This window comes from Lissotriton vulgaris, chromosome 10, assembly GCF_964263255.1.
Source record: "Lissotriton vulgaris chromosome 10, aLisVul1.2, whole genome shotgun sequence".
NCBI lineage: Eukaryota > Metazoa > Chordata > Amphibia > Caudata > Salamandridae > Lissotriton > Lissotriton vulgaris.
In genome coordinates, this window is record NC_141698.1 from 292708170 (window position 1) to 292852348 (window position 144179).

The following is a 144179-nucleotide window of genomic DNA, read 5'->3' on the forward strand; positions in this document are numbered from 1 at the left end:
AAACACTTTCTCTAATAATTATTGTATTGGTGATAAACTGGTCATTATTGTAATGTGGTTAGAATATGAGAAATGACATCGAAACCTGGGTTCTATACTTTTGTTTGTGGAGCCTGTTTTGGACAATTGTGTTGGCGGCTTCTCTTTAAAAGAATTGTCCCATCAATTTTCCCCTATTTTAATGTCTTCTACCACACTTCCCTCTGGGGTCTGTGCTACACGATCACCAAAGTTCTTCTCACCTCAGAATTTAACCACCAAAATGTCTTACCTTCTTTCCAAAGAATAAGTAAGTGAATGACGTTAGCATCCATATTTTAAAAGAAAGAAATGGCAATAGAATGCCAATATGAATCCTTCTTCTATATAAATAAAAAAACATGTTTGTTTAAACCATTAGCATACGATGCATGAAGAAAAAGTTGTGCGATCAGTGGTAAATGTAGGAGCCAAGGACCACAGAAATATATTGTCAAAAATTATGGCAAAAATATCATAATCCTATGCCTATCAAGTTAAAGACAAAAATATTCTTTAAAAATTATCGTTTACATGAATATCAACCAAAAATAGACACAAATATCGTTTTTTATCAATGAATATCATATGATTGTGTATTTTAAACATTTTACTCTTAAATGTAATATAATTCTTTCTAATTCATAAGCATAGTTTAAAAAATGTTTTTATATATATATACATATATATATGTATATACATTTACATATATATGTGTGTATGTGTATGAATTTCAAATACATCAATACACATGTTTTTAAATTCAATTTTTCAGAATCAAAATTAAGATTGAAAGTTACCAAACATATACATAAACCAACAAAATTACTTAATTTAAAATAATTACATTTAACATATTTACATAGAAAGTTTGTTACGTATAGTGTACACCAAATTTAAAAACAAAAACAATTTATTACACATATATCAATAATACCTTAACAAGTTTACATTTTTTAAATATAAGTAAAACAAATTAAAATATTTATTACATTAAAAATTTAGTAAACAATTTAAAAAAGTACAATAATGACAAGAAAAAATACTTTAATAAATATTAAAATCTAATTAAATCAACAGGAGTCATAGTGACTGTTCTCAGTCATGTCTAAACACTAGGGAAAATGCTGGATTTCGGACTGTTTAGATTTACTCTTCCCACTCCAGTCTCAGTACCAGTAGTAAAAGTGTTGAACTTTGGAAGGGTTATATTTAGTAATACCACTTGAGTCTGATCAACAGTAGGGAAAGGGCTGGACGTTGGAGCGGTTAGATTTACTATTCCCACTCCGGTCTAAGCAACAGTAAGGAAAGCGTTGGACTTCGAAAGGGTTTGATTTACTGTTCCCACTACAGTGTAAGCAGCAATAGGGAAAGCATTAGGCTTTGGAAGGCTTAGATTTACTATTCCTACTCAAGTCTAAGCAACAGCAGGGAATACATTGAGCTATGGAGGGTTAGATTTACAATTCTACTGGATTCAAATCAACAGTAGGGAAGGTGATGGACTTCAGACGGTTATACTTACTATTTGCACTTCAGTCTCAACAACAGTAGTGCAAGCGCCAGACCTTGGCGGTGGCAGATTCGTTAATCCCACTCCAGTCTAGGCCACAGTAGGGAAAGTACTGTACTTTGTAAGGGTTAGATTTGCAATTCCCACTCTACCCTAGGCAAGAGTAGGGAAAATATTGGACTCCAGAGCACTTAGATTTACTGTTCCCATTCCAGTCTAAGCAACAGTAAGGAAGGTGTTGGACCCCGGAGGGTTTCTATTTACTTCTCCGACTTCACTCTAAGTAGCAGAAGGGAAAGCATTGGACTTTGGAGAGGTTAGATTTTCTATTACCACTTCAATCTAAGCATTAGTAGTGAAGGTGTTGGACTTGTGACAGGTTATATTTACTATTTACACTCCAGCCTAAGCAACAGTAGGGCAAGGACTTCTGTGGGGTTACATTTATTATTCGTTCTCCAGTCTAGGCAATGGCAGGAAAAGTGTTCGACTTTGGAATGGTTAGGTTTATGATTCCCACTCAAAGTCTAGGCAACAGCAGGGAAAGTGTTGGACTTCAGAGTACTTAGATTGACTATTCCCACTCCATTGTAAGCAACAGTAGGCTATTTGTTGGACTTCAGAGGTGTTAGATTTGCTATTTCCACAGCAGTCTAAAGAACAGTAGGGAAAGTGTTGGACTTTGGAGGGTTTAGATTTATGATTCCCACTCCAGTCAAAGCAACTGTAGGCAAATTGTTGGACCTCAGCGTGGCTTTATTTACTATTTTAACTCCAGTCTAAGCAACACTAGGGAAAGCGTTGGACTTTGGAGGGGTTAGATTTACTATTCTCACTCCAGTCTAAGCAACAGCAGGGAAAACATTGGACTTTGAAGGGGTTAGAATTACCATTCCCAGTTGCCCAGCAACTGAACAGCTCAATAGTAAAGGCCATGAGAATGATTTTCAGCCTGCCTAACTACACCTCACAGGCACAAATAAGGCTGGAATTTGGCCTGAGAAACCAAACGTTGGTGCGAATGGGTGCCTACGCAAAAAGATGGCATAAGATTCAGGGAGGAGAAGCCACAAGCCTAAATCACCATCTATGGAATGAGATGGAAAGCAAGAGCAATAGTGTAGCCGCAAAATACCTCAACCACTCAATAAACTCCTTGTGCCTACAAGAAGCCTGGAAGCTCAGTGGATCTCACAACACCTTTAAACAGTTAGTCAATAAATCAGTCAGATCTATGTCGCTAATCGAGGATAAGGCAAGTCTAGCAACCTGGGCCCATGGCTGGACAGTTATCCAAAGCTACGCAAGCAGTCTCAGCCAAAGCTATTTAGGAGTCGGGTTTACTAGGCGCACAAAGGAGAAGTTCCTACGCTTACGGCTGGGCCAACTTCCAGAACAAAATCATCTCCCCCCATGGAAAAGTCTCAAAGAAACAATCAATTGCCAAGTATGTGGGAACACAAAAGAAGAAATCCTGCACCTAATATGCACCTGTAAAGGTCTGGTTACTCACTTTCTTTTTTAGTTCTACGTTCAGCCCGTAAGAAGTATACATTTTTTGTATTAATTACTATTTTATATATGAAGTCATTCTCATTTTATATCTTTTTATAACAATTGTATTTAACTAATGTTTTTATATGCTAATATTTGCAATGGTTTTAATTAACAGTGCAATAAAGATTTACTTACTTACCATTCCCTCTCCAGTTTAGACAACAGTAGGGAAAGTTTTGGAGTGCATATTGGTTAGATTCACTATTCCCACTCCCTTCTAAGCAACAGTAGGAAAAGCCTTAAAAATAATAATTACATTTAAAAATAAATAATTAAAACACTTAAAATTACAAACTATAGATACATAACAATCATTCTAACAGTATTACCAACTAGAACTGGTATATTAAATAAAACACATTAAATAATAGAGAAACAATATTTTTATAACCATATTAATGAAAACAATATTGAAAACAACATGTTTTAATACAATATTTCTAACCAATAAAATCTATATTCTTGACAATGGTATTCTGTATTATGACATTTCTGTAGCAACAACATTGTTTGGACGATATTCCTGCATGACAATATTTTAAACTCAATATTTTGTCCAAACATCGGGAACAACTGCAGCATTTTTTGTTCTGACTTATCCGGACATTCATAGATGATGGCAACTTTTGGGGAAAAAAGTTTTTGCAGAACATTTACCTTTGGCTATTAGTAAAACTAAGGAAAGAAGCTAAGAGCTGATGTGTACTGTGAAATTAAATTGCTTTCCGCTTTCAGCCCTGCACAGTGACTATTGAAATTCCCAAGAAAGCAAACAGGTTCTTTTCCTGCAAGATGAACAACTTATTATTTCTTCTGTAGAACATGGACACTCCATCACCATCTGTACTTTATGGAATTAACTGTGGGTATAGGCTCTAAAAACCTTAACTGCAGACTGGTAGATTAATTACTAGATATTGGTAAATGCTTAACCTCCCTACTGGTGCTCAATCTTCTAAGCACTAGATTGTGCAGTGTACATATTGCTTTGTGTGAGCACATAGCACACTTTGTTCACTTGTTTGTCATTATCTCTAGAGCTTGGAGAACTCAATGATTCTCTGAAAAAGTCTGTTTGTGACATGTTCTACATAACACAGTGTTACACCACCCACATTTCACATGGAGTTCTCTTGTATGCCATGGCAAAGCCTCCAAGATAAATAATTTGTCGGAGTAGAGATACGATTTGCATAGTACGGTAAATGTTTGGTTTTCTAATTTAGTTTGGAGAGGTGGTTAAAACCGCATCAAAATGGTGGTGTCAATAAACGATTGAGAGTTTCCAAACTGCTGATATATATCATGAGCCAGATATTCACTGGAAGGATGATAGAACTTGCACAATATGAGAACAATGCCAGGAAACGGACATGGCTATCTGTCAAAATTGCTGCCATGCCATTTCACAGATAGATGCCATTTGACAGATAGTACGGGTTCCTCATGGACTTGCGTTCTCACCATAGACCCAAAGAAGCAAATAAATGATAAAAAATGTCGTCTACTTGCAAGGTGTCTTTGAACCTGGGGACACAGGCTCAAACCCAGACCTCAGCACTTAATTCAGCATTTGTTTTTCTTTTAGTCCTCATCATCTAGGACCAACTTGCCCATCCAAGAATGCCCATGTGAACTACATTTGGGGGAGCAAGCCAACTACACTCACTTTTCTTTGTCCAAATGTCCAAAACAGTCCCTTATCCTGGACAGTTTGGAATTCGCCTCTAGGGTTCATACCCTGATCCCTTGATGGTGTAATTACCTGACTCTCAACCTAGACTGCTCTTTTATCCCTCATTATCTATCCCTTTGTATCTTACATTGGCGACCAGAACCATGTTCTACTTTCCTTAAAACATACTCTATTAAACTTACTAAGTTTTCCTATGTTATATGTATTTTTAAAGCGCTCTATCACCTGAAAGGTTATCCTGGCACTATCTATCTATCTATCTATCTATCTATCTATCTATCTATCTATCTATCTATCTATCTATCTATCTATCTATCTATCTATCTATCTATCTATCTATCTATCTATCTATCTATCTATCTATCTATCTATCTATCTATCTATCTATCTATCTATCTATCTATCCCAGCCATTCATTGACATTCAATAGTGTGTGTTATATCCATTTTCTACATAATGGGCATTGAGGAAACAACATAAGACAGAAAATTAACTTTTTTGCCAGCACCAAACAGAATTACAATAAGGCTTAACTTAAATTTGGCCCTTATAGTTACCTCCATGATTTTACCTACAACCTTCCACAAGATTTTCAAGGTCGGAAAGGATGCGAACAATGTATATTGTCTGCACTTCTTGCATCAGTTTTCCTTAACTTGGTCCATCTTGTCATTTTCTGGGAGTCCAGTAAGTACTATGCAAAGAAAAAAAGTGGTTTATATTTAGGGTAGAACGACTGACACCAGTTTATAAAACATGCAAAGGTTACTCACCATAATTTTTCCAATTCTTCCTCCAGGAACCATTGGGTCCACTTCTGATGGGTTAGGACTTTCCCCTTATCCTTGACCATACATAGCAGTAGGTACCATTGTGAAACTTGTTTTTTTGCACTACATCCTCTGGGAGAAAGTATGCATGGCTATCTCTGGCTCAGTAATAAAGACTATCATCCACGCAGAGCAATATCTTTTTCCTATAGCCAGAACACTGGCATGGACTTACTCTTTCCTCCTCTATGTCGAGGGCTCAATGAAGATATTAAAAAGAATAGGTGAGAGGGGCAACCCTGTCTTGTACTGCTCCCAATCCCACCCTTTAGGTGAGTATATTGTTGACCAGTATTCTAGGTGAGGGATTTTTATACAAGACATTAACTACCTCAATAAACTTTAAAGGTACCCCATAATTGTTTTTAACAAGTCCATAAAAACTCCCAATTCATCTGATTGAAAGACTTAGATGCTTTCCAGGGTATCAGCGACAGTGGGGCTTCCTTAGTACTAGTAAATCAATCACTCAGATTTTCTGTTGTACCAGCTTATTCATTTGTCTACCCAGGATAAACCTCTCCTGGTCATCTCTCACCAATTTCCCCCTTACACTAGCAAGACGATAGGCCAGAATTGCAGCAAAGATTTTTATAATCGGACTTAAATATGAAATTGGCTGATAAGACTGGTGTCAGGTGATTTGTTTGGTTCAGGATAATGACTATTGTGGCTTATTCCCAAGAGTGTGGCGGGTCTATGCCCTTACATTAGAAACCAATGAGCAGTTCAGGCCACAAGGGTGTTATTTCCCTCAGTTAGATTTTTATGCAACTGGCACAATAACCCATCAGGGCCCTTGGCTTTACCTCTCTTTAAATTGTTTATAGTGACCCTGATCGCCTCTTCTGAAATCTCTTTTGTAATGTCTTCCTGCTCATGGGGCCAACTTGCTTGTTGTAGTGGGCCCGATTCACAGAACTAACTTAAGACAAAATCCTAAACTTACTACTTTTGATACTCACAGAAGTTAGGATTTTGTCTTAAGTTTGTCTTAAGTTTGTCTTAAGACAAACTTAAGACAGAATCCTAACTTAAGTCTGTCTTAAGACAAAATCCTAACTTCTGTGAATACCAAAAGTAGTAAGTTTAGGATTTTGTCTTAAGTTAATTCTGTGAATCCGGCCCATAGTTCATGATAAAAGTCTTGAAAGGCTCTACCGATCTCTATATTGTCCAAGATTACCTCTCTAGATGAATCCCGAATAGGATGGATATTTCCTACACTTATTGCTGTATTCAAAATTCTGTAAATCACAGGCCTCCCATTTCTCTTGCAACTTACGCTCCGCCTGCATCCTGCACTCTAATTTGCACGTGTCTAAATCTCCTCACAGTCTACACAGTTCTGCAGCGTCTAGAGTCTGTTAGGTGTATCTCCAGCCTCCCCATTTTGTCTACCAATTCCCGCTTTTCTGCTCATGCCGACCTAAATATCTCTTAATCCAGTCAATGATAACTCCACGAAAATATGCCTTATAGGCATCCCATACAATATTATAGGTGCACTGCCCAAGTTTATTTCAACATAGAATCTAGAATTAGATTTTAACTCCAAAATTAGTGCAGGCTTTGTAAGGAGTCTCCTTTCCACTGTCCATTTACAGGTTTTCTTTACCAAACTAAGAAAAGCATGATTGAAAAGAAATAATGTAATATATTTAACTGCTTTTACCAGATTTACAAAATTACGGTCGACCAGCCATTGATCAATCTGAGAATGATGGCCTATTTCTTACAGTAGAAATAAAATATCTTTTCACTCGCTGCTTTCTCTCTCTAAATAGCCCCAAGAACCAAATCCTCCATAATTCTCCTAACACATGCTGCCAGTCTAAGCGTATTACAGTGGTTGACTGATCAAGATTCTTATCCATAATCGTGGTGAAGTCTCCCCCCTCTCAGAAAATTGGGGCATAATTTTCTAATAATCTTTCAAACAGCTGTTATAAAGAAGCTATATCATCCGTGTTTGGTCCATAATATTCTACGCAGGTTACTTGTCTTTATTTCCTGACCTGCAATAACCCTATTACCCACTTCCTGCCTTAATCCACCTCTGTAGTGAGAATGTGGATATTTGTGTTTTCCCTAATTAAGATTGTGACCTCCTTGTTGTGTGCTACTTGTGGTGTATATACCACTTGCTGGACCCACCCCTGAAGCTTAAATATCTTTTTACATCCTATTTCTGATTAATGAGCTTTCAGTAGAATAATGACCTGGGCAGCACTCCTCCTTAGATATTTTGATATAGTTCTCATTCTTTTCCTCACTCTCAGCCCATTCAAATTCCAGGTGACTAATCTAAAAATGTTATCTTTCATCTCGTTTAACTGCCTTCCTCCTAAAACGACAGAACCTTACTCTGCAACCTCAAAGAGAAAAGTAAAGAAGGCAAAAGAACAGTTGAGTTGAAAAGTGATCAGGACTACTATTTTCTTTTTTACTCCTATGCGCCCCACTCATGTAACTCCCACCATTTGGGACCCCCCCATTAACTACTTGGCCAAACTCAGCCAACTGAGCAGCTCTCCACCACCAAAAGGGCCATGTAAAACAGAAAACCTACTGACTTACCCTCTTGCCTGAATGATTTCCCTTTCTGTGGTTCAAAACACCCTCTGTATTAGAAAAGTAAGGAACAGGAGAGAACCAACAAAAGATTTCCGTACTTCTTATTACTCTCAGCCTTTTTAATTTCTTGAATCAATCTGTCTGCTTTTTGATTATATGCATTTTGCTCCCCATGACCTTTAATAACGCAGGACATTTGAGTTGCACCTTTGCCCCCTTGTCTGCAGCTCATTCATTTTCTTGCCTAATTGCCACTGTATTTCTTCTGTCACACAACCAAGATCAGACCTAACCTCACAAGTGAAATCTTTATATGTGAGAGATGTATTCTTCAAGGCTGCATCTTTTACTAAAAAAGTGTGAAATTATACTAGGATCTTCCTAGGCCGGCTTCCTTTAGTGTTGAGTCTGAAAGGGGATCTATGGACTCTCTGAATTTCCTGTGCCAGATCTTCTTGCAAGGGACCAACCTTCTCATTGAACACACCATCTTGGATAAAGCTAATCACAAAACCCCTATTCCCCCCCCCCCACACACCTTCTGGAAAATTTGTGATCGTTCTAATATTCCTTCTTACTTGTTTTTCTATTTTTTCAAAGACTCGTGGTATAGCTTTATCTTTTTCATTCAGGGTAGCCAAGCTTCTGGTATTTTATTCCACATCTCTGCTAGTGTTCGCTACTTGTTCTTCCAAGACAGAGGTTCCTTCAGAAAATTCGCCCAGTTTATTGCTCAAAGCCTGGCATGTTTCCTGGATATCCTTCTGGTTTGACTCAAAAATGGCAAATCCATTTTTAATCTCCTCCAAATTACTCCATAGAACATCCTCAATCCCTTTGTCATCCTTATCCTTGTTCGGCCCATTTACAGGTTCTTGCTGCATCCCAAGATGGTTGAAGTTAATTTCCCCTATTATATTTGATGGCCCTAAATCTATGTGAGGCGTACCTCCCTCCATGTTAAGCACCTGCGATAAAACTGCAAACCTGTAAAGCGCAGAAGCGGGCATCCAGTTTCTCTGACTCTCATCTTTCCCAATACTTGACTTTCTCCAGCGCTTTCGCTGACCAGTCCTGAACCACCCTCAATCTCATCTCTCTCTGGCTCCACCAGAGGTGACCCAACGTTCTCCTTCCCCTTCATTGCACCCTCCTAGCCTGCTATCCAAGGCCCCTCTTCATCTTTTACGGCTTGTGTTCTATCTGCCATAATCCCAGTATTGTGGGTAGATGGACCTATGAGCTTAAAAAAGGTTTTCATGGATGGTGTTTTCTTAGAGATACAGTGGCCCACTGTTGTCCCAGTGGACCTTCTTGGTACAGGGGTCTTGGGATTTATTTGAATGCTTCAAACCCCCTTTACCTGATGGAACCTTAGATTGCCTACGCAGTCGATTACACATGTGCAGACGCTCAGCTTTATTTATCATGTCAAAAGCCTCCTTTGCTAACACATTGGACCTCAGCTGATAACTGCTGATTCTCTTTTGGGACGCCTTAGGTGTTACCCCTACTTTTCCTCCATGCCCTTTGTCAGACACCCTGCTACTGAGCCCAGATTCATGGGACAATTGGACCAAGGATGGTTTCCGCTATACTTATCGGACTCTGGACACACTGTGGTTTTTATAAAGTATAGGGTAGAGCAATTCACTTACATTTTTGGGCTTAGACTTAGCCGTCCTTGACAGACGTCAATGCTGCTTTGGCTGTACGCAAACTCATTGGTTGTGCCTTGCTTGGAGAGCTCTGTTCGTGCAGCCCGAGTTCTGCCTGCTCCTCTGCAGCTAGTAAAAACCGCCTTGACACCTCTGGCTCTCCTCAAAGCAACGCGCTCACTTGCCAGTGCCTCTGCTGTGCCTGTGCAACTTCCCGAGCCCTCGGGGCAGGGAACTGGCAAAGCCTCCCCAAAGGCCGAGGCCCAGGTCCTGCACTCCAGGAGCCCCTTTGGACCTCCAAAGCCTAAACAAAGCAATCTGCCAAGGGTAATTTCCTTGCTCTACAGACCTCCTAGTGGAACTTCTTGGTAACCTATTTTAGGAAAACAGTTTACTGTCAAACAGTTTCTATCACTCTGATGTATGGTTTAGAGCGCCCGCAGCAACTCTAATTCACTCATCTGCCCCCATGCTCCCCTCGCTTGACTAACATTATGTGGTTCTGCCAAATCACTTAATCTCCCTGTACTTTAAAAAATGTGAAATGTAATGTGTGTGAAATGTATTGGTGTAATCTCCACTTGATGTACATGATCTTGTATATTGTGCCTCACTCCCCACCCCCTTTCATTGTACAGCGCTCCTTGGCGTAACAGCTCACTTTGCGCTATGTAGACACCAAAACATACATAAATAAGTTCAAGTGCAACTTACACATACTTTTACTATCGTGAGACACTTGTATAAAAGAAGTATGTAGAGGCTATCGGCCACATGCATCAATGTTCCCGTTTGCGAATTCTTATTGCGAAAATTAAGGAATCGCAATTAAGAATTCGCAAATGGCTATGCATTAAGAAATCGCAATTTTTTTGCGATTTCTTAAAAGCAATCTCAATTTAAGAAATCGCAAATAAATTGCGATTTCTTAAATTGCAAAAAAAGCAAAAAAGTGTGGGGGGGCTTGGGGGTAGTTGAAGGGGCGGGATACAGTTGGGGTGGGGTGGGAGGGAGGGCCTGTTGGGGAGTTGGTGGAAAAGAGTTCGGATGGCCGCAGGGGGGCTTGCCCCTCCGCCAAGCTAGCATACCTGGGCGCCCGGACTTGCCTCACCTCATGGACACTCAGAGGGGTGCGCTGCTGGGTCGGGGACGGGCGCCATGACATCGCTTTTTGTTTCTTCATATATTGTATGTATAACATTGCTTTGTGGAACTCAATAAAAATATCTTTGATCAAAAAAAAAAAAAAAAAAAGCAAAAAAGCTTAATGCATCCCAAATCAATGAATTGCATTCGCAAACGGTCGAATTTTGCGATTCGCACCGTTTGCGAATGCAATTCAGTTTGATGCATGTGGGCATATGTTTCCTAAATTCTATTTGCAATGTTAGCTAGGATTAATTAGTATGAGTAGCAGAAAAGGCAGAGTAGACAATTTTGCAGAATTTCCATGATTTCTTTTCTGCCAAAAAAGCCCAAATAAATACGTTTAGACTTTTCTTGAACAAGCTGAGGTCTCATGCAAGAAGGAGCAACATAAATAAAGATTTGTGTCTAAAGAGTGCTATAACATTTACTGCAATTTCAAAGAATCCAACAAAAGTATAAATGGCTAAATTCTTCCTGGAAGTCCAAGTTAGAGATTAGATGTAACACCCATACTGGCAAGAACATAGGGCCTAATTAAGATGTTGAGCGGAATTACTTCTGCCTGACATAGTCTCATTCCTGGGACCCTCCAACCTCTGGTCAGTGGTCCCGACCGCCTGATTAGGATGCAACCGAACAGTGTTCGGTCGCATTCCTACATTTCCCTATAGGAGCATGCATTACGGTCATAAACTGGCCATAATACATACTCCCATAGAGAAATGTGAGGTGCTTTTCATCCCTGCACCCCGTGTCAGGCACCTCAAGGTGCCTGCCCCAACCGGAGGCCGCACACACAAGGGGGCCCCCAAACACGCTTTGCGACATGGTTTCCATGTCGGACATGCTGGCATGGAAACTATGCTGGATCAGTGCATCATAATCCCAAGGGCAGAAAGTTCGGGCTTTTGGGATTGTAAACCAGTTCCGACTGGCTGACAGGCTCGTTGAGCCCGTCGGAAGCCAGCCGGAATGACCGGCTGGTTTCAATTTTGACTGGCTGCATCATTATTAGCCGGTCGGAATTGAAACCGATGATGTTGGTCGGATAGCCTCCGACCAAAGGTTAAAAGCTTGCCAACCGCCATCGTAATAGGCCCCATAGTGTCACACCATGTATTCTCAAATAGTAGTTCAGTGAAATCAATAAAGATATAGCCATGGAAAGGTAAGAATGTAAAGGAGATACATTGCAAATGCTAAAAATTGTAGTGATTAATAATCTCTAATACTTTATTTTGTCTTTTCGAGAATTTAGGAATTCTTAGAGTTCTGTGAAAGTAATTACCCAAAATTCAACAAAATTGACAGGAAGTGGCACAAAATTACTTTAAATATAAAACCAGTATTCAGCGCTATGTTGTTGCGCACATTTTTTTTCTCAATCATTTTGAATGTGGGGATGCATTTCGCCTTCAATAAAAATTATAAAGTTCACAAGTAACGTGAAAAAGCAGCTCGCATTCTGGTCTTTCCACTTGTTCCTCTACTCCCACGCTAAACTGTTAGTGCAAACATAGCGTATGTGCACCTTGCGGAATAATGATGTCATTTCAGGCATTTCACCTAGCAAGCATAACAGGAAGTTCCCAAATTTACGTGAAAATATTCCTGCATAATGGAAATTTCACACAGTCCTAAGAATTATACACGATTCTCATCTACATAAATGTATTTACAAAATAAGTATAAATTGTGAACATTTTTCGAAAAGGTCATCAACCTATAAATGTATTTCTTTATTATCAAGCACAGATGGATAGTCCAGATCCAATTCTGGTCATCCCCACGCTGTTCAGCACTTCAGGTTTTTTCTTGGGTTGATGATAAAGTGCAAGAGTGAAAACATGATCTTAGCACTGCCTTTATCTCTCATTTTACCTGCATGCATAATGTTGTCATACGCCTCAATTCACATCGGTTAAAGTTGCTTTAGGAGTTTCCATTCATAAAAATGTCTAATTTTAAGTGTTACAAGTAGATCTGGAAAGAGTGTGCAACGAAATGTGCCACTAAAGGATACATTTGAACAGCCATCCCTTTAATGGGTGTGATATGTAATCCAGAAAAGGGCTCAAAAGCTTAGAGACTCGATTTTAAAGTGAAATCTGGTGTTTGGCATGATTGCTAGTGTACTGTTGAACTTGCTTTTAGGATTTTCTACCAAAATTGGATACATACATGTGATCTGCTTAAAGTGAACAGTGAGATCAGAGACATTGTCGCCTATGCTCTAGTGAACAGGCATAAGGATGGTCGCACGTCCAGAAGTGATATACACACTTCGGTTTGAGCAGATACTACCTTGAATTCAAGCTGAGTGGTAGTTATCCAGAAACAGTGATGAAGATTTACTTTCAGAAGGAAAGCTCAATCGAGTAATTAAATTGTAAGAAATAAACAGTGCATGGTGTATTCCTTCAAAATCGCTCATTGTTTTGCAGTATTGATGCATTCTCTTGAACATGAGGTGCCATTTAATGACATTTGTTTTCAAAGCAGGGAAAAATTGAAAAGTCTTCTTTAGAAACAATGACTGTCCGAAAGATAACAAGAGCACACACTCATGCTACTGGTTTCCACACAAAAATCGTAATCGCCCAAAAATGGACAGCTAGGATGCAAGAGGCAAGGTAGCAGTATAAATCTCTGCTGATTGCAGTTTTAAGTGGGTGCGCACCAGGTAATAAAGTCCAGGGGCCTAATTTATGAGGCCTTGCGTCAGTTTTGCACTTCCGATGCGTTACTTTTTGTGACGCGTCGGCATCATAAAACATGCCTCCTATTGCGCACTATTTACAAAGTGACGCATCTAAGCAAATGCGTCACTTTGTAAACCCCTGCGCTACATTATACCTGCGTCAGGTATATTGTATGCAGGGGGGGAGTTCCCCCGCAAAAAGCCTAGTAGAAGTGACGCAGTGAAATCTGTGAGATTTCACTGCGTCACTTCTAGGACACCGTTGCGTCAAAATCTTGCGCCTGCCTCGCAGCAGGCGTAAGACTGACGCAGGCCCTTTCACATGGGGCTTGCCCCATGTGAAAGGACGCATTGCTGGAGTTGCGTCACTTTTGTGACACACACCAGCAATGCGTCACTTTTGCGCCTACAGATACGTCAGAAATACTGACGTATCTGTAACTCCTTGCGACATGATGCGTGATATTATAAATATGACGCATCAGTCATGTCGCTGTTGTGTTCTATCTAGGACCCCGATCAATATTGTGACCTTATGCTCCTATACGGCTATAATCAATAGATATCCCCATAATGGCATAAACGATCAGAGCCATATTTCAGTAACTCGTCTCTGCAGCTCATTACAGTACATGACACAGCAGAAGCCACTTCCTTAGATTCCTAGATAACACACCGAGTTCTTTCGACAGCTCAAACCCCCCAGCAACCTGGGAAAGCCCCACTTGCTTTGTTTTGATTTGCCATAGAACTCCTAACGAGCACTGTTAGAACGACCAGTTCTTAGTGACATCTTTATTGGAGTTTTATGTCCAAAAACTTACGTCAAACTCTGCACCTTTCATGTATAAATAATACCAACGTTGCCTTAAGCAAACACGGCGGTGGTGGTGAATACTGGAGCAGAACAGCTGTCCCTTGCAGAGAGCCCAGCAGATGCGAGAAGCCCAAGGACGCTGCCCCTCCTCCTTGACGTGCTGAGAAAGACGCTGTCTTTTCTCTTGCTGAGAAAATCCAGCTCCGGCGTTTCCAGCCTACCCTCGCAAGTGACTGGAATATCGAGTCCTGAGTGGAGATACCAGACCTCCAACATTCTATTCCAGAGGTACGGTGCTGACTAAACCCTTAGAGAGAATTCTTGAAGCAAACCCTTGGCAGAACCAACTTAACTTAAACTGCTACTTACTTACTCCCTCCCACGTATTAGGCTTAGGTCAGGTACACTGGGGTAGGCGTAGTTAGAAGCACCAGTTGAGTACGTTAGCCAAATGTATATATGAATGTATATATTTTATTCATCTTATCTATGGTATGGCTAAGAAACCATATCAATGCTTTTACAGTATTATTTCGCATTACTCCTTTTACTGTACGTACTTTTTATAATAACAAGTCTTGCAATTGTGGCAATTCATTTCTCTTGTATGAGAAGAAAGACTGTTCAATAAATAATACCTTTTATTGAAAACGCCAGTCTCTCTATTCTCTGCATAAATGGTGAAAGTAATTCTGCACAACTGACTGAGTGTAATAGCTGTCTATTGTTTCACACGACTCTAGAGATTGACTCTTATTCTGAGGAGCAAAGTTGTCATGTTAATGCGGTTGTTGGAAAACTGAATCCCTTCTTGTCTGAGCCAGGGAAGCTGATCACTTCCTATTCATTCAAGAAAGTTTCCAGTGACCTCTGAGCTAGCTGGTACAAACCCAATTAAGTCTAAAATAGTCATTAGAGACCTAGGAGACAGCACTCCTACGTCTACACTGCTGTTTGTTATTCCAATGTGCAGGGCCTATAGGGAAAATAGGAACTACACTACATGGTGCCCAATGTTTGGTAAGGCGATAAAACTAACGCAAGACGTTAGAGTAACTCAGTCGTGCTTTTTCACCCAGACCCTTTCTCCCGTAAATACTCCAATAGACGTCTGGAGTGGGTGAAAGGTTAAAATCCGCCCGAACTTAGTAGGAAGAGATTCCTATGTAGAGTTTCTGGTTTATTCAACGTTGAAGGATACAGTGTTCCAAAATATTGTGCACCTAATCTTTGTCTCCTTGGAGACCTACTCTGCAAAACTTTCATTTATACAATGTCAGTAGAAAACAACGGGACCGCTGATGCCACAGTAAATGCGACTCAGCGGGAATCCGATGAAACAGGAATTTACCCACCGGGTGCAAATATCATCCCGGCAAACATAAGAAAAACTATAACGTTAAAACTTATAGAAAACGGACTGACCTCATGAGGTGGTACCGTCATTTTCGTGATAGAGGCACACGAATATCGGCAGACAGAGGTATTCTATTCATGGATAATGGCAAATGCTACAACACACGAATTCCACTATTACAAAATAGAGGAACCACCGGATGAGTACGCTCCTTTCGAGGAGATTGAAATCCCATTATAATACCAAGAGCACCTGCTCTGGTTTAAAGGCGCCCTAAAACACAATGATCACATTACCAGGCTCGGTCCACTAGGTAGACCAGGAGCAACGTGGCCGGTTCTAGCCAGCTACACACCACATCCGGACATTGAAAAAATTTCTAAAGATGAGCTTTTAGCACAGCTAAAATTACTGATTAAAATACATAGACAGTTAGTCCAATATGTAATGCGGACTGCAACAGTCCAAACAGCTGTTAATGTTCCACAGCTGACCCCTCATCAGGGGAACATAAATAAAATCATACGACAGAACATACAATCATGTCTTGGAAAAACACCCGTAATACGGGAACAAATTCCTTTCTGGTTAGCACAGAAAATTACTCAAATAGAGGCGGTATTCCCAAATACTACCCCTATTGAGAAACACAGAATTCTGACCATCTGCCTTCCAATGGGGGTCGCACCACACGTGGAGGACTGTGACACTTGGGGTACAGTCTTTGCTTCCATTTACACAAAAACACATGGTGTTCCGTCAATGGCGGTAATACCAGATGTGCTAAAACAAATTCAGAATGAATACAGTCCAGAACCTGCTTTAACTCTTGGTATGAAATTACTGAAAGACTTCAAGCAGGTCTCGGCTATATTACTAGCCAACATAAAAGGAGAAGCAGCATCTGTGGCGATCCGCCAGAAATTGAAAGAAACAGATATAACAGATCAACCAATTGAGCTTGCCAGAATTATAGAAAAATGCTATGAAGAATTAGGAAGAGATAGTTTAGGTGGGAAACCAGTAAAACCCCAACTACTCGAGAATCCTGGAAAATTATTTATTAAAAATAATCAAAATACTCCAAAGAAAAATTGGGATGGAAATAAACAGTCCACTCCCAAGGAAAAAGGTTTCCAGCCCAGAGGAAGGTCTCCTCGACGGAGGGAAAGAACTCCGACTCGAGAACACCAGTCTCCCCAGAGGGAGCACTCTGAGAAAAGATATAACCTTAGAAATAGGGATAACTTGAAAAAGCCTGATAGATATCAAAGTATTGATACACGTCCCTCTCGATCTTTTTCGCAGAAATCGGAAAGAAGAGGACGGTCAGACCCAGGAGAGCACACCAAGTCCAAAAACAAGGAACCTGCTCAAAGTAAAAAATTACAATTTCCAAGAAAGAAGGTAGCCAGTATTAGAGCAATCGAACATGCTGAGAATACTGAGGACACAGCTGAAAAACGGAGAGTGGGCACAGACAATGCTAGACAGTGCAGCAGAAATCACCATAGCTCGCAAGATCCTGATGAGTCATCTGGAGACAGTGGACACGAATGAATACATTCAGGTAGAAACTGCAGACACCAGAGTTAGCGAACCTCATAAGATATACGAAATACCACTGCGTATAGAGGGAGATAAGACTAGAAAAATAAGGGGTCTATTTTGGGATAATCTCTCAAAAGGCTATGACATCCTGTTAGCTGAAAAAGATTGGCCCCCCCGAGTTTGTCAGGGAGTGCCCTCATGGCGAAGAAATGATTATGCCTGCCTTCTCGAATCACATTCCGATTCACACTAAATATATATATGCAAGGAAATGGGCAGTAGCCCAGGCACCAGCATTATATAAAAATCATGTAGGATGGGAGGAGGACTCTCCTCCCCACAAAATCCAGTTAAAAAGTCAACCTACTGCACAAAGGCAGTACCCTATTAAGCAAGAAGCTAAAAAACAAGTCAGGGAGATTTTAGATCAACTTGAATACCAGGGGGTGATTGAAACATGCACCTCTCAAATGAACAATCCTTTGTTTCCTGTTTCCAAACCAGACGATTCATATTGTCTAGTCCTGGACTACAGACACCTTAACTCGTGTTGCAAAACCTTTGCGGTACAGAACTCTCTCAGTGCGGCACTGATGAATAACATAATTCGGAAAAAATACAAAAAAACATTAGACATATCTAAAGGGTTCTTTTGTCAAAATATTGCACCAGAAAGCAGGTACTTAACCGCTTTCTCAATAATGGGGTCACAGAAAAATTTCTGTAGGCTCCCACAGAGGTTCAAGAATAGTCTGGGATTATTTTCAGCCAGAGTAACAGAGTTACTACAAATATATGATGATGAGGCATTATCTTACGTCGATGACATCTATCTCACAGACGACGACTTGGAGACTCGCTTGAAAAGGGTGAACACCATAATACTTGGGTTCGCAGCAGAGGGTTACAAATTCAACTTTAAAAAGTCTCGAATTGCCCATCTAACAGTACTATTTTTAGGTTACGAATTATCAAGTGAAGGAAAAAGCCTGGCGGACAACTTCTTAGAGAAGTGCACTGTACTCCAAGCACCGAAAACGCTGAAGAACTTACAATCGATTCTAGGCTTCCCGAATTTCGGAAGAACTTACATACTAAACTACGCAGAGAGGATTAAACCTCTCTACGAATTAATTAAACCTGATTTTAAACCAATCAACTGGACTCAAAAACACACAGAAATTTTGAGATCACTGCAAACAGACATGTTAGCAAAAACAAAATTAGAAACACGTGACAATACACGAAATCTTGTAATCCGAGTCATCCCAGGAAGATGCGGATTCACGTACCTGACCTCTAATGAGGGAGAAACGGTGGCAATTGCTTACAAATCACATTTGTATACAAAAGCTGAAATAAAATTCAGTTCAACGGAAAAAATTCTAACTGCGGTTCAGACTTCTGTAGCAAAAGAAAGGGCCCTAGCACAAGGTAAATGAATAATAATCGTTACACCTATACCTGCCCTGGAAGCGGTAACAAAAGTGAGCATTCCAAATGCTAAAGCTCTGCATCCAAGATGGATCCAATGGGTTAATTCTCTTGCTGCAACAGACGTAGTATATGAATTCAATACTAACCTAAAGACACAGGAATTTTTACAATATGAATATGAATGTCCTCTGCCAATCGAAATTCTCCCTCTAGAACAGTACTCCTGTATAATCTATACAGACAGATTTGTACAGCACTACAATGTAGAAAATAAATCCTACGATGCAGCGTGTGCGATCGTTAAAGGTCGCTGGCTCTGCGGTATATTCAGACCGAAAATAACAAAAACTGAATCACTGAGAAAATGTTCGGCTCAGTGAGCTGAAATCAGATCTTTAAAGATGGCGCTTGAAAATGCGGAGCGTGAATTCCCGACACTAATCGTGTGCGATTCGCATTTTTGCGTCAACTCCTACAATAATGATTTGCAGAACTGGATTCAAAATGATTACAAAGATGACACAGGTGCCACAATCAAGCATAAGATGCTTTGGAAACAAGTAGTTCTTTTAGAGAAAAAACTACAAAAGACTCTCGTGATACACACTCTGAGTCATCAACGTGATGGCGTTCACGTTGCAGGGAATCCATTGGCTAATACAGCCATAGCGGAAGCAAGTAAACCGGCTTCCGTAGCCACAAAAAAACGTTCAGAAAAATACATAGACAGGGAAACCATGCTGGCAGTAAAAACGTCCTTAAAAGGCGACTGTGCAGCACTACCCGTGAACTATCCACTCAATTATACATACGTAATTGATGCAAACTCCGTTCCTTTTGCTCGAATCCCTGGAGTGGGAGATAGGGTAATTCCAAACACGAACCGGAGAAAGTTACTAATAGCAGACGCACACATGGGTGAAGGTCCTATGCACAAACAGATGAAGGAATCTCTGACAGAATTACAAGCAGTATACTGGTGGCCAGGGATGAGCCTGCACCATTATAAATTTGTAAAGAGCTGTCCAGACTGCGACAGAGACCGCAGTAACGAGTCAAGCGGACTAATGCCATGGCCTTGTATGAGTATAGCGTAATGCTGCTTATATGCAATCCAGCGTCCTATTAATTGTTCAAGACTACATTCACTTTAAAATGTGGCCCCAGCGCTCGGCTGACGCCAAAACTGTTATAAAAGATCTGCGAGTCTTTATCGGCACATACGCAATTGCCATGCTTCATTCTGACCAGGGTCCTGCTTTTAGCTCTCGAGCTTATAAGGAGGCCATGACCAGTATGGGCATTGGATTGCGATTCTCTTGTCCATTTCACCCTGAGGGAAACAGTGTAGAGGAAAGAAAAAACCGAGACATAAAGCAATCTATAACAGCGAAGGTATTAGGTTCGGGTGATGGGTGGGTCAAACATTTAACAAGTGTCCAACGTAGTCTTAATAATTTGCCAAGAAATTCTCTAAAAGATTTCAGCCCGTACGAACTATTGTTCGGAACTAGAATGTATATTCAGGATCTTGATAGTCAGGCTTCAGTGGTAAAAGATAAAAATAAAGACTTTGATATCAAAGATCGTTTGGCTGTTTTACAGGACTTGAATGAAACAAGAAAATCCTTAAGCAACATAAAGTTAAAGCAACAGCCAGCTACCACTGAAGACACACCACCTGTCCCAGCAAGAACTGTCTGGATTCCAAAGATTGGGGATCTGGTCACAGAAAAAATAGCGGTGAAGAAGGAATTTGGGCCTTCTTACAGAAAAGCAGTACCTGTCTTAAGCATCAACGGAACAAGATCAGTAGTACTACCACCCCTTGCTGGTAAAAAGGAGAACCGAGTCGTATCCATCGACCTGGTGAAACCACAAGTATGTGGCCTATAATCAACAGCAAGCCCAGTGGACTCCAAAGAAGTAACAGAATACCCAAATTTGCAACAATCCAAGAGGTTCAAACTGAAAGACTAATCACATTTGATAAACCTGCAGTGCACAGAAAAGGACTATGCAATAATGCCATGGAACTCGTGCCTCTTGGAACTCAAATTGAATCAGTTCGTCGCGAAACACCAGTCTACAATGAAGTGGCATCAGAATGTGCTAATGAAAAGCAAATAGAAAATACTTTTCCAACAATCGACAGAACTGCCTCTGGCTACTTCATCAACTTCGATAACTTTTCAGAATATCAAAGCGACCCTGAAGTAACGCCAGAAATAAAGACATTTAAAGAAAAAGCAACAGAACTCTTTCATCAACTCAAGGAAACTTATCTTATTTCTCCATGGTTAGAGTTTTGGTTTAGGCTAGGTGTATTTTTCCTCCTGCTTTGGCTCATCATGGTACTTTGTTTGGGAAAATTCATTGAGGGAAAATACAGTTCAATGGACACAGCAAGTCAGAACATCAACTTAGTTCTGAAACCACACAGATCATCCCACATCAAGAAAAGAGAACTATCATCAGTGAATGTCACAGCCATTCCAATACCCGGCGGGGTAGTTTGGGACAAGACTGACTATGAAATATATGGCCCGGTCGAGATCTTGAAATATCCACACGAGTTCAAGGTTTCATTAGGTGACTTTGTAAAACCAAGTACATTCTCTGATGATTGGGATTTTGAAAGTATAAATAACATGATGTCGGATTTAGTGTTGTCAGCAAAATTCACAGAACATGATTACTTGCAAGGTTCATCTAATTATGAACAGATGTACTGTTTTCACATTACGCAGACCACTTTTTGCATAAATCTGCTCAACCTAGAAATGTTTTTAAATATAACCAATGGGAACATTGTGCTACACCACCCAAAAGCAGTTCAAAAACATTTTATGAGAAATTCCAATACTTCTCAGGGTTTAATACAAGTAATGTTGAAACATTTTATTATAAACTGTTGGATAAGACAGGGACGAAAACCATGCTGACAAATACTAAATTGATATATTCAGAAGCATTTTATGAAAAAATGATTATATTTGGTTTTGATTTCTGGAAAAACAACATTGAAACAAAAACAATCTGGGGTACAAAAGATTGGCAGGTACAAGGCCTAGAAGCATTATTTCGAGCCTGCATGATCCCAGAACAAATAATGTTCTTAAATGACACAATTCACCAAACAACCTGTCTTGGCTTAGCTAAGATTAAGGACTTAAACAAACCGTCTATTCCAAAACCAATACCTGATAATGCTACCACAGATATTGAAATAGATGTATCACAAATTTTACATCAAAACAGAACACATCCTGAGTGGAAAAATTGTTAATCTGGCCAACAGACACTAATAACTGTCAAGATAGATTCCTGAACAAAACACAGGGGTTAACAATGACCAGACCAGACCCTAGATACTCCCAGAGACAACATCCAGGGATAGTAACAACATACAGTGTAGGGAAACTCTGCCTCGAATGGTTAGAAACATCCACACTGGCAGAAATTAAGCAACACTTGTCTTTACTTAAAGATGGTGCTGACTTGCGTGATTTCATTATGGGACCACGCAAACAGCGTCAAAAACGTTTCATAGCAGCCAGCATATATGCTGCATACAACGAGGCTTGGAAAGAAACACAAATTGAAACAGCTGAGAAAATACGAGAAATTGATCGTATTAATTTGGAAAAATCACTTTCTGTTGTGGACAATGGGTTAATGACGCTGTCCTCCAGAATATATTCACTGGACAGTATTGTATCATCTGCCATCGATATAATAGATAAAGACTTGCTAATGTTACAACATGGCCAGTCCCAATTACGTTCTATTGTACAGCTAGGCTGGACATTGCAAAATCTTCGTTCGGGCTATGTGCCATGGCGTCTAATCAACACAACGTCATTGTTTTCCATCTTTAACCTTACTGATAAACAAATCAGTTTGGCACACAAAGGAGCAGACTATACAATCCTGAGCATCAAAAAACTTGAGAGATTACCATTGACAATGTCAGAAAGACCTGTCAGTGAATGGATAATACACAGGATTATCACAATTCCGATAACAACTTTCCAATTTAAAAATTGCCTTGAGTATATACCGGCAGCCCAGTATGAAAAGTTGGGTAAAGGGTACGATAATTCATCATGGAAATTACCATATACACACACATGCTACAGTGACAACAACAAAAATGTATTTCTTAGTGGTGAAAATTGCAAACATTCACTAAGCGGTATACTTTTGTGCCAGGGTATTAATTTACATGGGGCCTGTGAAGGGACATCAAACAGCCTTTCATGCCACCAACACGTCACACCTGCAACGCAGATAGAGCCTTTCTTTAAGCAACTTTCTAACGGGAGTTACATTCTAATAACGGATCACAGCTGTTGTGGCTTGGTGCCAGGGAAAGCATATCTCGTAAGCGTAACTTCCATGGTCACTTGCTGTATGCAAGCATTGTATCCAAACGGCCCTGGAGATTCCGAGACGCCGATTTGGCCTCCTTTGAAAATCTCTTCTATACGAATTGATACTTTAAGCAGAATGAAGTCTGTGCTTTTGCAGACAACAGTGCCCATCACGTCATCAAAAGAGACGTATGATCTCCAAGTTGCAAGGACAACATCGGAGATACATGAGCTTTTATCAATAAATTGCCCCTTGCATTTCACAGAAATGCTCAGCCAAATCCTAAATATTTCAGATGCCGTAGGTATCTCGAAGGTATTTAAGATGATTTTTTCGGGGCTGCTAACACCATTCAAAACAGTTCTAGGCATTATCCCAAATTTTGTCCATTCGGCCACTACTTTTGGGACTCGCAGCAGGCATTTTATTTTTGACCCTTCTGCTCCGATATGGCAAGCCAAAACACAGACATGACTCCGGCAAGGATGGAAGAAACGATCCTAGCAATACGCTACCGGGACCGTATAACTAAGGTTCTTGGATTGGCCCGGCTGAGAGATCTGAACATGACCTAGTTTCTTTCATTCAGACCTATATGGCAGACCTGCATCTTACCTGTGCTTCGATGTATGCTATGCGGAGAAGAATGCGTGTTAGACACCTGTCTTGCACTACCATCAGCAGTACCAATGGATATCGATACTTTGCTAAGACCTGTAACGGCTCACGCATCATGTTGTCCCCAGCGGCTACCAATCCTGATGACGGCATTCGTTGAGACTCCTGCGCTACGACTAGGTGGCGGCAGTGAAGCAATAAATGAAAGCAGCATCACCCAGGTACGACCTTCTGTGAGCATTGCTGATCCAAACATCGATGATAGCAATCATTCTCACAACTGCCAGGTTACTGCACTATCGAACCTGGTAGAACTGTCACCTGAATATGTAGACCTATTCTTTGCTAGCCTGTCTGATATGATGTTTTCCCCTGAACAAAAACAATAACTTTTGAAAAAAGAATCCAGCGCACAGCGTTCCCATGAACTCTGAATTCGGCCTTCAGTTTTGATCAACAAAAACTACTGAAAAGCATTTGGAACTTTTATTTTTCCGCTCCCCATGAAAGATTTTTTTGAATCAAACAATTATTCAAAATATTTACCTTTTTTCTGGCACACATACTTTGCTTAAAGTAGAACTATTCATAAAGAACAGAGCTTCTATTTTTAGTAGACCTAGAGAAAAAAACTTTACCACGGCCTCTAGCACATTTTACAGCAATTATATTTATATGTGATGAAATAGTCTCACCCTTCTTTTCTGTATTTAGAGACTTTTAATATGTAATTTTTCGCAAAATCGTTCAAACTGATTACATATGCAATAATGTTTGAATGATTACTATGCTTAGAAAACGTACAGTACCTATATTCTCATGTATTTTATATACACCATTTCAAATGCAATATGTATTTTGGGGTGGGTAGGAATACACGCGCATCCTATTGCTTTAGTTTTGAGTAATTTGATGGACATAAATTAGTGAAGTGGGTGTTGTGTCCTATCTAGGACCCCGATCAATATTGTGACCTTATACCCCTATACAGCTATAATCAATAGATATCCCCATAATGGCATAAACGATCAGAGCCATATTTCAGTAACTCGTCTCTGCAGCTCATTACAGTACATGACACAGCAGAAGCCACTTTCTTAGATTCCTAGATAACACACCGAGTTCTTTCGACAGCTCAAACCCCCAGCAACCTGTGAAAGCCCTGCTTGCTTTGTTTTGATTTGCAATAGAACTCCTAACGAGCACTGTTAGAACGACCAGTTCTTAGTGACATCTTTATTGACGTCTTATGTCCAAAAACTTACGTCAAACTCGGCACCTTTCAGATATAAATAATACCAACTTTGCCTTAAGCAAACACGGCGGTGGTGGTGAATATTGGAGCAGAACAGCTGTCCCTTGCAGAGAGCCCAGCAGATGCGAGAAGCCCAAGGACGCTGCCCCTCCTCCTTGACGCGCTGTGAAAGACGCTGTCTTTTCTCTTGCTGAGAAAATCCAGCTCCGGCGTTTCCAGCCTACCCCCGCGGGTGACTGGAATGTCGAGTCCTGAGAGGAGATACCAGACCTCCAACATTCTATTCCAGAGGTACAGTGCTGACTAAACCCTTAGAGAGAATTCTTGAAGCAAACCCTTGGCAAAACCAACTTAACTTAAACTGCTACTTACTTACTCCCTCCCACGTATTAGGCTTAGGTCAGGTACACTGGGGTAGGCGTAGTTAGAAGCACCAGTTGAGTACGTTAGCCAAATGTATATATGAATGTATATATTTTATTCATCTTAACTATCGTATGGCTAAGAAACCATATCAATGCTTTTACAGTATTATTTCGTAATACTCCTTTTACTGTACGCACTTTTTATAATAACAAGTCTTGCAATTGTGGCAATTCATTTCTCTTGTATGAGAAGAAAGACTGTTCAATAAATAATACCTTTTATTGAAAACACCCGTCTCTCTATTCTCTGCATAACTGGTGAAAGTAATTCTGCACAACTGACTGAGTGAAATAGCTGTCTATTGTTTCACACAACTCTAGAGATTGACTCTTATTCTGAGGAGCAAAGTTGACATGTTAATGCGGTTGTTGGAAAACTGAATCCCTTCTTGTCTGAGCCAGGGAAGCTGATCACTTCATATTCAGTCAAGAAAGTTTCCAGTGACCTCTGAGCTAGCTGGTACAAACCCAATTAAGTCTAACATAGTCAGTAGAGACCTAGGAGACCGCACTCCTACGTCTACACTGCTGTTGATGTTATTCCAATGCGCAGGGCCTATAGGGAAAATAGGAACTACACTACAAGGAGCAAGGAGTGGGCACTGAGAAGTGACGCATCACTGCTTTCACGCAGCGATGCGTCATTTCTTATAAATGAGGCCCCGGGATATGAGTGTTGGCTATCGAAATCCTTTATTTCAAATCAATAATACTCCACAAGATAAAAGTACATTCAGCTCAGCCAATGTGTTTCGTTCTCACTCTGAGAACTTCATCAGGGCTATAGATACAAGTACTCCAATACGTCTAGTAGAGTGTGTGCACAGTTGAAGCTCCAGTTTATTGCGCTGGACCCAAGAGGGGAATTCCCAGGGCCAAATCTGGCCCAGAAGTGGAGCTCCTTCTCCGGTCGCATGATGAGCGGTACTTTTGGTAGCCACACCAACGTACAGACCGCTGCACCATAGTGCAAGGGTGAGCACATCCTCTGAAGCATAGCTTTTATACTGGAAGGTGTGCTCTCGAGTACAAAAACTATGCTTTCAGGTTTTCCAACATAGTATGTGTGCTGTACAATGCAGATCACATGCACAGTTGAAAAGACAAGGAGAAATAAAAACATTTCCCCTCGCAACATCTGTCCTGAGGAGTCATACGATTTTGGTGCAAATTCTTTTTTACCATTGGTTGTAGTTCGGGATTTGTGACAAAACCTATGGGTGGCTGCATTGAAACACCAATTTACCACCCCTGGAATGCCCACTGTGCGCACAATAAGTTAAAGCAGTGCATAGCGCAATTTTGTGTTACTATCTAATGCAAATCAGGAGTGCATTGAATAATAAATCCCACCCTAATATTTTGCACCAGGTTTGTATCACAAAAGTGATGCAAACACAATCAAAGTGTGAGTAAACCTAGGTCCGAGTGTCAGTCAGTATGCATCAGTTTGAGTGAGATTAAGAGCGAATGCAAGTGCGTGAGTGCGAATGAGCAAGAATGAGTGTAAGGGGGTGTAAGAGAATGTGAGTATAATGCTAGAGACATGTGACATACCTTCTATGAAAGAATCTGGGTCAAGGATCCTACGATGTTACTTCCTGTGATGTCAGTAAGGTCAAAGGATATGTGATGTCACTACAGCTCCCTGCGGACACGGCCGCTCCCCACGCTCCCCACGCTGCTCCCTGACCCGCCTCGCCTCAGTGTGTGGTATTGTTACGCAGCTCCGCTGCTTGCTGTGACTGCAGCTATATAGCTGCCTGGCTCTGCTTTGACATTACTGCATAGCGCTGTGTATCACAGATTAACGTCTGATTTTAACGCAGCTCCGCTGCTTGCTGGGACTATACTTTATCACTCTCACTGCTGCCTGCCTGGCATTACCTTTTCATTGCCGCATTGCGCTGCGCGCTATTGATGTTATTGACGTTACCATAGACTTATTGCATTATTTTGCTGATACTCGATCCTGTAAGGCCGCTGGCCATTTTGTTGTTGTTGTTGTTGGTAGCCCTGCCCTAGTCTCCACCCCGCTACCGCCTTCCCAGCTGACCCTCCCTCGCCCCTCCCCCCCTCACCACTTTATATGACAGGAGTATTAGCGCGCAGCGTTCACGCGCAGCGACCGCGCCCAATCCGCGCCGAAGGTGCACCAAAGGTAAGCCCGTCTACGCCCGTCCGCGCCTGGACCGCGCCCAGCGCCAGACCCCCTGCCCCTCGCGCTGTCCAGCCCTCCCGCGTCTCCTACGATGCCGCCACCCTCCTAGCCCTTAACCCCGGCCGCTCCCCCAACTGCGTCCAAGCAGCTCCTGGACACACCCATGGACCTTTCTCCTGCTACTCCTGCAAATTCAGCGGCACCGACAACATCTCCGCTACAACCACACCACAGACTCCCGGCCCCAACCACCTACAATGCATTTTTCTCAACACCCGCTCGGTCCACAGACACGCCATTGACCTATGGAATTTACTAGACACCATCTCTCCAGACGTCGCCTTCCTAACAGAAACATGGATGAACGCTTCCTCCGCCCCAGACATCACCATTGCCATCCCTGAAGACTATAAAATCACACGCAAGGACCGTCCAGGCCACACAGGAGGAGGAATCGCCATCGTCCATAAGAAATCAATCCGCATCTCAACCAGTTCTGACACCAACCTCGCCAACTCCGAACACCTCCACTTCCAAATCCACATCGACCCCAAGACCACACTCAGAGGCACCCTCCTCTACAGACCACCAGGTCCCCGCGCAAAATTCAGTGAGGACATCACGGACTTCATCACTCCACACGCGCTCCCCTCCAAAGACTACATCCTTCTGGGAGACCTCAACTTTCACCTTGAAAAGATCAACGACCGCAACACCACCACCCTCTTGGACAACCTCGCCAACCTCGGACTTAAACAACTAGTCACTTCCCCCACCCACATCGCAGGTCACACACTCGACCCCATCTTCACCTCCAGCAATCATGTCTCCTTCTGCCACACTACGAATCTCCTCTGGACTGACCACAGCTGCGTTCACTTCACCTACAACAAGCCGAAACCCACCAACCACCTCCAACCAACTCTTCAAAGATACTGGAACAAAATCACCATCGACCAGATCTCCTCATCGCTCCTTCTCAACACCCCAGTTCAGTCTTCTAACCCAAACCAAGCCGCCGCCAACCTCACCCGATGGTTATCCAACACCGCCAACACCTTAGCACCACTGAAAATACGTCAAAGCAAACCGGGCAGCAAGAAGGCCTCATGGTTCAACGACGATCTTAAGAAGTCCAAGAAACTCTGCCGCTCCCTTGAAAAGGCCTGGAAAAAAGACCCAACCACTAGCACCAAGGACGCCTTCAAAAACGCCACCCGCATACACCACCAACTAATCCGAAAGGCCAAGAAAGCAGCATTCAAGGATCGACTTGACAACAACGCCCACAACAGCAAGGAACTTTTCAACATCGTCAAGGAATTTTCCAATCCCTCGGCCAACTCAAACGACATCACCCCCTCTCAAGCACTCTGCGACTCCCTAGCCTCATTCTTCCACAACAAGATTGCAGACATCCACAACAGCTTCGACAACCAACCCGGAGACCAACCCACCCATCCATTTGCTGAACATTCTCCCCCCGTGAACACCCTCAACGACTGGAACCCAATCTCCACTGAGGACACAATCCGCCTGATGAATTCCATCCACTCAGGATCCCCCACAGACCCATGTCCTCACCACATCTTCAACAAAGCAGACTCCATCATAGCACCGCACCTCCGAGACGTCATCAACTGCTCCTTCAACTCCGCCACCTTCCCGGAAGACTGGAAACACGCCGAACTCACCGCCCTTCTAAAAAAACCCACAGCGGACCCCACCGAACTCAAAAATTACCGCCCCATTTCACTCCTTCCATTCCCGGCCAAAGTCATCGAGAAAGCTGTCAACAACCAACTCGCCGCCTTCCTCGAAACCAACAAATCACTCGACTCCTCACAATCTGGCTTCCGAGCAAAACACAGCACTGAGACCGCCCTCATCGCAGCAACAGACGACATTCGAACTCTACTGGACAATGGAGACACAGTCGCCCTCATCCTCCTCGACCTCTCTGCAGCTTTCGACACAGTCTGCCACAGCACCCTTTTACAACGCCTCAATAACATCGGAATACGAGGAAAAGCACTTGAATGGATCACCTCATTCCTCACCGGAAGAACCCAGAGAGTCCGCCTTCCACCATTCAAGTCCGAGGCCACTGAAGTCATTTGTGGAGTTCCACAAGGATCCTCACTCAGCCCCACCCTCTTCAACGTATACATGAGCCCCCTCGCGGCCATTGCCCGCCAACACAACCTCAACATCATATCTTACGCGGATGACACTCAACTAATCCTTTCCCTCACCAATGACCCCGGCACCGCCAAAACTAACCTACATGAAGGAATGAAAGAAGTTGCCGAATGGATGAAACAAAGCCGTCTGAAACTGAACTCAGACAAAACAGAAGTCCTCATCTTAGGTACATCCCCCTTTGCATGGGACGACTCTTGGTGGCCGGAAGCCCTTGGAAAAGCACCCATCCCGACAGACCACGCACGGAACCTAGGCGTCATCCTGGACTCATCACTCTCAATGAACAGACAAGTCAACGCCGTCTCCTCATCCTGCTTCAACGTTCTTCGCATGCTCAAAAAAACATTTCGCTGGATCCCCACTGAAACCAGAAAAACAGTCACCCACGCCCTGGTCACGAGCCGACTGGACTATGGAAACACCCTCTACGCAGGTACTACCGCCAAACTCCAGAAAAAACTCCAACGGATCCAAAACGCCTCAGCCAGGATCATATTAGACATCCCGCGCAACGAACATATCTCTGGTCACCTGAAAGACCTCCACTGGCTACCCGTCAATAAGAGAATCACTTTCCGACTGCTTACCCACGCACACAAATCACTCTACGACATCGGACCAGAATGCCTCAACTCACGACTGTCCTTCTACACCCCCCCCCGCCAACTACGCTCTTCCAGCCAAGCCCTCGCCACTGTACCTCGCATCAATAAGACCACCATGGGAGGCAGATCCTTCTCATACCTGGCTGCCAAAACATGGAACTCACTCCCCGCTGACCTTCGCCTTACCCAGAACCACCTAGCATTCAGAAAGCAACTCAAAACATGGATATTCGACAAGTAAGCCTCCTCCCCTTCCTAAGCGCCTTGAAACCCTCCGGGTATGTAGTGCGCTATATAAATTTTCTGACTTGACTTGACTTTACTTAGCATTTTTGTGAATCGACGCCCATGTGCAAAACCTGAATGTTTTAATTCATTTGTTTGTATCTTCTGTGTTTCTGGGCAGGGTTTTTAGGGGGTTCACAAGGAGGCCATAGATATTAACTGGTGGGGCCACCTGCAGCATGTAATCATGAGGATTGTGCACACATGTGTATAATAAATATGTATTCTATATGTGTGTTTGTTACAAACAATGTATTGTATCTGCTTTAGTGTTGCATTATTTTATTAATCTTGCCCTTCGTGTTTAATAGTTAATTTATTGTTACTTCTTCTGTGACACCACCTGAATACCATTATGTCAGAGGACATGTGGCACCAACTTTGCTAACATCATCGGGGTTAAAAAGTAAGTTGATGGCACTTCCTGAATGTTTGGATAATGTCATCCACTACCCCTGGCATTTTGGTAAATCAACGCTAATGCCTTTCCAACGCAACAACACTATTTAGAGACCTTAGTTTTGGGTCATTTATTTTCTTTAGTTGAATTGGACATTTAAGTAAAACATAGAAATATTGAATAATCAAATTCCAAATGTATGATACCTGAACGGTTTACATAATCTTTTAGACTGTTTAACAGAACTGTTTTTACTCAATTAGACAGGAGTAACCTTTTCAGTTGTTGGCACACCCATATGATGAACAGTAAGGCAAGCTTATAAATGGCTGCATTCTTTGCAAGGTTCCCATGATTTAATTGTGGGTGTGTGTGAAGGTTTTCAAAAAAAGACTCACACACAAATACATTATTGGAAGGGTGCCTGTTGCTTTTTTCAAGGAATTTTTCTTGTCTTTCTTCTTACACTGGTATTTTCCGCTCATTTTTTACTATGGCAATGTGAACCTATCTTCACTTATTTGAGAGAAACTTTTAAAGTAACAGATCTTCATAGCATAAATCACAAGTTGGTTCCTGATAATCCGACAAATAATAATCCACAGGATTTTTTTAAAGAGGTGTCAAGAAATACATTTCAACCTGCAAAACTGAGTGAGATTAAAAAAACGTGCAATTTATGTTGATGTGAACTTTGCTCAACTGCATCTGTAAGTGAAGATTCCATTCAAATAATTTAGTAGTTTTTTCTCAGGGCTTTTTACTAGAATGTCTAACATCACCAGAGTTTTTCACAAGCATTTTTCACAAATTTAGCAAAATGTGATAAAATACTTGAGGGCTTTAGAAGTAAAGTCACACAATTTCACACATTCCAACTCATCACAATTAGCCACAGCATGTTTATGATGTTTCAGGAAGGAAGTCTACATTTAATATCGATAAACGTGGGTTTGAATTTAACCAGGCCACAGCATATTCAAAACGATTGAGGACACACCCGAAAACTGACGACTTTATGAGTAAATGAATGAATGAAATATTAATTCTCTACACCTATTCAGTCTTTCTGCAAGTCCATCCATACATCTGGCCTACTCTCTCTGTATTATGCGATGTCATGGTTTATACTGCATCTGCTGTCAATGTGTGGTCATCTCGGCCAATGCCTATTACTTCCTATGTTTATGGTATGTTATATTATATGTTCTCTTTGTTATATCATGTATTTTAATATCCCTGGGCTACTTTGGCAATATATAAGTATGGTTACAAAAGAATAAATAAGGAGTATTTAATATTCTGAAAAAAGAATCTGAAGTTTTGAATTTCTTTGTCTGAAGGAGAGGTGGTCCGTCTCAGTATGGATGCAGAGCAGGAAAATATTAAGACCCTGATGCAGAGGTCTAGCCCGGGACCAGAGTTCAATTCCCCGCCTTGGCGGGTGCTGGGCACAAAATTCCACGGACTTGATAATTCTGGCCTCGGTGCCTATTCCAATCATGGAGTCCCACTCTGCAACTCTTGGCAATAGCTTGCTTAATCTTCACAACAGCCCCCACAACGCTAAGGATGCCTGGCCTCCACCTTGGGGGTGCACAGGAGTGGACGCCTCACAGGGAAAGCCAGGATGGGTTCCACAGCGGTATTCGTACCAGCGCCTTGAGACCCTTGCGGGTGAGTAGTGCGCTATACAAGTATCAATTTACCTTTTTTTTCATTATATAAAGCACGCATTGGATTGTTCGTTCCTGCAGAGTAGATGAAGATGCAGCTTGACATGGCGTGAGAGCAGAGCTGTGCTGTGAGTGTTGGAGAGGTTGTAGCAGAACTGTGAGCCGCTGTTGCTGCTGCCGTTTGGCCACTGCTACCACTACCATTACTACTGCCACCGACCGCTGCCTGCCTGTTGCCACCAGCCCAGCATCCAATTCAGGCAAGCAGGTGGGTGGACAGGCGGTCAGGCAAGTGATGGAGCGAGGTGGGAAAACAACATTTTGTATACCCCTCGTGAAGTCATTTCCTCATAACAGTAACCTTTATTAATTGTGTGGTGTGGAAAATATTAACCAACGTAGTATAGAATGCACACACATATACACGTGGGAATACTAATATGCTTGCATGAAGAAATATAATTAACTAATTAATGTTGTTGTCGTGATGTAAAATAATGCAAAGCTTCGAAATAAACAAAAAAGGCATAAATGTGCTTTTTGTGCATGTATTTGTGGCAGAACCCGAAGGATAAGTGAGTATAAATTGCATCTATGTGGCTTGTTTGCTAGGTGATAACTAGCAGGGAAACCTTGGTATGGGGGGAGGTAAACAGAAAGGTTACACTTCAAGAAATAACATTTATTTGTGTTTGTTTCTATGATAGTTCCCATTCTGGCTTGTGAGGCCTACATAAAAATGGAGGCTTTCGACTACTGCGATAATGAAAGAAACTGTGCACCCGCGGCGTAAGGCAGAGAAAAATGTGAGCTGCTTGTGCAGGAATGAAACGAGTTCAAGGACAATGCGCCCTGGAAGTCCTGATGACTGCCAAAAGAATGAACGCTTGAGTTACTGAACGTGAGAAAATATCATGGAGTTGCTAGTTGAGGATGTGCCTAGGCCAAAGACTTTCTCAAACAAAGGACTCTTTAAAATTTGGCTGACACATCGGTAATTGAATGTTAAAGTGATGAGGTGATGCTCATCCACCCCAAATTTGTCCAATCAGAATCTGAGTTCATATTGACAGTTACTTTTTAGATGGATAAAGTTAGTGAAATAGTGTATAAAAACCACCGACTTTGCTTAAGAACAAGCTTCTCTTCAATTTCCTCCTGAGAAGCTGTCGGAATGCTGATATTCCTGAGATGTAAGATTTTCATGAATAAATGTTTGTTTCCTTGAATGAGAATTGAGCCTTAGATGAGGGTATTAGTGAGGGTATTAGTTAGGGAAGTTAGGAGAAAATTAATTTTGGGAACTATCTGTCTTTTGCTAAATACTTGCGTTCTGAAACTTAAATAATAATGTCTATTTCTGAATTTCTGAAATAAAAATGAACATAACAGTTTGAGATAAACTTTCTTCTTTAAATTACTTTGAATAAAGAAATTAATAAAGTGAATAAGATTTCAGACATGCTAAAGTTTGTTTTAATAAAAATTAAATAAATGGAGAATTAAGCTGGTCTTGTATTTTCCTACGCCTAATTTGTTTACTAGCAGATTCATCGACCATAATGGTGGTGTGTCTGAAAAAAATGTCTTGTTAATAAACCATGGTAAATCTCATTTAAACTGCAGGTGTAAATAGTATAAATATTTAGTTTTGATTTAGACACTCCGCCATGATACAGCAGCTCTCCTTTGAATTTCACCGATCCATGAAGTAGGATGTAAGTGTTTTGTGAAAAAGACTCGCAGTGTTATGGGACCCACTGATGAGTAGATGTATGATTTGATACTTCAGGAAAAGGCTATATGGTTTTAGGAAATATTTCCGGAGTAGAGCTGCAACACAAGCAAGTGGCAAGTGGTTGTAACTTCCTGAATCGCCGGCGAGCACTACAAAACCACACAAGCCGCATAAGGTAACAGGCTGAAAACCCCCAGTCCTTACTCTGTTTTCCTCCTTATGGACCTCGCTGACCCACTCACTGCCTCCTCACCTGTCTCCTAGCTGGTGTCCTCAGCGCAAGGGGTGGAACAGCAGGGGGGGTGATTCTGCCCTGGCTGTGGGATACAAAGTGTGCCCCCCGGGAGTAAGAGCGGAGGCTGTGGGAAAGTTCTGCACAATTTATTATGCAAGTAGTTATAATTCTCTAATGGGGCGAGCAGCACTCTCTCGCCCGGTGCCGCAATCCGAAACTCTAGCCCCGCGTCACTGCCTCATGATAGCTCTTGGCGGTCATGTGACTGCGGGAAGGCTAGAGCGCAACACTACACTGGCTTGTAGAAGCAGCCTGATTGGTTGGGTGCGGCTTGCAATCCAGGATCACCGATCACTGAGACCCGTGACCCACCCCTCCAGCTACGACTAAGAAAATTTAAAGGACTATTAAAGGATTATTCAGGAAAAAAATAAAAAGCAAGATAAATAGTGAATTCAGGACACAGCTTTTGAGACCCTATAAAACTATCTCGCTACCACCTCAACAGGAGGAGGTGATGCATCTGCATCACTGTCTCCCCTTGGCGGCAAGCCTATGGCCTACAAACCTGAGTGAAACAGCAGGGCAGACGGGCCATCACAAGTCAGATACAAGCCAAACACAAGCCACCATCGTGCCCCCACTCCCCTGTGAAATGTACAGAGACAAAGAGGCCCAAGAGTCTTAGAGTGCCCACATAGGGAGCGTGGTGGCACTGAGTCCCGGTGGTACAATGATATAGCAACCAGGTGCCTCAACCTGCAGACACAGCTAGGTACTCTAGCAACCCCATCACAACTAAACGTGCTATTGATTGGCAGAAAGTAGCAGTATTGGCACCCACACAGACCTTCTGGTGTGCTCATGTTCCCCTCTCCTATAGAGTTAGAGCCACTGACGGTCAGAGGAGAGGAGGCGACAGGGTACTAGTCAATCACCATTCAGGGACCAGGCACCAGGTCCATTGATGAGGTCCGGGAAGGTATGGGGGAGGCCCCCCAGCTGCCACAAGGAAGGAATGTTACAGAGACAATAACTCGCCTGCCCAGACAGCAAAGTAAGTCAGATCCCATACATGGCCCAAATCGAAATTAGACAAAGGCCCCCTAATAAACCTTTACAGACAAAAGGATAAGGTAATGGGGGATCCCGGGGCTCTAGTAAATTTCTCATCACCCTATGAACAAGCTTGGTGCATGCAAGAAACAGCCAACAATTTACAAAAAATTCAACTTCGTAAAGGACACCGACTCAGTGCTCTTTTCGAGTAACGAAAGGCTCACAGGGCTCCAAAAACCCCTACTATCCCCACCGCCGATGATTACCTTCAACATCACTGAAGCAGCTCTGAGCCAACTACCCTTCCCTGAGATTCCTGACCAACAGTTAAGTGTCTCCTTAAAACACTTACAAAACAGAGATGAAAAAAGCTCATCCCATATCCCTAGAGGGGGGGCTATCTACCCCCCCCCCCCCCCCCCCCCCCCAGGGATGGAAGAATCTAAATCCGGTGGCCCAGACATCTCCAGCAGAGAAGAGAAGGGCGTTTTTCCAGCTCGCAAACAAGCAGTGGAACACAAGGTCTCCTCTGGGTCAATACGGAACCGAACAATGGCCCAGCTGATTCCACCAGTGCAGGCAATACAAACAGCACCCCACACTATCAAACCTCACTAGACCTCCCAGGGGCGTCACAGCTAAGACTCCTTAGAGCCAAAAATGACATGGAGGAAAAGGTCTGGAATCGCTCTTGTATTGTAAAACACTGGAATGGTAGGAAATACTGGCAACCTACTCTCAGGCATCTGAGCAACCACTCAGGACTCTACGGCAACCCAGCTCCCAACACAACCCTGAATGCAGTAAATCAAATGCAGGCAGGGAACAAACACCAACCCCAACCTCAAACAATGTATTGGTGTCCCTCCTGAACATGGTACAACTATCTATGGAGGCTAGGCAGTACCAATGGAACAAGATGGATATTCAGCTTTCACTTCTCAATACCCTGGCCATTTTTGTGGCCAGGATTGATGACAAATTAGGTGAGTAAAACTCATTGATCAAGCGAGTACAGTCTGACACTCAATGAACCCAAATAAAGTGTCCATGCACCAACAATGCCAATAAGCTGCCAACGCTCCGACAATGCGGAATCACCTTATAACTGACCTCAAATAGAATCTAGATGCACATGGGGACCAACTAGCTGGGGTAGGGTCTTCAGACCAAAACATAACCACCCACAGGGACCATACAAGCCTCCCATCAACAAATTAAGACATTAGCGGGCATTCAAATTCAGTTCATCCATCAGCTGCAACCCCAGAGACTGTGGAGGACCCAAATAGAGAGGCATCAAACACAGGTGGGGACAGCCTCAGTACGGCTCCAGTCAAAAAATGCCACATTGGCCAGCAGACATAGTTGTTTCCCAAATAAGGTCTAATGGGGATAGGAGCACAAGGAACAATGCCAAGTACAGATGGACACAAAGGTGAAAAGGAAATCTAGGGGTAGAGCTGGTGATGTGGTATTAAATTGGAAGTCTCTTGTAGTAACACTCCAAGAAGCATACTAAAAAGTGATCAAATCAAAGCATTCACACAAACCCTAATGAGGAATAAGAACACAACACAGGAAACCAGACTCCGGCAGCTCAACACCATAGTAAACAAGACGCTGCATATTCTGCAGAAAAGACCAGGACACCTGACCGCTCTAGCATCTTTAGGACAACATAAAACTCAGTTATAAAGAAATGAATTGGGCCAGGACAGAACAACTAACTTTGGGCCAAACTGTGCCTGGATTTAAAATGCAATTAGGGGACTAGGTTTTGGGACTCTGTCAACTGTCTTCTCAGACTCAACCATGGAGACATTGATTCATAAATCCCTGAAGCCACATGAGCACAGTTTTTAAAAGAACTGCTCAAAGACAGATTGTCTCCAGCAGGGCGTACAGATAACTGCAGCCTCAACATCAATCAAAGGGCCCAATGACATGGGCACAGAGAACATCATGAGGCAGATAGTCAAAGGCAGAAGAGAAGGAAAACCAGGTCCTAATGGCATCCCTCCAGCTGTGTTCAAACACGACGCAGCTCTTTGGATAGAAACCCTGGCACCAGTATTCTCACAGATTAGGAGTACGGGTATCCTGCCTGCCTCATGGAGAGGCTCGGTCAGATCACCAATCTTTAAGGTGGGGCAACCAGCAATGCCATCATCCCATTCAGACAGGGTTTTCAAAATCATCTAGCACAAAAACAAATATGCTGGCAACCTCTCTCTCACTTAATGGATATCGCCTGTGGCAATAAAACACCATTACATTTCTGCTTCATTGACTTCAAAGCGGCCTTTGACAATGTCGACCGAGAAAGGTTATGGCGCTTGTAAGAAAACTGGAAAATACCACAAGGCCTGCTAAACATGCTAATCATGCTCCATAAGAATACATGGGTATGAATCAAGCTAGGTTCCAGAACGCATCTCTCCAGGGTAATAACAACCTCCCACGGATTAAAGCAGGGGTCTGTTCTGGCTCCAACACTTTTTAATCTGTTTCTGGCACACCTGATGTAGCAACTGCAATCCCCTAACTCCCATGCTCCAAAATTAGATAGCACAGCAATATCCATTTTCCTCTACGCTGATGACGTGGTACTGGTCAGCCACACACATGTGAGGCTGCAGCGGCTGCTAGATATCGTGAAGGCCTATTCCCTGCAGTCTACCGTGCTCTTCGAGAGACCCTTCTCCCTCGGCTTGACCTGTAGCTTTCCTAATCAGCGGGCCTGCGGGCGGCCCTTTCTTCTTCCTCATCGGCATGCACTGCGGGAGGCCTGCTGAACTTGCGGGTGACCTCCTAATTCATTCATCAGCGGGCATCAGGGCAGCCCTTTCTCCCACATGGGCGAGCACTGCGGGCGGCTTGCCGGACCTGCAGGCTGCCCTCTACGGTAGTGGCTCCCTCGGCTTGGCCTGCAGTGCTCTGATTCATCGGGTCTGCAAGCGGCCCTTTCTTCTTCTTCTCCTTCTTCATCGACAAGCACAACGAGAGGCCTGCTAAACTTACGGGCGACCTCCGTCTGCATCAGCGGCCCCCTCTTCCTCATCGGCGGGCACTGCGGGCGGCTAGCCGGACTTGCTGGCTGTCCTCTACGGCAGAGGGTCTTGCGGGTGTACTGCATCTTCATTGGCCTGCCTGTGTGGCGCTGCATCAATAACAAGGTGAGCCCCAAGATGCGCACAGAAATCTGCTCGTAGCTCCCCACAACCTGAGAACATCAATACAAACACAGGTCTGCGCGCTTTCCACTCCTCGCCCCTTCCTACTTCCCCCCCCACTGCTAACCCTGAGGTATCTCCTGTTGCCATGTTGTCCTACAGTTCATGCCTTTCTTGCCTTGCATTGGGGATATCTATGCTAATACAGATAATGATTTCCATGAAATGCTGTGACAAAACACAGCACACCTCTTGCCTGATGGTACGACCCATCCCATGACCTGGGCGAGTGCCCTAAGAAAGTAATCTCTGCAACTTTAATTATAGACCATCCCTCTTTGAACCACCAACACTTACTATTGGCATTTACATATAGCAGCCTTCTTGTAACGACTTTCGACTCAGTGGCAGCCATCTTGTAACGGCTCCCTACTGCCATACTGGTGTTCCCCTCCTATGCTCATGGTTTATAACAAAATGCCCATGGTATACAACAAAATGGCTCCCACCATGTAGTGGCCCCCACCCTGCGCCTATCTGCAGCAGTGCAGTGAGTGCAATCATCAGGAAGTCAATGGCTTTCAAAAACAATGGATTACATCAGCAGTGAATGTTAATATATGAGTGCCTAGAGACAACAGGAAAGGCAGTACATACCTTGGCAGGTTTGCTTGCAGTGATTCTCTGATAGTGTATTTTCCATAAATGACATGTATTCAACACATTGATTGCCTTTGTTGGAGCTTCACTGCAGGGCTGAGCCTGCCTCCTGCTCATGCCTAACTCATTGCCTAACCACGTATACTAAACGCTTCCCACCTCTACTCCACCGCCTATCCTCCTATACCTAGCTGTCTCTTCCTTGTTCACCTTTTCACATTACATTATGGATTTCAGACTTGAAAAGACTGGTTCAAACAGCTACACAATTAACTATCTGGATAACCTCTCGAAAAATGTAACCAAAACCCTGAAACACAGACTCCTCAAAGCCAATCCAGAAACTCTCATCTCTGACCCCTACCTTTGCCAAAAAAAAGGTACTATCACGAGCGACCTGATTTCTACACTAAAGGAAGAGCTCAGTGGAGATCTATGTTCCAATCCCTTCTCAGAATCACGTCAACAAAAAAATTCCTGCACGTTCTGCGAATTTTGGTCACGAAGTCGCCCATCTTCAGAGCAAATGCCACCATTTCCATATACAACAATGGGACTATTCTTATTCAGGCCACCGATCACAGCCTGTATATATTTGAAGACAGGTTTGCTCTCTTTAAAAGGTCTCTGGTCCCCAGCGACTCCCCTACTCAATCCGGGTTTGAACCTTCCCATACCCCCTCTCTGGAGGTCCCTCATCCCTCTTTGACAAATCCCGGCATACTGAATGCCTTACCTACCCCAATCAACACCCACTGGCCCATAGCTCTTCCGACACCGAGCTCCCCTAACGTACCCATTGCTCCAAGTCCTGACTAGTCCTTGAGCAATAATCACAGAACACTTGCTCTCCCTTGCGCTAATCACCTCCGCAACACTTCCCCCTGCCCCCTCTCGCCCCCACCATCATAACTCCTTCACTAGTCAGCAGACTTACCCACCTTCCAACAGGAACTCAATCAACCTACCTACTCCTACCCTCCCTCAGATCGCCCACTCGCATGGCACACCAGTACCTCAGAGTAGAAACTCTCCATTAATGGACTTCCCCCACCCGTCCGCCTACCCTGATTTCCCACCCACCTCCCCACTGACCAACCTTCCTTCCCTCCTCCTCGACGTGTCCCATAATCCACACTCTGATCCCGCTTCTAAACTCAAGACCCACAAACTGCTAATTCTCAAAACTGTCATCCTTAAACTTATTAAGGCCACCGAAGACCTAGCCCTTGATCTCTCTCCCATCATGACCATATCTGATATACCCCTGCTCTCTTCCACCCTGCCAACTCCTGAAATCTCACAGATGATTGTCCCGAAAACCTCTGCTCAAAATTCAAACACCACTCCCTTCCCTAACACCCCGTCTAGACCTTCCAGATCCTCAAATCCATATCATGAACCTGATATTCTCGCCCTCCTACTTGAGGACACCACAGCTTACACAGAAGATGATATTCTCTCCCTCCTTCAAGAGTACTCCTCTCCTCCTTCGACCTGCTCAGCCCCTGCTACTTGCTCTTGAACACCCTCACCTATTGCACATAGCACAACACTTCCTAAACATGACAATGCAGACCCCGTCCATACCATCATGCCCAACCCCCATAGAATGCCCAAACTCAATACAAATTCCATGAATATCAATAACCTCTTGCGGATCCCCACTACACAACCTGCACCCTCAGACTACCAGCACAAATCACACCTTAAAAGCATGCTAGTTAACTGTAGATCAGCTGTGAAACATACCACAGACCTTGCCGATCTCATCCTAGCCCAAGATATGGACCTCCTTATACTTACAAAAACGTTGCTCAACGACTCTTCTGGCCCTATCCTTGACCTATTAGTCCCTCCTAGTTACAATTATTATCAGACTTGACCGAGTTAAGAAACTGGGAGGTGGTATTGCCTGCATCTTCCGCAACTCTCTTACAGCAAATCTGGCCCCCTCAGCTAAGCTCTCCTGCTGTGAATACCTTTCCATAGAGATCTCCAGCTCACTCAGACCCTTATGCAGCCTTCACATCTTCTACCACCCTCCAGGAGATAACCTCCATCTAATTGAACAAATTATGGAAACCATCTACTTCAACCTGGGCCGACACTCCTTCCAGATCTTCCTTGGTGACTTCAATCTCCACTAGAATGACCCCCACGATCAGGCTGTCATAATACTCAAAAACTCCTTCACTGACCTATCGCTGACCCAATTCTGGGACAACCCCAGCCACAACTTAGGCTTGACACTTGATCTAATCATCTCTAACCCCAAATCCATTCATCTCAAATCCATTCTTTTCCCCCCTGTGACTGGTCCGACCATCATCTCATCAACTTTCTAATACCTGAAAGTTGGGACCACAATTCTGCGTAACCACTCAAACTAAAACACTGGAAGAGACCGCTCCATAACACCAGCATGAAGGAGCTCATAGAACGTTGCAATCTCTCTCTTCCACCCTCTTCTGACATGATTGGTGTTCACAACCTCCCTGACCACTATAACAACACCATGCTATCAACCTTAAATGATACAGCCCCCCTTCAACTAAAAAGAATTCCCTTAAAAGAATCCAAGCCATGATTCAATGGCAGTCTAAATGCGGGCAGACACAGTCTCAGACTAGCTGAACGCAAGTGGATATCCTCTCCCTCCCTAGATCTTCTAAAAACTCTAAGATCCCAAAGAAGTAGATACAACAAATGCATTAGAAAGGAGAAAGCCAACTTCTTCAAACACCAACTTGACATGGCCAAAAATCGCCCCAAACGACTTTTGGAAATCATTAAATCTCAATCCAACAACACCACTACCCACTCTCAGCACCCCGCTCACCTGCAACCTAACTGCAATGCAGTTGCTGAATTCTTCCTCGAAAACACAAACAAAATCGAATCAGACCTATGGTCTGCTGCACTCACTCTCCCCCTCTCTCCTGACTCCTCCTTTGTCCTCACACCCCTGTCCTCCCATCAGGGTCTCTCACTCAAAAACAATGCCACATGGAGTTACTTCACTCCCCTCAATGACTCTACCACCCTAAACATTCTTTTTACCCTCAAATCACTTCAATGACCCACTCCCCCCTAACTTCTTTAAAGAAATAATAGATTGATTAGCACCCCTTTGGTCCAAAATTATCAACGCCTCACTTTTTCAAGGTGAGATCCCTGACTGCTTGAAGGCGGGCCTAGTGCTCCCTATTCTCAAAAAACCCTCGGCTGACCCTGCTGACCTGAACAACTACCGCCCAATCACAAACATTCCAACACTGGCGAAACTTCTGGAGAAATGTGTCCATGAACAACTTCACAAACACATTGAGCAATTACAGCTCCTCCACTTATTCCAATCGGGTTTCCGCAGTGCCACAGCACCGAAAGAGCCATCACTCACATTGTGGATGACGCTCTCACTTTACTGGGCCAAAACGAAACCTGCCTTTTAATTTTGCTCGATCTCTCATCGGCATTTGACACTGTCAAACATGACCATCTACTCTTCCTCTTGGAACAGAGAATGTGGCTATCTGGCACGGTCCTTAAATGGTTTGCCTCTTTCCTTAATAACAGAACACAAAGAATCAAATCCAACCAGTCTTTCTCCACTGCGAGGCCCTGCACACTAGGTGTGCCCCAAGGATCTTCACTCCCACCCACTCTCTTCAACCTTTTCCTTGAACCACTGACTGTAATTCGTAAAGCCTCCAACATCCAATATCACATGTATGCGGACGACACCCAACTCTACATGAAAATCTCCTCCCCCGAGGACATCAAATCTAAGCATGGGCGAATTTTGCGAATTCCCGATCTGCGAATTTGCGAATTCGCAATCCGCAAAATTCGCGAATTCGTGCAAATTTGCGTATTTTTTTATTTTTGCGTGTTTGTGGGTGTTCGCGGGGCACTTTGGGTGTTCGCGGGGTTTTTTTTTTTGCCTGGTTAATCACTGCCACCCTCTTGTTTTTTATGCCCTTGTAACGACCGGATTTTCGGACCAGATAAAATCAGCTCACCAAGACACCACCAAACCGGACGAAACTTAACCACCTCCCTCCTCAGGACCTACTTACCTCGGTACCTGGGTACCTTCCTGGGGATGGGGAATTAGCAATATACAAGCTCATATCATCAAAAACACCACTAAATCCATAGGGATTACTAGAAGCAATCACTAATGGCTACGGAATTCCATATTCTACACCACACTCATACCTTATAGTCTCGCGGCAACTGAGGCCCAGACTATGCTACCCTCCTCCTCATAGTGAAGGGGGCAGTTCTGATCACTTACCATTACACACTGACCTCAATCAGTGCTCACGCAAGACAACAATCCTGTGGGTATACACACCGTATCCTCCCAGTGCTCTCTCAAGCCGCAATCCTGCGGGTATACACACCGTACCCTCCCGGTGCTCACACTGACGCCACAATCAGGTGACGATACACACCGTATCCCTCCGGTGCTCTCACTAACGCCGCTACATAACGGCGATCACTGTCCTATTGATACCTTTAACTCTCTCTCTCTCTGTTAGGAAGTTTTTCTATGTATCTAATATCTACTGGGGATGTCTCATACACAATAATATATTTTATGTGGTAGATAGACAGTTCAATCCTCTCACACAAGAATGGCCAAATCACGATATGCGAAGGTTATTCTCTGATTTAGGCGCTCCCTGCTCCCTTGCTCAGTTACCACTTACCCGGACGGGGAACACATCCGTCCACATAGCAGCATCTGACTAGAAGAAAGGTTAGTCTCATCGTAAAATCAACATTTGCACAGTGGTTCACTAAGAACTGGGGTCCCTTTATTATACAATAGCAAATTATAACAACGATATAAGACTGCAATATAACATATAGCCTGAAAAGCAAAGGAAAGAATTAAGATATGTGTGTGCGCGCTAATAAGAAAGGGTCGACGTCACCTTATGACTACGAAGTCTGGACTCAGTTGTCATCTGGGTTTCCTTCTCGTCTGTGCCTTGGCTCATCTTAGGATCACCCCTGCAGTCACGGACACACATCTGCACCGCTATGCTCTGTCTCCTCTGCTCCCCTCCAAGTCACTGGAACCTCTCTCTTGTTCTCTGTTTCGTCTGCCTCACTCTTGTCGTTCTGCACTACTCCTCTCTCCTCTCGATCACGGACTATCTTCACCTTCCAACTTCGATCTTATAAATCAGTTTCTGCCACTCTAGTATTCGTCCGCTCCACTAGCTTCTTCACTCTGCATGCTCTGATCTCAGCATCAAAGCTCACCAACTGCTCCAATTAAAGTAACTTCAATCTTTCTGAGAGATTATCAGCCTTCGGTCTTTTCAGACTTCAAAATGGTGATTGTCTGCTCCAAGTTCATTAACTGTAAAAATGCTAATGACTAGCTGCCGTCTACTAACTGACTGAATGAACTCTCCTCCTCTCTGTACTTTCGCTAATATAGAACCCTGTTCATAATGCAAAGAAACAAAATGGAAGGTGCACTCAAATGAAGTCAATAGAGGAAGTACATTTTTAAATGTCCTCTTCTTTATTCAAACCATGTTCATGAAGCAAAGGCACAGCCAACGCGTTTCATTGCCATTTTTTGCCTTTAGGAACTTCGTCAGGGCAAGCTAGTATTCTTAAGGGGCAGCACTCATTAGCCAACAAAATTAAGTAAACCGGAAATAACGGCAAGCTCGGTAGGTCAAGTTTGGTTGCCTTAAATTGGGAGAAATGCGCCCTAGTAGAGATGAACTCGAGTAGTCCCAGTCGGTGCGGTGAAATCGAATATGTTCCAAGTGCTATTGACAGCCCCAAGTTAGAGAAACAATCAAATTAGAAGGGTTGTGACGTCTTCAACAGGAGTTCTCATATTTGGGCGGTGGCGCGATATAAGCGGTTCAATGTATTAGAAATCCAAAGTGTAATTGCCGCTAGCGTAGCGTAACAGCCAAGGGTCAGTTAGTGACCCAAGTCAAGAACCAAAGAAGCAGTGCCGCACCTGTGATAAGGTCCTGGCTCCGAAAACGTCAGCGAAACCTGTTCATGCATGGAAATTTCCAGCCAGTAACCTGCCGCCCACCAAATTCTTGTACCACCCCGTGCCAAGGACACGTTCTCAGCCGGCCGGCCTGATGTTGCGTCTTCGACACGAAGAAAAATACAGTCATTCGATAAGGGCCAGCTCCTGCCGGTTCTCTCCAAGCGAACAACACCTTATAACTAAAACATCACATTTGAGCTAAAAGCATCTCAAGCAGCCGAGGCAGAAATAAAGATGGAGTCTCTCCCGTTCGAGGCCTACAAGGCCCGAAGTAAGCAGAAAGATTAATAACTCTATCAGGAATATGCTAATAACCTTACAAAAGGACGAAATAATACCAATACTAAGGAATCTATCCCCTAACATAAGCTTATAGGCCCTAGAATAGAGAAAACAATAGGGAATTATGTCAAGCATATTGTGAATAGGCCAAATCTAAGGCTCTAATCCCTCTATTAGAATGATAGTAGGCTAAAGTCACCTTCACTCAAAAATAGAACAAAAACCCGGTCAGAACAGCCCTTATGTCCTCTGCCCTACTTATTTTTTATCCCATTCTGCCCTCTGTCCCACTTTTGTGCCCTTCTGCCTTCAGCCCCACTTAGAATGGTGCCGGCAAGCTGCCAGCGCCTTTCTAAAATAGCTACAAAGAGCTTCAACAGGAAGCTCTAATAGATAAAGTAAAGCAGGTGCTCGAGTTGAAGGTCAACTTAAGTTACGCAATCATTAATCACCCCAAGTTTGGGGTGATTAATGATTGTGTAACTGAATTTGACCTTCAACTCGAGCACCTGCTTTACTTTATCTATTAGAGCTTCCTGTTGAAGCTGACTTTTGTAACTATTTTAGATTGGCTCTGGCAGCTTGCCGGCGCCATTCTAAAAGAGTTACAAAAGTCAGCTTGAACTTTTGACCCAATCCGTTCCGCTCGCGGATTTTGCGGGAAATTCGCAAATCTTGCGGATTGCAAATTTACCGAAAATCCGCAAATTCTGCGAGCGGAACGGATTTTCCGCCCATGCTTAATCAAATCTCTCAATGGAACCCTTCTCAAAACACTAAACTGGCTAACCACCACCCATCTCAAATTAAACGTCCTCAAGACAGAATTCCTCCTCATTGCACCCACTAGTGCTGCAGTTTTCTCTAACCTCACTGCTCTCAACTGCACACCTCATATTGTTGACTCCACTAAATCACTGGGAATTGTGCTAGACAAAAACCTAAACATGCAAGATCACATCAGACCATCAACCAAAAGAGCAAATTTTCAACTCTGCATCCTAAGAAAACTCAAACCCTACCTTCCCCAAGATGACTTTAAAACAGCAGTGCAAGCACTTGTCATTTCCAGACTTGAATATGGCAGTGTGACTCTTTGTGGTCTGCGGAAAACTCCATTTAGCACCTATCAGAGCATCTCTAAATGCTGCCACCAGACTCATCACGGATTCTAAGAAGTCCAATCACATTTCACCGGACCTTAAATCGCTCAATTGGCTTCCTTTTGAAGCTAGGATACAACAAAAGATTGCTTTTATGACCCATAGAGCACTACACTTCAACACGCCACTCAACCTGACAAACACGCTGGAACTCTCAGGTGGCTCCAGGGCCGCAAGGAGGACCGGCACACTGCTGCTCAAGCCCAATAAATGTAATAAGCTTAAAACCTACAATTGTTCATTCTCTGGCATCACCCAGAGAATCTGGAACTCCCTTCCAGTGGAAACAAGACTGATTCTGTCTACTCTTGCCCTCAAAAGGGCAGTCAAAACTCTACTATTGAACAAACTCTACTAATAAATTCCGCATTTAACATGATGCTCTCTCCAAATTGACTCTAGGTGACTCTAGTATGTATCTGATATGTTGTTGATCTATATTGCACTACTTGTTGCTTTACTTACTTACTTGTTACTTGTTCCCCAATTTCATCCTGCTTCTGTTGTTTATTGTCACACCTTTTCCATGATTTCTATCACCTTTCTATTCTCCGCTGTCTACCTACACATATGTAAAGCGGTCTGAAACCCACCTGGGTCATGTTCGCGCTATTTTCCTGTACTACCTTGGGTTCTACATTAAGATTTAGAGGTTAGCATTTAATAGCTGATATTTTTTCAAGACCCTCGTTATAGTATATATGTACTTTTACCTCTGTATTGCAAATTGTAATGTACATGCTTATAGAGCCATTTATGATCCCTGTTTTCTATGGACCCTGCCTTCTTTGTTTACACAGTTTTGGAATTGTACTGTAGATTTTTGTATTCAGACTATGGACTTCCATTTTGTTTAAATCATCCCATATGTGCCCCTATTCCTTTTACAGCATCCTCTGTAAACCTCTATGATGTTCTGTGCCTTATAAGCAGTATATACCAATACCAAAATAACATATAAATGCTAAGGCTCAATGAGAAAAGTCATATTTGGAGATTTGCACTGTCATTAACTGGTTGGCACAACATTCTGGAGGCCTTTTACTGATTATGGGCCCACCTTAAATAAAATGGAATCGGTTGCAGCAACAATTGCAGTATTTGTTGCAGTCACCCGTACAATTTGAAGATGGTTCTTATTTTTAGGAATTTACTGCAGTAGAGCTATTATTGACTTTATTTGGGCTTCTTGAATCTTGAAACAAATTTCTTCTAGAAAATATTTAGAATTTACTAGATGCATGCAGTAGTGTGAATCTGTACAACATTCAGTATTGCTCTGTTATATTACTAGTAGGTTTGATTCCACATGACCCCAGCTGATCAGCAGCTTTAAAATGCATATTTCAGGTTTTTTTCTGTATAGACTTGCAAATATTAACTATTTATAATAATAGATAAAAGAAGCTCTTATGTACAATATAATGATTTTGCAAGTCACCCAGGAGTTCCAGAACTATATGGAGAAATGGGTCTGGATGCCGATTTCCTATATGAAATCCTAGCACTCCAAGTTGACTTTCAACGTCATTTAAATGTACAGCAGGGCGTACTTTAATCCTTATAATACATGGTATCTCTCTAACCCTAAAGACAAACCACCTAAATCCCTAAATTGGTGAAATGGTGATCTTTATATGTAAGAGGTATGACATTTATTAACATGGAAAATATAATTAGAATACCTAGTGCCAAATTAAGCGCACATTAGTTAGATATTTGTTGCAAAATGGTGTTCGATTCAGTTTGGCACAAGTCTGATTTGAAAAAAATTCTCAGAATAAGTAGAAACATGCAGAGAGATAATATATTTCCTATAATTAGCTAAAGTGTTTGAAAAATAAACATGTTGTAATAAGTACCTTGCTGTTAACATGTTGGTTATTTGTTCATCTAGAAAAGAAAAAAAGAGCAGAAGGAAAAGCCACATTTCGTTTTCCTTTTTCAAACTGCAGAGTTAGTTATGATCTGTGAACTGCTTTTTCCCTTGCTGCTGGCTCTGACAGCAGGAATTGTGATGTCAGAACTCTACTGTAATAAGTTATTACAGTTGAATGGCTACATCATTTCTTCACAAGTCTCCTGTAACAAGGATATTGAAGACTGACTCCTACACAGGGATTGAATGCTCTCATGTATTATATCTTTATTATGATCTATATTACAGTTCAACTGGGGACAGCAATGAAAGAAAGAAGCCAAGCTGAACAAATATATTAAGATGTCTTCATTCTCGGAAACATCGCCTTATGGTACAACGTTAAAAACATTTGCAAAGTTTGGAAAAATGCTGTCCTTATGACAGTCGTCATCATGAATGAAGCCAGTGTGGTGAACTCGAAAAGAAATCATGGATTCTTGTTTGACAAACCTGGCGATTGGGGTAAAATCAAACGAAACAGATCAGAAATATGTACATCAACTCGGAAAACTTATCCTTCTGACCTGAAGTGTACCCTCAGCATTTATTTTTGTAAAGCAGTCAATTTGGCCCCCAAAGAGAAACGAAAACAATGGCAATAAAAAAACGAAAAGCAATACATGTTGGAATATATTCTTTATTGCAGAAATGGCAATGAAAAATCACCTCAGTTGAAGATTAAAACTATCAAATGTTTAGTTATTTTTTTTACATTTCTGCAGTTTTCCCACAATTATGATCCACTTTGTGAGAAACCCGACTTAATTTTATGCAGTCAAAATGAACATAGGATAAAAACAATGGTTAGGTCAGAGGAGCCCACACTGAGAGGACATTGTATGAACAAGAAGGTAAGATTCGATTTCCGGCGTCTGTGCTACAGAACCTAAATAACCATGTTATACTGTCGGCATTATTAAATATTTTCTTTCATTTGAGAACAAATATAGTTACGTTATGCTTTAGTATGTAATGTTAAGTTATGCATATCAAGATAAGGTTTAAGTTAGGACACGTCATGCTATGTTATATTATCTCATGCTGTGTAATCAATTTTTTGGGATATGGTATCATTTATAATATTATTCTGTATGCCATATCTCGTTTTGTTAATTTACTGCGCCATAGTACACTTACCATAACATACTGTACCATTTCATACAATACCATACCTAACATCCAGTTGTTTTTTGTGGTAATTTATAACTCATTATGATGCAGGCATCTTTGGGGTAATTCAATATGCTAGGGAACAGGTTACAAAATAGATGGGACAATATACCATTTCCTGGTAGTGGTGGATCAGGCTAGACCTTAGTATGAGTAGCCCTACCGTAAGATTGTATGCATATCCAAGCTTAAATGCCCCATGGAATTAAAAGTCAACATCTTCAGATTTCAGAGCATGCATTGACTAAATTGACAGTAGAGCATTGTTAGAAATGTTTTTTTCTGGTTGGTAGAGGTAGGCACCATGTCCAAGCAGGTACCACAATACTAGTCAGGGTAAGTCACAACACACCCTAAATTATCCTGTACTCACCCTGTGGTGGCTTGGCACAGAGCAGTCAGGTTTAACTTAAAAGGCAATGTGTAAATGGTTGTATGAAGTTACATTGCACGCTTTTACCCTGCATGCCGTTACAACGCAATTTTTCACCCTGACTTGCTGTAGCGGGTGTGTTAGAGTTTGGAATAGCATAATAATCTATTCCAACACCAGTTTGTGCAATAGTAGGGAATGTGTTAGAGTTAAATACAACTCCTTATAACCCATACAGCAAGCCATTTCCATTATAACGGCATGCGGGGTAAAAGCATGCGTAGTAATGGATGTGTTGTAACGCTTGTTTCCCTGTGTAAAGTGTTTGTACAACACTACAAACAGTAACACTCTAAAAAAACTACCAAAAAATCCACACCCAGTTTGAAACATAGAGAATCATTTTATTTTACAAATAAAACAAGACTAAAAGGACAAACATCCAACCAGTAGAAGCAGAGATATGAATGTTTAAAGAATAAAGGTAAAAAAGCGCTTAGAAGCAATAAGTGCTGAAAAGGGATATCTCTTTGCACTGGAACGAGGCAAAGTCAGAAGTTCAGCCTGGCAGCGATATAGTATCGGACAGATTCAGGGACCCACTTGTGCCAGCTGAAGCAAAGTACCCTGATCCGGAATGCATCTTAGTTAATGAAGATGCGAGGTGCAGCTGAAGCGATGCGTCAGTATTGAGCCAATCAGTGGACAAGATACGTTGATTTTCTCCATGTAACTGCACGGATGCCTGTGTTCTGAGTGCTATGCACTGGTTCCAAATGCGATGCATGGCTGTTGCTTCCGCAGTACGTAATGCTTTGATTCCAAAGGAGATGCGCAGGGTACACTCCAAGCAACAAAAAGAATGTGCTGGCTCTGACTCACACAAATACAAAGATGTGCCAATTCCGATGAGGATGTATGGGTTCTTGTTGAAGTAGTTCCTCATATCCACTTCCAAGTGCGCAGGACTGGGTTGCCACTACTTGGCAGGTCAAAACTTGAAGCAAGCAAAGTCCAGGTGCTGTACCAGGATGAGTTGAAGTCTTTGATGTCCCTATAACCTTCAACAGGAGGCAAGCCAGCAAGCCCTAGGAATCACTCTGGCAAGACGGAATTATTGCAGTCAATTAATGAGGGGTTAGTACTCCAGGTTTCTTTGACATATGAGATATTTATAGTTGCTATTTTATGATTCTGTATATGAACCATTGCATCTAGGTCTGTGTTCTTAGTTATTTTTAACTGGGATGTTGCTGTTTATGGTACTTGGAATAGATTTTTTAATAATGCTGTATTGTATTTATTTGTGCTTTTATAGTTTTTGTAAACACTGAATAAAGAATACTACTACTGCTACTATACTCTGGGTTTCAACTATGCAGGTCCAGTCCTTCTCATCCAGGAAGGAGTACACAGCAGGGAACCTCAGAAAAGCAAGAGTGTAGTCAAGCAGCAGTCCAGCAGAGTGGCAGTCCTTTCAGCAGCACAGCTGTTCTTTTGCCTGGCAGAGTCTTCAAGGGTCTAGAAGTGCACTAAAGTCTTGGTGTCAGGGGTCCAGTACTTATATCCAGTTGTGCCTTTGCAGTGGGGGAAACTTCAAAGAAGGCTTTGAAGTGCACAAAGGTCCCCCCTCCTGCCCTGGCTCCAGACTCACTACAGGTGCTGTATGCAGCCCTTTGTATGTGGGCAGGATACAGCCTATGCAGGTGTAAGTGTGGGGCTGTGCCCAGCTCCTCCCTCCCATCTCCCAGGAAAGTCCATCAAGACACACCTAAGCTCTCTTTGTGTCTGACTTTCTAGAGGGAATACACAAAGCCCAGCCGTCCCCCAACCCAGACTGAACAGAGACAGGCATCAGGAACCAAATGGCTAAAGTAAGTAAATACCATCTTTCTAAAAGTGGCATTTGCCAAACTGTAATTTATAACCCAACCATGCCATGAGCTGTGATTTTAAATTGTGAGTCCAGTGACACCAAACCTGAAAAGCCGATCTCTTTACAAATGTGAATTACACTAAAAAGATGTGATAAGGTAATCCCCTATTGGAGAGACAGACCTTGCAGTAGTGGAAAAACATGTGAAACGTACCAGTAAATATTCTGCCTTTTAAATACATTGCACCCGGCACTGTGGGTTAGACAGGGCCTACCTTAGGGGTGACTTGCATGAATAAAAGGGAAGGTGTAGGCCTGAGGGTTATCTTGCAAGGACGAATTGGCAGTGTAAAACTGCACTTACAGGCTCTGCAATGGAAGGCCTATGTGAGAAGTTGGCCTGATATATGATGTCTCCAATTCTGGGGGAACCTTGTATCAGTCCAAACAATCCCTTATGGTGTCTGGTTGTAAGTCAACCTTATAGACAAGCTATCCTAATGGTAGCATGGACTAAGCAGCCTTAAAGGCTTAACTCAAGAGGGCATGTGAAGCCAGCTGATTTACCAATCACAATCCTGTAATATCAAATGAAAGGACACCACACAATGTATATATTATAACAATATATGTATTTATTACTAGAATAATCCTCTATACTCTTTATGAGTCTTGAATCACAAGCGTTTAAACAAAAGCACAATAAAACATATGAAAGTTGCACAATTATGGATGAGGCCAGAGGCCACGCAAACCATATACTAAAATAGTGGTATAAGTATCACTAATCGAACAGTGGTAAGGCCTGGGGCCTTGGGAATCGCTGGGGCGATTAGGGACTAGCAGTAATGAAGTCGGGAAAAGCCCGCGGGAATCGGGTGCAGCGCTTAAAGCACACGCAGGCATCAATGTAAAGTCAATGGTGCGTAAAAGTTACAAAGTTACTGGTAAAGGAGTCTTTCGACTGGACTAGGATTACCAAACTTTAGACTTAGACACTAGAGGTGTATACCAGTGCAGGAGCATCGGCGTTCATGAGTTACCTCACCCACAGGAAGCCGGTGCACGGGTGCCAAAGTGTGTCGGGTTTCGTCACGCAGTCTGATGGTGCCTGGAGATGATGATGCTGCAGGCGTCCAGAGGAGAAGTTTCCGGTGCGATCCAAGGGTGTATAGAAGCTGAAGGGTACCTGAAAGCAGAGGGGACAGAGTCTGGGTCACTCAGCAGTGACCAGGGTGGAACCAGGAAGGAAGCAGGCAATGTCTGGCGCAATTAGGTGGTTGTTGAGAAGCTTGTCTCCGCTGCCACGTGGACTCTGGGGCACCGAGGATGTCCAGGAGTGGATCACGAGCTGTCTTACAAAGGCTCTCACTGTCGGCGGTGTCGACTTCCGGATTGGATCAAACAAACCTTGGCAAGTGCAACCCACGCAGGATTCAAAGATTGCTTCTTACTCGTACCAGTAAGGTCAGAGCGGGTGCTCCTTTTCAGGGGAGCGAGGGCCAGTCCAGAGCAATTGGACTGGCATGTCAAATTTAAAGGTTTGTTGGTACTGGGGCTGCTAGCCAACGGGCAAGTGACCGGACCAACGCGTTGAGCCAAAAGATGCAGAAGGGCCCCACGCAGCACTCGGTGAGTGTAGAGGGGTGAGCTTCGATGCAAGAGTGGCTCAGGGCTGGGGCTTCTCAAACCCCAATGCACAGCTTCGAGGGATCCTCGGGAGCTGTACGGTCAGCACCTCGTGGTCTTTCCAAGATGGCCAGCCCCACGCTTCAGGTCGCCTCCACGGGTCTCAGCTCTGCAGGGATTGTGGATCGGGCTGTTAGAAGGCAGGCACGCTGGTTCTTGTTGATCTCTGTCACTCGAGTTCTGGTGGGAACTGAAACAAAGCAAATGTCGAGGTGCTGGATGGTGCCTGTTTGCACAGGGTGGTCACTCCTTGACCACAAGGAAGATTCTTCAGTCTTCTACGTCGAGTAGGATGTCGAAGGGTCCAGAGTTTCATTTCATAAGTTTCAGTCAGGATAATCTGATGTGCGTTGGCACTGCTCCCACTCTTATACCAAACTGGGGGGCTGGATTACCTGCTAGGTCCCTCCTATGGGTGGGACCCAGGAAGGGGGTGGTTACACCCCTTTCCCTTTGTCCAGGGTCGCGCTGGGACTGGGGCTGGTGTGCCCCAGAACCGGTTTGACCAGTTTATGCAAGGGGAAGCCTTGTGCTCCCCAGGCAGGGTCTAGTTTCATTCAACCCACCCTGCCCCAATACACTATCTCCTGTCTGGGGAGGTGTAGCACCTCCCTGCGACAGGAAACCCTTTGTCCAGGCCTCCTCTGCCAAGTTTCGGTCAGCAGCAGGAGGTTAGACTTGTGTCTGTGGCAGCAGCATCCATTTTGTGATGCTGAGGCTCTGGTTAGAATTAACCGCGTTTTAGCAAAGTAACATGTCTTCTCCCTCTAGAAGGGTGGAATGCTACCCCCGTCGCCAGGACTGGCGAGGGGGTAGTATTCCAAAGTGTATGACACCTTACACGACATGTTTTGATAAAGCCAAACCAAAGTTAGCACATAACCGCAATAGATTATAATGCACTTAAGAGTATATGGTATGGCAATATCCCGGAACAGCTAAGGGAGTTGGTCCCAACAGCTGCAGACAGGCTCAGCTCATGCTAGAGCACCATCTCACATGAAACCAAGCACTCTGCCTCCAGGATTGTTAAGGCCTGCCATAGGAGTTACTTATAAGTATATATGTGTCCAGATATGTTTAGATATAGGTATACTATATCTAAGCAAGGGGTGATTACACCACCTTGCCCAAGCTGAGTGATCAGCCAGTTGTGTCAATTTTGGATAGCCAGCCAGGGGTGGCAAAAGATATGCTGCAGCCCCTGGTAGGCCTTGGATGCACCTATGCCCTGGGCACCTATAGTGCACTGTACAGGGGCTGATAAGGTGACCCAAGCCAATTTAGTTATGCACCATGGGTACATGGAATCCATTTTAAAGAGAGAGCAGATAGCCTGGGGCCCTGATTAGCAGGGAACCAGGCCAACTAATCGAAAACCAGCTAAACACAAGGCAAAAAAAATCTGGGGTAACCATAGTCAGGTAGCCACCTTCCTACAGCCTAAGCCAGGGTTAGAAGGCTACTTAAGGGGGTGACACAATGAGTACTGCAGGTCCACTGGTAGCTTTTGATGTACAGGCCCGGAGAACATGTAGTTCACTTTACTATGGACTTACAAGTAAACTATATATGCCAATTTGGGTTATGCCAATGTTACCTTGTTTAGGAGAGATAGCACAGGCACTTTATCGCTGGTCAGCAGTGGTATAGAGCGCAAAGTCCTATACCAGCAAAAGAAAGGTCAGAAAATGGAGGAAGGCAGGCAAAAAGTTGGCGGGGACCACCCAAAGACCGTCAGGTCTAACAGACATTTAAATAACTACAGCTAATATTCAAGTAAGCGCAAACATTGTACTGCATTTACCCTAATGCTAAGGGGCAGGCTGTGCTGTGATGTGAGGCAGTGTGCTCCTATCCCCTTTCTGTTTAAAAAGGCTCCCTTGATCCCGTGAGCTGATGAGCTTTTGGAGATGCACTTGTGTGCTATTGAGAGGTTCTGAGACCTGAGAGGACTGTGGCAGCATGCTCAGCAACCCTGATGTAAATAGTTTTTTTTATCTTAACTGATAAAGGATAAAATCTAGAAACACATGTCTAGAGATTTACAGCACTATCTGCACCAACTGTGCTGAAAACCTACAGCTAAAATTGAAGTAAGCGCAAACATTGTACTGCATTTACCATAATGCTATGGGGCGAACTGTGCTGTGATGTGAAGCAGTGTGCTCCCGTCCCCCTCTGTTTAAAAAGTCTCCCTTGAGCCAGCGAGCTGACAAGGTTTTCTTGAGATGCACACGTGTGCTAGTGAGAGGTACTGAGACCTGAGAGGACTGTGGCAACATTCTCAGCAACCCCTGATGAAATTTGTTTTCTTTTATCTTTACTACTGAAGAAAAAAATCCATAAAAACATGTCTAGTGATTTACAGAACTGTCTGCACCAACTGTGCTGAAAACCTACAGCTAATATTGAAGTAAGCATAAAGATTGTACTACATCTACCATTTTGCTAAGGGGCGAACTGTGCTGTGATGTGAGGCAAGGTGCTTCCATCCCCCTTCTATTTAAAGGGCTGTTGACAACAGTAAATGATGCCTGCCTGATAATGCAGGCAAAAACACCTGACAAATATGAAGAAAAGTGAAATGTTTAATGACATAAAGCAAGTGAAGCATTTGACCATGTAAATAGAATGAACGGCCACCCAGAGATCAGGGGACAAACGTCACATTTGAGGTAGGCAGCCTTAGCCTTTTATTAGTGAAAGGTAAGTTGCATGTATACAGCTGGGTAACGTTAGCACCTATTTTTCCAGCATGCACTCAAACCACAATGCAATTTGTTGCACATGTGAAATAATAATTAAAACAACAGTAGTATTAATAATAATCATCATCATACGCCAATACAAATCTTCATAGGTGTGGAGATTTCCAACAGGCAGTCCTTTCCTGGCCAGTCTCCATGTTAGGACTTAACCCCTTCGATGCTGTTGACGGAACGGTTCCGTCATGCACGTCGGGTGAGCTGTGCGGATGACGGAACCGTTCCGTCATGACTCCGCCCGCGCAAGGCGGAGTCAGCATGGGCGGGGAATTCGCGCCGCACGGAAGCGGTTAAGGCTGACAGTGAGGGGTTGGACATCCCCTCACCAGTTACATGATTATTTGAGTGGAAATGTAGGATTATTTTTGCCCACCTCTTAAAATGTCTCATGTGGCCAGTACAAACATACACACAGAGCTCAGATGTTGGTTTCTCGTCTCTCAGATTCTCTTTCTTTAAATATTGAATTTGTTCATTTAATTCTTAAGTTGTACTAATGGTGGCTAATAATACTAAAAGTCAAATGTTTAAGAAGCTTTGTCAGATGTATTCCAAAATGGATTTAGATTATTCGTAAATTATTTTTATTAATTGATTTACAAATGCTCACAACAAGTCAATACGCAATACATTTATACAGTGATACTTAACATAAGGCAGCAAAGCAGAAACACTTTAAACAAGAGAAGAAGTTAGAAGCATTAGTCAGCTCCCAAATTCTCCCACCACCTCACCTCACCTCCACTGATGATCTCACCTCCCACTACAACACAAAAATGGCAGAACTTCTTCACACAATCGCTCTGTTGAAACTCAAGAAATCAAGAAGTATCCCCTCCACATCCTGTTTAACAAAGACCTTAACAAAGAGAGGTGGCAAATTAGATTGGGTGAAAGAACATGGAGACAGCAACCCTTGCTAACCCACCTCTAAATGCTTAAAATACAGAAAACACATTTTCAGAGAAAAATCCACCTTCTTCCGAGCCCAACATGACCGCTCTAGGCACAGACACGAAGACCTCTTCAACATCATAAAACAGAAAACCTCCTCATTTAAATTAGCTTCCTGAGCACTCCTACTTCCCTCCTCAATCAATCACCGGCTCTACAATGCGCTGAGTTTGCCGCATTCTTCTCTGAAAAAATAGCAAACATCAAACTCCCAGTGGACCCTCCTCCTCCAATAACTCATACCACTGATGCCCCTCTAACAAACAGCAACCTCCCAAACCTGCATCGTTATCTACTGCTGGCCCAAAACGCTATCACTCAACTATACAGAACACTATCCTCAACTGCTTACAACTGAAAAATGAGGCAACCTAGACATAATTCAACCTTATCCTCGAAGAAGAAGTCCTCAAAATACTTGTTTGCTTGAAGCTAACTACTCACCTCACTGTCCCCCCTTCCTTTCGCGCTTGTCATAAACATCAAACACATAATTTCTCTTGCATGGACCAAAATCATTAACTTCTCCTTAGACAGGGGCATCATGCCGGCCTCTCTCAAACTGGACCAAGTCTCCCCATCATCAAGAAGCCTGACGCCAATCACAATGACCTTAAAAGTTACAGACTTTCACTAACCTCTCTTTCCTTGCTAAAACTATTGAAAAGTGTATACTTGCACAGCACAATAATCACATTGAAAAATACAACCTACATGACACCTTCCAATCTGGGTTCAGCTAAGGCTGCAGTACAGAACCAGCAATACTTTACATCACTGACGACCTACACAGGTCTGTGGATGATGACCAGGCCTGCATCCTGGTCCTCTTGGAACTCTCAGTAGCGTTTTTATACCCTCAGTCATGACTTTCTCCCAAAAACCCTCACACAGAGGGTAGGCATCAATGCTACATTCTTTCAATTGTTTGTTTCTTTATTGAACAATGCAACCAGCTAATTAAACTAAACAACTCCACCTCAACAGCATTGCTAATCTCTCAAGGCATTCCCCAAAGGTCAATCCTATCTCTTGCCTTATTCAACCTCTATATGGAACCCCTTTCAACTGCCTACCACCTTTATGCTGATGACACCCAACTCTACGTTAAAATCTCATCAGTTTCTGACATCCAACACCTACACAGTACTCTATCCAAAATACATTCCTGGCTGACCAGCAACCACCATAAGCTCAACTCTAACTAAACTGAACTCCTCTTCATCCAACCAAAAGAAATGTCTTACCCATTTCATACCCGGCTTGACAAGCTCACTGCACTAAACTGCAAATTACCCATCTGGATTTCTATTCAATTCAATTCAATTCAAATTTCTTTATTCGAATTTCAAGAATTCATAAAAGCACATATATAATTATACAGTTTCATAAACTCCATAACAATAATAATATTATTACAAATAAGCACTGATGATTCAAATTTAAGCATTGTCCATCATCTTACGAGCACGAACTGCAATTTTTAGGAAAGTGCAAATGCGGCAAATTATCTCCTCATTATCCAAAGTAAGCAACAACAGATAAGATTCGTCCAAAGTAATAGGTCTATGTTTTTTTAAAAATGGGAAAAAAGCCATTTGGTTTATTTCATATAAAAATTGCATGAAAAAAGAAAATGTATGTCACTTTGTTTACTTAGCCCATTACAGGGGCAGCTTATTTTATTTAGACTGGGGTGGAAACCAAGGGGAAAATTTAACAAGAATCTAATGGATCCAGCCCTTAATCGAAACAGGAGACTTCTTTCCCAATGCGTCATTGGTACAGTTCGGTACAGTGCTAGGGGATGTCTGTATAATTCCATATCCATATACCTAGCAACTGTAGTTTTCTCTGATTCTATCCTGTTTCGAGCCGTTGTATAAAGTGCGTAAAGTGCTTCCTTCAATTCAGTTTTTTTCACCATATTAACATTGCTTGGATTGGTGAAGATGTTATCTTTCCCTATCTTGCACAAACTTTTGTGGACAAACAAGAGCCATGGGATCTCCATCCCCCTGTCACAACTAAGGCAGTCGGTTATTATTTCTTGAGTCAGAGTGGCTAAGCTATTCCTCCATACCGAGTGCCAGAATAGCACCGGTCGTGCACTAATAAAATCTGAAACAAAATGTAAGTTTAATTCTCTGTGTACAATATAGTTAGATGTGAAGATTGGAAAGCTTAGCAACTTTCTGCAAAACCGGTTTTCTTCTTGTTGTATGTGACAATTATTTTGAATACCCCATAATTCTGCCCCATAGGTAGCTACGGGCACACATTGTAATTTAAAAATTTTAACAATTGCTTTAATGGCTCCAGATCTCTTCGGCCTGGGGATGCTTAAAATAGAGTTGATGGCCTTTGAGAATTTGCTCGTGGCCTGGGCCAAATGCCCAGACCACGAGCCACTCAAAGCAAAGGCCACTCCTAAATATGGGAAAGTTTGAGTAGCGGTGAGTCTTTCATCCCCTACCTGTATAGAGTTCAGCGGTCTTTTCCCTGGGCCACAGGACCTTATAAAAGATTTTTTTAAATTAACCCACAGATCTAATTCATCCATGAATGTCTTAAAACTTTTTACTAAAATATGCAGCGAGTTAGGGGTGCGGCCCATTAGGACTGCATCATTTGCGTAAAGAAGAGCGGGTAGTAATTTGCCATTTATTATAGGAACATCCGGTGTGGAATTTTCAAGATAGTTACTGAGGCTATTGGTATAAATAATAAAAAGCAGTGGTGCTAAAACGCACCCCTGCCTAACTCCCCTTCCTATTCTTATTGGCCCGGATAATTCCCCTCCCATTCCTATTCTCACTCTTGATTTTAGATCTGTGTGTAAAAAAGCTAAAAAATGAACCAGTGTATCATCCAGTCCGTAACCCAATAAAATAGACCAAAGCTTGGACTTGTTAACTAAATCAAAAGCGGATGACAGGTCCATAAATGCTAAGTAGATCGGGGCAGAACTAGCAATGTTATACTTATCGATAATTAATTTAAGATTTAAACATTGTTCAACTGTGCCGACCCTACTTCTGAATCCCAATTGACATGGTGATAAAATGCCACTTTCCTTTGTCCAGACAATTATTCTATTATAGATAACACGGCCCAAAATCTTTACAGTGTTATCTAATAGCGAGATCGGTCTGTAATTTCCGGGATCAGACCTATCTCCCTTTTTATATATAGGGACAAATATACTAGTTTCCCAGGTTTCGGGCATCGTTGCTTGAGGGAAACTATTAAAAACATTCACGAGCATAGTGGCCCAAAGGTCAGGTTTCTGTTTAATAAGGTCTACGGGCAGCCCATCGGGTCCAAGCGCCTTATTGCCAAGACTCTGGGCGATTGCCTCCTCCACTTCCCCCGGGGTTATCTGTAAACTACTAAACTGTTCTGGCATGTCGTAAATCGAACTATCTAGTGGAAAGGCATACATTTTTGAAAAATGTAGTTCCCAAGCACTACTTGCAATGGTGCAACTTGTTGGTGTTAATTGTTGGCCCATATTCCGGAGTTCTTTTACGGCAGCCCAGAATAAGTTGCTACATTTCCCCCCTGCGGTTTCGGCCAGGATTTCCCAGCGTTCGCCCAGGAGTGTGCCTCTCCGTTTGTCTAGTGCTAATTTATAGGCTTTCCTTGCCAAGCTAACAGTTGTCCTGATTCGAGGGATCTCGGTAAGAGCTTTACGCAAATTCCTATTTGCCTTTGAACAATTATAATCAAACCACTTCAGGTCTTTTGGGCCCTGAGGTGCTGGCACTGATAAAAGGGATCTAACCGTAGAACATATTTTAATAACGTGGGCGATAACTTCATGGCCTCTGGCTGTTGTATTGGAGCATAGATTGATTGATGTCTGCTCCTCCCTTATTAAGGACTTAATAGTCTCTTCTTTATCTATGCCTCTCCATTTCAGCCTCAATCTATCCGTAGATACACTTATGTCCCTTGCCCCCTGCATGGTACCATAGACAGGTCGTTGAGCTAGTCTTAGAATGACTTTCACTGGGTTGTGGTCCCCAAAATCTGTTGGCACAACTTCCGTTATTAATATACGGTCCGCCAGACCGGGAGAGACAAAAATGAAATCGATGGTTGAGGTACTGACTCTTCCTCTATGTGTGGGGGCCAACTGGGCAGTCGATTGATGACCAAAGTCCATTGCATTACTCATGATATGTTCATTTATCACGGCTCTCAATTCAAAACCCCTCCGCTTGGCTGGGTCCCCCTGTCTTGTTCCCATTCCCCACGTGTCTTTTGGAAGATTTGCATTAAAATCACCGCCCAATACGATCTCCAAACCTTCACCTTTACCCCTGCTGTCCTCTAGTTTGGAAATAAATTTAAAAAGTGAAACAAAATTCTTATTTGGAACAGAAATAAAATCATTATTATAAAAATGTATTAAGTAAAAAGGGACTTGGCGATTATATTCAATGACTTGTATCTTGGGGTTATTGGTAATTATATTCCTATAACTCCCCCCAGCCATTATGCTGAACCCAACAAACAGCAAACTGCCCGTCCAAAATGTGACTTGTGAGCCGCTATACTAAAGCAGTGAAACCCATCTATATGCAGATCATGTGGAGCCCAGGTTTCTTGGAACATCACTATGTCATACATAGAAATTAAGTGTACCCAGTCTTTGTCCATTAATCTGGGTTCAAGGCCAGCAACGTTCCAACTAAGTATTTTAAGATCGTGATCATTATTGGGCTTAATTGGTATAGGTCCTTTTAGCACACCAGTTAATATGGTTGGTTCGTTGACTAGACTTTTTTGGTTGTATAGTTCCTCATCTACTACTAATTGCCCTGAGTGATTCCTAGCGTCTTGCATGTCCCATGGAATATTTGGAAACGACGTTCCTATTCTATCTCCTGGGGCAGTTATTACTATTACTGGCAGCAGTTCATTTTCACCATTTCCCATAGTTACTAAACCTCTGCATATATCAGGGGAGTACTGAGTGATAGGGATGGGAGTTTCCTCACATGTCAGTCTACTCCCTCAAGACCTTCTTGTGCATATAGAACATCAAATCGGTTGTGAGTAGGGACTTGAAACTGGTTATTATAGGAGTCCCTATACCACTTTCCCTGCGTGCTTTGTAAATGCTTATTGCGTTGGGCCATGGGAGGTGGAGGGTAAAAATAACTCAGGTCTACTGTTTGTATCTTACTCTCGAGGTTTCCTACCTTCCAACCACTGATATGGTTTACCACCCGCCTATCTTTAAAATTTACTACAATACAATCGCCTTCTTGATATTTCTTACCCTGCCCCAACCAACGTAGTCTGCGGACATGGAGAATTTTGCCGTGTAAGAATGGGGGAATCGGCCTATACCTATTTAGCCAATGGCTAACTTTATTTTTCAGTTCAAAGTAATTTTCTGACCTTCCCTCTCCTGGAACTGGTACCCCTATTGAGACCGTAGTAAATGGGAATGATTCAGGCGGCAGGTTAATGCGTGTGTGTTTGTTCATTGTTCTTACCCTACCAAGTTGATCTGATTCTTTCGGTTGGTTCTTGCCCTGGGCCTCATCTACCCTTTTCTCCCCGTTCTGCCCGTAGTTATTACCAGGTTCTAATTCCCTAGTCTGGGGGATAATGGGTGTCTCCCTTCTCTCTACCCCTGGGATTACTAGGGGATTATTTGTTGCGTCCATATCCCCGGTAGCAAGTTTTACAGACAATTGTGAGCATTTAGCGGGCTTGTGTATACCGGGTGCAACTACTGAATTATTCACATTTTTAGGCGGGTTAACTGGTGTCTTAGTATTTGGGGCCTGTGTTGTTTTTACATACTTCAACAACAGCTCGTTGTTCAGCTTCTAGACTTCCTCCATTTTTGCCAGCTTAACCCCTATCCCCTTTACCCTTTCATGCAAGGGTAATATAATCGATTTCATCAGATGTTCTATCTTTAACAAACGCCCCACTTCAAAGTTTGTATTATCCGATACCTGGATTGCCTGTTCTACAGTGATAATATCGGGGACTATAGTTCCCTGGATAGTTGTTTGCGGGGTGTAATTTGTAGTTGTGGTCTGTACAGCTACACTGGCACTCATGGGTTCTTTTACCTTATTTCCTCCCTTCCCGAATATGCGTTTTGTCTTATCAACCCTTTGTTTCCTGTGTTCTTTGGGCTTGTTGATGGGAACTTCCTTACACATTTTAGTTTTCCCTCCGTGGTTTGAGATATTTTTAGTCTTAGACCTGGTCCTGGGGGGTGGGGTATTATTGGTGGCTGTGCTATTTGAATCACTAGACTCCGCCAATTCTACAACAGATCCATTATTTTGTATTAGTTCCAAGTTTGGCGTAGAAGTGAGAGAGCCCTCATCATTAGTTACCGAGTTGTTTACCCCCACTGATAGCCTAACTTGGGTGGTGTACTAGAGTTTTCTATGATTCCCATAGATGAACGCCTATTATATAATGGTTCCAATGACAGGCGTCTCTCGGGTAGAGCAATTTCTTTTTCGAGGACACTAGCTGCTCTGATTATAAAGTTATCTAGTGTCCCCGTGATACTGCCTCCAACCCCTCCCCTTCGCACTGTGTCATTCCATGTACTCATGGTCCCTATAACAGCCAGTTGAAATTAAATAAAGAGGTATATAGGAATGTACATATGCCCGAGAGATGTTAATAATATGGCCCAGCCCAGCCTCGAACAGTCACGAATGGTCACAAATGGTCCCGCCCTTGTCCCGGGCTTCTCCCGGGACGCTCCTGCGCGCTCCTGCGACGCGGGGAATGATGCGTGATTTTAAGCGCCTCCTAGCGTGTTCACACGGCGTGCGGCTTCCGGCCGCAAGGGCTGCTGGGGTTGATGTTTCCTACCCCTCGAGCTCTCCCCCACACAGCGGCTGCACTAGGTTGTAGAAATGCAGCGGCGGGGGGTGAGCAAACACGGCAGAACAAAGCGGCTGTCCCGGTAGAGAATACGGCCCCAGTGACAGCAGGTACGATTTTGGCAAAGTTCACCAGTGGCGCTATTGGTCCCCGCTCCACCGCGAATGATGCGTGATTTTAAGCGCCTCCTGGCGCGTTCATACGGCGTGCGGCTTCCGGTCGCAAGAGCTGCTGGGGGTTGATGTTTCCTACCCCTCGAGCTCTCCCCCACACAGCGGCTGCACTAGGTTGTAGAAATGCAGCGGCGGGGGGTGAGCAAACACGGCAGCACAAAGCGGCAGTCCCGGTAGAGAATACGGCCCCAATGACAGCAGGTACGATTTTGGCAAGGTTCACCAGTGGCGCTATTGGTCTTTTATTAAATCTCTAGGGATCACTTTTTACAAAGAACTGGACATGAAAGATCATATCAGTGCCTCAGACAAAAGTGCCTTCTACACCATTAAGCCCCTTAAAAAATCAAACCTTTCATCCCCCACGAAGACCTAAAGACTGTGCTACAATCCTTAGTACTCTCCAAGCTGGACTACGGCAATGCAGCAATCACAGGCTTCCCTAAATCCCAACTCATCCCTCTGAAAGTCAGACTTAATGCCACAGTCAGACCACTCTCTGGAAAGAGACAGTTTGTTCACATCACTCCCACATTCAAGAGACTCAACTGGCTACCAACCGAGGCTAGACGTATATTCAAAGCAGCATGCATAACCCACAAAGCTGTACACTATGAAACCAATCTACCTCATTAACAAATTATTAAAATCTGGACAAAAGAGACCTATTTGATGCACTAACACTCCTCCTGATTCTGCCCAAATTTTAAAAAGAAAAACAACGCATCTGCTCCTTCTCCGGGAACGCTCCAAGAATCTGGAACTTACTGGCTCAGGGCTTGCATGACAATCAATCATTCCTTCACTTCTGAAAAGAAGTAAGACTGCTTCATCTCAATAAATACCTAAACCCTCGCCCTTAAACCATCTACCTTACCTGACGCTCCTACCTCCCACCCACTAATGAGCCTGATCACCTCTACCATGAAACAAAACTGTGACTCCACACCCCTTACTACTGGAGCACATTACCAAATCTACCTCCAAACTATTTTGTCCTCATATCCCACTGTCTATTCTAATCTTCCTTTATATACTGCCAATTTTGGGATGGGTGAATACGACACCAATGCATGTCATGATATGTGCAGACACGACAACAGCAATATCTGTAAATGCAATGTGAACGTATGCCACAGCTTGTGCCAGCACAAAGCCTGTCAATGCAATGTCAATGTATACAGTACATTGTCCCCTTGCATCAGCACTGACATCAGCATTATTGATACCAATGTGTAATAATCTATGCTCATACAATGATATTATTGTTGCCAATAAGAACAATGACAATCTATGTCCAGACCAAAGCAATACCAGAATGAATTATATCAATGTACAAGATGACCACTGTATGTCCAATGTTGATAATGTCGATATACATGATACCAGTGTCTGCCATATTATGTTTAGGAGTTCCGATTAACTCACAGCATTGCTGTCAGATTCACCCAAGGTGACCTCTCCATCAACCCCGAGTCAGAGATGGGTGGTGAGGCAGGTTCTCCGACCCATGCCCACACCTATCGAGTAAAAGGTCACAGGTGGGGATCCCTATAAATGAAAGACAAACACACACACAGGGAAACCCTGATCAATTCCACAGATAGATAGTTGCCCCCTAAACAAGTCCGAGGTAATTGGCCCCAATCAAACCTTTTTGACCAAAGCCTCACATTTCACAGAAATACCAACAAGCTAGATACCACATGTAGATAGGTACACTCAACTAATCAGGACACAACAGTCACACCACACGTAGTGATCACGCGCTCATCATTCCAGACATCTGGACACATAAACACTGGCCCATACCAGCTCTCCCCAAGGTCAAGAGCCATCTGTGTCCTTATCAAATGCCTGTGCTTGTTGTTTCACAGCTGAGATGTTTTTTGGAATGTAGAAAATTGTTTTATTGTACCTCGTGAACTGTACAACCAACTTTTGTACGGACACACTCTGTCAAGGCTCTTCCAGCCGCAGTGTTTATTTACACCAACTTGTTCCCGTTTTGGTAAATGCATCGTTACTTTTCATTTATTTAAGGTACATGCATACCTGAGCAACACCACCATGTATTTGTACATACCCTATATGCACCCCATGTAATTGATGCTGAGCTACAACAACTACAGCTGCGCTTAATTATCCACATATTGCACCAGCCACTGTATTTTTCTAATTTTTATTGACATTTTATTGACATTACATATCTCTAGCTTTCTATGTGTATTATCACTATGTACTTTGTGTTTTATACTCTCCCCATATGCACTCCTTGTTATTGAAGCTGAGCCTCCAGAAATACCTCTGGGCTATATTGTACACATATCATACTGTATTCTCCTTTTAAGTTCTGTCACCTCATATTCTTTACTTCTCTGTGTGTGCCAGCAGCACCTCTTGTAGTTGCTACTGTGCTAACTCTGTAAAGCGCTCTGATAACCCGGGTCAAGTTCACGCTATACAAAACCTATCAAATAAATAAATAAATACATTATACAGTGATACTTAACAAAATGTAAGATAGCAAATAAGAAACACTTCAAAAAACGGAAGAAATAATAAGAAAATATCATACATCAACAAAAAAGCGGACTCATATATTTTTAAGACAGGGCGGACCCTTAATACCTTTAGTTTTAAGTATGCATGCTTCAAGTCAAATAAATTGACAGAACATAGACCACCAATCAGAAACAGAGGGAGGTGTGGGATCACTCCAGGCTCTGGCAATGTAGAGTCGGGCAGTAACATTCGCTATTGTAATCACTGCTGAGTAGGTGGGATTGATAACACATTTATGAGCCAGTATAATATATTTAACCCGTAAGTGCACATCATACCCCAAGTGAGAAAAAAAAACCAGCACAATTGCAGCCCAGAATTCTTTTAACATAGGACAAGTGATAAACATGTGAACAACATCAGCGGGATAAGTGCAGCACTTGGTACAGCTGGACTTGTTATTGGGTAATTCTCAGCCCATTTACAGATTTTTTCCGGAGTATATAGTTTTCAATTTCTGCAGTTTAAAATTCGCTGAAAAAACAGAGAAATTGACAATGTCAAATGATTCAGCAATATCATCGGCTGAAACGGCCATATTAAGCCTACGACTCCACTTTACCACAGGCATAGACCGGTCATCCTTCTTGTAGACACTCTATGGGGCATATGTATCAAGCTAAATTGCGATCGCAAATGCTAAAATTCACAGAATTTCAGAGTTTGCAATCGCAATTTAGCTGTGTGCAATGTATGGGAAAGAAAAATACTCGCAAAATAAGGAATTGCCAAATTTGCGATTCCCTATTTTGCGATTGCATTTAAGGAATCACACATTTTGATTCCTTAAATGTAATGTAGGAAGCACAGAAAAAGTGCGATTTGGCTGTAAGGAATCGCAAATTATCACCAACTTCAAGTTGGTGGTAATTTGTGATTTCTTTGAAAAATGCACTTTTTTGAATTTTTCAAAGTGCCATGTAGCGCACATACATGCCCTTGGGCATGTATGTGTGCCACATGTGCACACATATATATTTCAGGGGTGCAACAGGGTGTCCTTTTGATACCCTGGCGCCCTTGAAATTGCATTCTCAATTTGCGATTCTCTAATTGCTAATCGCAAACTGAGAATGCCTCCCAGCCCATAGGAATCAATGGGAAGGTATTCCTTATTTTCGAATCTCAATTTGCGATTTGCAAATAAAGAATATGTGGAATTCGCAAAATTATTATCAAATCCCACATACATAGCATTTTGCGATTCTCAAATTGCGTTTAGCTGAAAATCGCAATTTGAGAATCGCTAAATAACATTTAGATACATATGGCCCAACATCTTTTAAAATATTCCGATTGAGAAAGTGCCAGCGGTTGTAAAGAAATACTTCAGGATGTTTGAGTCCTCCCCATCAACTAAACATAGATGGTTACGTAGAAGAAAGTCCAAAATCTGCAGATAGTTGAGGAAAGACTGTTGTGAGAGGCCGTAGCGAGCTTGAAGAACAGAAAAAGAGCAGAACCCAGATGTATAGAGTACCAGCCCCAGGGTTTTAAGCCTAATTTATACTACTGCCTAATATGGATGGAAAATCGGGATTACTCCACAATGGTGTGAACCAGTTTATCAATGGCACAGCGTATTTAACACAAATTTCCCCCTCGATCCAATGAGGTCCTTAAGGATCTTAAACTGGACCTGTGTATAGTAGTTTGGATCAGACCATCTGAAAAGACAGAGAATAAAATCAGATCCCAAAGACATTTGATAACCCAATGCAAAGGAGTCGTAGTTGTGATACATAAAAAATGGATTGTGACTACCTCCTTTGCATTTCACGATTTTACAAATAGAATAGAGGCAAATTAAATGAATGCCTTAATTACGTTTACTGGTTTGCAGAGCAGGCCTAGTCTGCATCCTAAATTCACCATCCTGCACTGAGAGGGCACACAAATGTAATGCTCTGAACTCACTAGCACTAAATTAATCGAGGGGAAGGAAACGCTAACTCTGCTCCCTGGAAATTAGTCCTGCTTAGCAGACGGCTTTATATCTTTAAAAACGCACTAAGCATCGTCACCTGAATGCAGACTACATTTCCCTTGATTCCACTACACTCTCACAATGTTTTGAAATGGCGGCAACCATTTTAAATTTGTCAGATATAAGTTTTTTTCTTGATTCAAGTGTCTTTGGTAGGCAATCAAAATACTTTTCAAATGAATTGAGGCCCTTGTTGCCAGAACTGTTAAAATCATGAAGACTGTCTGCTTTGGAAGTATGTTTTGAAGTTGAAGTTGAATTCAGAGAAGTATTCCAATGAATGTATTTGCACTTTGCAAATCACCTTGAATAGATTAAAGTACCATTTCAGAAATTAACGTTGAAGAAGTATACACTATATAATCTTAAAGTTTGGATATTGAGCTATGTGAGAGGACTCTCCTCACCTTAAAAGACTACTGATATTTTCCTGATGTGTGTATTGCATTTAAGGTAGTGTTTTATGTTTAGGAAAAAGGCAAATAATTGTTTTCAGTGTATATAATACTGATGAATGTTTATTTTTATTACAGTGTAAGGAACAACCTTAAGTATAGAGTGGAGCCAAAAGGTCTGTACTTACCAAATCAGAAAAGAGAATGAGAGTATGACAAGTGCCCTCCCACATTTGGGAGGGCATACTTTGGACATCATCTGTGCTAACTTCCCCATTTTAGTGATGAATCCGAGGCCGGTGGCCTGGTCAGATCACTTTCCCATTTTCTTTTCATGGGTTTAGGAAAACTCTCCACGGCAGGCCAACTGCTGTCGTTCCCCCGCCTCCAGGAAAATGGACCCAGGCCAGTTAAGCGCCTCTCTTGCCGCTTCCTGGCCTTCTTTTTTTGGGGGGTTTGGAGGAGAATGTAACTTAAGTTGCCGATTGGATTGCAGGCTCAGTAGCCAATGTGTCGGCGGGAGTCCCCTTCTAAGCCATGGTTCACTCCCGAGTTGAGGATTTTGAAACATGCTTGTAAAGTTGCAGAGAGGGCTTGGCGTACTGGTGGCTACCATCATTCTGACAAAAACATCCTCAGATCCAAACAAAAACTTTATTATGTGGCGATAGGAGAGGCCAAAGGTCAGTACTATGTCACTCGTATTGAGCGGGCCAACAACAACTCCAAAGAAATCTTCGCAATTGTGCAGAACTTTCTGTCCCCTAGTGCCCAGGGAGCGTCAGCTCCTGCTACGGAGTCCTGGTGTAACACCTTGGCGTCATTCTTCAGGGATAAAATAATCAGTATCCAGGAGACATTTTTGTCCTCTCCCAGGAACTGCGGCCCTGTGCTGGCTCTGCATTTGCCTAGGGCTGAACCGGTCTCCGTCTTTTCAGAATTTAGTCCCATTGACTTCGCTAGTTCACTCAGAATCCTCAAAGCCCTTAAGTCCGGCTCACCCAATGATCCTTGTGTTGCCAGACTATTATCTGACGTGTCAGACACCATTAATTTAGAGGTGAATTTTTTGGTTAATAAATCGCTGCGGGAAGCATGTGTGCCAAAAGCATGGAAACATGCCTTGATTTTTCCTTTACTTAAAAAGCTGTCACTCGATCCATTGCTCCCAGAAAACTATAGTCCTATCTCGCTCCTGCCAAGTCTGGCTAAAGTTTGCGAGAAGGCGGTTACATTCCAACTTACCAACTTTGTTGAGGGGGCCGGTTTGCTTCTTCCGGCTTAATCTGGTTTCCGTGCTACTAATAGCACGGAATCTGCATTGCTAGAGGTCACAGAATCGATTCGGGAGTGTTTGGATGCCGGCGGGAGAGCAGCATTGGTAATGCTTGATCTCTCTGAGGCGTTCGACACGGTGCCTCATGCCATGCTCCTTGATCGCTTATCTGAAATAGGAATCTCTGGGATGGTTTCGCAATGGATTAACTCCTTCTTGGAAGGAAGGCTGCAGCAGGTCTGGCTTCCTCCGAGTGCCTCTGTGCCCATGAGGGTATCCACTGGGGTGCCGCAGGGGTCATCGCTTAGCCCTCTTTTATTTAACATCTACGTGACTCCGTCACTGGGGGCTAAGATGATGGCCTATGCTGATGATTCCCAGCTGCTGTTTACCTGGAACAAGAAGGATGACTCAGTTACGAGACCTCATCAGTGCTTGTCTTCGGTCTTTCATTGGCTGGCTAATGCGCAGCTAAAATGTAACGAAGGTAAGTCAGAAGTACTGCTGTTTGGCTCTTTTGCACCGGATTTTAGAGAGAGACTCTGGCCTTCGGGCTTTCCTCGCCCGACTGAGAATAACGGTGTCGCCAAAAACCTTGGCGTCTGGTTCGACGAGAATTTGAACTTTGTGACGCATGTAAAAAACTGGCTGGCACCTGTTTTGGTGTGCTGAAAAGTCTGAGGAAGTTTCTTCCTTTCTTGCCGAGTACGGCCAGAGAGACGGTGGTACGCGCACTGATTCTTTCTCGCTTGGATTACGCCAACGCCCTCCTAGTTGGCAGTCCGGGTTTCCTTGTGAAGAAATTACAAGTGGTACAAAACTCGGCTGCCAGACTTCCTGGGGGGTTGTCATCCAGCCACAGTGTGCGGGCTCAGTTACGGTCACTACACTGGCTTCCTGTCGAAACTCGCCTGAAATTCAAAATGCTGTCACTTGTGCAACGAGCCCTTTATGGTCTCAGCCCTATCTATTTGCAGAAGAGAATTGCTTTTTACATACCAGGGAGACAGTTGTGTTCGTCTTCTCAGCTGCTGATGCAAACTCCGAAGTTTGAGCACCAGCGACTGGGGGGAAATTCTTTTGTGCGCAAAGCTTGTTTGGCCTGGAATACGCTGCACTTAGCCTTGAGGGCCATCCAGGATCCTCTGCTGTTCAGGAAAACCTTAAAAACCCTGCTGTTTTAATTGGCTAACTGTGCATTTCCTCCTTTTTGTTGTAAGCGCCGGGACACTTCCGAGTAGCTGTGTGCTGTACAAATTAAAATAACATAACAAATCTTAAATATATAATTTATTAAGATTCTATTTATTTTACAGGTTCAGGAAAGCTAGAATTCACTCAATATTTGAGAGTGGCTGAGCTACAGACATATTCAGGAGGTATATTTTTTGCTGCTGCTATGATTTAGTGCTCGATGAAGAGATATCTACTAAAAATATCAGTCATGTCTTGAAATATCCATTGTAAACCAAAAGGTTTCATTAACCACAGCATTGATATCAGCACACAGTAGATTATTTTGTCAGAATGGTGACATTCAGTGTCTCAGTTTCTATCTCCTATCCTATTCACCTTTCCTTTTTTTTTAAAATTCTTTTTATTAAGGTTCTTTTGTGTTTTTTTAGGTATTCCAATACATGTTACAGCACAAATAATCAGAGTACACAGTAACGCAAATATTTTTACCTATACATTTTCATCTCATTTTCATACAGCAGGTATAACTTCCGCCCCAAACCCGACAGTGGAGGTCCCTCCACTATCCTGCCCTTTTTTCCACTGATCTATTGGTCTCCATATCCTCCCCCCCAATGTTCTAGCCCTGCGACCCTTCCTATCATACATAGCTTTCTCTAGATTATACGTAGAGAGTAACCTTGCAATCCATATTTGAAATGTCGGTGGTGCCCTGTCAAGCCATGCCCTTGCAATGCCAATCCGATAGACCCCAGCTACCATAAACAGAAATTCTGTGGCCCTCTACCCCTGCCATCACCCCCAGCATTATTAGTTCATCTGACATTTTGACCTCAATCCCCAATGAGCCCTCCATAAACTTCTCAATTGCCACCTTTAATGAATGCAGTTGTGGACATTTCGCAAACATATGGACAGTATCTGCATTGCTTGAGTCACATCGCGGGCAAGTTGTTCCTGAACCTCCCCCCCCAACTGTGCGATTCTGGCAGGAGTATGGTAAAGCGAGTACAGAGTTTTATAATGCTGCGCTTGTAATGTTGCTGAGCATAAAACTGTGCACCCCAGCTCTAAAGATGTCTGTAGTCCCTCAGGACAGGAGACCACTTTCTCCACCCACTTTCTAGCATATTTTTCCCTGTCGTCGCTTTTCATTGCGTAGAGTTCTGCATACAGCTGCCGAATTGTACACTGGTTACGCCGTTCTATGTAGTCCATTATTCTACATTGGCCAAACCCTATTGAGCCTCCCTGTTTGTTTACAAAGTAGCTTCTTACCTGCAAATACTTTAAAAAGCTGCTCCCGGGTAGCTCAAATTTTCCTTGTAATTCCTGAAACTGTAGGATCCCCCCCTCCCTATCCAATAGATCCCCTACCTTCTTAATCCCCTTATTGTCCCAATCCCTCATGACTGAATCCCTAAAAATATCCCCTGGCAATGAATGATTCGTGTACATTCGAGTGTATCTATTATATCTGCCTAATCCAAGTTTCTTTGAGACCGCCTTCCAGATATTATATGCCGCTCTTAGGGCCAGATGTATCAAAGGGTTTTGCCCATTCTGTGTCTATGGGAAAATCTGATCATGCATATGGCCCTTAATGTCTTAAACCTGGTGTGTTTAAAATAGCTGTAATTGATCGTATTTAAGAAGCCATTCTCAGCCTCCCCCCCCCACCCCACCAGTGCCCTATATACATTTGTGAAGCCAGGTCTGCCATCCCTTTGATCGATTTCCCCTCCACCTATCAGCCCTTGAAAATACTGCAAGGCCGCTGCCCAGTAATAGAGTCTGAAGTCTGGGGCCCCCCAGCCCCCCTTTTCCCTTGGGAGTGTCATATACCGATAAGCTCTCCTGGTCTTCCCTTGTGCCCAGATTAACCTATTAAGTATTAATTCCAATTTGTTAATCCATGCATGGTCAAAAAAAAGTGGTATAGCTCTAAAAATGTACAAAAATTTCGGGAATGTTATCATTTTGATCACGTTTATACGACCCATTAGAGTTAAATGTAGATTGTGAATCCTTTCAGTATTTCTCTTTACTTTTTCTAATAATGGTTCCATATTTAACCCCACCAGTCTGTCTAAATCGGCGGTCACTCCTATCCCTAGATATATTGCTTCGGGCACCACTCTAACATCCTGATGTATTGTACAGCTGTTTTGCACTATCTGGGTCTTCCCTTTGTTAATCAGGTAGCCTGATACTGCCCCAAAATTCATTGCCTCCTGTTCTATTTCAACTATTACTCTCCATGGATTCGGAGTAATGATAGCCACATCATCCGCATAAGCGAATAATTTATGCTCCTTTTCATGCAGCCTAACCGGGGGGGATGTTGTTATTACTAGCTAGTCTTCTTAGCATAGGATCCAGGTATAGAGCGAACAACAGAGGCGAAGCTGGACAGCCCAGCCTAGTCCGGCGTCTTATCTGCACTGCCTTTGTATAACTTTTGTTAATTCTTACCCTCGCAGTCGGCTCTACGTAAAGGGCCTGGATTGCTTTAATATAGCCCCCCCCTATCCCGAACCACTCCATGACCTTCCACAGATAGTTCCAGGAGACCCTGTTGAAGGCCTTCTCCGCGCCGAGAAATATAGCCGTGACAGGGTCTCCTGCAACTCCTGCCGCATCCAAGATGGTGATCATTTGCCTTGTATGTTGGGTGGTTCCTTTCCCCAGAATAAATCTATGTTGCGAGGTGCTGACTATACCCTCAATGACCCTACTCAGTCTTTGTGCCAATGATTTAGAGATTGTCCACGTTTAAAAGGGTGATTGGCCTATATGACCCTGGTTCTAGTGGAGGTTTATCCTTCTTTAATATCACTATAATGTCTGCCCCTGCCCAGGAGTGCGATACTGACCTCCCTAACTGTGCCTGCCTAAATGTCTCCAGCATATCCTCCCCTACTGTATCCCAGAAAGTCTTATAAAACTCTGCTGGAATTTGATAGGGTCCTGTGGCTTTCCCCGATGGAAGATTAATTACAGCCTCTTGTACTTCCTGTAAAGTTAAAGGGAGGTCTAACTTCTCTTTCCCTTCTGCGCTTAACGCTATGTGTGGTATCTCTGCCAAATATTTCGTAATCTCTAAATCTGTGTTGTTTAGGCTCTGGTCGTATAGATTTTCATAAAATTTACTAAAGACCTCCTGCACCTCTTCCACCTTGTTTACTACATTACCTATGCAATCTTTGATTTCCTTTATTTCGCCTGCTGCTAAACTTTGTCTAGTCCGGATTGCTAATAGGTGACCTACCCTTTCATTGTACTCATATTCACCTTTCCACTGGGGTACCACTAACCAGCATATCACTATTATGTATGGTTGGCTTGGGATACTGACAAGTGTGGAAACATACATCAATCCAATTGGATCTAGATTTCACAGTAGTGCATACTGACAGTCACATATGCAATCACTTAGGAGAGTATGATCTGCTTCTTATAGTTACCTATACTTTTTGCTGGTATTTCATTGTTTTTTTTAACTTTAGTCTGGCTGGGACCCTGCTAACCAGGACCACAGCCTAGCTGCTTCCTCTATAAAATTATTCCATGTACTTTTGGTACACTCCAGTTTGGTTACTGGGGTACCCTTATGAGTCCCTAGTGTATGGTACCTTAGGTACCAAGGGCATAGGTACCCCAGAGGCCTACCAGGGGCTGAAGCATGTATTATGCCACCCCTGGAAAGCCTTCTGAAATGACAACACAGGTCTGCTACTGCAGTCTGTGCAAGGTGGTGTATGCACCCCTTACTTAGATATAGGTTCCCTATACCTACCTTATATTACTACACATGAAAAGCTATCAGTCACCCCTATCGCAGGCTTTATCAATCCTAAAGGCAGGGTGATGGGTTTTGTGCAAGAGGGTGCCCATACATGAGCAGGGCCCCTCTGCAGCCTTTGAAACGTATTCTCTTGGGCTGTTCTGTGATGCAGCCAGACCATATACTCTTAAGTGCATTAAAACCTTGCGGTAAATGCTAACTTTGGAATGGCTGCAAGGAAACATGTCGTGTTTGGTGTGAAACACTTTGTAATCATACCCCGCCACCAGGCCTGCTGGCAGGGGTATGATTCCACCCTTCTAGAGGGAAAGACATGTACACACCAGTATACCCGGTACCAGTTTGAAAGAGCCCTAGCCTCACAAAATGGATGCTGCAGCCACAGACACGAGTCTGGCCTCCTGCTGTTGGATGAAACTCCAGCAGGGAAGGCCTGGACAATATTTTTCCTGTCACAGGGAGGTGTCACCACCTCCCAGACTGGCTTTAGTGTATTGGGGCTGGTTGGGAGCACTCCAAGAGTGCTTTGAATTCTGCACTGGGGGCACATTTGGTGTCCCTGTGCATACCCCAGTTCAAACCGGTTGCAGGGGCTACCAGCCCCTGCTCTGGTGCAAAACTGGATAAAGGAAATTGGTGTAGCCACCCCTCTTTCCAAAACCTCCCATAGGTGGGTCCCCAGAGTATATCCAACCCCTTCCTTGGGAATAAGAAAGGAACCCCTCACTACAGGACTTTATATTACACCTGGACAAATCTCTGATACTAAATCCTAGAACTTTGATGATCTGCACAATGCTGGATGACTGAAGAATCTCCCTTGGAGTAAAGGAGTTTCTCCCCTGCTTGGCTGGCACCAAAGATGCATCTGAACGGTCTGCATCTTTGAAGGTCCTGATGGACTCCAATTGCAGCCCAGGAGGTGGATTTCCAAACTTCCCCAAGGCCGACCTGAGTCCCCATCAAAGCTGAGACCCACAGCCCTCATGAATAAAGTGGAGCCGGAACCCCTGGACACTGTGCATATTTGCAAGTGCATCAGCTCCTCAACGTCCCTTGAGGCTCTGCATTAGGTTACTTATAGCCCAAACCCCGAGCACCTTTTCCACTGAAAATTGCTGGCCTACACTCCACGAGTGTTCCGTGAGCCGGTCCTTTTTTTTTTGCTCAAGGTACCTTCGCGATCCCTGGTCCATTGACTGGTGGGTCCCTGAGAAGGCAACGTTGACTTTTCTTGGGTTTTTCTGGTTGCTCTAGACATGCCCTAAGTCTCCAGTACTTGGTGAGTCCCCCAGACTTTGCTGGTCCGTACCGAAGCCTATTTTCTCTTCCTACATTGGTTGTTGTTGCCAAGGCTTGTTAGGTCCAATCTGGGCACCAACACCGCAGCACTAGACATCCTTTGTGGGACAGCATGAATCCAGCTCCTGGTTGTCGGTGACACCTCCTGGTCCTCGTGACTGCAGAGTCAAGCTTCATCTCTTCACACCTGAATCACCCGACATCAGTGGGCAGTCATCTATCGTGTCCCTAGTCACTGGCTAGTGACCTAGACTCTGTCCCCTCTGCTTTCAGGTTCCCCTCATCTTTGATCCAGGCTTGGATCACACCGGACACTTTCCACTTCGACTGCAACAGCACTTTGCATCAGATCACCATTGAAATCAACAACGATTCCCGACACCAAAAGACTCCTATGTACCCGGCTTCCCTGGGTGAGGTAACTCGAGTATTCCGGCGCTCCCATGGGTGTTGGCCCTAGAACCCCTTAAGTCTAAAGGGGTTTGCTGAAAGTCCTCTCCTAAGTGTCCATAATCTTTAAATTTCCAACCATGACTTTCCCCATAGAAGCTAACGGCGTCTCGCGGCTGTGTTTTCACACTGCACGCGTCCCCAGTGGGTCCCCTAATTCACTACTGTGGGTGGTTCCGTGTGGTACCAGCAATTCTACAGGCTCTAAACCTTGTGTCTAGTCAAGTCGTAGTTCTTATACCACTTTCTTAATATATGGTTTGGTTCCCCCCTGGCGTCCAGTGTATATTGTGCTATTTACTGAAGTTCTATTGCATTTAAATTGTGGACTTTGCTCTGTAATCTCATAAAGAGATTACTAGAGAGTGTTTAGAAATATATATATATATATATATATATATATATATATATATATATATATATATATATATATATATATATATATATATATATATATATATATATATATATATTATGTACCTTGTGTGGATCCATTTTCATTTAGACATTCAAGAGGTTATAATCTGGTAAGCCAAGCTGCTTTACACTCCTTCAAGACTTAGCCTGAAGGCTGCTCTCGATAGCTACCACTAGGATAGCTTTCAATAAAGGTTGTCTTTAAACCTATCATCCATAAGGGTTGTTTGGACTGGTGCATGGTGCCCACTAGAATAGTGGACAGCATATGCCAGGCCATCTTCTCACATTGGTGTGCAGCAGTTGGATTCAAGCTTGCTATTGCTTTACCAGATAATCTCTTTAAGTGACTAACTGAAAACTACTATAGGTACATATAAATCAAAATAGAATAAAGTAAGTTCTACTGAACTTAAAGTTGTGTGTCAAGGGTCTAGCACACCCTTTCTACAACTCAAGAGAGAGTTTAGTAGTCCCACTAGAGTAGGTAGGTGCAGACACCACACCACACTAGTATGTCTTCAAGTGCTGAGGCCAGAGGCCCCAGAGTAACTAAGTATGACCATGTCCCATTTACAGAATTGAGGACCATGTGTACATCTAGTAAATTGAAGACAGGGAGACATGCAGACACCCAATGCCTAATAGATGTATTGCTATTGGATGATCTCAGAAAGACTCCTAGGGCTGCTGAGTCAGGCAGGTTGGGTGGAGCAAGCAGAAGAGGAAAGGCTAGGAGGTGAAAACCTCCCGGAGCTGGACTCTGAAACTGACCAGGGGGATCAAGATGATTCTAACATGAATAACCAAGTTCTTCCTGTGGATAAAGAAGGGATCCCCAGGGGTCCTCTCTTCCCCCTGACAGGTGAAACTCACAGTGTACCTAGAAGGTCAACAACTCCCTCAGTGGAATCTCACCATTTTGGTTCATCTGTAGGGTCCTCTGTATCTCATAGGACCTCAGCCTCCTACAGGATAGAGTCCTCCTCTGAGAGAGAGGGCAGACTGCTTGCCTTTGAGAATGAGAAATTCAGGGTCAGAAGAGCACAGTTGGCCATACTCAGAGAAGCCCTGGAGCTCCAGAGAGCTATTAAAAAGTTGGGACTTGGTGGCAGTGTCAGTGTCCCTGGAGTGAGAGAACATACTCATGACCATAGTACCCTGAACAAGATTGTCCCTCCCTACCAGAATGGGGATGACATCCACAAATGGAGAACTGTACTTGAGAGGGCCTGAAAAGTACAGAGGGTCCCTCAGGAGCAGTGGGCAGCAATCTTGTGGCTCTCCTTTGCAGACAAAGGTAGAGACAAGCTCCTCACTGTAAGAAAAGAGGATGCTGATAATTACAAAGTACTGAAGAAGGGTTTGGCCAAACCACTGAACAATACAGGTTAGAGTTCAGAGATACCCAAAATCCACAGACTCAGGACTGGGTTGACTTTGTTGATTGTGCTACTAAGACTCTGGAGGGATGGTTACTTGGCAGTGAGCTGTGTGATTTTAAGGGATTGTACAACTTAATTATGAGGGAGCAGATCCTAAATATTTGTCAAAATCTGCTGTTGCACCAGTACCTGGTGGACTCTGATCTGACTTCTCCCCAATAATTGGGTCAGATGGCAGACAAGTGGGTCAGAAACAGGGTGAGGCAGAAGGTTCTGAACCAAGGTGACTCTAAGAAGCAAGATTCTAAGAACACTAAAAAGGGTGGGGAAAAGGGTAAAGACCAGAAGTCTTCTCAAGGTCCCCAAAACTCTGCATCTGGTGGGGAGTTCCAATCTAGCAAAGGAAAAGGCCAAAAGAAACCATGGTGTAAAATCTGTAAACAGAAAACCCATTGGACTAGTGATTGTACAAAGTCCAAAGACTCAACTCCAGCCACCATTGCCCCTAAGGCAACTGTTCCCCTTAGTTCAGCTCTAAAGTAGTGGTACTGAGAATAAAGGTGTAGTAGGGTTAACCCTGGGCTCTGAGATGGACTCTGGCCTAGTCAGAGTTCCAACTCAAGCTGTACTGATCTGTGATGGAAGCATGGATATGTCCTCCTTTGTCAGTCCCAGTAATCTGGGCAAATACAGACAGAAGCCTTTGATAAATGGAAAAGAGGCTTTGGCATTCAGGAACACACGGCAAGTGTCACAATGGTGACACAAGACCTTCTGGCTCCTGAACAGATCATACTTGGTGAAATGTACCAAGTGACCAATGCTAGCAATGTCAGGACTGACCATGCCCTGACAGTTGTTAATTTCTCCTGGGGAGGGGTAACTGGCCTTAAGAAGGTTGTTGTAAGTGCAGAACTCCCCGTTAAATGCTTGCTCAGCAATGATTAACCCTTTCGCTGCTGATGACGAGCTCAGCTCGTCATCACCCACGGGTGTCGTGTGCTGATGACGAGCTGAGCTCGTCATGAATAATGGCATCAATGATTTTCCAGCACAGGGCAAAAATCCCCGCAGCAGCCATGTGGTTAAGAGACTTCGGCTTGGGCTGAAGTGGAGCTTAGGACCCATGCAGAAATGTTAGGAATTCCTGCACATGTGTTTGCGGTGACTAGGCCACAGGCCAAAATGTCAAAAACTGAACAGGCCCTGGATTTTTGAAGAATGGAAATGGTGCCTTCCAAAAGGAGAGGCAGTAGGGTTAAGCCAATGCCTTCCCCCCCTGACTCAGAGTTCAGATCAGTCGCTTGAGGGAGATGATCTTAGTCCTGAAGAAGGAACTGTCCCAGATGAGCTTGAGCCTGATCAGGTTGAGTTCTTGGGGGCAGGGGGCCCTTCCTTGGCTGATCTGAGCCAGGAGCAGCTGAGCTGCCCCTCTCTTGCACCCCTCAGACAGCGGGCTGTTGCTGAGGCTGCTAGGAATGCTAGTGGAACCCATAAGATATATTGGGATGATGGACTCCTGTATTCAGAGAGTAGAGACCCCAAGCCTGCCTCCAGGAAGTTGGTTATACTGCTGAAGTTTAGGGGCTTCCTATTAACACTAGCCCATGATATTCCCTTAGCAGGTCACCTGGGCCAAAACAAGATTTGGAACAGGATTGTCCCTCAGTTACATTGGCCCCATATGTCTGAAGATACCAAAGAGTTTTGTCGCTCCTGTGTCACATGTCAAGCCAGTAGTAAGGCAGGTGATACAACAAAGGCCCCCAGATACCACTACCTGTGGTGGGGGTTCCCTTTGGGAGGGTGGGGATTTATATAGTTGGTCCAATGGATCCTCAGACAGCGCCTGGGCACAGGTTTCTCCTGGTGATGGTGGACCATGCCACCAGGTACCCAGAAGCAATTCCACTTAGGACCACCACAGCTCCTGTGGTTGCACAGGGCCCTATTGGGAGTATTTTCAAGGGTGGACTTCCCTTAGGAGGTAGTTTCAGACAGAGATGCCAAATTCATGTCCAGTTACTTGACTGCTTTGTGGAATGAGTGTGGAGTGAATTACAAATTCACCACACCCTATCACCCACAACCCAATGGTTTAGTTGAGAGATTCAACAAAACCTTGAAGGGCATGATTAAAGATCTCCCAGAAAAGCTTAGGCGCAGATGGGACGTCCTTTTACCCTGCCTTTTATTTGCCTACAGGATGTTCCTCAAAAGGGGGTTGGTTACAGCCCTTTTGAACTTTTGTTTGGACATCCTGTTAGGGGTTCATTGTGTCTGGTGAAGGAGGAATGGGAGTTACCTCTCAAACCCCCTAAAGAGGACATAGTGGACTATGTACTTGGTCTCCACTCCAGGATGGCAGAGAACATGAAAAAGGCAACTAAAAACATTGAGGCTAGCCATGAATTGCAAAAGGCCTGGAATGACCAAAAGGCTGTGCTCACTGTTTACCAGCCAGGACAGAAGGTGTGGGTGTTGTAGCTAGTGGCCCCAGCAGCCCTCCAGGACAAGTGGAGTGGCCCCCATACAATTGTTGATCAGAAGGGAGAGGTTACCTATTTGGCAGACCTTGGAACTCCCAGGAGCCCCCATAGGGTGCTCCATGTCAACAGATTGAAACCATATGTTGACAGGGGAGACATGGGCTTGCTCATGGCTACTGATGAGGGACAGGAGGAAGAGAGTGATGCACTCCCTGACCTGCTCTCACAGAACCCTGATGGTGGGTCAGTGAATGGTGTAGCCTTGGCAGGCAGCCTCACTGCCCAGCAGCAAGCTGATTGCAGACAGGTGCTCAATCAGTATAGACATATGTTCTTTCTGACTACCTGGTGCACTCATGAAGTGAACACTGGGGACAGTCTGTCTGTTAAATATAAGATTTACAGGCAACCTGACCATGCCAGGGACTGTATTAGGACGGAAGTCCAGAAGATGTTGGATTTGGGAGTTATTGAACACCCAGATAGCCCTTGGGCTAGTCCAGTAATCTTGGTGCCTAAACCTCACACCAAGGATGGTAAGAAAGAGATGGGGATTTATGTAGACTACAAAGGTCTCAATGCAGTCACTAGGACCGATGCCCATCCAATGCCTAGAGCAGATGAGCTTATAGACACTTTGGCCTCAGCCAAGTTTCTGAGCACATTTGATTTGACAGCTGGCTACTGGCTGATCAGACTAGCTGATGATGCAAAGCCCAATACAGCATTTTCTACCCCTAGTGGGCATTACCAATTTGTGGTGAAGCCCTTTGGTTTGAAGAATGAACCTGCCACTTTTCAAAGGTTGGTGAATAAAGTCCTAACAGGCCTGGAAGGCCATAGTGCAGCATATCTAGATGATATTGCTGTCTTTAGCTTCACCTGGGAGTATCACCTGTTCCACATGAGAAATGTTTTGGAGGCCCTGCAGAAAGCAGGCCTAACTATCAAGACTACTAAGTGCCAGATAGGGCAGAGTCAGGTTCTGCACCTGGACCACCTTGTGGGTGGAGGCCATGTTCAATCATTGTAGAGCAAAATCCAGACAATCATGGACTGGGTTGCTCCAACCACCCTGACTCAGGTCAGAGCTTTCTTGGGCCTGACTGGGCACAACAGAAGATTTGTCAAGGGGTATGGATCCATTGTGACCCCCCTGAATGACTTAACTTGCAAGAGAATTTGATGACCTCAAGCAGGCCATGTGCACTGCTCCCATTCTGCAAAGTCCTTACTACTCCAAATAATTCATTGTTCAAACAGATGCATCTGAGTTGGGGTAGGGGCTGTGTTATCACAATTGAATGATGAAGGTCAGGACCAGCCAGTAGCTTTTATTAGCAGAAGTCTGACCCCTAGAGAGAAACGTTGGTCAGCTATTGAGAGGGAGGGCTTTGCTGTGGTTTGGGCTCTGACGAAGCTGAGGCCATACTTGTTTGGCACTCACTTCACTGTTTAGACATACCCTAAGCCCCTTTTATGGCTAAAGCAGATGAAGGATGAAAACCCCAAACTTTTGAGGTGGTCCATTTCCCTACATGGGAAGGACTATGCAGATGGACTCCTCAGATATTTCCACTTAGAACATGAAGACTCAACTGGTCAAGGTTCGTTTAATGTCCCTGCATTGGGGGGGGGGGGTATGTAGGAGAGTAGGATCTGCTTCTTATAGTTATCCTCACTTTTTGCTGCTGTTTCACTGTTTTTTTACTTTAGTCTTGCTGGAGCCCTGCTAACCAGGACCCTAGCCTAGCTGCTTCCTCTCCAAAATGATTCCATGTACTTTAGGTACACTCCAGTTTTGTTACTGGGTTACCCTTATGAGTCCCTAGTATGTTGTACCTTAGGTACCAAGGGCATAGGTCCCCCAGAGGCCTACCAGGGGCTGAAGCATCTATTATGCCACCCCTGGGAAGCCTTCCAAAATGACACCACAGGTCTGCTACTGCAGCCTGTGTACGGTGGTGTATGCACCCCTTACTTGGATATAGGTTCCCTATATCTACCTTATATCACTACACATGAAAAGCTATCAGTTACCCCTATGGCAGGCCTTATCAATCCTGAGGGCAGGGTGCTGGGTTTTGTGTGAGAGGGTGCCGATGCATGAGCAGGGCCCCTTTGCAGCCTTCAGAAATAATTCTCTGGGGCTGTTCTGTGATGCAGCCAGACCATATACGCTTAAGTGCATTAAAACCTTGCGGTAAATGCTAACTTTGGAATGGCTGCAAGGAAACATGTTGGTTTCAAACACTTTGGAATCATATACCCGCCAGTTCTGGTGGTGGGGGTATGATTCCACCCTCCTAGAGGGAAAGACATGTACACACCAGTATACTCGGTACCAGTTTGAAAGAGCCCTAGCCTCACAAAATGGATGCTGCAGCCACAGACACGAGTCTGGCCTCCTGCTGTTGGATGAAACTCCAGCAGGGAAGGCCTGGACAATATTTTTCCTGTCACAGGGAGGTGTCACCACCTCCCAGACTGGCTTTAGTGTATTGGGGCTGGTTGGGAGCACTCCAAATGTGCTTTGAATTCTGCACTGGGGGCACATTTGGTGTCCCTGTGCATAGCCCAGTTCACACTATCAGCCCCTGCTCTGGCAGGAAACTGGACAAAGGAGATGGGTGTAGCCACCCCTCTTTCCAAACCCTCCCATAGGTGGGTCCCTAGAGTATGTCCAACCCCTTCCTTGGGTATAAGAAAGGATCCCCTCACTACAGGACTTTAGATTACACCTGGAAGAAACTCTGATACTGAATACTGGAACGTCGACAATCTGCACAATGCTGGATGACTGAAGAAAATCGCTTGGAGTAAAGATATTACTCCCCTGCTTGGCAGGCACCAAAGACGCATCTGATCGGTTTGCATCTCCGAAGCTCCCAACAGACTTCTAAGTAATTGCAGCTCAGGAGGTGGATTTACAGACTTCTCCGACGTTGACTTGAGTCCCCAGCAAAGCTGAGACCCGCAGCACTTGTGAGTACCGTAGAACCGGAAACCCTGGCCCCTGTGCACATTTGCAAGTGCATCAGCTCCTCGACGTCCCTTGAAGCTGTGCATTGGGTTACTTGTAGCCCTGACCCCGAGCACCTTCTCCACTGAAGATTGCTGGCCTACACTCCACGAGTGTTCCGTGAGCTGGCCCTTTGTGTTTTCGCTCAAGGTACCTTTGCGATCCCTGGTCCGTTGACTGGTGGGTCCCTTAGAAGGCAACTTTGACTTTCATTGGGTTTTCCTGATTGCTCCAGATGTGCCCTGACTCTCCACCACTTGATGAGTACCCCGGACCTTGCTGGTCCACTCCGAAGTCTATTTTCTCTTCCTGCGTGGGTTGTTGTTGCCAAGACTTGTAGGGTCCAATCCGGGCACCGATACTGCAGCACTCGACATCCTTTGCGGGACAGATTAAATCCAGCTCCTGGTTGTTGTCAGTGCCTCCCCATCCTCGTGGCTGCAGATTCAAGCTTCACCTCTTCACACCTGAATCACCCGACATCAGTGGGCATTCGTCTATCTTGCACTTAGTCACTGGCTAGTGACCCAGAATCTATCCCCTCTGCTTTCAGGTTTCTCTCACCCTCGAACCAGGTTTGGATAACACCGGACACTTTCCACTTCTACGGCAGCAGCACTTTGCAGCAGATCGCTATTGTAATCAATGAAGCTTCTTATACCACGTTCTTAATATATGGTTTGGTTCCCCCTGGGGCCCAGTGTATAATGTGTTATTTACTGAAGTTCTATTGCATTTAAATTGTGTACTTTGATCTGTAATCTCATAAAGAGATTACTAGAGAGTGTTTAGAAATAAATACATATATATTTTATATATATACCTTGTGTGGATCTCTTTTCATTTAGACATTCAAGAGGTTATAATCTGGTAAACCAAGCTGCTTTACACTCCTTCAAGACTTAGCCTGAAGGCTGCTTTCCATAGCTACCACTAGGATAGCTTTCAATAAAGCTTGTCTTGAAACCTATCATCAATAAGGGTTGTTTGGACTGGTGCAAGGTGTCCACTAGAATAGTAGACACCATATGCCAGGCCAACTTTTCACAATCACCATTTGCGATTAGACTCAAAACCCAAGAAGAGAGTGGCAGGAGCGGGCCTGGGCATTCTGGCATCCAAGAGTACCTTGTTCTGCAGTCAAAGAGCTATGTTCAGAGGGAGCTTTATTAGAAATTTCAGGCTCTGTTACTCTGTGGGATAAGACGCTGGAGAGAAACCAGAAGCTGGTGAATTACCTTAAAGTGGGATGAATTAATTTTAGTGGGTGGGGATCATTTGCAGAAGAGAGATATTGCCTGTTGAGGAAAATATTAATCATATTGGATTTTGTGTGCAAGAGGAATTGGAAGATTTTTCAGTTTCACAACTTTGCTCAAAAGAATCTGTACTGTCTATGAACGGTTCACTGGAAAAGCTGCTCACAGCGTCTGTGTGAATCTGTGTCCCCCCCACAACATATTCTAAAAAACTGGAAGAGTTAGTTGCCTTAACTTACCTAGCAAACACTTGGACTTTGGTCAGCTGGAGGAAAGCTAGTTGTCCACTGGGGAAGCTGAAGTATGAGAAGTTCATGCCTCAGAGAATGATAAAGTGTGTGCCTCTGGAGAGTCTGTGGCGATCTACTTGTGTGTGGGAGGAGGCACCTACAATTGCTTTTAAAAGGATGTTGATCAACAGTAATTTCAGATTAATTCTGTGTCAGATAAATGGGCAATTCTACTTAAAACACTTTCTCTTGTAGGATAGTTTGCTTATTTTTGGGTCTCAGGCTTTATTTGCAGGAGATCAGGGTTAATCAGCGGCTGATCCTGCTTGTCTGCTTTAGAGTCCTAAGAATGGCCTCATTATGAGTCGAGAGATTTCACTCGGAGCAATAACTGGGTGTAATTAGAAGTGTCGCTGCACCCAGAATTTATGGGGTTAATAAATTCCACACCTTTCAATTCTGGGACTGGATACATTGGGTCTGCCTTCACTGCTGCAGGGGATGCTGGCAGCAGCACAGCGAGTCCCTGTCTGACCCTTCAAGCAGCACAAGGGAGCAAACTATGCTCCCCTGGACAGACAGGAGCCCCTTAACCTACTGCTCCCAACTGCCTTCCAACTGATGTTTCACATCTGCTCTCAGAGCAGGCAGAAATTGCCAGCATTTTTTCTCCTCAGAGTGGGGAATAATGCATGGTAAAGAACAGGTATTTCCAAGACCATGGAGTAATTCCCCATTATGGGGAGAAACCTAAGACTAGCCAGAATTTTGTGTGGTTATACAAGCTGTAATCAAAGATTCTGGCTCTCTGGTATTTCCTCACAAAATTCAGTCCAACTTGTAAGAAGAATTACGTGTCTAAGTCTGAAGCTGAATCTTTACTTTGACTGACAGCTCCATTGTTTCCAACCGGCATTACTTAATTTATACATCAATCATCTCTCTTTTACATCCAAATCGCCAGCATTTAAGGTACTTATCAAATTCCACAAAGTTAAGTGTGAGAAAGTGGCTTATTAGTTGGGGTGGATTGGGGTTTCCACAAGTAATAAAGGCACTATCTTGCTGGGTCCTTGTTAGATTTTGGGGTCTCTAGTTGGCACATGTAGGTACTTGTGACAAATAGGGTCCCTTGCCTCTAGTCAGGGTAAGGGGGTACACTCCTAAAATAACCCCTGCTCACCCCCTTAGTAGCTTGGCATGAGCAGACAGGCTTATCTCAGAGGCAGTGTGTAAAGCATTTGTGACAGTAATCAAGTGATAACACTACAGATGGACACTACACAGGTTTTATATAAAAAATAAGTATTCTTTATATAGACTTATCACAAGACCACAAACAACAAAAATCCACAACACTGTACTTTAGATCTTGACATGCAACACTTTGAGTCAATGTACCTTAAGATGCAACACGAAGGGCAATGAAAGTGTTGCAAGAAAGGTGATGCGGTAGTCCCTTACATGCAAGGACGGTGATGCGTTGAAGATCTTGTGCAAAGAAATAAAGATGGTGCTTTCTCCTTGATGCGACACACTTCCCGGTGATGTAGCGGCGTCTGCTGCAACGTCGATCCTCTTCTCCGAAGATGCGAGATGCTTTCCACGATGCGAGACGCGACAGGACGGTTGTATGACATTACAACACGGGCTTTTACCCCGCATGCCATTACAACGCGGGGATTACAACGAAAGTCGTTACAACGACTTTCGCTGGAGGGCGCTGGATAGTGGAATAGTTTACTTTTCTATTCCAACTCCAGCCCACGTTGACAGTAGGGAAGGTGTTGGATAGAAAATTAAACTATTCCCTATCCAACAGCGCCCTCCAGCGAAAGTCGTTGTAACAACTTTTGTTGTAATCTCTGCATTGTAATGGCATTGCGGGGTAATCCCCGCGTTGTCATGGCTGTTCCCCGCCAGGACCTGCGACACGCTTCCCAGTGATGTGGCGGCATCTGCTCCGACGTCGATCCTCTCTCCTGGTGATGCGAGTTGCTTCCTCAACGATACAAGCAGCGACAGGCCCTGCTACACTATACCGGTGATGCGGCGGCGTCTGCTGCGATGTTGATCCTCTTCTCCGGCTATGAGTCGCAACAGGCCCTGCGACATGCTTCTCGGAGATGCAGCAGTGTCTGATGCAACGTCGATCCTCTTCTCCTGCGACACGCTTCGCAGTGATGCGGCGGCATCTGTTGCGAAGTCTATCCTCTTCTCCGGCGATGCTAAGCTCTTCGTGTTGTGAAGCGGCAGCTGCAGTTCTGCGACACACTTCCTGTTCTTGAGTCACGCTTCCAGCTCCTTGCGACACTCAAGTCCTCAAAAAGTCCAGCACAACTGCAGGCACTTCCAGAGAACTCTTGGGGAGCTGGTGGGTGAAGTCTGTTGTCCCTGAGACTTCAGCAGGAGGCAAGCTCTGTTCCAAGCCCTTGGAGATCCTTCACAAGTTGAAAATAAAGTACATAAAGTTCCTTTCTCCTTCCTTTGGCAGTCAGGTAACCACTGCAGGCCAATCCCCCAAGCAGCACTTCAGCTTAGGGATAGTCTCTCCTCAGTCTCTCCGGTTCCACTCCTCAGCAAAGGTTTCTTCTTGTTGTCCAAAAGGGATCTAATTCTCTAGGGTTTGTGTCCCCTCTTTTATACACAGTTTCTCTTTGTTCTCCAAACCAGGTGTGGTCAGTCCTGGAGCACTCTGTTTACATGACTCCTTCTTTCCTTTCACAGTGCAGGGCAGAGACATCAGACACACCACAGGAGGTGGAGCCAGCATTGTGGAGGAAAGGCACAACCCCATTCAGGTCCCAGGTGCAACTCCTCCCTCCCATCTAGATGCAGATCTCTCTATTCACCACTGGGCTGACTCACCCGGTCTCCTGGAATCCCCCAGCCCCTATCACTCAAACTCCAGACAAGGAATACACAACCTAGCAGAGGAGGGCTTGGATAGTTAGACAAGAAAATACCTACTTTCTAAAAGTGGTATTTTCAAACACGGAATGTTAAAGCCAACTTCACTAAAAGATGTATTTTATCATTCTGAGTTCAGGCATACTAAACTCGAATTTCTACATAGTTCCCTGAGTCAGTTAGGATTATAAGATGTAATAATCAAACTGCCCATTCTCGCCTATGGGAAATAGGTAGCCTTGCAATAGTGAAAAAAGAAAATGGCTGTAGTTCACTATTAGGACATGCCACACACATCAGGGCTTGTCCTACCTTATACTTACAATGCACCCTGCCCTTGGGTCTACCATAGGGGTGTGTTATGAAGAAAAGGGAGGGTTGAGGGACTGGCAAGTGGGTGCACGAGCCCAGTCAACATGGCAGTACCAGACTGCACACAGGCTCTGCAATGGCAGACCTGAGGCACACTTTCTGAGGCTGCTTCTGTGGCTGGCACAACCAGTGCTGAAAGCCCACCAGCAGCATTTGGTTTACAAGCCCTGGGCACAATCAGTGCACTGTACTAGGGTCTGACCAGTAAACCAAATCAGATAATCATGGAATCACTAATCCATACATTAATTTACAATAGGGAGCACTTGCACTGTGGAACTGGAGAGCAGTGGCAGAGTGCCCAAAGCATCTAACACCAACAAAAACACACGAGGCAACAGCAAAAAATGGAAGGGAGACCCACGCCAAGGTGCCAGGTCTCACAGTCCTGTTAAAGGTTTCAGTGATTTTAACTTGAGTGCAACCACTGGTGGCTATGGAACAAACCTGACATGCTTAATTTAGAAGGGAAAATGCGAAAAGCATTCAGGACTACCAAAACAGTTAAATCTCAAAAACACAAGAAAAATTCCACTCTAGTGTAGGAAAATAGAGTACACTCTACTGAGCAAAATGACACCAATATGACAAAAATCCAGGGGAACTGGAGATATAAGGAACTGGAAATAAGGGGAACTGAGATATGAATTTTCAAGATCTAAAGAGAAATTGCACCAAAAAGCCCAACCTACCAATGGTAGACTGGGACCTAGAAATGATTTCAAGCCGACTGCAATGAGCGCAGGTCAGATACACCAACCAGGTTCAAACCAGTCGGAGGTTTTACCTTGGAACTTGTGGGAAACCACAGATGCTTACAACATGCCATGATTGTCATATTATTAAGAACTTTAAAGTTTTGACATAATTTGGAATTTAGCACTTGTTTGTTCAACACCATTGCCAATAAGACTTGCTTGAAACAATAAGGTACTACTACTCTTTCAAAGATTAAGCTAAACTAGCACAAAAATGCATGATGGCAATTTCAGAACCCATCACAGAACAGGGTCCCTATTACAACTGATATGCTTGCAGAAGAGCAAAAGCTTCTGGCATTGCATCTCACTGACTGCCTCATTGGCATTAAGAAAGGAAAGACCCTACTGTGCAATTGAATAGAGTTTACACTTAACTGTCCCGTTGATTGAGATACTAATTTCATTGAAAAATGTGTCTGCATTGCTTGCTGTGCCATGTGAGTTCTAGGTTGTGGCCTTCTGGTTTAGTTGTAATTTTTCTTTTTCAAGAAAAAAAACAAATATGGCCCAGACACCAGATGGCATAGCTACTCAATAAATTGCAAGAGTTACTTACCAAATGTCTATAATGGACATATAATTTTTCTTCTCTCAATGCATCATCCTGTTAGCACTTCAGGTCTAGGAAAACAAAAAAATTTCTTTATAGATGTATTCTTGTCTCCTGACATCTTTTGATGCTGTGTGCATTGTTTTTTTAATTCAAATTGATCTAAACTAATTTTATGTTTTTCATAGTGTCATTAATGAGTAATCAATTTTAAATGGAATACTGCATTCTCTCAAGGAAACCGATACTCCTTACTTTCCAAAAAGACTATTTAAAATGTTCCATATTTTGCCAACCAAGCTACAGTTTCATGGTTAGTTGAATACAGGATGATGCATTAAACTGCATTACTATGTTGGGCGGGACTGAGAGGTTTTTACATAAATTGGTTGAGATTGAAGCAGACTAATGAGCACCCTTGAGAGACAAAACTGAATTTTAATTGCACACAAATTAAAACTTTCATACAAATGGTGAAACTCAGCATGACTGTAACGGCTGGAGCTCAGGGCATTAATGACACAAACCAATGTCTAAACATGGGAGCCAGGCAAGGCAGCAAAGAGACCATTGGCCCAAAGAGGTATCCCATGACTGTTTGCTTTTCTTATTGGCACAGATCTCGGAATTGCGTCAGATCATATGCACCAGTCAAGCAGGAGCTCGTGACAATCAAACTTAGGCCAAAGAAAGTTGAAGAAAGTAACAGGCAATGGCATAACGCGTTCAGCTGCAGTAGAAGGAGTTGAAATGACCTTGTATGCATCTGTATCACTGACTTTAAAGCAAATCTGAATGTTAAGGTATACGATGCTGTATAGTCCTAGGCGCAATTTCAATTATGCCGGTTAAATCTAACAAAACCTGTGTATTTCGGGGAAAAGCATTAATAAAGCAGGCAAAACCATGCGTGCCATTACAACACAAGCAGAACAACACTTGCCTTAACCACGCATATGCCTTAACCACACATATTCCTTAACCACTCATATGCATGGTTAAGGCAGTCAGTGCTCTAGTTGCAGAGCAGATGTGCGGTGAGAGGAACAGTAAGGATCGGGGCATAAAGGACCAGGACGCAGTTTGTTAATTAGGCTTGGGCCCGCTTTTTCGGCTCAGGGCGTGGAGGAGCTAAGGTCGTTTTTAGAGCTGTGGGCTGAGTTTTAGGGCTCACACCAGGGACAAAGGTAACAGTTTTCAGGGCTGGGGACAGATTTATGACTGAGTGTGGTGGTGATGGGGGTGGGGTAATTTTGTGGCTGGGGGTTTTAGTGCTGGGGGATCGGGGGCCTCATTTATAAGAAATGATGCATCGCTGCGTCATTTTTACGACCCTTCCTTGCGTCAATACGCCTCCCTTGCATACATTATACCTGGCGCAGGTATAATGTGGCGCAGGGGTTTACAGAGTGACGCATCTACCTAGATGCGTCACTTTGTAAATATGGTGCAATAAGGCGCATTTTTTACGCCACTGGTGCGTCTCCAAAAGTGACACACCGGCGGCGTAAAAGTGACGCACAGCTCATATATGAGGCCCAGGTATTTTTAGCGCTGGGGCGGGGTGGATTGCAGGACTGGGTGCAGGGTTTAGGGCTCAGGGCAGGGGGACTGGGATGTATGTGATCTTTACCACGCATATGCCTTTACCCATCATGCCTTTACAACTAAATTCATTGCAAAGGCACGCATGGTAAAGACGCAGTTGTGTTTGAGACCACGTTGTTTAGGCACGCGTTGTTAAGGCATGCATTGTTCTGTCATACAACCACATATTTCCCATTATACAAAATTTTCCATTTCACGAATTTCAGTACATTTTCGGCCACATGAGGATGTTTTAAGTAAAAAATGTCTTGCTGGAATGGTAAAACTGGTTTTAGACACATGTCCATCTTGAACAATTTCTTCTGCCAGTATCACTGTTGCGTCCAAGAAACACAGTAGAGTGGAGTAAACTTATAAATAAGTTTAATCTTGAAGACAAGTACAGCACCAGATCTGTCAGAGTGTTCCTTCATCAAGTTTCAGTCTTCAACTGAAGATTACAAGCTTAACATTCTATAATTACCTAGCAACCTAAGCACCAGGACTAAGCAGTCTAATGAAGAACACATAAAATAACTAAGAAAATATAGGATAAGGAAACACAGGAAATACAGGATATAACACACCTCCCTTCCCACAAAAGAAAATAAAATAAAACTTTCTAAACAACAAGAAAATGTTAAACAATGTTAAACAATATGGAAAACATACTTTGAAAAGTAGAGAAAAGTCAAGTGGCATAATCTTCTAAATATTTAGGTTTAGACTTAACTCTAGAACTGGATCTAGAACAAGAAACAGATGCATCAGAAGACGAGAAAGCATTCTTGTCAAACTCCATGCTCTTCTCAGGAGACTCAACAGAACCCCCACAACAACCATCTTCTTGCGAACTCTGGAAATCAGACATGTATGGAGACAAAACATCCAATTCCGCCTCCACATCAACAAGATCTAAACTAGAATTTTTAACCTTAGCAACCCTTTTTTTGCTCACCACTTTCCTCCAAGAACCTTAACAGCATGTTTGCTGACTTGAACAACAGTTGTTTCAGGATAAAACTTTGACCCCTTCACTTTACATGGTCTTCTAATTTTAACCTTGTCACCAATATTGAAACAGATTTCTTTCACATGTTTCTCTTGATCATATCTGATTTTAGACTTCATTTGAGCAGAATCAACATTCTTTTTAATTTGATCTAAACCAGATGCACCTCCTTCATGGTAAGTTTTACTGACCACCCAACCAGGAGATAATTCATTAAAAGATTGTCTCCCTCTTAACAAATAGAACGGAGTAACTCCAGTGGTCGAATGCGGGGTGTTGTTGTAAGACCAAATTCTGTCACTCACCACTTCTTGAACATTAAGCCCAGAAGAAATAGCTAACTGAACAGCATCCTTCAAGACACGGTTCACACGTTCTACTAAACCATTACCTTGAGGGCTATACAAAGCAGTGGTAAGGTGCTTAACAGCTAAATTCTTCAAAAAATTCTTCATGTCATGCGACACGAACTGTACACTGTTATCTGACACCAGATAAGTAGGTATTCCCTCAGATTGAAAAAGTTGTTTCAGACATTTAATTACATTCACTGTGTTAGGTTCCTTTAAAAACTTGAAGAAAACCCACTTAGAATGATAATCAACAATAGTAAGAATAAATCTAAAACCTAAATTTAAGCCTCCAATCGGTCCTAAAAAATCCATGCCTAATTTCTCCCATGGACTGTCAGGAAAAACAACAGGACACAAAGGTTTATTCACGGTGCATAAAGATTTCTCAGCATGTGAACATTCAACACAATCATTCAAAAAGGAATCCACACAAAGATCCATCCCTGGCCACCAATAATGAAGTCTTAATCTCTTCTTGGTACTAGTAATCCCACCGTGACCTTTGTGAGCAATATGAACAATCTTGCTTCTGATGGACACAGGAGGAATAAGAGAATAACCTCTCAAAAGAAAATCACCCTCCATACTCAATTCCTCTCTAACTTTGGAAAATGGAAGAAGATCCTTGTCAACTTGATTTTCTCTTGGCCAACCTTCAGCAATATATTTTTTCAAAATGCACAGAGTATTGTCCTGTAAAGAATCCTTAATCCAATCAGATTCAGACACGACATCCCTAGCTAACTCCAGACCATCCAACAAATTAACTACCACCTCCTTGTCATCAAGAATAGGTACAAAGTCTGAACAGCTTGAAGGGCATCTGGACAAAAAATCAGCCGTGAAGTTTTTTCCTCCTGGAATGTGTCTCGTCACAAAATTAAAATCATAAAGTTTCGAGAAAAGTCGAACCAATCTTGGACTTGCATTCCTTAAACCCTTGTCATTCCAAATATAAATCAACGGTTTATGGTCTGAAATCAAGACAAATTCACGACCCCAAACATAAGTAGAGAAAAGCTTAACTCCCCACACACAAGCTAGAGCTTTCTTTTCAATTGTACTATAGTTTCTTTCAGAAACCGTAAGTTGACGGGAAGCAAAAGCTATTATATTTTCATCACCAGCATTAACTTGGCTCAGGACAGCTCCTAACCCAGCATTACTGGCATCCACAGTAATATATGACCCAGAATTCTCATCAAAAGGTTTGAGAGCAGGAGCTGCTATTATCAAATCTTTTAAAGATTGAAATGCCAATTTCTGTTCCTCACCCCACAGAAATTTGACGTTGTTCCTGGTGAGCATCCTTAATGGCTCACTTAAATGTGCAAAATTCTGGACAAATCATGAGTAAAACTCGCTCAACCCTAAAAATGACCTTAACTGGTCCTTATTACTGGGTTGAGCACAATCTCGAATTCCTTGCAACAGGTCACGTTTGGGAGTAATGCCCTTATGAGAAATAGTATGACCAAGCTACTCAACCTCATCTAGCAGAAACTTACATTTTTGTTTTTTAACAGTCATACCATGATCATTCAAGATACCTAGCACCTGATCCAACTTGATAAGATGTTCCTCAACAGTGTTAGTAGATATCAAAATATCATCTTGATATGCTAAAACATCACGAACCTCTCCAAACAGTTGAAACATCAGTTTCTGAAAGACAGAGGCCGCCGAAGCTAGGCCAAAAGGTAACCTCAAGTATCGGTAAGGACCAAAAGGAGTGTTAAAGGCTGTTAGATCCCTAGATTCTTCACATAACTCGATCTGATGATATGCTGCCCTCAAATCTATGGTAGAAAAAACGTTAATACCTCTTAATTGAGCTAACATGTCTTGGATACGTGGCAGGGGAAAACAATCCACTTGTATGTTCTTATTCAAAGCTCCAAGGTCTACACATAGCATAAGCTCATCACAGTTCTTTTTAAGTGCGACCACAATTGGCGAAACCCATAATGAAGAATTAATGTGCTCAATAACACCATCCTTACACAGTTGATGCAGATGAATTTTAAGCTTCTCCCTAATACTAAGAGGGACATGCCTGACCTTGTGGATCACCAGCACAGCGTCAGGTTTACAAATGATTCTGTGTTCAAAACCCTTAACTGAACCAAGAGTGTCAGAAAACACAGCTTTGTACTTCCCCATAATTTTCTCTAATGACAATTCTTCAGTAACCAGAGCACTAACTGCACTAGAGCGATCTAAAGAAATAGGATTGTTGGTACCTGGTCTCAAAACTAAAGGGAATTTCCCTTGATCTCTCCATCCAAGAACGTTATAGCCATTCTTAGCTACATAAATTTTAGCCTGCACAGTGCGATCTTCAAAAGTGAGATTATCAATGAAATAACCTATTAAATCAATAACCTTCCCATTAAACGCAACAGTGCGTATATCAGGGGGTAAAAGATGAACTCCCTTCCACTTTTCCAAGAAAAGAACATCAGTAATAATGGTGATGGGAGACCCTGAATCCACTGTAACTTTCACAACAACCTCACCAATTTTTAAATCACAGACAGGGTCAGAAGAATCTTCTTGATCATCTACCAAATCTAGAGACAATAGAATCTTCCTAACAATCTGTTCTTCACTTACATTAGGCACCTCCTCAGAATTCGTGACTTCTAAAAACATTGTTTTAGTTTTGAATTTGCACACAGCAGCAAAGTGTCCAATTTTTTTACAATTAGTACATTGTTTTTTTAAAGCAGGACACAATGTGGAATTAGCCAGATGTGACTTTGAACCACGTCTAAAGCAAGCAGGAGATTTATCAGTTTTCTTCCATTCAATTTTAGAATATTTATCACGTTGGTTTACACTTTGAGATGAAACCTTATTTACTAAATCAATATGAGTAGGTTTATTATTACTCAATTCTTTAGAAGCAGTAACCGACCTTTTAATGCCTCTTGCTAGTTCTAAAGTTTCTTAAAGAGAGGGATTCCGACAACATAGAATTCTCTCTTGAACTTTGTTATTAAAGCAATTTACCACAATTTGATCCCTAAGATACTGGTCAATAGGACCCTCAAATTCACAAGTCGCAGCTGAAACCCTCAATTCAGCTAAAAACGTATCAATTTTTTCATAGTCTCTCTGCTTACGAGTATAAAAATTGTGTCTCTCGACAATTATACTCGGTTCATCTTTAAAATACTTTTCCAAGCGTGCAATAGCTTCAGTATATTCATTCCAGTCATCTGAAGGTGGTCTTACTACAGGAGGTTGATGATCAAAAATTCTCTGACCTTCAGCACCCAAAGCACTATATAACATTGCATTTTTCCTAACAGGAGAACATTTTACAGCATCAATGGCAATATTGTAACTATTAAACGATTTAAACCATTGAGTCCACTTAATTTTTGGAGTGCCTGGTTCAGGAAGAAATGGAGATGGAAGAACTGCAGTTTGTTGAGCCATAATAAATTCTAGAAGAAACTACAATATGGAAAATAAAAGAGCTTTTCTTTTTCCAAATTAAACAAAAAAATGTAATTTCAGGACAAAAACGAGTTGTGTGCACCAGCTTAAATGAAACAGAAAATTATTCAGACTGTGAAAAGCTGTGTGTATCAGCGTAGGCAACACACCAACAAATATAATGTCAAAAAAACTGTAAAGCTGTGTGTGTCAGCGTGAATGATACACAAGAGTCTGAACATTTTGTAGAAAGCTGTGTGTATCAGCGTGAATGATGCACAAAACTCTGCAATTCTGTAGAAAGCTGTGTGTATCAGCGTGATTATACACGTATAGATTATCAAAGAAAACACTTAGTTCAAAGGTTTAAAAATAAATACCTCCCTTAAAGCAGCAAAATCCATAGATGTGAGTGAGCGCTAATTGCGTGTTCATGAAAAGAATAAGACAAGATGTTTATACACACTCTCTGTTGGAAGATATCCAAGTGCGTAGTAAAAAGTGAAGATCGGAAATCGTCAAGACGCGCTGCCTGTGTTGCTAAGAAACGAAGAACAATAACATCACGTGATGACTTGCACGTCGGCGTATGACGTAGCGATGATTTCCGGCACGTGAAGATCGAGTGAAGATGGCCGGAGATTCCAAGGAGCGGCACTGAAGCGCACAGAAGGATTCTCGAGGCTCAGGTTCTCGAGGCCCAGGAGGTAACTGTCACTTGTTAAATTTGAACAGCGCAGTGAATGGGAATTTTAAAACTTCGATGATAATAAAATATTTGAAGTAGAATCGAAGAAAGTGTTAAAAAAAACAGTTCAATGAAAATAGATATAGTCAAAATATCGGCAAGGAGTAAAATAAACGAAGAAATGCGCATACAATTGTGACAGTTATATTTTTTCCTTTAAAAAAAAAATTGTTCCAAAGTCAATTTTTAAAAGAAGAAGGAAAGTCTATGAGCCTGCATCGAGGTATACCAGCACAACAAGGTACATGCAGCAAAGCTCCCAATAGAATTTGTAAGTCTTAAAGAAATAAATAAATGGAACTTATCTTGAAAGTAGATGTAGTAGTTGGTATTCAAAGTTCAAAGTAGTTCAGTAAAGGAAAATTGTAGAGTTCAAGGTCAATCAATAGTATTCAAAGAAAGACCATTCAGGATCATGAACACTGAAGTCTGATCAGATCTTCTTGAATAAATTTCAGCGTGGGTTTAGGGAAGTGCTGACTTGACCACCTCGTCGCCAAATTATGTTGCGTCCAAGAAACACAGTAGAGTGGAGTAAACTTATAAATAAGTTTAATCTTGAAGACAAGTACAGCACCAGATCTGTCAGAGTGTTCATTCATCAAGTTTCAGTCTTCAACTGAAGATTACAAGCTTAACATTCTATAATTACCTAGCAACCTAAGCACCAGGACTAAGCAGTCTAATAAAGAACACATAGAATAACTAAGAAAACATAGAATAAGGAAACACAGGAAATACAGGATATAACAATCACATGTGCTGGTATATGAAATTTACAGGTGAGACACTGGCAAAATATATTTTTTCATGAAAATTATTTTGCATAAAAGAAAACTTGCAACTTCAACGGACTGCAAACAACATTGACGCAAACGCAACTAATGGCAAGTGGACTATTTTTCATCTTACATTTGGACATTTACCACATACAGACGAATCATAACTGAATATCTGATACATTACTGTTACAAATGTAAAATTTCTCGACAAGTAACGAAAATAAAATAAATTCATGAAGAAGAATATATCTTCAATACTTGGTTATTTTTCAGCTGTACCTAAAGTGCTGCATAGTCTGCTCACTTCCTGTCACACATTTCTAGAAGGTTGTCCACGATTACAGTACATAGATATTCTTTGAAAAGATAAATGATGAATGGAATTTTTCATAAAATTATACAGCGTTACGGCTGGAAGTGCAAATATTACCTCCCCATCTCCGGCATTTAGAAAACAACGTACTTGGCACAAAGTTTATACAATTGTTTGCCGCTGCAGAGAAACAATGATAAAGCACTATAACGCACCAGCACAGCCAGCAAAGGGCTTCAAAACAACAGTTCATGTTTTGTTAAGATATTAATTGTACTTGTTCTTCAAACAGAGCTTTCGAAGAAGCCAAACGTGAAAAAACTAAATGTGACAAACAGAAACGGAAAGGGTAAGGTGTAAATCTGCAAGCACATGGGAAATGACAAAAGCATGAGTATATCACACAGACATTCCTGCTTTGTTGAGCATGCAAAAAGTAGCTAAGCAGCGTAAATACTTATTAATGGTAATTCCCTCCATCCCATTCTGTTACTAATATATTTTGTCATATTTACTATGACTATGATCCTTCCGAAGATGTAATGAAGTTAGTGTGCTCTTTGTTATCCCCTATAACACACAGTAGAAGAGTATATAGGTTTTACTGCAAGATCAGCCCAACCAGGTCCAATCACTCAAATGTTCCTCCTTTCCACAAGCAAACAGCTCCAACTACAGCATGACTTTCTACCCAGTCTTAACAGGTGTGTTGTGCCAAAATCCATACAACAGCAAAAATATTTATATAGCTGAAATTGAAATGCAAGATTTTTATGTAGGAGCAAGGCCAAGAAGCAGATTGCTAGGTAGGAAAATTGAGGGTAGGTAGCATTGTTCTTGCTTTCGTCTCACTTTCGATATTAATTGCAGTTGGAGTATATTCTCAGATCTGATACTCTTTCACTTAAGTCTTACACTAAGGTATTAAAGGAAGACGGATCCTCATGATTTTAATCACCTAGAAACAAAGTGGAAAATGAAGGCTGTTTACCTGATAAAGAATTTAGGTGTTAAAAGGAAACAAGTTCTGACAGAGAGGCACAGCTGCTATTGATGTAGGTAGGGTTATACTTGAGGTCAGGCAAGTAAAGGTCCTAGGGTCAGATGTGCGACCATTTTTTTGTGGTTGCAAACGGGAGATCAGCCCGTTTGCGACTGCAAAATAGGTCTGCCCTATGTATAAACCCTATTTTGCGAGCCGGTAGCTTATTACCGACTCGCAAAATAGGGTTTGCGGCTTGCTATTAGGAAGGGATGTGCCAAGGATGTATTTTCCTAATAGCGAGTCATACTTTGATGTACAAATATTTTGCGACTGCAATTGCGGTTGCAAAACACTTGCAGTTTACCACCAATTTCAAAAGGATGAAAGTCACTTGCAAACGGGAAGGGGTTCTCAGGGGACCCCTTCCCCTTTCAGACTGGCAGTGAAAATATTTTTTAAGAGAGGGCAGTGGTCTACCCTTAAAAAAATTAACAGAAACATTCTTTTTTTTAAAAGTGCACCCCGTTTTTGTTTAAGGAAAATGGGCTGGATATAAATAAAAACTTCTTTATTGAAAAAGCAGTCACAAACATGGTGGTCTGCTGACCCCAGCAGGCCACCATCCCGGGGAGTGCGAGCCACTGATGGAGCAAGAATTCGCACGAGAAGCGTCTTGCTTGTAATCATGATCCTCGAATAACCCTAACTATGCAATCAACAACGTTTGTCTTACTAATTTACCCTTTTATGTCATTATCGGGTGTCCGAATGAAGCTTGCTTATGTGTTTTCTAATCCTAATACGCCTGCATTTAAGATGGCTGCTGCTACGTGGGAATTTCTACTGCGCATGTGTCTGTCATACCCACGTGACATGACGTACTCGCAGCTTTGGAGGGAAGTCTGTCGCTTCTGCGCATTAGAGTTAATATGGCTGCTTTGTGTTCTCACATGCGAGAGACTTGCACTGCTGCTTTTGCTAAGCTGTTCTTTCTGCCTCATTCTAACGCTATAGTTTATTATAAAGTAATGTGTATAGAGTAGAAATTCATGGTATACAGAGTATCCATTTATTTTGTGGTCTAAAACTGCTTCTCACCTACTTTTCATGTATTGTTATCTTTGGGCCTGGGAGGTGCTTTTACTCCATCTTGGAAGACCTTTCCGCGCATGACAGTCTGCAAAGAGGAGATGAACCCTTTGGCATTGAACTAGAGCCAGAAGGAAGTCACAGCCAAGATGTGCCTGGGAACTCACGTCTTACCCTACTAGGAGAAGCCAAATTGCATACAATGTATTTGTCAATAGAACTACCATTGTTAGACGAAAATGCAGATGTCATGTGAAAAGAAATTGATGGGGTGGGTACGAAAGAAACTAATATTCAATATTGAAGTCTGAAATTTTAGGTGGTGTGATGACTTGTCCTCCTCCTTTGTCCAATCGAAATTGAGGATTCTTACACGTGCAACATTGGGGGGTGGTACACTGACCTGGAAAACAGTATAACTAGCGTAGGTTTAGCTAGTTAATTTGTCCGACTTGTCCGAATAGCTGACCTGTCACTGACCCAACACACTCAATAGATGACCAAGAGCAGAGGGCTGCGGAGCACTCTGTCGGGAGGTTCGAGAACCCAATCGGGGTTCCGGGAAGTTGAAGTGCTTGCGAAGCACTTTGCTGGTGAATGCTGTAACCCAATCGGGGTGTTTTGGCTGATTCCTTGCAGAGAGGGAGTAGCGCAGGCGTTGCAACTGAACTGCGGGTGCTGGTCTTAACCTTCGGGGGTCCGGTCCTGATCCAAATTCTGGTTTTCCTGTCCTGATTTCTGAACTGCACCTGCTCGCCTACTGACACTGCAAATCTTTCTTTTGGGTTCTTCTGTCCTCTTCAACCGACCCGTGGCCAGGGTTGGTCTTCATACCATTCTAGGTAAATACAAATCTGTGGGGGTAATTGTCAAAATAAGTTGTGTCCTTTTCTTTAGCCTCCCTAATGTGCTAAAGCTTTGATTGCATATGTTCCTTTTCTTTACCCTCCCTTTTAAAGTAATTAAACGTGATTTATAGTATGTTCCAATTCTTACCGTCCTTATAGTTATATGCTAAAATTGAGTTTCGTTAGTGCGCATTGTGTTTTCCCCAAACCACTAATAATTGCAAAACTGTTGATTTAGTATGTTCCTCTTCTTTACCCGCCTCTAGAAAAAATTGCGAAAGCCTGTATCTGAAAATAGTATGTTCCTTGTTTTACCTTCCCTTTATTACAAACTTGCTAAATGGTTGGCATAATCTATCTTTTGAATAGCTATACACTGTTTCTGATCTTAGTTATTGATAGTTTAATCACTTTTAATCTGTGGCCCATGACTTTGATGATGATTAGATAAAGAGTTTAAACCTTCCCTGAGTCTGTGGTTATTATATGAGTGCAAATGTTATTGGTTACCTAATTTCATCTAACTCCTTGATCCATTGTGATCATAGGTACTAAGTGACGAGGATCGGTAAGTCAATGGAATAGGAATTAGTGGAAAGAAAATAAACTGGTAGTAGAGTATGGGTTACCTGATTAAGTAAATCTGTATTTTTGAATTATGGGCCCAGGTGAGTATTGGTAAAATTATAGTCGGGTGACCTGCGCACTCTATCAGTATATTTCTTTAGTAGCAGTAGTATGGTTAAGGATTAGTTAAAGATAGGTAACTAGTTAATTGGTTATAATTCATGTTTTATTGATCGATCAAATGTGATATTATTTGAAATGTTTTCTTATTGAATTTGATGCTGCTATATTGAATTTGTGTATTAACCAAAATCGTTCGTACCTGTTATATGTTTTGTCTGGAATCCCCGGGGGCAGAATAGCGGGTGGTAAATAGAAGCCACATCGCGGTGAGGTCACTTACCTGCAGGAAGTTAGTGCATGGTTGGGCAGAACCGGAAGCACTATTTAGGGTTGTTCTGTATGAATGTGTGAATAAGTGATAGCAAAGAGTTCGCTGGCAAAACTTTAGTTGTGATATCACCTAGTAAGGGTCACACGGGAGGAGTAGCAGGTTCGTGTGAGCTCGATTGATAGCAAAGGGGTTCGCTGGTGAAACTTTGGTCTTAGTATATATCCTGGAGTGGATAAAGTCTAAAGAAGTAGCAGGTTCTCCAATGCTTGTGTGAAGGGTAGGTGGAAGGGATCTACTCGAAGTGTATGAAGAGTAAACGGAAAAGATTTACTTGCAGTGAAATATTTCTTTCCTTTCTAGTCACTCGGGTACAGTGGCGGATGTTTTTACGTTGTTGAATAATAAAAATCCGCACTTTAAAATCAAAAGAATTGAGTTTTCGTATTACCTTGTGAAGGAGGGAGTCAGTTGCGGAGTTGCTCTGACGTCACTCAGAGCCGCGCTGGTATTGGTCGAGACAGCGGGCGTGTAGCTGAGAGAGCATTGTAAAGGAGGGGTAACCACAGGAGCGTGGGCACAATTTGAATTCTTTTTTTCAAATTATATGTGGTATCCAAGTCATTCAGAAACTTGACCTGATCCAAGTTACTTAGGGTTTGCTAAGGAACGGATATTGAGAGGCAGACCTTACAATATGTACGGAAGTAAGAGAAAATTGTCACTTGTAGACAGAGTTAAGAATTACTTTAAAAAAGACAAGCCCATTAAAACTAGAGAAGGAGTTATTATTCCTCCACCTAATACTCCCGCATCATTTATGATGTTTGACAGGGGTTACCACTCCTGTGTATGGTTAGAAAACTGGGTAGAATACACAAAAGATGATGGAATTTTGGCATTCCCCTTAGAAGGGACATTTAATGGAAGGATTTTGTTCAATTTATGGACTCGAATGAATGATTTACATCCTAGACCTAGATTAACGCAATATGAGGCACTAGAAGAATGGTAGATTGAGGCTTTCGAGCGAGACAGACCCAGAATTGACAAAGGACTGAGCAAATTTTACCCAAAGGTTCCACGAGACTCCAAAGATAAACAAATGAAACAATGGAGACAAAACATGTTAGTGGAAGGACTATATCCAGTACTAACTTTAGAAGAGACCATGGGAGGTAAAAAGACCGAGAAAACCAAACATTTAATGACTAATGGTGATTCAGACGATGAATATCAGGAGGATTTATTGATGAAAAACCCACCACCTTACAATGAGGGACCGAGTACGGTGAGTCCAAATGCCCCGTTTTTAAAACCTCCTTATAATGAGGAACCAAGAACAGTAAATCTGAATGTCCCATTTTTAAAGCCGCCTTTAATTCCACAAGTGGTTCATGAAACCTCCATCGAAAGTGTATTACAAGAAAGAGAAAGAGAAGCTTTAAATAAACAGAGAAGTGAATTAATCCAGAAAATTTCCTAATTAAATACGAGTCCTGAAGCTTTGACAATATCAGTAACTATTGGTCCAGCTGTTCCTTTGTACGGAGATAAACAAACTAGTCCAAAATCTCCAGTTATAACTACATCAGTAGTACAGCCAAGAAAAGAGCCACTGATAATAGATGATCAGGCAAGTGAATGTGAGTCAGTAATATCTTAATGGATTTACCGATAAGAGAACCCGAAGGTGGTTCAATAAGGAAAACCACTCCATTAACTTCGAGAGAAGTACAGATAGAGACATCTTCGGGAACCAGAAGTGCCACTGTAGTAACTCCAGAAGAGATAGACAGATGAACACGAGAAATAGAGAAACCAAAAACACATTCAAAGCCGTTAGATATATATAAATTGAGAATTGAAATAGAAGAAATGATGGCTGGGAATGTAGGATTGGAGAGATTAAATACCCTTAGCGAAGATGAATTACTGTTCATTTGTAAAAGTATTACTAGAAATACAAAGGTGTTTCATGAGAAATTAATGGACACAGCAGCTAGCATGGGAATCGACATTGGTAAATCTAAAGTATTGCAAAAACCCTACCAAGTAGAATTTTCTGACAAAGATTTAGAAAAAATGAATGTGTCAGGAAGAAAGGTGCAAATAAGAGAGCTGATGACATTAATGCAAAAATGGGGAGAACTAGAGAAATGGAAAACAAGATGGGCAAAGACAAAGGAATAGATTCGATCAAGACGACTTCAGAGTATGTTTTAAAAGAAGCAGAAAAGGTAGAAAAATGATGTCATATGCGAGAGGTACCAGATGGAGGCTATGTGCATGTTCCATGGTCCCAACAGGATATGTTGTCATTTACAAATGATTTCCCAAAACTTCGTGAAAAACCTGTAGAATGGCACAGACAAATCGAGAGATTTGTAAAGGAGTAAAATGCCTTTTGAAATACTTAGATGGTTTATTTGACATTGTAGTCCCTGTAGATTTGTGGACAGAATGGAAAATTGCTGTTGATTGGTCTAGTGATGAGTACCCTGGAGACACAAAGACAGGGGCACCTTCTGAGGATGTAATGAAAAAATATAATCAGGTAATACTTTACCTTCAAGGAAAGGTGCCTTCAAAGGAAACAGACTGGATGAAAATAGATAGAACCACTCAGAATAAAGACGAGTCAGTCCATTCATATTATGAACGTCTATTACAGACATTTAAGCAATATAGTGGATTAGACAACATTTATATGAAGGATATGACACATTTTATTTACCATTTGTGTTAGGATTAAGACCAGAAATTTCACAATGGATTAAAGACAATAACATTTGTTGGCAGGCTAAGCCCATAGACGAAGTCATTAAATATGCAAAATACTATGAAGATGAGGTAGAAAATAAGCGAAAAGAGTTGAAAGTGAAAGTCATGTGGGCACAAGTAAAATTAGCAGAGCAGCTAGAACAACAGTTATACCAAATGACTAGCAACCAGAATAAGGGTGATGGAAGTGGCAGAAGGCCAAGGGAAAAATTCAATAGGGAGGATGCTAAGAAGAAGTTCCCTGTCACGGGTGTGGCAAGTTTGGGTACTGGAAGGACGAGTGTAAGGCTGTACAGAATGGTAATGTGCCAAATAATGATTTAAATCCACAGACGCAGAATGAGGTGCCACGGAAGACCCAGCAGCAGGTAATACAGAACCAGTTACCTCCAGCACCTATGCCACATTACAGGAGCAAAGCACAACAGAGTGTAGATACTTCGAATTGGGAAAGAAGGGAAAAGAGAGATGCAGCAACATCCCAATTTCTTTTAAATGACAAATTATTTTGTGAAGAACCTTACTGACGGTGCCTGAGGGGGGAGGACGAGGAGTGCGTGCTTGGCGCCTCCTTGCCGGTGGACCAGTCAGGGCCATATATTGAAGGAAAGGTTGAAGGAAATGATGTCACCTTTCTGTTGGACACTGGTGCTGCCCGTTCTACTGTGAGAACAGCAGACGTTCCAAACCTACCCCTATTGGGAGAAGCGATCCAAGTAGTGGGTGTTTCTAATAAGCAAATTAGTACCCCAGTTACAGAACCCATGGAAGTTAGAATAGGTAATTTTAAAGAGATGCATAGATTTGTTGTCTGTGATTCAAGTCCTGTAAACCTGCTAGGACGAGATTTGTTGTGCAAAATGAATTGCACCATCTTTTGCACTCCGAATGGTGTTGAAATACAAACCCCAGACGAAGACGGAATTTACAAATTAATGTTAGCGAGACCAGAGACAGAAATAACAAAAATGACAATAACAGATTTACTAGAAGACCTGCAACAGACGGTAAAACCAGAGGTATGGGATTTTACTGGAAAGGATGTGGGATTAATGGCCAATGTTGACCCAATAAAAGTGACCATAAAAGAGGATGCAGTTTACCCAAATACGCAACAGTATAAAATGAATGCAGAAATAAAAGCAGGTGTTGCAGTAGAAATAAAGGGTTTGGTTGAAGCAGGCATTTTGCAAGAAGTAATGAGCAGTCCATGTAACTCTCCCATAATTGGTATAAAGAAACCGAGAGGTAAGTACAGGGTCGTACAAGACCTTTGAAAGGTTAATAAGATTGTTGTTCCTTGCTGTCCAGTTGTGCCAAATCCTGCAGTGATTCTGTATCAGATACCGTGGGAGGCTGGATGGTTTACTGTCATTGACCTATGACAGGCATTTTTCTCAATTCCATTGCATCCAGATAGCAAATTTCTTTTCTCATTTGAATTCGACAGTCATGTCTATGTTTGGAATCGTGTCCCTCAGGGGTACACAAAACGCCCCTCGATTTTTAATCAGATTTTGAAAAAGTGCCTTGAGTCACTAGTACTCCCTGGACAGTCAGTCTTGATTCAGTATATAGACGACCTCTTGGTGGTGCCTAAAACACGAAAAGACTGTGTTGTTGATACCATTGCTTTGCTGAATCACCTGGGTGAAGGAGGACATAAAGTGTCTCCAGAGAAATTGCAATTTTGTGCTACCTCAGTGAAATATCTGGGGCATCAAATAGAGAGAGGTGTCAGGAAAGTTACCTCAGAAAGAATCAGGATCATAAAAAACATGAATTTGCCACAAACCCAAAAAGAGATCAGAATGTTTCTTGGAGTTGTAGGATATTGCAGGCAATGGATTGTGGAATTTGCAGTCCTTGCAAAGCCCCTGATACAAATGACAAAGATAAGAGCCAAGGACCCAGTAGAGTGGGATGACGAAAGCATGACTGCATTTGTAAATTTACGACACTGCCTGTGTACAGCTCCAACATTGGGAATGCTTGACTATTCAAAAGATTTTGCACTGTTCTGTGACACACAAGATAATTTTGCACTTTCAGTCCTGACTCTGATTCATGGACTAGTGCGACGTCCTGTGGCCTATTTTTCTTCCACGTTAGACCCAGTAGCAGCTGCACTACCTGGATGCCTGAAAGCAGTAGCTGCAACTTGCATGAGCCTTGAACAGAGTGAAGCCATCATTATGGGACATCCTGCAACTGTGTATGTTCCACATGCAGTTGTAATCTTGCTATTCAGGAATAAGACTCAGTACCTCACACCCAGTCGGCTGACTAAGTACGAGAGAATTCTTGTAGGTGCAGGAAATGTAACCATTGCTAGGTGTAATATTCTGAACCCAGCAACCCTGTTGCCAAATTCACATATTGCAGAATTTAAGGAAGATGTTGAACATGACTGCATTGACCTGACTGAATACAGTACAAAGCCACGACCAGACATAAGAGACGAGCCTCTAATTGATTCAGATTTTGAGCTATTTGTAGATGGCTCATGCATGAGACATGAGGAAGGAGGTTTAAGCTCTGTCTACGCAGTGTGTACCTTGGGAGGTCCAGTGGAAGCATCCTATTTGCCTGGAGTCAAGTCTGCACAAGTAGCTGAATTGGTTGCACTGGCAAAGGCCTGTAAATTTGGGAAAAGTTGGAAAGTAACCATATAGCGGTGGGATGCCCACGGCTAACGCGCTTAACAAATCCTCTTCCAATCCATTCCATATACACTGACAGCCAATATGGTTATGGGGTTGTGCATCACTATGGCCAATTATGGATGCAAAGGGAGTTTATGACTTCTTCAGGTACTCCAATCAGAAATGGTCAATATGTGAAAGATTTACTGGAAGCAATACAGTTGCCTAAAGAAGTGGCTGTGGTCAAGTGTGCTGCTCACAAATCCGGCAATGACAAAGTGACAGCTGGTAATCGATATGCTGACCAGTTATCCCAACATTGTGCAAAATACAAAATGACTGTTAACAAAAAGGTTGAGGTGGGCGGAAACAGCTGCCAACTTATGTTGCTGGATGGTGTGGATACATGGGAAGGAGTGAGAGATTTGCAGAATGCAGCAGAACCCAAGGAAAAGGAACAATGGAGGAAATTAGGGTGTCAAAGACGGGCTGAAGATGGTGTCATTGTCTACCTTCACGAAACAGTAGTGTTACCCAACTGTCTGCTTGCTCCTATGGCTAGGTTGATTCATGGAGATTCACATTTGGGAAGAGATGCTATGATACGTCTGTTCAGATGAACATGGTTTATTGTGAAATTCAGGAACATAGCAGAGGCACTCTGCCAGAGGTGTTGATTTTTGTCAACAAATGAACCCAGGGAAGAAAACAGTGGTATTACCAGGAAACATTGGAAAGGCAGAAGGTCCTTTTATTCGATTGCAGATTGATTTCATTCAATACTTGTCTGTGTCTGGCTGTTTTCAAAATGGGTGGAGGCTTACCCTACACGTAGGAATGATAGCATCACAGTAGCAAAACTCCCACTTAGAGAGCTGATACCTCGTTTCGGTTTTCCAGTAACAATTGAATCAGATGGAGGAAAACATTTTAATAGTGAAATAATGGGCCTTATTTGTGAAGCATTCAAGATTAAGCAAAAACTACACTGTGCATATCGCCCAGAGGCTTCTGGAGTGGTAGAACAATTGAATGGCACTATAAAGTCAAGATTGGGAAAGATGTATGAGTCAGCTCGATTGGAGTGGCCAGATGCTCTGTCACTTGTTCTGATGGGACTTAGAAGTATTCCAGACCGAAACACAGGCTTAAGTCCCCATGAAATACTGATGGGAAGAGCAATGCGGCAAGCATGGGTGCCAGGACACAAACTGCTAAGCATATCTGATGATTTAGTACTGGAATACTGTAAAGAACTGGCTGACCAAGTGCATTCTATCTCTCGCCAGGTTGGGGAAGATGCTGTTGTCAGACCAGCAACTCCAGTACATGACCTGAATCCAGGTGATTGGGTAGTACTTAAGAAACATACTCGGAAAACTTGCCTTACACCAAGGTGGGGAAAACCATGTCAAGTGATTCTGGTCACCACCACAGCTGTAAAGTATGCAGGAGTTCCACACTGGATCCATGCCAGTCACACGAAAAGGGTGACTGAACCTGATGAAACTGAGGCTGAAGGTTGCGCAGCTCAAGGGTCTCAAGATATCGATCCTGAAGTAGCTAAAGAAGAACAATCTAGCACCAGTCAAGATGATTGGTTTCCAGTAATCAACATACCTGCAGAATATGTGCGAACAAGAAGTCAAACCTATCTAGACAGACAGAGTGATAGCGAGGATGAGACAGGTGTAGAAAAAGATACTCAGATCATTGAAATCCAAGTCAAAAGGGATTCTGAGGAGGACCAGATAGGGAAAGATACAGTAATCAACACTCCACCAAGAACTCTAGAGTCTGGGAAGTGACAGATAGAAATTAGGGCGAAAACTCAAGCAGAAGAAAATCAAGGGTTCGAAGAGCTTGAGCAGGACCAGGTAGGAATAGACAATTGTGTTCAGGACGAAAAAGGTGAAACAAGCGAAAGTCAAAATCAGCAAATACCTGAACAAGGCCAGCTTAGTGACCAGGCAGAAGAAACCGAGATAAGACCTGGATCCAGTCAGATAGAGAGGCGAAAAGAAGACAGCATTGAAATTGATGTGCCACAACTGAGCGAAAATAAAAGAGCATTCGAAGAGGGCCAAAGCACAGTGCCAGTTAAAAGACTCAGAAAAGGTGACAAATGGCCTAGTTATGTCAAGAAATTGAGAATTTGTTTAAAGAAAATTAATAAAGAACCAACACAAGTAGATGAAGTAACAAGTCAAACTGATCAACCTGTGATACAACCAAGAAGAAGAAGCCCACAATTAAGGAGAATGGATAATAAATACAAACGCCCTGAGTAGACTTACATTGTATTGGAGGATGTTGAAAACCTGGAAATAAGTGACGAAAGTGATGAAGAACTGATTACTGATCAAACTGACGAAGAAGTGAGACCAACCTGAAATTCACACGGGGTAAAAGCTGTGTAAGAAGTTACAAAGAGGGGTTGAGTCTCCTTTAGTCAGAAATGGCTGATCATACTATTAATGGAAGACCGAAAAGAAATTGTTTAAAAACATGCTGCAAAGTATGTGTGTGTAGTGTAGCAATAGTACTTATACTTTGGATAGGACTAATCATAGCTATTCCTTACATGATGAGTAAAAAGACACAAATCTGTACCCTACTGAGCAATTGCCAAAAGAGACAGAAGAGCTACAAACAAGAGATACACCATAAAGAGTAGATACTCAAGAGAGAGCACTTAGCCTTAGACAAACTAAACTAGATTTAGAAGCACCAGATGAGGAAGGACTACATTATAATAGAATCAAAAACAGAACTCATTTAAATGTATTTGCAAACCTCTTAGTACATTACGTAGAAGCAATGGAAATAGAAGACTGCTATGTCTGTATGAAGCTGCTTACTTCAATAGCTGAGGGTGTGACGTACCACCACTTGCCACTAACATATGAAATTTCCTGTAGTGTTTTATCTAGCCTATTTTACAAGAAAAGACCTCTACAGTATTATTATTCTAACTTAGATGTGATATTTTCTAAACTCCCTGTACGTAGAAACCTAAACCCTGTCCATACTACTAGAGATCTAGCAAGTTATCTTAGTGAATATTTTCTAACCATAGGAAAATTAGATATAGATGACGCACATAAGAATAAATTGACATGTTTATTACACGAAAAGGAGAAAATATTTTTAAATATGGTAGAGAAAAGAAGAGAGAGTTTCCAAAGAAAAGCAAATGACAAGAACCAGAAAATCCCTAAATGGGCTAAGAGTATAGGGAGCACCTCGAATGGTGGAGCTAATGCTGCTATGTTGCTGGATTTCGAAAAGAAGAGGAAACTTTGTCTTCACAGAGAAAAGACTAGTTATTATAACAATGTCTTCATTGCTTCCAGTGAATGCAAACACAATTACAAGGTAATTTGGGGTTGGGGTTTCAAAGATGGGTCCGAACCTGTGTTTCCCGGAATGTATTATATATGTGGGAACAAGGCTTATTTCAAATTACCCGACCATTGGTATGGGAGCTGTTATTTTGGTATTGTCTTCCCAAAGATATACCATGTGGGTAAAATCACTGGAAGCAATGAAGAACCTAATGGATTAGTACGTAGCAAAAGAGAAAGTGTGGGAGAAATAATAGGTAATATATTTAGTGCATTGATACCTACAGTGGGAGTGGCTCTGAATACACACAGAATCTGCAAATTGTCAACAGTAGTAGATAGGTTGTCAACTGACACTGCTGGAGGGTTCTTAATGGTCAATACCGAATTGGTTGCGATCAGATGTATGGTTTTACAAAATCGACTTGCTCTTGACAGGTTATTGGCAAAAAAAGGCGGGGTCTGCAGAATGTTGAAAGCGCAACATTGTTGCACTTACATACCAGACAAAAGTGTTGAAATTAAGAGGTATGTGAGAAATATTACTAATCTGGAAAAAGAGCTTAAGCCACTGAAGGTTGATAGTGCATGGAAGAGGCTTACTGATGGTCTCTCCTCTGTAGGTAGTTGGTTTTCTAATTTAGGTAAAAGTCTTGTGAGAAAAATACTGATGCCAATGGCGGGAATAGGTTTATTAGTTCTAGGAATAATAATTTGTTGCAAATGTCGAAAACATAAAAAGACATTTTCCATGAATAAGCGAGGAGTAAAAAGAAATATTGAAGAACTTGAATTAGAAGAATTGAATAGCCAGATCTATAAAAAGATGAAAAATTCTCATAATAATAATGAGAAAAAGCAGAATAGAAAGATTGAAGAGATTGAAATGGGTGAAATGTGAGAAGTTGGCATCTGTTTCATTAATTGGTGATGATATAAAATATCATCAAAGAGGGCATTGATGGAGCAAGGATTTGCACGAGAAGCGACTTGCTTGTAATCATGATCCTCGAATAACCCTACCTATGTAATCAACAATGTTTGTCTTACTAATTTACCCCTTTTATGTCATTATCGGGTGTCCGAGTGAAGCTTGCTTATACGCCTGCATTTAAGATGGCTGCTGCTACGCGGGAATTTCTACTGCGCATGCGTCTGTCATACCCACGTGACAAGACGTACTCGCAGCTTTGGAGGGAAGTCTGCCGCTTCTGCGCTTTAGTATTAATATGGCTGCTTTGTGTTCTCACATGCGAGAGACTTGCACTGCTGCTTTTGCTAAGCTGTTTGTTCTGCCTAATTGTAACGCTATAGTTTATTATAAAGTAATGGGTATAGAGTAGAAATTCATGGTATAAAGTGTATTCATTTATTTTGTGTTCTAAAACTGTTTCTCACCTACTTTTCATGTATCGTTATCTTTGGGCCTGGGAGGTGCTTTTACTCCATCTTGTAAGACCTTTCCGTGCATGACAGTCTGCAAAGAGGAGATGAACCCTTTGGCATTGAACTAGAGCCAGAAGGAAGTCACAGCCAAGATGTGCCTGGGAACTCACGTCTGACCCCACTAGGAGAAGCCAAATTGCATACAATGCATTTGTCAATAGAACTACCATTGTTAGACAAAAATGCAGACATCATGTGAAAATAAATTGATGGGGTGGGTACGAAAGAAATTAATATTCAATATTGAAGTCTGAAATTTTAGGTGGTGTGATGACCTGTCCTCTTCCTTTGTCCAATCGAAATTGGGGATCCCTACACTTGTAACATTGGGGGGTGGTACACTGACCTGGAAAACAGTATAACTAGCGTAGGTTTAGCTAGTTAATTTGTCCAACTTGTCCGAATAGCTGACCTGTCACTGACCCAACGCACTCAATAGGTGATCAAGAGCAGAGGGCTGCGGAGCACTCTGTCGGGAGGTTCGAGAACCCAATCGGGGTTCCGGGAAGTTGAAGTGCTTGCGAAGCACTTTGCTGGTGAATGCTGTAACCCAATCTGGGTTTTTTGTCTGATTCCTTGCAGAGAGGGAGTAGCGCAGGCGTTGCAACTGAACTGCGGGTGCTGGTCTTAACCTTCGGAGGTCCGTTCCTGATCCAAATTCTGGGTTTCCTGTCCTGATTTCTGAACTGCACCTGCTCGCCTACTGGCACTGCAAATCTTTTGGGTTCTTCTATCCTCTTCAACTGACCCATGGCCAGGGATGGTCTTCATACCATTCTAGGTAAATATAAATCTATATGGGTAATTGTCAAAATAAGTTGTGTCCTTTTCTTTACCCTCCCTAATGTGCTAAAGCTTTGATTGCATATGTTCCTTTTCTTCACCCTCCCTTTTAAAGTAATTAAACATGATTTATAGTATGTTCCAATTCTTACCGTCCTTATAGTTATATGCTAAAATTGAGTTTCGTTAGTGCACATTGGGTTTTTCCCCAAACCACTAATAATTGCAAAACTGTTGATTTAGTATGCTCCTCTTCTTTACCCGCCTCTAGTAAAATTGCGAAAGCCTGTATCTGAAAATAGTATGTTCCTTGTTTTACCTTCCCTTTATTACAAACTTGCTAAATGGTTGGCATAATCTATCTTTTGCATAGCTTTACACTGTACCCCCCTATGTGGTATAAATATGTCATCTTCCCATAATATGACAATTTTCGTAGATGGCACCTATTTTCTAGACGAAGAATGGGCCACTATTACTGTGAGGGTAACCACTCTAAGATGGCGACCTCTATCGAGGGCTCTAGTCCGTCTTTTGTTATTTGCATTCTAGGCGCAGCTGCTCCAAGTTGTAACGCGACGTATATAAAATCGCGCCCTTTGTTGAGACCCATATTCGCCTCAGGCCCCACGTCGCCACAGGACAAAATGGACATGGGCTAAAGCCCCCGCTTTCTGGAAGCGCCCTGATTCATCTTCCTACCAGGTAAGCCGCGCAGTCGCTCACCTTCCCCGTTCTCATCCTAATACCCAGCGCAACTTTGTTTCTTTAACTGACCTTGCTCTTCTCCTCTAGGGATTCATCCTCTCCCTAACCAGCCTCCCGAGTGAGAAGAGGCACCGATCTAAGCCCCCCTCTTCCAGCTACCGGTTACCTTCCAGAAGCGGCCACCGTATCCCAGCAAGTATCTGGTCAGTGCATGAAGCTCCACTATAGTGATAAACTCCATGTAGATAGTAAATGTGCCTCTCATCACCTACATTAGGGAGATATCCGTTTATCGACTATCTTGATTTCTCGAGTCTACCACATGAATCACAGCATGTCGTAGACCTCTAATATACCTAACCTCCCCCCGCAGGGATGTGTATCCATGACAGTATTTGAAAGGAAAAGATAGCCGTGAACTACCTTTCCCGGCTTTCTCTTGACGACTAGACGTGGCATGCACAACTCTAAATATTATCAGGTGAGCTTATTTATCTACCCCGTGATCAGTCCCAAAAAGAACCCCCAGACCAGTCCCCGGAGTTATAAATATCTTGCCCCCGAGATTATTCTGCGAGCCCTGCTGCCCCCACCCTGGGGTCTCAGGTCGCCGAAATTAGGAGTACATTTTTCCTTTTACAACCGGGTATCTGTTCAGGGACTAAGATCTGACCACCCTGACAAACCGATGGAGATTCTAGAAACGATTGGATAACATCTGAGTTTCGCTCATTCTTACCTTGCAGCTCCTGATTACAATTTTTGACCTGTCTGCTACGATTAACCAGAACCCCTGAGGAAGGAATTTTATGACTTTGTATCTTCTACGGTCCCTGGAAGGTAGGGGATTGTCTGTACTATACTTACTTCCAAATACACCTACCTCTTTAATAGAGATGCATTGAACAGGAAGCCTTGCTACCCCGGGACATTTTCACAACAGGTATTTAGCCCCTAAAATTTTTTTTTCCCTCTTTCGGACTCTAACAGGAAAGAAAAATAGAACGTCCCTCCCTCTGAATAAGATCCTTTTTTACCTGCCTCATGTGAAAAACTTGGACCCTTAAAGCCTCGTGGATTACAGGCAACACCTTTTTGTGCCCCTTATGTGTCTTCACCCATCCATGATGGATATTTCTGAGGGACCTGAGAAAAAAAGACTAACTAAAAGATAGGAAACCTCTTAAATCCCTCGTTTACATTTAAATGTGATCCCCTCCTGACTATCTGGACGCCCCCTAACTTGGTTGTGTGGGCAACAGGATCTTTGATGCTCTTACCCTTGAGACCTACTCAACCTAAAGAAACTCTCTGAGATGCAATTTTAGGAATCAAAATGAATGCTCCTATAGATGTTCTAGAATGTATGACTGAATGAACCTGGATAGCTGTACTCTCTGTCTTCACCTAGGCCGCTATCTCTTGTTTGGCCTTTAGTCCCTGATCATGGGGGGCTATATCCTAGGAGCTATTACTGGTATTAGAACCATAACTTCTCTTGTGTCTAAATATATTATCTAAACCAATAAAGTGTATGTAGAACAATGATGTTGATAAATATGTAGATAATAATGTACGAAAACATTTTCTTTACAACTTAATACAAGAAAGTATATTTCAATTTCAGCTTGTGTGTTCCCCTCCCTGGCCACATCCGTCTGCCCTGACGACGGTGCCTCACACCGAAACACGCGTCGGCGCTACCACCCAGGACGGCAACATTATACCATCCAATTTGCCTTCCCTCTGTTACACCCCTGTCCATGCAACCATAAGTCCATCGATCTGTTGCAGGCCGTGTGAAACCCACCTGTTTGAATGGTTTGAATGTGTATTAGTCTGAATGAGCCATTGATGGTGTGAATGTCTGTTGAGTCCCTCGAAAGTGCCCCGGAGTGTCTGGAACACTGAACTGTATGATGATGTCTCCCCCTGACTTGATATGAAATATCACATTGATTGCCTTTTTAAACTCCTGAATATCCCATCCCTGAATGTCTTTTTATAAATATGTGCATAAAAATCAATAAAAAATTATTTTTTCATAAATAGTATGATTTGAATCTTTGGCTCTGATACCTGGTAATGTTGCTCCTTCTTTAACAGAATTGGATCCCTTGAAGGACCATTGGGTACTTATTTTGACAGGGTGTTCTTCTTTATTTTTGCTTTAATCCCTTCCCTTCCTGCCTACATCCTATATCGCTTTGGGGAACCCCCTTCTATTGAACATATACACTGTTTCTGATCTTAGTTATTGATAGTTTAATCACTTTTAATCTGTGGCCCATGACTTTTGATGATTATTAGGTAAAGAGTTTAAACCTACCCTGAGTCTGGGTTATTATATGAGTGCAAATGTTATTGGTTCCTTAATTTCATCTAACTCCTTGATCCATTGTGGTCATAGGTACTAAGTGACGAGGATTGGTAAGTCAATGATATAGGAATTAGTGGAAATAAAATAAACTGGTAGTAGAGTGTGGGTTACCTGATTAAGTAAATCTGTATTTTTGAAATATGGGCCCAGGTGAGTATTGGTAAAAATCGGGTGACCTGCGCGCTCTATCACCACTACCGATGGGGGTGCAAATTGCACCTGCCTCATTAATATTAATGAGGCAGGCAATTTGCGACCCCATTAGGAATCGCAAACAGTGTCTGAGACACTGTTGTTAATTCCATTTTGTGAGTCACAAATTGCGAGTCGCAAGACGACACAATTTGCGACTCGCAAATTGGAAGTGGTGTATATCTGGCCCTCAGTCCAGTAATTGGAAAACAGAACTATCACTCTCCAAAATGGCAAACCACAAACAAATACAAGGCTCAACAAATCCAAGAACCTGTGGTTGGCTTGCTCTGAGCTGGTCTAACAATCCTCTTTCAAAAGAGTAAACAAGTCAGAAGATCCATAAAATTCCAGCCTGTGAGTGGGTAGCAATAAACTCCTGTTCAGTAAACCTATGAAAATCAAATTCTTTAATGCAGTGTTCAATTGTAATTATCCGTTCCAGGACAGTATTACAGTTTGCAAAAATTCAACTCCATTATGTATATTTTTTACGCTAGTGCCCTTAAGTGGCCTCAGTGATGTTAGTGCTTTATACAACCTTAAAACTTCCAGTCTAGAAAACAACTTTGTGTTCTCTATCATTCAGCCTCTGTGAGACCTGCCATCTTTTTCGTGGTTTCCCAGATGCAGCTGGTATCAGGGCAGAGTGGCAGGGCGGGGAGACACATTTAAACAAAATAAAGAAATAAAACCACTTACCTGCCTCTCGCCATTCTCCGCATCACCACCTCAGTGCATTTCTGATGCTGCACTACACAGGCTCCCAGGCTCTCCTGCGGCCAATCTTGACGCTGCTCTCATGTTTGAAAGCAGTGTCAGGAAGGGGCTGAGCACTGAAAATTTTGCTCCTAGAGAGACTGGGAGACAGTGCTTTGCTGTCTCCAACCTGGCATCTCAGCTGAGTTTGAGACAGCTTCAGAGCGCATGTCGGTTTGGCCATCCTGAGATGTCCGGCCAAACCGACATGTGCACTAACAGCAGTGCGGCCCACCGCTCCCCCTCCAGCCTGTCCTCATCTGCCCTGCCCCCAAGACTCGTTTGTGGTAAAAATAAAATGATAGTAAATCTATGTTACTATGGTTTTATTTTTTGAGTTTTGCAGCTGCTGACGATGCTCCTCTGCCATAGCATCCCCAAACTCCACTGCTGCGAGCTCTGACCTCCCTTGTGGTGCCAGCTCCAGTTTTGGGCCCTTCAAGGTTGCTTTGCTGCTGCTCTTGCTGAAAGTACACACATTGTCCTTCCAGCACTGTTTTTTCCTGCTGCAAGCTGCCATGCGGTTGAAATACACACGCATCGCTGAGTAAACGCTGGTCACGGACCCTTGCAAACAAACATTTCCCGCCGGGGAGCCGCGAGGCCACGCCCACTCTGAGGCCACGCCCCCCTCACTCTGCTTAAAAGCGCCGATCCCTGTGCCTGCAGTTAGAAGCACGAATCCTCCTGAGGCGGAAGCCGGGAGTTTCTCTGTTGTTTTTTTAAAAATTATCTGTCACTTATTGCTGATTTTAAAAGCACTCACTTGTTTGTAACTTCAGGACTCTGTCCTCTAGCGCACCGCACAGCCGAGTAAACGCTGGTCGCGGACCCTTGCAAACAAACATTTCCCGCCGGGGAGTCGCGAGGCCACGCCCACTCTGAGGCCACGCCCCCAGGCCACTAGCACTCCTTATTTAACAGGTGCTTGTACCGTACGCGCAGCGGACGGGCACAGCGGGCGCGCCATTTGCGCGCCGAAGGCGCGCCTAAGGCAAGCCCGTCTGCGCCCGTCATCGCCACAACATCGCCTTTCGCCAGTCCCCCTGGTCGAACTCTGCCTCAGGTACCCCTTCGTTACGATAGAGAACACCTCTTTGCCTTAAACCCTGGGCAGAGATGTGTTGACATTACAGGCATTCTTGGCCACACGAGCCTCCAATGTAATTCCTGCCATTTCACCGCTGCTAGCCCGCGTCGCACTCAAGAAAAACAATACTCACCTACCACTTCTCCCCTCACGATTCTTCAACTCAATGTCAGGTCGCTCATCAAACATCATCTTGAGGTTAACTCCCTCATACTGGACGAGAACCCTGACATTCTTTTCCTCTGTGAAACCTGGCTACGGGACGGCACGTCTGCCATTCCCAACCTCACGCTCCCAGACGACTACCACATGTCAACTTTAAATCGTGACGCGAGAGGCGGTGGCATCGCGGTAATTTACAAAAAGCAATTCTCTTGCTCATTCACCAAAGAAGAACTTCCTGGCTGTGAATGTGCCCGCTTTAAAATTACAACTAGCCCACACTTTGCCTTATCTGGCCTTTACATCTACCGCCCACCTGGATCTGCCTCCAGGTTTATCGAAGCCCTTCTTGAGGTAGCAAACGCACTTGTGACCAAACCTGCTAATTTCACCATTCTAGGCGACCTCAACCTTCACTTTGATCTGTCTAGCGACTCCACTAATAAAAATCTTCTTGCAGATCTTTCTGCCCTACAACTTAATTCCCTTATTCAGGCCCCAACTCATTTAGCCGGACATACTCTAGACCCGGTTTTTACCAACATCCAGGAGGTCACAACAGAGATGCCTATACCAATGGGATGGACGGACCACTACCTCATTAAACTGACTATCCTAGTCAATGGTCGAGCGCATAAAATTGAACATACCCGCCGCCTTTAAAGACCATGGCACAAACTATCCACCGCTGACTTCCACGCCACCCTTGTTGAATTCCATCGGGGGCCAACCAAGACATCAATACGACCTATAGCGCCTTTAATGACTGGATTACGGGAGGACTAGACGCTCTCATTCCAGCTAAATGGACCAAAGGGCGTACCTCACCTTCCAACCCTAGGTACAATGACACCCTTAAATCCATGCGCAAGGAATGTAAAAAAGCAGAGCGTCTTTGGAGAAGAGAATTCGACAGTGAGGACAAAACTAACTATATATCAAAACAAAAATTGTACCATAAAGCTATCCGCACGGCTCGCGCAGCTTTCTACGCAGACAAAATCAATTCGAGTCCCAACCCTGCGAAAATAGTTTTCAAACTAGTTCAAGAACTTCAGAGCACTAGGTCACCTTCCTCCAATATTTCGTCCGCGCAAAAATGTGAGGAACTCGCCATGTACTTCATAGAGAAAGTTCAAAATATTTACAAAACTTTCTCTCAGCACCCCCTCAACCCTATCAATCCCATCAATTCCACCTCTAACTATACCCCTCTAACTCAAATCCTGATATTTCTCCTGACGACCTTATTAAACTGTGCAGAAAGGTGAAATCAGGCTCCCCTGCGGATCCTATGAGCCCTACTCACTTCATGGACTCGCTCAATTTCTTCTTTCCTCCCATGGCTGCCATACTCAACCTCTCCTTCTCCTCTGCTAATGTTCCGATAGCCTGGAAACAAGCGTGGGTTTCACCCATTATCAAAAAACCCACCCTAGATCCATCTAAGCCGGAAAACTTCCGACCCATATCTCTGCTCCCTTGGCTGTCCAAAATTGTAGAGGCCCACGTAAACAGCGTCCTGTCCAAACATATGGACCTGAATAACATCCTGGACCCATCCCAAAATGGGTTCAGACCGGGCCACAGTACGGAGTCTGCCCTACTGGCTACCTCTGAATACCTCCGGACGATCTTAGATTCCAGTCAAAGTGCTGCGCTGATCCTTCTCGACCTCAGCGCAGCCTTTGACACGATATCCCACGACATCCTTCTTAAGCGTCTGGAGATGACCGGAGTTTCTGGCCTTGCTTTGACATGGTTCCGCTCCTTCCTAGAGGACAGATCCTTCCGGGTGTCAGCTCCTCCATTTTTATCCAAACCCCGCCCCATTGCACAGGGAGTCCCTCAGGGCTCCGCGTTGAGCCCTTCCCTCTTCAACCTTTACGTGCAGCCACTTGCAGCAGTGGCCAAAGAGTGGGGTCTGACGCTGGTGTCGTATGCCGACGACACCCAGCTGGCCATCACCCTCACGGAAAGCCCCTCCATCTCGGCCTCGGATTCAGAAACGGCCTTGAGGCAGTGGCCCAATGGATGACGGATAACTATTTACAGCTTAACGCGGGAAAAACTGAAGTGCTGCTCCTTGGCAAAAACACCAGCCACTGGAATGAGCACTGGTGGCCGTCATCCCTAGGCCCCATCCCCCCCCCTAAGTCTCTAGTAAAAAATCTAGGAGTCTAGATGGATGCTTTACTCAGCTATCAGACTCACACCAAGAAAGTGGCCGCCACCTGTATTGGTCTATTGAGGAGTCTCAGCCCTATACTTGGCTTTTTCGACTCGAAGGTCTGCCAGCTTATCGTCCAAGTGACAATCCTTTCTCGCTTGGACTACGCAAATGTCCTTCTTCTAGGCGCTAATAAAGGAGAAATTGCAAGACTGCAACGCGTGCAAAATGCGGCGGCAAGAGCTTTGGTCGGCCTTCCCCGCAGATGCTCAGCCAGAGCTACCATCCGCAAACTACATTGGCTACCCGTTGACTCCAGAATTCAATTCAAAGCCCTCATCATGACCTTCAAAATCTTTAAACTGGGAAGTCCTACTCTCCTACAAAATCTCCTCATTCCTTACGTTCCAGGACGTGATCTGCGTTCCTCCAACCAGTACCTCTTGAGCGTTCCCAGCACTAAGCTTTGCCGCATTGGAGGCCGCTCCTTTAGGGTCTTAGGACCTAAGCTTTGGAATGCTCTGCCTCCTAATATCCGTTCCCTAGAAAGCCTCCCCACTTTCCGAAAGGCTATTAAGATCCTCCTCTTCCCCTCTGCGTAGTTCACCTTTCTCCCTCCTCCCTGCTTGGTGGGATTCTGTGATTCTTCTTAGCACCGGGACGCCTCTTCGCTGGGGCAGCTGTTTGCGCTTTACCAAAACCTTAGAATAGAATAGAATAGAATAGAATAGAATAGAATTGTGACTGAAAATATTGACTGCTAAATGAGAAGCGCACACATCCATGGACAAATTGCCTGGAGTGACTTTGAACGTTTTCATTTCAACCGGCTATAGGGCTCTACTTTGCTGTGCCTTTTAGGGTGAATTATTCACTTAACCTTATCTCACAGACACAACTTACCTGAGCCTCCTGACAAGTGCAGATTTTTCTGGCAGCTTCCACTCAGCGAGGGAAGGCAAGGAAAACCTCCCACATAATGGGCTGTCCTTAGTACTGAAGAAGACCCGTTATGACATCACTCTAAGGCGTTATTAGAGTCGAAACGTCGACGATAACCCATTGCTCTGTCTTAAAAAATCTCTTGATGGATAGTATTGAGCGGCCTTACTACAATCAGAGATATTGTCTTCATTCTCGTTCTGACCATTCTGCAACTTGTACATATTTGTATATAGCTCCACTCTTGTATGTATGCACTGCACTACCAGCACTGAGCACTCACTGTCACTTTGAAACCCTGATCACTATTTAAATGTGTCTCACCTTGACAGCCTTCGAAAAAAAATATTTTTAGAGATGTTTTGAAAAATCTAAAATAACAAATGCTAATTTTTTTTTGCAATCAATTTGGAGTTTCTTGTTGTACTATTGTGTTCCAATATACCAATAATCTTGTGTTGTGTGCTGCGATGTCGCCCACTTGTTATTTTCCATCATATTGGTTAAGCTGGGAGTCATATATACTAGTCATATATATGAAATTTGCGTAACAGGATTTGTTTTTTGTTGACAATGTAATTGCTGTCTTCCCGACAGAACCATTGTAGCTCCACTTATACTTACCCAGGTTCTGAGGGACACAGGGTTCCCCCATTGTATCTATTCAAGAAAATATTGACGCAGCACCCGTCTGCAGCCGAAGAAATCAGCGAGTCCCAAGCACTGAGTCTCTGAAGTCCGAAAGCTGATCCGCCCCGAGTGAGCGGTCTGTACGGCTACCGGAGAAACGCGTCCCTGCCGAGCGAACAGGAGACGCTGTTCCCGTCATTATCTTTTGTCTCCGGGAGCCTCTGGGGGGAACGGGCATCCTTCCCCTGTCCCCCACCTGCCCCGATATCCTTGCTACTGACCAAGTGAGGGCGATAGTTCTAGAAAGTGCATCCAGAGCCTAACACTAGAAGAGCATTATCAATCCCTTTGGATCCTGAACTTGAACGCTACTCTGTGGGCTCCCAATTTCTGAAGTCGCTCAAGATCTTTCATGCCTTATCTCGTGCTGAGCCAGACCCTCTAGCGAATCAGACCCTATAGCGAGCAGGGGATCCTCGCTCGCCCAGCATTCAATTCCCCTTTCTAAGAGAACACTCTATCATCTGTGGCCCTCGTCTCCCTCCACCTCTCCTCCGCCCTGATGAAGGTGTAGCCCACCTGTGGCTATACACCGAAACGCGCGTCAGCGCTTGTTCCACTCCTGGAACCTACTAAAAAACCTCTTTGGGACTTCATGCCATCTGTCGCACGTCCATCCTGTACATCTGTGGCAACCGTGTGAAGTGAAGTGTGAATGATTATGAATGATTGAGTGTGTGTTGGTGATATGAACTGCGGAAATATGGGCCCTGTTTAGTAAAAAAAAAAAAATCTTATTCGACCTTTTATTGTATATTTATAATTGTTATTGTTGAACACATTGGTGCACATCATGAAATGCCTAATGAAAATGAGAGAAAAAAATGAACTGCAATAATTTATAATAAACTGTTTTGATAAAATATTTTATTTTTTTTGTAAAATTTTTATTTTGCAGTATATCAGATAAAACAGTAAGGGGGTAGGGAGACAGTAAGAAGGGAATCAGGAAAGAAAGTGAGAAAGACAGGCGACATACCGCCACAAAACCCCACACAGGGGGCGCAAAAATAGGGAGGGAATCATTCGCAGAAGAAGGGCAGCAAGGCTCCAAAGTCCACAAAGAGCTGGCAATAGTCCAAAAAAAGCAACGGGGGAACGTCCACCCAGTTCAGGCCCTCGTCCAGGACAGGTATCCCAACAGTGGACGCGGCATCCTCGGATAGAAAGAGCAGCTCGGATTCCACCCAAAGCCAGTGGCCATCCCCAATCAGAGCTAGTCGCACCCAAAGAAAGAACAAGGAAGAAAGAAACAATGACCCCAACGACCCCCCTCCCTCATCCCTCCCCAACATCGCCCTCCCCCCAGTGGCGGCAACCAGCAAGCATACAAAGCACTACAGACACTCGTGAAATCAAATTTGGAAGAGATGAAGGGACCGCAGCGCTGATGGACACACTGCGGAAGGCAGACCCCGGGACAGAAACCTCACAAGCGGGCCCCAGTGGCACATAAAGTTCTTGAAGTTCCCTAGGAAAATGTCAGAGAGGCGTTCCATGCTCAACAGACGCCACAATCGGGCATGCCACAAGGAGACAGCAGGGGCAGATGGTGACTTCCACGCAGCTGCTAGAGTCATCTTAGCCGCACCCAGACACAGCCACATAACACGCTTATCCGCCCTAGTCTGATGCTCGAGCAGCGGGTCTCTAAGCCCTAATAAGACAAAGGCCATGGAGTCCGGGATCGGGTAACCCAAGATGTCCTTTATATGGGATAGGATCTCAGCCCAGAATGGTTTGATGGTGGGGCACTCCCACCAGATATGGCTAAAGTCTCCCAACATCCCACAGCCCCTCCAGCATTTATCAGAAGCAGTGGGGAAGATGCGGTGCAGTTTAGAGGGATATAGGTACCAATCAAAGATGAGTTTCATATGTGCCTCCCTGAGGTCAGTAGAGTGATTATGTGCCGTCACGTCCCTCCATAGGCCCTGCCATTCACTAGTAGAGATGTCCCTCCCCAATGTGGCCTCCCAATGGTCTTGGTATCGCGGTCGCGGCGACACAGCAGAGTCCAGCAACAATTTGTTAAGGAAGGAAATCGCTCCTTTCATGGTGGAGGTGCGGAGGAGGAAGGATTCAAATTTCGATAAGGGTCTGGTGGCCGCATCGACCACCGCAGGTGACATCGCCCAATGCAGAAGTTGGAGATGTCTGAAGCGTTCCGTTGGAAGAACACCATAATCCCGCATGCAGTTGTGGAAAGTGAGAGGTGCGACGCCATGGAACAAGTGGGTGAGGGCTCTACAGCCACCCTCCCTCCAAGTGTCAAAGGGACCTTCCGTCTGGGCAGGGGGGAAGGCCGGGTTGAAATGAATCGGGGTGAACGGGGACGGGAAGGTGGTCCAGCGGTCATCGCCGCTCACCGTGTCCCAGACCTTCAGCACTGTGCTCGTGGGAGTGCTAATGTAAGCGTTTTTGGGCCGGTCTGCTTTAGGTTTCCAGGCCAGATCCCAAATGGAGCGGCCCGCCACGCTCCGATCCATGTGGAGCCAATGCTTCTCCGACATCTGTTGGGACCACTCCACGATGATTCTCAGCTGGGCAGCTTTGTAGTACAAATGCATGTCCGGAAAGCCAACCCCCCCCTCCAAGCGTGGGCGCCGCAGAACCGCAAACGGAAGCCGTGCTCGGCCCCCCTGCCAGACATATCGCAGCATCACGGTCTTCAATCGGCGAAAATAGTCGAGCCCGATCGGGATAGGCAAAGCCTGAAACAGGTATAGCAGTTTGGGAAGGAGCACCATTTTAAGGGCGTGCACCCTGCCTAGCCACGAAATGAATTTAGGCTTCCACCGTTACAGCTCAGTCTTAACGGAAGATAACATCGGGGGGAAGTTAGCGTGGAACAGAGCACCCACGGTGGAAGTCAACCTTACGCCCAAATAGAGCAAGGACGCTGATGCCCATGCGAGCGGAGTAAGCAGCCGGGTTAGTTGCACCTCCCCCGCCGACAGAGTCAGATTTAGGATGTAGGATTTATCAAAATTAACTTTGAAGCCCGCCACCTCCTCGTAGGCGGAGAGTACCGAGTGGACATGGGGTAGCGACAGGGCCGGGTCTCTGATAGACAACAGGACGTCGTCAGCAAAGAGCGAAATCTTATGCTGTTCGCCTGTAAAAGGAAGGCCCAGAATCCGCTCGTCCTCCCGCACCGCCAACGCCAACGGTTCTATACTAAGGGCGAAAAGTAGTGGCGAGAGGGGACACCCCTGGCGCGTCCCTCGAGAGTGACGAAAACTCTCAGATCTATGGCCGTTGACCAGCACACGAGAGGTAGGGCTACTGTAATTGGCTTCAATCATCCTTATGAAAAGGGGCGAGAATCCGAAGGCCACCAACGTCTGATGTAAAAAACCCCAGTCGACGCGGTCGAAAGCCTTCTCCGCGTCAAGCCCCACTAGCACCGCAGGTATGCGAAATCGTTCCGCCTTTTCGATGAGGTGGACGACGCGGCGCAGGTTATCATGAGTTTGCCTGCCCTTAATGAACCCGGACTGGTCGGGATGGATCAAGGCAGGCATCAGATCCTGCAGTCTACCCGCTAGTATAGAAGAGTACAGATTGGCGTCCAAATTGAGAAGCGCAATCGGGCGATAGGATGTACAATCAGCGGGGTCCTTCCCCGGCTTAGGGATAATGGTGATCAATGCCTCGGCCATAGAGTCCGTGGTCCTACCATCCACCGCCATCGCGTTAAAAAGAGAGACTAAGTAGTCACAGATGTTGGAGGCGAACGTTTTGTAGAAGAGGGCCGTATAGCCGTCAGGCCCAGGGGCCTTGTGCAACTTCAGGGCTTTAATGGCATCCAGGACCTCCTCCCGGGTGATGGGGGGGGACAATAAGTCATTCCATTCGTTAGAGACTTTCGGGAGAGGTAGGCCTTCCAGGAATCTGGACTGAGCCTCCGGATCGAGAGCGTCACCCGAGTAGAGCGCCGCGTAAAAGCGCCCGAATATGGCTGCTTTGTCCGTATCCTTATGCTGAACAGAGCCCGCTCGGTCGCGAATCCCCCCTATATAGTCTTTCTCACGTTTGTCCCGGAGTTGTCGGGCAAGATGGCGCCCGATCTTGTTGCCCTGGGAGTAGGAGGTGCGCCGAAGGCGCAAAAGAGTAAACTCCGCCCTGTTATTATAATGGGCCCTCAGTTTCCCTCGTACCGCCGTCAGGGGGCGCAGTGTCACTCTGGAGGGGTTCGCCTTGTGGGCCTGTTCCAAAGAAGCCAGCTCCTTTTCAAGAGCCTCCCTCTCCTCGCGCCTTAGCTTATTCAAGTTCGCGTTGAGAGTGAGGCACGTGCCTCGCAGAGAGGCCTTGCACGCGTCCCACCTGGTATACACCGATGTGTCCGCCGGGGGATTAAGGAGAAAAAACTCATCAATAGCCTTGCGCAAGGCCTTACAGGACACCTCATCCCGCACCAGAGCCGCCGGGAAATACCACTTACGCCAACCATCCCCCCCAGTGGCCCAGTGTAGTCCCAGAACCACGAGGCTATGATCCGATAGTGAGAGTGGAAAAATATTAGCCAATTGAATGTCCCCCCGAAGAGCCTGGCTAGTCAAGATATAGTCTATGCGGGAGTATGATCTATGAACGTTGGAAAAAAAGGTGTAATCCCTAGTTTGTGCATGGAAAAAGTGCCAACTGTCGATTAGTCCCATATCACCCAACTGACGTTTAGTTTCATCTGAGAAGACACCAGTGTCCGCCCTGCGGGCCCCAGAACTATCCAAACCCCTGTCCCACACCATATCGAAATCACCCAGCAAGAGTAAGTGACCCTCCACAAAGTCCCCCATTTTGTCCAGTAGACCCTGCAAAAAGCCATTCTGACCCGCATTCGGGGCATACAATACAGCAAACGTACACAGGCGGCCACGCAACAAACCTTTCACCAGTAGCCAACGGCCTTCCTTATCCACACTCACTCCCAGGGGCTGAAAATGCAGGGAAGCCCGGAAGAGCAGGGCCACCCCCCTATGTTTCGTGGGCGCAGATGCCCTGTAGATAAGAGGGAACTGTCTGTGGCGAAGCCTCAACTCGTCCTTCCTAGCCAGGTGGGTTTCCTGGAGGGCGACCACATCTAGATGGTGATCCACAATATACTTCCAGAGCTTCTGCCGTTTCTGCAGGGAGTTAAGGCCCTTCACATTCCAAGTTCCTACGCTGATATGCATAAGGGAAAGTTAAAACACCACGCCATGCAAACTTCCATACAGCCACAGTGCTCGTACCGGTCATGCACGTGAACCAGAAGCTGCATCCAAGGGAGACGCGCAAGCACAAGCATTCGAGGGGAAGAACCCAGCCACAACCATCCCAAAGAGACCGCAAGGTCACCTCCCCATCCCCGAGAGGCATCCATGCTTGCAGAGCTCGTGGGGGCCATAGAAGTCACACCACAGAGCAACGTCCAAAAGACAGGAGTGAACATCAAAAAATTTGTTGTCAGCACGCATTCAGCACACACGGTCGCCGCCACTACCCCCCCAATCCCCATCCCCAACCCAAACCGCCCTGTCATGACATCCACACGAAGAGCATTAACAAACCCACCCTCCCGCAACAACCAAAGAACCAAAAAAAACGGGCACAGGGCCCGCAACCTGTAATGTACAGTCGACAGTTCCAATGGGCCACAGGTCACACGGTCCACATCAGGCTGGAAATGGGGCGGGGGCACCAGATCAGGGGCCCCCAGGACCAAGGCCTGGGGTGTCTTCTCCAAAAGTACCATAGTACCCCAGGGCCTCCGGAGTAGAGGCGCCCCGGCACCCAACCAGCACAGAGAGCGGGGATCATGCCGCTCCAGAGGACTGCTGGGAATCCGCAAGGGTGGCCGAGGCCACCGACGCCACAGCCGATCCTCTTTCCTGCAGGCTCACAGAGTGGTCCGGGCGCAGCCGCTCCGGGGAAGCCCCAACTCGGTGCCAAGAGGACGAGCGATGTCGTCGCCGCGAAGGTGAGGACTGGGACGCCTGCGATGATGGGTCCTCCTCCAGTCCCAGCAGCTCCCTCGCAGACTTCAGAGAGCGGATCTGCACCAACCTGTTCTGCCAGCGAAAAATGATCCGGAAGGGGTGACCCCAGGAGTAAGAGATGCCGTGCTCCCTCAGATAGGCAGTTACCGGCCGGAATTCCCTTCGTTTTTGAAGCGTGGACGCTGCCAAGTCTTGGAAGAGCTGGGGTCGATGTCCCCAAAAGTCCAAGTTGGAGAGTGTTCTGGCTTTCTGGAGAATGCGTTCCTTAGTCTGGAAGTCGTGTACACACGCAAGAATGTCTGGAGGGGGACCCCCTCGCCTGGGCAGGCCCACCCTGTGCACTCTGTCCAGTTTGATTTCCCGGACGTCTTCATCGTCCAGAACCTGTACGAAGAGGGCCTGCACGTAGCCCCTCAGATCTCCAGCCTCACCGTCCCAAGGGACCGCTCTGATACGAATGTTATTTCTCCTGGAGCGGTTTTCCAGGTCCTCGGCATATGCTTGCAGGTTCAAGTTCTGGTCCGTAAGGCGGAGAACATCTTGCTGAAGCTGGTGCACATCATTGGCCATACTTAAATCGTGGTCTTCCAGCACGGCCACCCGTTCCCCAATGCCATCCACGTCCCTCCGGACCTCACGTAGATCTGAAGCCAGTTGAGCGCGGAGCTCAGAGATGTCCTCCTTGATCGAGGCAAAGAGTTCAGACATGAAGGCCTTAGTGGCCGGTGAGTCTTCATCTGATTGTCTAGTCGAGCCACTTGCCCCAGGGGAATTCGGTGGGTGCGATGTTTTGGAGGTCCCCTCCTTCACCGTCCTCCCCTTGCGCGGCTGTTGCGACATAGTGGCGGAGCAGCGGAGGCAGGCCGCCTAGGGTGCAGGCCGTGCTGGGGCACCCGCGTTACCAGCGGCAGCTGCCCAAGAAAATGGCGGCACAGGGCCTCCCGCCGAGGATGCCGAATTCTCCGCAGCACGGGGTCAGGCCTGGGGGGGGGGGACACCCGGGGAAGCCGGGCGGAAGGCACCGCTCCTGGGCCGTGCGAGTCTAAAAAACAGTCCGTGGGACAGAGCGAAGACCTTACGTAGCACGTGTCCAGTCGCAGGCGATCTCACAAGACCACCACCGCAAGCCGCAGGGAAGCTGTAGGAAACGCAGGTGAGCTGTAGGAAACACAGGTGATGGGCCTCCCAAGGCCGAGCGATGTTCACACTGGAGGGGACCGGTGGGGTCGTCTCTCCGGCGGACAGAGGTCATCAAGGGCACCGATGCAAGGGGCAGGCAGAACCACTCCCAGTTCATCCGGGCTCGCTAGAGTTTCACCGTCCAGGCGCACGTGGCCAGCCGGCTGACAAGGCGTCCAATCGCGCAGGATACGCCACAAAACAATCAACTCGCTGCAGCAAGGGGGTTGATGGCTGAGAAAGGCAGATGACACCCTCCGGTCCGCGAGGCCCCACCAAGTCGATGCCGTGCAGCTGCGTCACACCACGGCTTCACGTTCACGCTAGGCCGGTGCTCCGTAGGCCTCAAGCTGAAGAGCTCCCGGCGGCGTCGCTAAGCCACTCCGGGACGCACCGATGGTACCAGACCACTCCGCACAGAGCCGTTGATGTCTGTGGCTGCTCCAGAGCGGAAGGAAGCCCCGCAGGCGTTGCTGTACAATGCTTAGCAGGTCGGGCGCCGGAGCGACTCGAAAGCACGTCTTACTCCGACGCCATCTTGGCCACGCCCCCGATAAAATATTTTTTGCAATGTGTCTGTGAGATATCCCCTTGGGTTCAGAGTGATGTGTAGTCTTTTGGACCTATTCTAGGCCTTCCTTATGAATCTTTTGGCAGGTTCCTTTCCTGTTTTGATACTCTGAAGTCCGAAACACCCGCTCCGACTTGACTCAGGACCTGCTGTGCACCTTGAGAAAGCGACGCATAACCTGTCTGCGACTGTAGAAATCGACCCGTAGCACTTGAATTTTCTCACACATCGCACCTGAGCACCAAATCTACATAGACGCTTGTCTTAGATAAGACAACGATGCATCACTTCTTTTAGCAGTAAGAAACTGACACATCACCTCCTCTCCAGTAAGGAACCGATGCATCACCTCCCCTGCATGACAGTAAGGAACCGGCACATCACCTTCCCTGGAACAAGCAACCGACTCATCACCTTCCCTGTGAGTAAGGAACTGATGCATCACCTTCTGTGCCCCTGTTTTTCATCCTGTGACTTTGACGCATCCAAGTTACTTTGCACTAAAAGTGACGCCTCCATAGTTTCCTATATACTGAACTGTTTTTACCTTTATAAAATCATATTTTGATATCTGTATGTTGGGAGCAAGGAAAGGTTTAAGATGTCAGTGGAATGGGCGCACTGCTATAGATCAAAGCGCATGAGTTTACAAACTGCAAATGTTATTAGGTGGTGCGACTAGGTGAATGGGAAACCTGTGAAACCATTCAATAGTCTATCCAGCAAGCCGGTAAGACACAACTCATAGAACAGCAACCCTATGCACACACATATTGAGTACAAGTAAAAATCATATCGTAGGATTAAAGCAGAGTAACACAAGGTAAGGTGGCAGAAAGACGAAGAGGTCTTGTGTATGCTGAAATCTTCAGTTCTTTATTTCCATCATAATGATACAGCATCCAAGTTACTTTGTGCTAAAAGTGATGCCTCCATAGTTTCCTATATACTGAACTGTTTTTCCCTTTATAAAATCATATTTTGATATCTGTATGTTGGATTGTTGTTGTTTTGGTCTTTTATGGTTTAATAAATATTCTTTATTTTTCTAAAATGGTGTGGTGTTCTTTTGTAGTGTTTTAACTGTGTTACTATATCTGTGCACAAATGCTTTAAGCATTGCCTCTGTAGTTTAGCCTGACTGCTCTGTGACAAGCTACCACAGGGTGAGCACAGGCAAACTTGGGTGACTAGAAGGAAGGGTTTCTACTTGGACAGGGGACATATTTCTGTCAACTAGAGACCCTAATTCTAACACCCTCTTAGTAAAACTCACACTAGGCTAAGGAGAACTATGATATTTCATGCACCCCTACATTTACAAACCAGGAAACCACTGATTAATCCTTAAATGCTGTAAGACAATCAAACCTAGGTGTCAAACTTTTGTAAACTTTAGTTTGCCACAAAAACTGAACGTGTCTATAAAAGTGAATTATGATGAAAGTGCAAATTTATACCTACGTTTAAAGAACGTCAAGAAACTCCGCAACTTCTACATTAGTAATATTGTATTCTAAATTAACCTTAGCATTGATGCAATTCATTGTGGAGTCTTAAAAATGAATATGACTGTTTCTGAGGAGAATCTTTACATTGTGCCTATATAGGAATAGGATGTTAAGTGCTGGTGTAATGCAATTGAGTTGTAAAAACTGTATTGCATTTTGGAAGTGTGGCATTAACTCAACATTTAGAGTCCATGCTTAGCCATGCAGTGAAACATCTATATGAGAAGGGGCTAATATGGCATCTAGTGCTCCACAAGTTTAAGCATGGTTTTTGTTGGTGGATAGCACCAGGCTTTTGTCGTGGAAAGAATGAAGATATTTCTTGAATGTGATGCACTATTACCACATTTCTCAAACTCAAGGGAATTGAAGAAAGTTGATGTAACTTGATTACTGTAAATATCAATATCTGCACCACTGTTTACTTCAATTTATTTAAACACATTATATTGATTTCAATTAAAAACATAAAGCAATAGCTGCCAGGATAAGTTACAAACAATGAATAATGCGCTGCAGTAGCACATACTAAAAAATAGGCAAAAAATGACAAGCAAGCAAGTACATTTAATAAATTGGTTAAAAAAGACAAGCAAGTACATATAATAAATAGCTTACAAATGACAATCAAGCAAGTACTGTCTTAGTGCAAAACATATTGAAGCATAACTTTAGCCCACTACAGCGTGCAACTAGCTAAGAATAACATCTAACTCCCCCACCTACAGTTACCCCTTGCTAAGCTGTGATATGTAGAGTACCACAATGGCCAGCAACAATAAAGTTCACCACAGTAGCTCCAAATCCCACCACAGGTGACCCATGCAAGGTCAGTTTTCACCAACCGTTGATCCTTCTGATAAATCATGGAGCTATTCTGTGTAAATGTGTCAACGTCCGGGGCCAACAAGCCATCCACAAGGTATTCCCAAGCTCTAGCCCTTTTAAACATTCCTCGCCCTCTCTTCATCACAAAACAGCACAGCACACTCAGGACCTGCCCATCTAACCAGTTATTCTCCCCATTTAGTCATTTGAGGGCCTTGCGCAGACTTCCAGTGCATTGTTAGTTATTGGATTGCCAGAATCATACCAAGTTGGTCAATCGAGTAGGGTTATTCTCTTTTTGGGGCTGGGATATCCCCCAAGGAGGCAGGCCAGTGGTGCACAGGGATTACCCGTAGAATTATATCATTAGCACAGTCCGTTACCGCCTCCTAGGACCCTGCTAAGGACGGGCCGGACTATACCATATGGAACATTCCTGCCCCAAGCTCCACACATTTAGGACATTTTGCAGCTGCAGTCGTATAAAATCTATTAATCTTACCAGGTGTAAGGTAACTTCTGCAAGGCTTTACATATCCATGCAGATATGGTCAACCATATCAAACCTCTGTTAAACTCTTACAACAACCACTCTAAGTTTTCCTTCACAAATTATCTTATAAATCCACATCAGTTGTTTTTACTGTTGATGACCCTGAATCTAGATGTGAAAAGTTTATAAATGTCCTTGATGAGCACGTTCAAACAATTGAAGGCTCTTTACTACCAGCATCCGACCTTTTTGTTGAAATCAACCAGAACTGCAAAGCTCATAAGAACTGTTTCCATTTTTTTTAATCTCCTAGGATAAACTACTTAATAACATTGCCAAAGTAAAACATTCTAGTCACTTCACTGACACTATTTATGGTGATATTGCCAATGAATACACTTAAAGTATGTAACCTGACCTAACTACATTTGTACATTCATCCCACTCAAAAAAGCAATATTCCAGACTGTCTTAAAATTGATCTTCACTCCTTTTGAAGAATTTCTTGATGGAGAGCATAATCTGGCAGATGCATCAATGTAGCCTTTTGCTATTCCTAAATAGCGATTTTTAAGGAATCGCTATTTAGGAATAGCAAAAGCCTATGCATGTAGGAATCACTATTAAAATAGTGATTCCTAAACATTCCCTAATTGCTAGTCACAATTAATTAATGCTGTCCCATTCATTCCTATGGGCCTACAGGCCCATAGGAATGAATTGGAGATTGCATGAGCAATTAGCGAGTACCAGTAGCTACTCACAAATTGCTCATGCAATTTCATGGGTGCAAGGGTGTCAAAATGACACCCTGTTGCACCCCTGAAATTGATCTCTGCACATATGTTGCAAAGACACATGCCCTAAGGGCATGTGTGTCCGCAACATGAAACTTTGAAAAATGCACAAAAGTGCTTTTTTCAAAGTTTTAGCAAATTACCATGAAGTTCAACTTCATGGTAATTTGCTACTCCTATTAGCGAATTTGCTATTTTTTTTACTTTCATGCATTGCATTTAAGGAATCTCAATTTGGGATTCCTTAAATGCAATCGCAATTTAAGGAATCTCAATTTACAGATTCCTTAAATTGCGATTTTTGCATTTGGGATGATGCATCCCAAATGCAAAAATACCGGGAGCAAAGGGGCAGATTCTGAGAATCTGCCCCTTTGCTCCCAGTATTTACTTTGATTCATATGCCTGAATATTTTCTGCTCTATTGTAAGGTCTCCCTTTTTAAAGAAGGGATTGAAAGTGGTGTCTCTTCTCACCTATCCAAACATATCTTTATTATTCATGGGTAACTTGCAATCAGCTTTCTGTCATAGGTGCAGCACACAAACTGATGTCCTTCAAAGTGTTGTTGAAGCATTTCCCTTTAGGAAATTCTTGCCTCCTTGTGCTTTTGTTTTTTTAAATTTAAATTGTCTTATATAGAGCATCATCACTCTTTGCCATTAGATCACTGCCATCTGAAGAGACAGACTCTTAAACCCTGGAAGAAAGTGATTTGTACCTAAACTATATTTTACTGCATATTCAGATAGACCAATAAAAGGTATAAAAACTGTAAATGTTGGGTAATTTATATACGACAGTGGGAGTTACAACTCTGTTATAAGAAGACACACGGTGCCCTGGAAATCTGGAATCATCTCGCAAACAAAAGTATAACAACTTTTGATTTTGGGTACTTGACACCAGTGAAAAAACAAGTATTTTGCACGCGACATTGTACCACACATCAGATATACACTCACGAAATACTCACTACATTCACCACTCTGCATAAATTAATACCAAATCTCCTAGCTCAGTCATATCACTGTATGTACTAAACATTATTATACTCAAATTGCAAATACCCATGGTGCACTCAGTCAGCAGCTGCATCTGCAATTAGCGTTCACTCTTATTGAGTGACACACACAGCATGCATATATATTCTCTACCCCCAAATTAATTACTTACAAAATATTCCAGCCCACAAATCTTCAAATGGTTTTTAAAAAACCCTTCAGACATGTTTCTCAGAGACATAGGAGTCTCGGGGTATGAAGGAGAAACACAATCTGAATAAAAGGCAAACTCTTTTTTGCCCATTCATGTCTGGAATATCTTAGACACACAACTAGATGCCTTATTTCACTTCAAAACAGTGGTAAATAGACATTTGACTACTGTTTTCTCCCTTTTCATCTTACTTTTCATTCTTGAATCACCAAATTACTAATCCCATAATAGACGTGCTAATAATTACAGGCTACAAAGTCATGTGTTGTGTCCTACAAGATCATATTATAGGTGGTGTTGGAGGGACCATGTGGTTGTGACCAATGGCCCCCACAGGATACCCTGCACTTTGTTTTACTTTGTCCCTTTTATTCACAATCTAGGAGCCCTTTTTTAAAGAGGATTTTAAAGAAAGCTAGATTTAAACATGCTAGGGTGGCCTTAATATTTTTAAAACTGTCCTCAGATGCTTTGACTCTGTTTTGTACTGTACATTTTTTAAGGGCAGCGGTCAGGCTTAGAGCAACAAGGGGCTTTGGGAGAACATAGGTCGCTCGTGATGTCGCTTTTTATATGGCCGTATGAGGGAATTGGCTGAGGGGAGGGGTATCTAATCATTGATGTATTGAATATGTATTATGGAGAATTTTAGATTGTTGAACTGTTTTTTAACTTTGGTGTATTTTATTGGTACTTTTATGGTATTTTTTTGTACCGAATAAAGTAATGTGATTGATTGATTGATTGGTGTTGGAGTACCATCATGCACTTGATGCAAAGAATGAGGTAATTGTTTTTGAGTGGAAGATCTTTAATCTATCCTCTTACATGTTAAGACTCTACATACGTTTGACCTTACTTTATCAACCTCCTAAACTCAACACTGACTCACCTCAGCAAATCATGGATGGCGCAGCTTCATTGGATTTGCTGTAACCCAAATTATTAGTAGTTGTGGGCAATTAAAGTCTGTCTTGAGAACAAGTCAGGTGGTTAAAAGTGATTTTGTAGCAGCTTAACAATTTAGTGCTTAACTCTTTACAACTTGAAACCCACACCCACTGCAAGACACATGTTAGATCCTACTGCAAGCTCCATAAAGAACTTTCCTGGATGCCCAGGATCTGTGTTAATCTCCTAAGGATTTCAGTGCTCCACAACTGAGCCTGGTCAACAAATCAATACATTCAAAATTATGTGAAGCACTTTAGGCTCCTCAAAAAGGACAGAGCAAATTTTAGTACCAAAGCATGAAGGTTTATTAAACATTAATGGTTTACAGAAGGGAAAATCGGGTTAGCAGCAATTTATAATCAGAATTCTAATGGTTCAAGTGGTAGACAATCAGTTAGATCAGATCTCATGAAGCAAAGGACAAACTAGCATGGGGTCGCCTTAAAGGGAAGTACAAAGAAAGTCTTCTGCTCTGTTCTGCTCTAACCTGCTCTAAAGACACACCAAACTACCACTTTACCGAACTCCATGTAGTTTTCAAAAGATTGTCCAATCAGGTAAAAACAAAATGATACAAATACATATGCAATAAGCTCTTAATGTATCTCCCAATAAAATCTTTTTTCTGTGTTCATTAGACTCTCACTGTGTATAATAAGATAAGGTACTGGACTAGTCTGTATGCACTATTCCTTGAAACAACATTCCATGATGTATAAAAAGGAAATAAAACATTACTTCACAAGGGAAAGAAAGAAAAATAACATTGCACTCCACAATATTAGAACTACATCTTACCTAGAAATAAAATATTCATGTGCCACAAAGCAAAGATGGCACCCAATATGACCTTGATTGAAAATGAATATAACATTGGTGAAAAGAGCAAGGCGCCAGATTCCTCCTCCTGAATATCAAGAAAGAGAGAAGACCCAAACAGAGCAAGCCTAGACAAAGAATGATTCATTAACAAAATTACCCAACCTTGTAGCAGAAAATCTTAAACAAGATAAATAGTAACTAGAGGTTGAGAATGAACACATATCTAGATGTGTTTCAATCCATCATTACGTGTATCAAGAGGGAGAGAGAGGACCAGAAAGCTAGTCCAGATCCCCGGTTTATATGTCAATTAATCAAAAAGAGACTAGCTAAGGATGGGGTTGGCATGATATTTATATTATAAGGATCATAGTGACTCAGTTTTGTTTCGTCAATTGGTGGTGGCACCTGCTGGTTGTATTTTGAAAGCCATCACCCACCAACCTAGTTGGTGGCATGCTTCATCATCGGGCCCACCCAGTGACACCTAGCGTGTGCCGGGTGTGCTACGACGCCTGATTACAGTGGAGCAGGTATGTCACTGTGTGTGCGGTGAAGGGTGATGAGTTAGTGAGTTTAAAACGGCTTGGCGGGGGTCCCAGTACCAAAGGGTAAAGATACTTTATTAGCTGGGCCTCCGTCAGCGGTTAAAAATAAGGCTGTGGGACGTTAGAGGCGGGTTACGACCTCCCACGTCCTTTAGAGTGTCAACATGTTTCAGCCAGTGCCTTATCAATATGCTGGCTTTCTTCAGGACTGATAAAAAGGTGTGTGTAATTAAAAACTAGTGGGTGTGTAGTGCAGGCTATGTGTCTACACGCCCTAAAGTGTATCTATGTGTGAGAGGGGGATTCCCTTCTCAAGATCACGCTAGTTTTAGGTTGTTTTCTTTTCAAGGTTATTGAAGTGGCAAGGGGTTGGCCAGGATTACTGGCCAGCGCCGGCTTTGGACCTGGTGTGCCTCCTTCGCACGAAGGAGGCACACCAGGTCCAAAGCCGGCACACCCAGGAAGGCCGATAGTTTCCGGATGCGGCTCAATTCTTGAACCGCTAGGACAATATATTGATCATTTCATTAAACCCTTCGTGCCTCAAACCACATGCTATATCAGAGACACTATGTCCATGATTAACTTAATTGAGGAATATCCGTTTGATCCCACATCCAGCACCATGTGTACGCTGGATGTGGAATCACTCTATACTAACATTCCCCAATTCGAATCACTCCGTGTCATCGAATCCATCCTAGACACACGCCCAAGACCACACAATGTACCATCTAAATTCATTCTACAGCTTCTAGAGATATGTCTAACCAAAAATTTCTTTCTCTTCGAAGGGCAATTCTATGGGCAAGTCCGTGGAACTTCCATGGGGGCTGTTTTTGCCCCCAACCTAGCAATTCTGTATATGGACTACATTGAGAACCATACTATCCTGGATTCATCAAACCCCTTCCACAGTGGCATCAGCCTGTGGAAGAGGTATATTGATGATATCTTTATGATTTGGCAAGATTCAGATACCTCGCCAGACCAACTCACACACTGGCTTTGTAACAATAGTGGAGGGCTAAAATTCACAATGACTACCAGCAAAGAATCTCTACCTTTTCTAGACCTTGAAATAAAACACTCAGAGGGACGACTAATAACCAGTCTCCACCGCAAACCAACTGAAAGGAATACCCTTCTAAACTACAAAAGTCATCACCCCCGTGCCCTAAAAGATTCACTGCCTTACTCGCAATTTCTACGCATCCGTAGGAATTGTTATTACAAACAAGATTATTTCACAGAAGCTAAAACACTAAGCCACAAACTCAGAAATCGTGGTTATCCACGCAAACTAGTAAGGCGCTCAATGAAAAGAGCATGATACTGTCCCAGGGAGACACTGTTAGAACCCCACACCAAACACAACCAGGAAAGAATTACATGTGTGACCACATTTTCTCCAGCATCAAATGCCATTAAAAAAAGTGTTTTGAAACATTGGCCAGTTCTAAATGCCGGCATTCTCAACTTGGAACGACCAATGTTCGCTTTCAAAAGAGCAAAGAACATAAAAGATCATTTGGTCTGTGCCACACTTCCACAATCTGATCCAAGGAACACCTTAAATGACTTATGGAATTTACCAACTCTTAAGGGCCACGCAAAGTGCGGACAATGTGTTTCATGTGAGTCAACTATAGAAGGCAAAACATTCAATTTTGGCACAATCAGATATGAAAGACACTATTTTACAAATTGTAATTCACAAAATGTGGTGTACGCAATTTTCTGTCCCTGCATGCTAATATACATAGGACAGACCAGCCAAAAGATCAAGCTCCGGATGGGACAACATAGAAGCCGGATTAGGTGCCAAACCACCAATGCACCTCTAGTCGAACACTTCATGGAAAAAGGGCACACAGAGAATGACTTTGTATGGACAGTGATCACACAAGTAAAGCCGCCCCCAAGAGGAGGTGATGTCTCTCAACTGTTGAATAAAGTGGAACTCTACTGGATCCTAAGAACTGACAGCATTCGAAAAGGACTAAACAGAGTTGAGGACTGGACCTCGTTGCTATGAACTGTAATTTATGAGTATAAATTGTAAATATGACTAGTATTGTTCACAGAGCACCTTCACCCTCCTTGCGCCGCATCACCCTCACCCCCACCCTATAACCACCTTGTTAATTATTCAGGCGTAGTCGCCTCCCTCTTATGCCTTAATTACAACTACGTTAATCTACTGTGTATTAATGAATTATTCTTTATCGTGATAAGCAGTTCACCTCTGAATGTAACCTACCCAGCTGAATTCCCTTAATCCAAACCCCACTACAAGATGGCCGCCGTAGCCATTGACGCCGGCGTGTAGTCCTTTTTCCATTATAATTATGGATCATGTGTGCCAGCCAACTAGCGATCTCCGCCAGAACCCCCTCCTTCAGCCATCATGCTGCATCTAATTGTAAGTACCGCTCCTTGCTCGTTACGTTATTGAGAGATTTCTTAGGGCAGACAACTAATGGCGAGTTTTATTTCCCGCCAGATCCCTCAGAAACACTAACCAGGACCAAGCGCGACCTTCGGCTTGAACATGTAAGTGTATCACTGTCCCCCGGCTTCCCCGTAGTTTGTTGTATTCCTCCGGGAGACCTAACTTATCCTCCCCTTGTTTCAGCCTCCCAATTCTTCTCACGGAAATGACACTATCGTGAGTATTCTTTTAAACCGCTAATCACCTCGAATTGCACGTAATGCAAACACCGGAGGTATTCTTATAGCTGATTCAACTTTTATCTCTTAGTTTTTAACGCTCCGAGGAAAGCCTACCATGGAGCCACTCTGATAAATTACGAGGTACTCTCTTCCTATATACGTCGCATCAGGTTGATAATTACGCTTGTTTAGCCATGAAACCTCGCTTTCATAGCACTATATTATAACACCTCCCACTTCACTGCGCCGATCTTCGAATAGACGTAGTGCCCATTTTAACTCACTGGTCCGCCTGGCGCCTACGGCCACAAGCATGATCACCGTAAATTGGAACACCATTGAAACTGCGCCGCCCTTACCACTCCGAGGTATCCTCACAAGCCCCTCAGATTCACAGCTATTCAAACATCTCCTGTCACTGCGCCGTTTTTCACACCTGAAACGCACACTTGTGCTGGTTCCTTTTTAAATCACTAGTAGATGCCCCATGGCAGTAAGTGTATCCGTAGCTTTTCACACAACTTTTGTCACTGCGTCGTTTTTCACACCTGGAAACACCTTTGAATGTTTCTTTTTAAATCACCAGCATGTGCCTCATTGCACTGAGTGTATTCTGTTCTTCCACACAGCACTATAGAAATTGTCGAATAGTGTTGTTCAATATGAAATGAATTGTTTTCATGCCTAGTCGTTTCTAATGATTTCTTCCTATTTTTTATTTTTTGTTTCCTTCCTTTTTCTATGTATTATGTAAACTCGCAAAACAAAGGCTTTTTAAAAAAAAATTCCAAGACAAACATGACATATATTTTTCTGTCCTGATGATGATGCAAGTATTGTGTAATTGCATCGAAACGTCGTCGACCTAAATGCACCATATGTTGATTTGACTACATAAATTCTGAACAACAATGGGTTGCTGAGATTGTATACTTGTCTGTATTACCATGGAATGAGTACAGACCGCCTTTGTGCACTTCTACATAACTGTTTGTGTCACTTGTTTTGTTCTTGTTTCTTGTGGGTCACAGGCTGTGCCCACTTTTGTACAATTGTCGTTTACACTGAGTAACATAAAAAAACTTTGAATAATTAAAGAAACCTGCCCGGCTGGGCGGAGGTCATATATACTATTCAGTATATGTCTATTTTTTACTCTGATTCTCAATGTCTAGGGTCCCCTGTTCTGTAAAATAGCCTATTGCCCAAGGACCCGAGTGTGATTCCTTTTGGGTTTCCCTTGTCTTGTCAAAACATAGTTAAGCGCAATCGCATGATTGCAAGGGATTGGTATCCCTCCCCCCCCTTTTCTCTTCAAAAGTGGGTCCCAACCTTCACTTCCCTCACTAACCCCAGTCCGTGTTATTGTCTCCTCGACTAGGCATGTCAGACCCCCACCCACCACTTTACAATTTAGACTACATCAATAAGATCCTAGGAGGCCCTTCTCTCCTCTCAGACTCTGACAATACCCCAAACACTACGAGTCCTTCTCCTAAAGAGGAACTAGAAAAGGCAAAAAAGAAAGAAGTCAGACTGATATTAATGATCAAGCTTCTCACAGACTACCTGAAAGCTAACATAATTCCCATTGGCCTACAGGTCAGAAACATCCCCGGCGTCTTCACTGATAATCCGAAATATCCGAACGGATTCAGTTACATCAGCACTACTTGTTCCCGGCACTGGATGGTGCTGGGGATCGATATTGCAACAGAAGAACTAAAAAATTGTCCCTTGAAATAACCGATCTTGAAAAACAAATTAATGATAATAATACAAATACTGAGGCCAAAAAACTCCTAGATCAAATCCAAAAAACTGTAGACGATTTCCATAAATTTGAAACTGATAAAAAAAACAACAAAGTTCGGAAAGACATTAAGAGCTTTAGCCAGGAGAGAGCATATCCTTACCTTGCAAAGGACTATTACACAAATCGCTCATATAACGGTCCCCAATATCAAAGACCGTGGGGTCGATTCAACAAACGCCAAAACTTTGTAGGATTTTCAGATAGCTCAGCAGATTCATCAGGAAATTCAGACCAGAGCGAGAGTCCAGGCCCATCCAATAGGAATTTTTTAGGGAAAGGCCGAGGACAACCGGAACCCCCAGGGAAAGGCAAAGACAAACAACCACAAAGGTGGCCAAACCCGCCGGGCGAGCGCTTTACTCGCCGCCAACACTATCGATGGTAACCGATAACAATCTCAGTGACGTTATCACACCATCACCATTACCATCAACAGTTATGATGGTAACCAACAACAATCAGAGTGATGTTATCACAAGGTCTCAAGACAACACCAATATTCTCCCTATTTTCAATTTGACCAAACACACGCTATCCAGTAGTGAACTCTCACTGTTAAGTAAAGGATTATCCTTTGTCCCCACTGTCCGCCCTAATTTTCTAGACGCCCAAACAGAATTATTGAGGTTTTTCAGAAAAGTAAGATTACGCAGCTATTTCTTACTAAATCCTTGACCCCTGAAATTCACTACCACTCCTTTCAAACCCCCATCTAAATTCTCACCAACCAGTTCTATGGTACCACCCGAAATCATTACTTTTGAAAAACTGGTTCTCAAAGATCTAACCGCTATGGAAAGTAAGAAATCCTTCATCCCCTATAATATCACTGCCCAAGAGAAAAATGCAATATCCACCCTAAAAAACAATCAAACATTGGTTATAAAACCGGCCGATAAGGGTGGGGGGATTGTGATTCAGGACATTGAGCTATACAAACAAGAAATTTTGCGCCAGCTCAGCAACCAAGAACATTACTGTAAACTGCCCCGTAACCCCACTGTCGAAATAAAGAAGTTGATAACTGGAGTGACAACTGAAGGCTTAGAAGCTGGCTTCCTCTCAAAGAAAGAATTTGATTTTCTCAACATAGAAGCACCCCGAGTTCCGGTAATATACTGCCTCCCAAAGATTCATAAGAACTCGGA